The sequence below is a fragment of the Oncorhynchus kisutch genome, linkage group LG15, assembly GCF_002021735.2.
Source record: "Oncorhynchus kisutch isolate 150728-3 linkage group LG15, Okis_V2, whole genome shotgun sequence".
In the NCBI taxonomy this organism is placed as follows: Eukaryota; Metazoa; Chordata; class Actinopteri; order Salmoniformes; family Salmonidae; genus Oncorhynchus; species Oncorhynchus kisutch.
In genome coordinates this window covers 75,278,731-75,404,823 of record NC_034188.2, presented here as the reverse complement: position 1 = coordinate 75,404,823, position 126,093 = coordinate 75,278,731, and the positions used below count along the sequence as shown (strand labels likewise).

The 126,093-nt window shown below is 45.5% G+C and overlaps 3 protein-coding genes across 10 annotated transcripts; 1 reads left to right on the top strand and 2 right to left on the bottom strand.

The window, feature by feature from the left end:
* Nucleotides 1-13,698: 13,698 nt before the first annotated feature.
* Nucleotides 13,699-19,813, top strand: LOC109882738 (28S ribosomal protein S22, mitochondrial-like). 7 transcript variants are annotated; one of them, XM_020474833.2, is made up of 6 exons: nt 13,699-13,757; nt 14,905-15,031; nt 18,247-18,469; nt 18,587-18,730; nt 19,063-19,171; nt 19,297-19,813. In XM_020474833.2, the coding sequence occupies exons 4-6, from the start codon at nt 18,618-18,620 to the stop codon at nt 19,396-19,398; spliced, it is 324 nt and encodes a 107-aa protein (XP_020330422.1). In that variant the 5' UTR covers nt 13,699-13,757; nt 14,905-15,031; nt 18,247-18,469; nt 18,587-18,617; the 3' UTR covers nt 19,399-19,813. The 7 variants fall into 7 exon arrangements, 5 of the variants coding, with proteins under 5 accessions (XP_020330422.1, XP_020330423.1, XP_020330419.1 ...); XM_020474830.2 differs by having other exon boundaries at nt 13,743-13,896; XM_020474834.2 differs by lacking the exon at nt 14,905-15,031 and having other exon boundaries at nt 13,705-13,757.
* A 232-nt stretch (nt 19,814-20,045) lies between these two features.
* On the bottom strand, nt 20,046-92,601 carry LOC109882736 (coatomer subunit beta'). 2 transcript variants are annotated; one of them, XM_031791103.1, is made up of 23 exons: nt 92,448-92,601; nt 91,466-91,603; nt 91,224-91,310; nt 90,947-91,073; nt 90,667-90,815; nt 90,348-90,494; nt 88,249-88,348; nt 87,868-88,010; nt 87,378-87,577; nt 85,246-85,356; nt 85,052-85,140; nt 84,828-84,934; nt 83,003-83,146; nt 82,764-82,894; nt 75,854-76,061; nt 75,590-75,700; nt 75,034-75,248; nt 74,693-74,785; nt 74,189-74,369; nt 23,598-23,669; nt 21,392-23,441; nt 21,225-21,292; nt 20,046-21,013 (listed from the first exon to the last, which is right to left on the bottom strand). In XM_031791103.1, exons 1-23 carry the CDS (start codon nt 92,448-92,450, stop codon nt 20,927-20,929), a joined length of 4,761 nt encoding a protein of 1,586 aa, XP_031646963.1. In that variant the 5' UTR covers nt 92,451-92,601; the 3' UTR covers nt 20,046-20,926. The 2 variants fall into 2 exon arrangements, with proteins under 2 accessions (XP_031646963.1, XP_031646962.1); XM_031791102.1 differs by having other exon boundaries at nt 21,225-23,441; nt 92,448-92,600.
* A 3,464-nt stretch (nt 92,602-96,065) lies between these two features.
* Nucleotides 96,066-108,250, bottom strand: LOC109882737 (retinol-binding protein 2-like). The gene is made up of 4 exons (XM_020474829.2): nt 108,073-108,250; nt 98,074-98,252; nt 97,207-97,308; nt 96,066-96,535 (listed from the first exon to the last, which is right to left on the bottom strand). Exons 1-4 carry the CDS (start codon nt 108,143-108,145, stop codon nt 96,482-96,484), a joined length of 408 nt encoding a protein of 135 aa, XP_020330418.1. The 5' UTR covers nt 108,146-108,250; the 3' UTR covers nt 96,066-96,481.
* Between the last annotated feature and the right edge of the window lie 17,843 nt (nt 108,251-126,093).

The following is a 126,093-nucleotide window of genomic DNA, read 5'->3' as shown; positions in this document are numbered from 1 at the left end:
GTTTTCAGTGTGTTACTAGACAGTGTTTGTATGGTGTTTTCAGTGTGTTACTAGACAGTGTTTGTATGGTGTTTTCAGTGTGTTACTAGACAGTGTTTGTGTGGTTTTATTAGTGTGTTGTTACTACACAGTGTTAGTATGGTGTTATTAGGTGTTATCAGTGTGTTACTAGACAGTGTTTGTATGGTGTTATGAGTGTGTTGTCAGTGTGTTACTAGACAGTGTTTGTATGGTGTTATTAGGTGTTATCAGTGTGTTACTAGACAGTGTTTGTATGGTGTTATTAGGTGTTATCAGTGTGTTACTAGACAGTGTTTTGTATGGTGTTATCAGTGTGTCAGTAGACAGTGTTTGTATGGTGTTATTAGGTGTTATCAGTGTGTTACTAGACAGTGTTTGTATGGTGTTATCAGTGTGTTACTAGACAGTGTTTGTATGGTGTTATTAGGTGTTATCAGTGTGTTGTTACTAGACAGTGTTTGTATGGTGTTATTAGGTGTTATCAGTGTGTTGTTACTAGACAGTATTTGTATGGTGTTATCAGTGTGTTGTTAGTACACATTGTTTGTATGGTGTTATCAGTGTGTTAGTACATAGTGTTTGTATGGTGTTATCAGTGTGTTGTTAGTACATAGTGTTTGTATGGTGTTATCAGTGTGTTGTTAGTACATAGTGTTTGTATGGTGTTATCAGTGTGTTGTTAGTACATAGTGTTTGTATGGTGTTATCAGTGTGTTGTTAGTACATAGTGTTTGTATGGTGTTATCAGTGTGTTAGTACATAGTGTTTGTATAGTGTTATCAGTGTGTTGTTAGTACATAGTGTTCGTATGGTGTTATCAGTGTGTTGTCAGTAGACAGTGTTCGTATGGTGTTATCAGTGTGTTGTTAGTAGACAGTGTTTGTATGGTGTTATCAGTGTGTTGTTAGTAGACAGTGTTTGTATGGTGTTATCAGTGTGTTGCTAGTACAACGTGTTTGTATGGTGTTATCAGTGTGTTGTTAGTACATAGTGTTTGTATGGTGTTATCATTGTGTCAATAGACAGTGTTCGTATGGTGTTATCAGTGTGTTGTTAGTACATAGTGTTCGTATGGTGTTATCAGTGTGTTGTCAGTAGACAGTGTTTGTATGGTGTTATCAGTGTGTTGTTAGTACAACGTGTTTGTATGGTGTTATGAGTGTGTTAGTAGACAGTATTTGTATGGTGTTATCATTGTGTTGTCAGAAGACAGTATTTGTATGGTGTTATCATTGTGTTGTCAGTAGACAGTGTTTGTATGGTGTTATCAGTGTGTTGCTAGTACAACGTGTTTGTATGGTGTTATCAGTGTGTTTGTTAGTACAAAGTGTTATTAGGTGTTGTCAATGTGTCACTGCACAGTGTTTGTATGGTGTTTTCAGTGTGTCAGTATGCCGTTTTTGTATGGTGTAATCAGTGTGTTGTCAGCAGACAGTGTTTGTGTGGTGTTATTAGGTGTTGTCAATGTGTCACTGCACATTGTTTGTATGGTGTTATCATTGTGTTGTCAGTACACAGTATTTGTATGGTGTTATCAGTGTGTTGTTAGTACACAGTGTTTGTATGGTGTTATCAGTGTGTTGTTAGTACACAGTATTTGTATGGTGTTATCAGTGTGTTGTTAGTACACATTGTTTGTATGGTGTTGTCAGTGTGTTAGTACATAGTGTTTGTATGGTGTTATCAGTGTGTTGTTAGTACACATTGTTTGTATGGTGTTATCAGTGTGTTAGTACCTAGTGTTTGTATGGTGTTATCAGTGTGTTGTTAGTACACAGTATTTGTATGGTGTTATCAGTGTGTTGTTAGTACACATTGTTTGTATGGTGTTGTCAGTGTGTTAGTACATAGTGTTTGTATGGTGTTATCAGTGTGTTGTTAGTACACATTGTTTGTATGGTGTTGTCAGTGTGTTAGTACACGGTGTTTGTATAGTGTTATCAGTGTGTTGTCAGTAGACAGTGTTTGTATGGTGTTGTCAGTGTGTTGTTAGTACACAGTGTTTGTATGGCGTTATCAGTGTGTCGTTAGTACACAGTGTTTGTATGGTGTTATCAGTGTGTTGTTAGTACACAGTGTTTGTATGGTGTTATCAGTGTGTTGTCAGTAGACAGTGTTTGTATGGTGTTATCAGTGTGTTGTTAGTACACAGTGTTTGTATGGTGTTATCAGTGTTAGTACATCGTGTTTGTATAGTGTTATCAGTGTGTTGTTAGTACACAGTGTTTGTATAGTGTTATCAGTGTTAGTACATAGTGTTTGTATGGTGTTATCAGTGTGTTAGTACATAGTGTTTGTATGTTGTTATCAGTGTGTTGTCAGTAGACAGTGTTTGTATGGTGTTATCAGTGTGTTGTCAGTAGACAGCATTTGTATGGTGTTATCAGTGTGTTGTCAGTAGACAGTGTTTGTATGGTGTTATCAGTGTGTTGTCAGTAGACAGTATTTGTATGGTGTTATCAGTGTGTTGTCAGTAGACAGTGTTTGTATGGTGTTATCAGTGTGTTGCTAGTACAACGTGTTTGTATGGTGTTTTCAGTGTGTCAGTATACCGTTTTTGTATGGTGTAATCAGTGTGTTGTCAGCAGACAGTGTTTGTGTGGTGTTATTAGGTGTTGTCAATGTGTCACTGCACATTGTTTGTATGGTGTTATCATTGTGTTTTCAGTACACAGTGTTTGTATGGTGTTATCAGTGTGTTGTCAGTACACAGTGTTTGTATGGTGTTATCAGTGTGTTGCTAGTACAACGTGTTTGTATGGTGTTATCAGTGTGTTTGTTAGTACAAAGTGTTATTAGGTGTTGTCAATGTGTCACTGCACAGTGTTTGTATGGTGTTTTCAGTGTGTCAGTATGCCGTTTTTGTATGGTGTAATCAGTGTGTTGTCAGCAGACAGTGTTTGTGTGGTGTTATTAGGTGTTGTCAATGTGTCACTGCACATTGTTTGTATGGTGTTATCATTGTGTTGTCAGTACACAGTATTTGTATGGTGTTATCAGTGTGTTGTTAGTACACAGTGTTTGTATGGTGTTATCAGTGTGTTGTTAGTACACAGTATTTGTATGGTGTTATCAGTGTGTTGTTAGTACACATTGTTTGTATGGTGTTGTCAGTGTGTTAGTACATAGTGTTTGTATGGTGTTATCAGTGTGTTGTTAGTACACATTGTTTGTATGGTGTTATCAGTGTGTTAGTACCTAGTGTTTGTATGGTGTTATCAGTGTGTTGTTAGTACACAGTATTTGTATGGTGTTATCAGTGTGTTGTTAGTACACATTGTTTGTATGGTGTTGTCAGTGTGTTAGTACATAGTGTTTGTATGGTGTTATCAGTGTGTTGTTAGTACACATTGTTTGTATGGTGTTGTCAGTGTGTTAGTACACGGTGTTTGTATAGTGTTATCAGTGTGTTGTCAGTAGACAGTGTTTGTATGGTGTTGTCAGTGTGTTGTTAGTACACAGTGTTTGTATGGCGTTATCAGTGTGTCGTTAGTACACAGTGTTTGTATGGTGTTATCAGTGTGTTGTTAGTACACAGTGTTTGTATGGTGTTATCAGTGTTAGTACATCGTGTTTGTATAGTGTTATCAGTGTGTTGTTAGTACACAGTGTTTGTATGGTGTTATCAGTGTTAGTACATCGTGTTTGTATAGTGTTATCAGTGTGTTGTTAGTACACAGTGTTTGTATAGTGTTATCAGTGTTAGTACATAGTGTTTGTATGGTGTTATCAGTGTGTTAGTACATAGTGTTTGTATGTTGTTATCAGTGTGTTGTCAGTAGACAGTGTTTGTATGGTGTTATCAGTGTGTTGTCAGTAGACAGCATTTGTATGGTGTTATCAGTGTGTTGTCAGTAGACAGTGTTTGTATGGTGTTATCAGTGTGTTGTCAGTAGACAGTATTTGTATGGTGTTATCAGTGTGTTGTCAGTAGACAGTGTTTGTATGGTGTTATCAGTGTGTTGCTAGTACAACGTGTTTGTATGGTGTTTTCAGTGTGTCAGTATACCGTTTTTGTATGGTGTAATCAGTGTGTTGTCAGCAGACAGTGTTTGTGTGGTGTTATTAGGTGTTGTCAATGTGTCACTGCACATTGTTTGTATGGTGTTATCATTGTGTTTTCAGTACACAGTGTTTGTATGGTGTTATCAGTGTGTTGTCAGTACACAGTGTTTGTATGGTGTTATCAGTGTGTTGCTAGTACAAAGTGTTATTAGGTGTTGTCAATGTGTCACTGCACAGTGTTTGTATGGTGTTTTCAGTGTGTCAGTATGCCGTTTTTGTATGGTGTAATCAGTGTGTTGTCAGCAGACAGTGTTTGTGTGGTGTTATTAGGTGTTGTCAATGTGTCACTGCACATTGTTTGTATGGTGTTATCATTGTGTTGTCAGTACACAGTATTTGTATGGTGTTATCAGTGTGTTGTTAGTACACAGTGTTTGTATGGTGTTATCAGTGTGTTGTTAGTACACAGTATTTGTATGGTGTTATCAGTGTGTTGTTAGTACACATTGTTTGTATGGTGTTGTCAGTGTGTTAGTACATAGTGTTTGTATGGTGTTATCAGTGTGTTGTTAGTACACATTGTTTGTATGGTGTTATCAGTGTGTTAGTACCTAGTGTTTGTATGGTGTTATCAGTGTGTTGTTAGTACACAGTATTTGTATGGTGTTATCAGTGTGTTGTTAGTACACATTGTTTGTATGGTGTTGTCAGTGTGTTAGTACATAGTGTTTGTATGGTGTTATCAGTGTGTTGTTAGTACACATTGTTTGTATGGTGTTGTCAGTGTGTTAGTACACGGTGTTTGTATAGTGTTATCAGTGTGTTGTCAGTAGACAGTGTTTGTATGGTGTTGTCAGTGTGTTGTTAGTACACAGTGTTTGTATGGCGTTATCAGTGTGTCGTTAGTACACAGTGTTTGTATGGTGTTATCAGTGTGTTGTTAGTACACAGTGTTTGTATGGTGTTATCAGTGTGTTGTCAGTAGACAGTGTTTGTATGGTGTTATCAGTGTGTTGTTAGTACACAGTGTTTGTATGGTGTTATCAGTGTTAGTACATCGTGTTTGTATAGTGTTATCAGTGTGTTGTTAGTACACATTGTTTGTATGGTGTTATCAGTGTGTTAGTACCTAGTGTTTGTATGGTGTTATCAGTGTGTTGTTAGTACACAGTATTTGTATGGTGTTATCAGTGTGTTGTTAGTACACATTGTTTGTATGGTGTTGTCAGTGTGTTAGTACATAGTGTTTGTATGGTGTTATCAGTGTGTTGTTAGTACACATTGTTTGTATGGTGTTGTCAGTGTGTTAGTACACGGTGTTTGTATAGTGTTATCAGTGTGTTGTCAGTAGACAGTGTTTGTATGGTGTTGTCAGTGTGTTGTTAGTACACAGTGTTTGTATGGCGTTATCAGTGTGTCGTTAGTACACAGTGTTTGTATGGTGTTATCAGTGTGTTGTTAGTACACAGTGTTTGTATGGTGTTATCAGTGTGTTGTCAGTAGACAGTGTTTGTATGGTGTTATCAGTGTGTTGTTAGTACACAGTGTTTGTATGGTGTTATCAGTGTTAGTACATCGTGTTTGTATAGTGTTATCAGTGTGTTGTTAGTACACAGTGTTTGTATAGTGTTATCAGTGTTAGTACATAGTGTTTGTATGGTGTTATCAGTGTGTTAGTACATAGTGTTTGTATGTTGTTATCAGTGTGTTGTCAGTAGACAGTGTTTGTATGGTGTTATCAGTGTGTTGTCAGTAGACAGCATTTGTATGGTGTTATCAGTGTGTTGTCAGTAGACAGTGTTTGTATGGTGTTATCAGTGTGTTGTCAGTAGACAGTATTTGTATGGTGTTATCAGTGTGTTGTCAGTAGACAGTGTTTGTATGGTGTTATCAGTGTGTTGCTAGTACAACGTGTTTGTATGGTGTTTTCAGTGTGTCAGTATACCGTTTTTGTATGGTGTAATCAGTGTGTTGTCAGCAGACAGTGTTTGTGTGGTGTTATTAGTGTGACAGTGTTTGTATGGTGTTATCAGTGTGTTGTCAGTAGAGAGCATTTGTATGGTGTTATCAGTGTGTTGTCAGTAGACAGTGTTTGTATGGTGTTATCAGTGTGTTGTCAGTAGACAGTATTTGTATGGTGTTATCAGTGTGTTGTCAGTAGACAGTGTTTGTATGGTGTTATCAGTGTGTTGCTAGTACAACGTGTTTGTATGGTGTTTTCAGTGTGTCAGTATACCGTTTTTGTATGGTGTAATCAGTGTGTTGTCAGCAGACAGTGTTTGTGTGGTGTTATTAGGTGTTGTCAATGTGTCACTGCACATTGTTTGTATGGTGTTATCATTGTGTTGTCAGTACACAGTATTTGTATGGTGTTATCAGTGTGTTAGTACACAGTGTTTGTATGGTGTTATCAGTGTGTTGTTTGTACACAGTGCTTGTATGGTGTTACCAGTGTGTTAGTACATAGTGTTTGTATGGTGTTATCAGTGTGTTAGTACATAGTGTTTGTATGGTGTTATCAGTGTGTTAGTACATAGTGTTTGTATGGTGTTATCAGTGTGTTAGTACACGTACACGGTGTTTGTATAGTGTTATCAGTGTGTTGTCAGTAGACAGTGTTTGTATGGTGTTGTCAGTGTGTTGTTAGTACACAGTGTTTGTATGGTGTTATCAGTGTGTTGTTAGTACACAGTGTTTGTATGGTGTTATCAGTGTGTTGTTAGTACACAGTGTTTGTATGGTGTTATCAGTGTTAGTACATCGTGTTTGTATAGTGTTATCAGTGTGTTGTTAGTACATAGTGTTTGTATGGTGTTATCAGTGTGTTGTTAGTACACAGTGTTTGTATGGTGTTATCAGTGTGTTAGTACATAGTGTTTGTATGGTGTTATCAGTGTGTCGTTAGTACACAGTGTTTGTATGGTGTTATCAGTGTGTTGTTAGTACACAGTGTTTGTATGGTGTTATCAGTGTGTTGTCAGTAGACAGTGTTTGTATGGTGTTATCAGTGTGTTGTCAGTAGACAGTGTTTGTATGGTGTTATCAGTGTTAGTACATCGTGTTTGTATAGTGTTATCAGTGTGTTGTTAGTACACAGTGTTTGTACGGTGTTATCAGTGTGTTAGTACATAGTGTTTGTATGTTGTTATCAGTGTGTTAGTAGACAGTGTTTGTATGGTGTTATCAGTGTGTTAGTACACAGTGTTTGTATAGTGTTATCAGTGTGTTGTTAGTACACAGTGTTTGTGTGGTGTTATCAGTGTGTTAGTACATAGTGTTTGTATGGTGTTATCAGTGTGTTAGTACACAGTGTTTGTATAGTGTTATCAGTGTGTTGTTAGTACACAGTGTTTGTGTGGTGTTATCAGTGTGTTAGTACATAGTGTTTGTATGGTGTTATCAGTGTGTTAGTACACAGTGTTTGTATAGTGTTATCAGTGTGTTGTTAGTACACAGTGTTTGTGTGGTGTTATCAGTGTGTTAGTAGACAGTGTTTGTATGGTGTTATCAGTGTGTTAGTACACAGTGTTTGTGTGGTGTTATCAGTGTGTTAGTAGACAGTGTTTGTATGTTGTTATCAGTGTGTTAGTAGACAGTGTTTGTATGGTGTTATCAGTGTGTTAGTACACAGTGTTTGTATAGTGTTATCAGTGTGTTGTTAGTACACAGTGTTTGTGTGGTGTTATCAGTGTGTTAGTACATAGTGTTTGTATGGTGTTATCAGTGTGTTAGTAGACAGTGTTTGTATGGTGTTATCAGTGTGTTAGTACACAGTGTTTGTGTGGTGTTATCAGTGTGTTGTTAGTACACAGTGTTTGTGTGGTGTTATCAGTGTGTTAGTACACAGTGTTTGTGTGGTGTTATCAGTGTGTTGTCAGTAGACAGTGTTTGTATAGTGATATATGTGTGTCAGTAGACTGTGTGTAACTCTCCTCTGCTCTTCATCATCAGAGAGTCATCAGACTGGGGAATACACAGTACATCTCTCTTTCTCTGTTTCTTACGTACACGCTCGCACACAAATCTTAAATCTCTCCAACCGACAATAATTACAACAACAACAGATGTCAGGATTTTGCTTGTTACCCCCACTTCCATAACATTCCCCAGCGTTCCGCTCCGCATTGCTCCTTTTTCTGTCGTGACAGGGCTGACAGCGATTGATTACCTCTTCTTCCGACAATTCTGATTCGGAGCTGGGGGCGTCTCTGGCTAAAATTAGTGGTTGGCTCAATCAACAGTCTAATTTGGAGCTGGAGTATGTGTGGTGAGGGGAGGAATAGGGGAGTAGGGGAACAGGTTGTGTGTGTGTGATGAGGGGAGGAATAGGGGAGTAGGTGAACAGGTTGTGTGTGTGGTGGGGGGAGGAATAGGGAAGTATGGGAACAGGTTGTGTGTGTGGGGGAATAGGGGAGTAGGGGAACAGGTTGTGTGTTTGGGGGAATAGGGGAGTAGGGGAACAGGTTATGTGTGGGGGGAATAGGGGAGTAGGGGAACAGGTTGTGTGTGTGGTGAAGTAGGTGAACAGGTTGTGTGTGTGTGGGGGACAGGGTGTAGTGGAGGCTTCTGAGTGCTGGGGCAGATCAGTAGCTGAATCCCGTGGGACTTCCTGTTCCTGTGGGACACTGGCTCTGATTACTGTCACTGACCAGAGAGTGTGTTCCCTCCCATCTTTTGTTCGCTTTCTTCCAGTCCCTCAAAAGTCGAGGTTGATGTGGAACGCAATGAGGCCCCGGCCCAGTCTAGCCCCCTACTCAGAAGCACCTTTCATACCTATTTTTACTCAATCCCTACTGAGAAGCACCCCCCACCCACCACCACCACCCAGTTTTCCCAGCTTGACCTCTGACCTCCTCAGAGTCTGGTTATTAGCTTCTTTATCAGTGCCACGCTCCCCCCCCCCCCCCCCCCCTTCTCGCAGGCCTTCTCGCATTGCATGTAAACCAAGACAGGCTTTAGTTGGAAACAAATGCAGTCTAAAGGTCTTTCGAACGTTGGAGGTGCAGCAGGGTGTGGTGGCTAGTTGGTTCCAGTTTCATTTGGAGGGGAGGTTGGGGGTAGTCTGTGTGATTGGTGTGATGATGAGTGTGTACATGAGTGTGTGTGTGTGTGTGTGTGTGTGTGTGTGTGTGTGTGTGTGTGTGTGTGTGTGTGTGTGTGTGTGTGTGTGTGTGTGTGTGTGTGTGTGTGTGTGTGTGTGTGTGTGTGTGAGAGAGAGAGAGAGAAGGGAGACAGTAAGGGGTGAAGTTGGGGTGAAAACCATAAGAAAAGTTGGGAGGCATATAGCTTAGTGCATGGCATGGGGCTAGTCTGGGCTTGACTAGAAACCAGTGAGCATGAACAGATGTAGGCAGGTCAAGGGAGGTCAGAGGGTGCAGGTGAACTCTCCCTCTAGGAATTCTCTCTCTCTCTCTCTCTCTCTCTCTCTGATTCCATGATGGTGGGAGCCACTAGCTTCATTCAGTAATAATCATAAAAATATGCAGGTTGTAGTTGTGGAGCAACCCATCCCTATGTCACTGTGCCCTTCTCTCTTCCTCCCTCTCCTCAATCTCTCCCTCACTCCTATCTGTCTTCTCTGTCCTCCTATCTCCTTCTCTCCCATTCTCACTCCTCTTCGTTCAAAGACGAGGAGGAGAGGAGGAGCTGCTGTCCTTGAGACTGAAGCCACAGAGATGCCCCTGTTTCTCAGCTGACACATACACACACACACAAACATTTGACATGTATCTAACCCTTCATTTTTGGCACTAAACAGTCTCCATATATACTTCCATAGATTTAAACTGGTACCGGGGACCTTCAGACGTGTCTTTTGAGGCCTGTAGGCATCCTAGAGCAAATCAACTGACATGTACAGTATGTGTTCGTTAGAGTTTCACCCTTCCACAGAGGTGTGTAGCCCAAACGGTTCAGACACTACAGATAGAAGTTGACAGATTGGCTGTACCGACTTCAGACGAGTCACAAGACACATTGTTGGGGTTGGAGAGCAAATGAAAAACACTGTAGTGTTCGTGAGAGTCTCATCTTTCATAGGTTTTGTCGGCTAAGCCAATTGCACACTACAGACTATTTTGTGAGAAGACCATTTACCGCAGATGCAGAAGTGCGACATAGGGGCACGGACATGGACCTTAGGGGGTTTATAACACTTATTTACGAAGCATTTGAGAAAAAATGTAACTGGTGGAATTTGGGAAAATGTATCCTTTCAGAGTTTTCTTCTTTCTATGTCAGGGTCAATAAATGCTTTTCTACTAAAAGTCATTGACCTTACAATTCCCTTTGAATTAAACATTATTTTAACTATACAGCATTGGTAGTATTTATTTTCTCACATTTTGGTCATATAGTTTTTCAAAAAGGGCCGTCCTCCTTCATAGTCACAAACCTTTCGGTTTCACCTCTGAATCCATTCTCCTCTGTAAAGCCTCCTCTGAATCCATTCTCCTCTGTAAAGCCTCCTCTGAATCCATTCTCCTCTGTAAAGCCTCCTCTGAATCCATTCTCCTCTGTAAAGCCTCCTCTGAATCCGTTCTCCTCTGTAAAGCCTCCTCTGAATCTGTTCTCCTCTGTAAAGCCTCCTCTGAATCCATTCTCCTCTGTAAAGCCTCCTCTGAATCTGTTCTCGTCTGTAAAGCCTCCTCTGAATCCATTCTCCTCTGTAAAGCCTCCTCTGAATCCGTTCTCCTCTGTAAAGCCTCCTCTGAATCCGTTCTCCTCTGTAAAGCCTCCTCTGAATCCGTTCTCCTCTGTAATGCCTCCTCTGAATCCGTTCTCCTCTGTCCAGCCTCCTCTGAATCCGTTCTCCTCTGTAAAGCCTCCTCTGAATCCGTTCCCCTCTGTCCACCCTCCTCTGAATCCGTTCTCCTCTGTCCAGCCTCCTCTGAACCCGTTCTCCTCTGTCCACCCTCCTCTGAACCCGTTCTCCTCTGTCCAGGCTCCTCTGAACCTGTTCTCCTCTGTCCACCCTCCTCTGAACCTGTTCTCCTCTGTCCACCCTCCTCTGAACCCGTTCTCCTCTGTCCAGCCTCCTCTGAACCCGTTCTCCTCTGAATCCGTTCTCCTCTGTCCACCCTCCTCTGAACCTATTCTTCTCTGTCCACCCTCCTCTGAATCCGTTCTCCTCTGTCCACCCTCCTCTGAACCCGTTCTCCTCTGTCCAGCCTCCTCTGAACCCGTTCTCCTCTGTCCAGCCTCCTCTGAACCCGTTCTCCTCTGAATCCGTTCTCCTCTGTCCACCCTCCTCTGAACCTATTCTTCTCTGTCCACCCTCCTCTGAATCCGTTCTCCTCTGTCCACCCTCCTCTGAACCCGTTCTCCTCTGTCCAGCCTCCTCTGAACCTATTCTCCTCTGTCTAGCCTCCTCTGAACCCGTTCTCCTCTGTAAAGCCTCCTCTGAACCCGTTCTCCTCTGTCCAGCCTCCTCTGAACCTATTCTCCTCTGTCCACCCTCCTCTGAACCCGTTCTCCTCTGTAAAGCCTCCTCTGAACCCGTTCTCCTCTGTCCACCGTGCAGAAAGACAAATAAACATAGACTGACTCGCTCCCTGAGTGCCCCCATCACCGCCCGCCATAGCAGCCCCTGTATCAGAGAGCCCCTCCACTCAGGTTTCACTTCTCTGTGCTTCCTGCTGCGCCCAGTCACGCTGACACACACCCTTACACTCAACCAGTCCAATATTGAATGCGTGGGTGTGAGAAAATATGTAGGCCTACATGTGTGTCTAGGTATTTCAGGTTTGGGGTCAATCCCATGTCCATTTAGGTAGTGAATTGGAATTCAAGAGCTGAAAAACACCCTAATTGCACATTCCAGTTCTTGAATAGAAATGTTTATGAACCTCCTACTGGATTATCTGAATCTAAATGCAATTGACCCAACCAAGACGTAAATATAAAACATAGACATAGACATTACGAAACGTAACGGAACACAATTAAGAAAAAGTCAAGGGGTCTGATTACTTTTCGAATGCACTGTATATGTGTGTGTGTTGAGATTGATCCTGACTCATCATGGTTGTCACCAAGCTTCCTGTTTGTATTAAACAATCTCTGTCCAGAGAGATAAAGGAGGAGGAGGGTCAACCGATATGTAGAAAGATAGAGGGAGAGTAGGGAGAAGAAATCTGTCTATCTTACAGAAAAATAAAGACAACACAGAGGACAATTAGAAATCCCTCTCAGAGCACTCAGTTGTGGGTAGCAGGATTAGGGCTGTCAGCAGCGCGACAGCTGCGTACATCTGGAGCTGTTGGCCCCTTACAGCTCAATCCTCACATCGTTACATACAGCTAGCTACAGCTACCCCACTGTCTGCCCTGCTTTACTCTGCTGTGCTACACCACATTGTTACTGACAAACACACACCTTACCCTGCTCTATCTTACATCCCCCATCTCTTGTCTAGCCCTTCCCTGGGGGAAGGATTTATGTGTGACACATGCTGTTTTTCATGATGACGTACAGATAGGTATCTCTGGTTACGTGACTGTATAATATGCTGGTAGCTTGTGAGTGTGTGTGTGTGTGTGTGTGCCGTGGGCTCACTGTGAGCGATATCCACCTGGTCTTTCATAATCCCTCTCTAGAAGATCTAAGCAGTGATCAAGGCTTCACTCCTACATGTTACCTGGGACGACCAGAGAATGTCTGCCAAAGCCAGCCTATTCTTTCTCAATGAATAGATATTCAACAGTCCAAAAACAGTCTCCTTGGTTTCCCTCTCCTTTCATTGTGGAATACACTATAGTGCACAATGAAAATTCAATTGCCTACCATTATAGAACTTTCCAATCAGTTGCTGACTTATGGGTCAGAATGAATACTTATCTAACAAAATGTTTGTGACTTCCTTAAAGTTTTCATACAAACATATTGTCCTAGAATCTATCCCACGATCATTTATTGTTAAGAATGTTTCAAAAATTCTTGAAGATGTTTTTTACAGACAAATCATAAGGTGTTTGACAGTAAATCTGTGCTAAAGTGCAACGTTACGTGTCTCTGTTTTTGTAGATGTCTACATTTTGTTTTGTATGTCTGCATGAGAAAGTGTTTTGTATGTCTGTATGAGAAAGTGTTTTGTATGTCTGCATGAGAAAGTGTGTGTGTTCCCTATCATCCAGACAGATTTCATAGCTATCTATCAGACAATACAGGAACACATTGTAACGAAGGTGTAGGAATGTCTAGTACTCTGACTCAAAGCTTTTCCTCAAGGATAGGCAGACATCACATAGCAGCGCAGAAAAACAACTAAATTGCTGAATACAGGAATAGCTGAATTCTTATCAGACACAATTCTACCATGCAGAGAGAAGGAAAGATAATTGCTGTTTTTTTTTTTGCATGGGTGCGCAAAGAGCATGGCACTCCAACATGTTGACACCCATGGCATCTAAATTGAATGTATTTATTGATTTATTTTCGTAATGAGAAAAGACTGTCTGTATTGGTAAGACAAACATAATACATGTGTATGGTACTTACAATTTGAGGACAATACTAAATTCCTAATTCCAACCTAGGACTACATGTCACAGTTTCATGAGCATCACCATTGTAACCATGAACGATTTGCAAGTGGAAACAGAACAAATGATCAATTAGCGCCATCTTGCGAACATCCTTTATAAAACACTCACACAATCGAAAGACACCCTCTCCCATGATTCCCCCATTCCTACGTCGTATGTAAAGGTCACGTCAGTGTGCGCGATGAGGTAACTACAAACATGGCAGCGCTTTTTGCAATACGTTGCTTATTTAGAAGCTATTCTCTGGTCAGAAATGTCGATCAAAATACACGAGTACTTGTCAGATGTAGCAGAAGGATGCTGTGCAGTGCACCGTCTGACAGCAGTAAGTCGTTTATTTTGTCGTCAAATTGGAGTTCTACCTCTGACCTTGTAGCATGCGCAGCTATTGTTGTCTAACGTTAGCTGCCTATGCTAGCGTTAACTTTATAGTATTTTAATGGTACTACTAGCTAGTTGTTATCCTCGAAGCGATTTAAACGCATGTTGACAACAACGCAAATTTATGACGCGTTCAAAACTGGGAACTCAGAAATCTCCGATTTCAGTGCGTTCAAGACACCTTGGAACTCGGAAAAACGAGCTCCGACTGGAAAAATCGAACAGTCATCCAACTAGGATTTCCAAGTCGGAAATTCCGGCCTCTTTCTAGAGCTCCGACCTGAAGAGATAACTGGAATCGTGATTTGACCATGTTTTTTCCGCCAGTTCTCAGTCTTGAAGGCACCATTAGCTTTTTGTAAAGCATAAACTACTGGTGGTTTCAAGACAACTGGGAACTTGGGGAAAAAAACATCAATGATATTCAACTCGGCAAGTCGGAGCTCTTGCAAGTTCCCAGAGTTGTCGACATTTACCGACTTGGATGAAGATTTAAAAGATTTTTCCCAGTTGTCTTGAACACTCTGAAGTTGGAGATTTCCCGAGGTCTGAGTTCCCATTTGTTTTGAACGTGACAGCAGTCAGATTTAGCGCGTCACATGCATATTATCTGGCTACCATGGATCTAATTTAAAGGAAATGTCCACCTAAAAATATCTAATTTCTTTAAGTTATAGTGTTAAATAACTATGTGAAAACAATATTTTATGTAAATAAATGTTTCATTTTATCATTAAGGCTGGTAGCAACGTGGAAATCTGTTGCATCTGAAGTTTACTACAAAACCGACAATGCAATGCTCTCTCCATGGACTGGCTAGGTAGCTAGATAAAATTAAACACAATACCAAAGTCAATATCAGCATGTGAAGTAGTTAGTGCAGTTGGTTTAGGAGATTTTATAGCTAACTATCAATTTAGGAGTCTACAATCTCGCCATGTTCAACCTGCAGATCGATGTGCCTCGCAGGGGTGGAGTCTGACATTCGCAACGGCACTATGCAATGCACCCTGGACTGAAGAGGCAGACAAGTATGAGAATTGTGGTGGTCCCTCCTGTTAAATTACACATTTCTCAAGGTAGGCATATTGAAAAAATATGAAAAATGGCTCATTTGAGAGAAGACAACGTCCTGCGTTATGACGTCGCCCATTATTGAAATCTGACATATGATAGACGTTTTTGCGATCTAAAAGTCATATTCCTATTAACTTCCAGTGTAGTGAGTGGCTTTAATACAATGCTACGTCATAATGGCCAAATTTCTGCCCGCTTGAACGGCAATAGCGCAGATGCACATGAAGAGGGGGGCAACTTTAATTTTGGCGTTGGGTCTGGGGGACCTCCCTCAGAATTGTTTTAGGCATCTAAAGTTAATTTCCTGCATTTCTACTGGGGCTGTCCCTGACACACAAATAAACAAATTATTGGTCGACCAAGAGTAGTTTTTTTTCTTCTTTTTTTCCCCCCAACCAATCGATTGGTCAAAAATGAAATGGGAAGAGTGCTTGTGAAAAGTGTTGCGGTAGCTATTGATATAGAAAATCGAGACGAAGCAGCTGCTTTATAAGTGGGATGCACTGTTGAGTGCTACATCCTGAGAGGTTCCTGCTGATTGTACGGAGATTGTGAAAGACTGTTAAATGGCATCCCTTGAGAAGGCATGAACAAGATGTATGTCAGGAGAAGTGCAGTATTATCATAAGGAGAAGTGTACTTGGAATACAGAGTAGGAATGGTGGGAGAGAGGCAGAGGAGCTCTAAGAGGTAGGAAGAGGGTGCGCTTGAGTCGGTTAAAAAAAGGGGGGGAAGACATGCACCGAGGTTAAAGATGAGCCCGAGACATGCACCGAGGTTAAAGATGAGCCCGAGACATGCACCGAGGTTAAAGATGAGCCCGAGACATGCACCGAGGTTAAAGATGAGCCCGAGACATGCACCGAGGTTAAAGATGAGCCCGAGACATGCACCGAGGTTAAAGATGAGCCCGAGACATGCACCGAGGTTAAAGATGAGCCCGAGACATGCACCGAGGTTAAAGATGAGCCCGAGACATGCACCGAGGTTAAAGATGAGCCCGAGACATGCACCGAGGTTAAAGATGAGCCCGAGACATGCACCGAGGTTAAAGATGAGCCCGAGACATGCACCGAGGATAAAGATGAGTCTTTCGTTTTTGGAAAAAGTGGGCCGTTGGCTTTTGGCTGATCCATTTGTTGTTTCAGGGTGGGTGAAAACCAATTATTGAAAGGAGGGATTACTGGGGTAGTGGTAAAAGTTGATCAACTGAAGGGGAAGATTCCCTGGTTTGATTCTCTTCGTTTGGTGCGATGCACAGGGTGGCGAAATGAGTCGTCTGTTCTTTTGAGTTTTGATGTATCATAAATGCAGTGTAACTGAACAAAGGCAATAACAGGAGAAAGTGGTTTGGAGCATCAAACTATTGCAGATGTGATGTTAGGATATATACGTTTTCGAGCTTTTGTGTCGAATACATTACATTGTTACAGTTATCAATCTTATGGGCATGTGGCAGCAGTGTGTAGGAGGGAGGTTCTTAGGTGTGAGAAGTGTGCAGAAGGGCATAAGACAAAGGAATGTGTAGCATTGGGGAATGTTAATGGTATGTGTTAATTGTAGGGGTGCCCATGGAGCTGGGGATCAGAAATGTCACGTGTGAGAGAGGCAGGTTGAAGTTTCCAGGGTTAGAGTAGTGCAGAAGTTGTCATGCTCAGGAATAAATAGGATTTTTAGCAATGGTTATCAATAGGGATAGACCGATATTTTTGGCTGATACCAAAATCCAATATTTTCATTGTCAAATAACCCAATAATGATATTTAAAGTTTTAGTCCTTTTAAGCATTCTAGTACAGTTAAATAGTTGAAAAACACACTGACCAAAAAGTTATATTCTAGGCATTTACATATGTCCTGTCATGACATTGCCATCTTTGGGTACAGCGAGCACCATCCCCCTCTCTGTCTCCTACACTCAGGCTGCTGCGATCTCAGGTCGTAAATTCCTGGAGGAGATGATCTCATCATGGCCACAGTATAGAGAGAGAGAGAGAGTGAGTTTTCATAGAGCGAACAAAGGAATTTCTTCCACCCCCCCGAACTTGAGGTCCAAACAACATTTATGTTCTGGAGAAGGTATAAAAGATCGGTGAAGAATCCAGCTATGGCCACATTACCATAACACTGTTTATACAATAGCCTCAGATATGAGGCTGAAATCTAATTGTTGTATAAGATGAATGAGTGAGGATGATACTGTTTGTGAAATTGTTTAATGTGATTTTGGACTGTTTAATGCAGGAAACTCCAATTCCCTTTGGAGTTTAACTAAATCAGAGGACCGCCCATGAGCACAGTTATGGTCTGGCGTCCTGGGACAGGCCCCTTTCTGCTCTTCCGAATAAAAAACCCCACCTTGAGAATTTCTCAACAGACCATGTTTCTCTCAATTACGAGAGGACTAAGGTTGAGACCAGCTTACCTCGATAACGAGAGGGCCAAGGTTTGAGAGGAGACCATAAACCTGAGTGTAAGCTAAGGTTTGAGTAGATGGCTGACTCTTTTAACCATACCACGTGGTTAAACTCTTAGACTATCGATACCGACAGAATAAGAACAAGTCTTTGATATTAATTACTAGTCTGCAGCTAGGAATTCGGTATCATTGAACGCGAAGACTGACAACCACCGAAAAATCTATTCTATAAAGACATGAATGAATGTCACTCTGAACTATCCATTCTAACCACGAGAGAGAGAGAGAGAGGGCGGACAGACTCTACAACAGAAACAAACTTTTCAACAGAGATCTCGGCGACACACTGAGCGTAAATATATATATTGATTGCAATTGTTCCCGAATAGGTGAGCATTCATGTGCAAAGGATTAGCATTTCAATTGTTATAATTATCAGTCTAGGACAGAGGAGCCTCTTAAAGAAGAAGTTACAGGTCTGTGAGAGACAGAAATCTTGCTTGTTTGTAGGTGACCAAATACTTATTTTACACCATAATTTGCAAATAAATTCATTAAAAATCCTACAATGTGATTTTCTGGATTTTTCTTTCTCATTTTGTCTGTCATAGTTGAAGTGTACCTATGAAAATTAAAGGCCTCATCTTTTTAAGTGGGAGAACTTGCACAATTGGTGGCTGACTAAATACTTTTTTGCCCCACTGTACATATTGGTTATCATTTACAATGCCTCAAACAATTAGTGCTCTTTTTGTCATGTTTTGTTCTCTCTTCCATGGTCACCTCCTGGTGTTTCCAGGAGCGGTTCATAGTGATCTGGGAACCCACCGGGACACTGAAGAAGGCATCATGGGAAGAGAGAGACAGGATCCTGCAGGTCTACTTCCCTTAAGAGGGCCGCAGGCTTACAGCACCCCGTCTTCGAGGAGAACCTGAAGGTGGAACCCTATCAGGATCGTCATGAGGATGTGTTGGATCTGTGCCAGGTCCAGTTTGAACCTGACTCCTCAGAATACATCAGGGTAAAAGACCACTGCCTCTACACACCTCAACAGGCTGTCCAGATGTATGCTTCAGTTATTAGTACAAATGAACAGTTCGTAAAACCCTCTCCCTATTGGTTGTGCTCTGCTGTCCAGGTGCATGCAGCCACCTTGAGGATCTTGAGAAATGGGGAGGTATGATCTTCTGCGCTCCACCAGACACTTTGGAGGCCTTGTCTGGTACCTGGTCAATGCCAGGAGGGTGAATGGACTCATCATAGACATGCTGCAGAAAGACCTGTGAGTCTGTGTGTGTTAGACCATCAGCTCCCAACCTTTTTTGGTTACTGTAGCACCCACTGAATTTAGCTCTGCCCGGAGACCCCTGAAGTACCCCGTTGTGAATTTGACCAGTATTCATGGTCTCATGAATCTCCAGGTACCCCCTGTGGATAGACCACAAGTACCCTTGGTTGGGAACACTGTGTTAGAGGCTTGTTTTTCTTCTACATGACACCCCATATGTTATACGTGTTTTGTAGGCATTGGGACAAGTAACGATTTAATAACACCATAACTGTTACATTGTTAGCCCAGAGTAACATCTTTTAACACCGGTTGTATTGTTCTAGATGGCAAGATGCAGTGAGTCTGGTGGGTCTGTTCAACAAGGTCCAGCCACACAGTGAAACAGCCCAGGAGGCCTCCAGCCAACAGGCCTCTGGACTGGACCTGCTCAAGGTGAAGCCTAATCAGCCGACACTAGTTTCTCAGAACCTGATTTATAGGTTGCACCAGTCACCATATTGGTAGCCGTGATGCATAGTAAACCCTTTGTTTAACCTCTTGTGTCTGTTCCCCACCAGATCTACGCTAAGCGAGAGTCCCAGAGGGCAGGATACGTAGAGCAGGCCTACGAGCAGACTTCCGCAGAGATCCGTCTGACCGTCATGCATCACCATACCTAACCACTGGAGAGCTCTGTCACATCACAGCATAGCTCCATCTAACCGTCCCATACATCTCACACCCACAATAAACCAACGGAGCAGTGTCATTCTCCCCAATGGCCTGACTATCCATGACCCCAATCTTTAATCAACTGGACAATTACGGCTAACAAAGAGAATAACTTAGTCCTTGAACTATGGAGCTCATCTTGAACCACTTGCAAGCCAAGTGTCCATTGCCAATGAATGGCATCAAAATGTGCACATAATTGGGATGCACCAAGCTTGACTTCTGTCGACGCAGTGCAGATATTCACTTCTGCATTTCAACCTTGTAATTTGTCCATAACCTTAATCATACTGTATCTCAACATTGGAACTGACTGTAAGCTGTTTAATTATCATGTACATACAAAATAAAAATGTTTATATACATTTTCTCATTTATTGCATGCAGGGTAGCGTAGTGGTTAGAGCGTTGGATTAGTAACCGGAAGATTGTAAGTTCAAATCCCCGACCTGACAAGGTACAAATCTGTCGTTCTGCCCCTGAACAGGCAGTTAACCCACTGTTCCTAGGCAGTCATTGTAAATAAGAATTTGTTCTTAACTGACTTGCCTAGTTAAATAAAGGTACAATAAAAGTTTTTAATTATTCCTATGGCCTGATTCAGACACACACTTGTCATCTTTATTGAGTTGATAACATTTAATTCCAGACCAGTCATACATAAGGCACTTGGGTTCACATCTGTAACAATGAAGTAGGTTCCTTATTAAAAACAGCAGATGCATAAGATCCTAGACCATGGCAGAGCAGCATGCTTGCCAAGACATGTAGAGGTATACTGAAGACAAGCTCATGACCTAACTAATGAATGAAAGATCAAAGCCTGTTTAGCTAGCGGTAAGAGGTACAGTAGTAAACTATTCCCCTCTTCCTATGTGAGAGGATAAGGTAAACATGTCAAACACATGACCACTCTGGTTCACACTATCATTCTATACTGTAGGTCAATGTGAGAGTTGGAGGATGAAGTACTGTACAAAGGATTTCAAAACCATGGTGTATTCACTAGTTGGATGCCATTGCTAAATGTTTGCAATGGAACATTTGTGCAATAGAAACGTGTTTTGTATTTGGAGTAAACCGTTTCCATTGCAAAACATTTTGCAATGAAATACGACTAATGAATACAACCCGGGGTTGTGTTCAGCATGTGCGAAACCAGAACTCAATTTGACACAGTACATTTGACCTGTTCAATAAGAAGGCAAATTTGTATCCTGTTTCAAAACATTTACTGTGTTTATTCCTAATGAATGAACCCAGTCCACATTATCACCCAAAGCATTCTACAAACCCCCTCCCACAGTGTTTCACAGTTAGTGTAAAGATGGAAAGACATGAACTCATCCACCCCACCTTTCACCAGTTTCACTGTAAAGGTAAAAACACCCCGCTCTCCCACACACACTCCCATTCACCAGGAGTATGAACAACACTGTGCTCTTTGGTCACTTTAAGGGCATTTCTCCAAGAGTTTCAGTCGTCTAAGAAGTCATCGTCCAGATTGACGTCTGTGGTGTCGATGTCATCGTCCAGATCAAACATGTCCAGGTCGTCAAGGCCCTGCAGGAATAAGTCATGTATATGAGTGAGGAGTCAGTGGAAAACTGTAGGCGAGGGTGAACTACCTTGCTGGTACTTTGTTGTCCGTAACAGTTCTATAGAGTACATCATTGTTCAATATCAATAAAAATATAAACGTGATTTCCAATTTAGATTAGCTTTCTAAATACTGTGTACGTCATGACAGAATGTATAGACTGGTTAGGTTTACCTCATCATTCAGGTCCAGCAGGTCCATGGATGCTGTTGCTACTGCTACAGGGGCTGCCTCCTCCATACCTTTACCCTCTAAGAGGGCAGCTAGAGGGGCTTCAAGGGCTGCCTCCTCCACACCTTTACCCTCTAAGAGGGCAGCTAGAGGGGCTGCCTCCTCCACACCTTTACCCTCTAAGAGGGCAGCTAGAGGGGCTTCAAGGGCTGCCTCCTCCACACCTTTACCCTCTAAGAGGGCAGCTAGAGGTGCTGCAGGGGCTGCCTCCTCCACACCTTTACCCTCTAAGAGGGCAGCTAGAGGGGCTGCCTCCTCCACACCTTTACCCTCTAAGAGGGCAGCTAGAGGGGCTGCCTCCTCCACACCTTTACCCTCTAAGAGGGCAGCTAGAGAGGCTGCCGGGGCTGCCTCCTCCACACCTTTACCCTCTAAGAGGGCAGCTAGAGGGGCTGCCTCCTCCACACCTTTACCCTCTAAGAGGGCAGCTAGAGGGGCTGCCGGGGCTGCCTCCTCCACACCTTTACCCTCTAAGAGGGCAGCTAGAGGGGCTGCAGGGGCTGCCTCCTCCACACCTTTACCCTCTAAGAGGGCAGCTAGAGGGGCTGCAGGGGCTGGCTCTGCGCCTGGTGGAACCACCTGGGTGAGTGCTGGTAGGGGCTCTACTGCTGGGGCTGCTGCAGCCTTGTCCTCTACAGTTGGGGTTGTAGCTGGATCTATGGCTGGGGCTAGGTCTATGAGTGGTGCTAGTTCTATGAGTGGAGCTGGGGCTAGGTCTATGGCTGAGGCTAGGTATCTGGCTGGGGCTAGGTCTATGAGTGGTGCTGGGGCTAGGTCTATGGCTGAGGCTAGGTCTCTGGCTGGGGCTAGGTCTCTGGCTGGGGCTAGATCTATGAATGGTGCTGAGGCTAGGTCTCTGGCTGGAGCTAGGTCTCTGGCTGGGGCTAGGTCTATGAGTGGTGCTGGGGCTAGGTCTCTGGCTAGGTCTATGGCTGAGGCTAGGTCTATGGCTGAGGCTCGGTCTATGGCTGGGGCTAGGTCTATGAATGGTGCTGGGGCTAGGTCTATGGCTGGGGCTAGGTCTATGGCTGAGGCTAGGTCTCTGGCTGGGGCTAGGTCTATGAGTGGTGCTGGGGATAGGTCTATGGCTGAGGCTAGGTCTCTGGCTGGGCCTAGGTCTATGGCTGAGGCTAGGTCTCTGGCTGGGACTAGGTCTATGGCTGAGGCTAGGTCTCTGGCTGGGACTAGGTCTATGGCTGGGGCTAGGTCTATGGCTGAGGCTAGGTCTCTGGCTGGGGCTAGGTCTATGAGTGGTGCTGGGGATAGGTCTATGGCTGAGGCTAGGTCTCTGGCTGGGCCTAGGTCTATGGCTGAGGCTAGGTCTCTGGCTGGGACTAGGTCTATGGCTGAGGCTAGGTCTCTGGCTGGGACTAGGTCTATGAATGGTGCTGGGGCAGGTTCATTCTCTTCTACAATGACTGGGGCTTTTTCAGATGCTGCTATGGCTTCTGCTACTGCCTCAGTAATGGGTGCTTCTGCTGCCACTGCCACTTCAATGGTAACAGGTGCTTGTTCTGTAACCATGGGTTCTGTTGCTATGGCTTCTAGTACTGCTGCGGCAATGGGTGCTTCAGCTTCCACCACTGCTTCTATGGTAACAGGTTCTGGTTCTGTTGCTATAGGCACTGGCGCTTCCTCGGCAACTGGTGCTTCTGTTACAATGGGTTCTGTGAAAGACTCTGTAACAGGTGCATCTGTTGCTATGAGCTTCATTGTTGCAGGTCCTTCCTCAACGGCCTCCTCTGGTGTTGCTCTGAAATCTTCCTCTGGGGTGGACTGTGCTACCTCTGGCACCAAGAGGGGTACTTCTGTGTCATTTTCTATGGTGACAAGAGCCTCTATCTTAGTGATGATATCTTCCACTGATGTTGCCTGCTTTGGCTCGGGAGCTTCCACTTCAACAATAATGGGTTCCTCCTCTGCCAACTCAATGGATTCTTCCACTGCAGCCATAGTTGGTTCCACTACTGTCACTGGGATAGATTCTTCCACTGCTGGGATAAACTCCACTACTGCAGCTGCAACAGGTTCTACCTCTTCCATGACAATGGACTCTTCCACTACTGGAGCTTCTGGGGCTGCAGCCTCCACCACTGCTGCCATTACAGGGGTTTCTACCACTGCTTTCAATACAGGGGTTTCATCCATGCTCCCAGCAACCTAGAACAGTGACAGTAAAGTACTTTAATTAAGATTGACAAGTTGACAAATCACACTGAATGGCTGTGTCTAAAATAGGGGTTATGTAAGTAGTACAACATATAACAGCTGTGGCCATGTCCAGTATTCTAGTAGGTGTGAGATTTCAGAATTTACCTCTGGTTCAGCAGGCACTACTTTTGGCACATAGTCTGCAGATTCCTCCAGGACATTCCTATTCTCATTGGACTAAAAGTAGATAAGTAGAACAGTGAGTAGAGGTAGAACAGTGAGTAGAGAAGTAGAACAGTGAGTAGAGAAGTAGAACAGTGAGTAGATAGGTAGAACAGTGAGTAGAGAGGTAGAACAGTGAGTAGAGAGGTAGAACAGTGAGTAGAGAGGTAGAACAGTGAGTAGAGAGGTAGAACAGTGAGTAGAGAGGTAGAACAGTGAGTAGAGAGGTAGAACAGTGAGTAGAGAGTAGAACAGTGAGTAGAGACAGTGAGTAGAGAAGTAGAACAGTGAGTAGAGAGGTAGAACAGTGAGTAGAGGTAGAACAGTGAGTAGAGAGGTAGAACAGTGAGTAGTGAAGTAGAACAGTGAGTAGAGAGGTAGAACAGTGAGTGGAGAGGCAGAACAGTGAGTAGAGAGGTAGAACAGTGTGTGGAGAGGTATAACAGTGAGTGGAGAGGTAGAACAGTGAGTAGAGAGGTAGAACAGAGAGTAGAGAAGTAGAACAGTGAGTAGAGAGGTAGAACAGTGAGTAGAGAGGTAGAACAGTGAGTAGAGAGGTAGAACAGTGAGTAGAGAAGTAGAACAGTGAGTGGAGAGGCAGAACAGTGAGTAGAGAGGTAGAACAGTGTGTGGAGAGGTATAACAGTGAGTGGAGAGGTAGAACAGTGAGTAGAGAAGTAGAACAGTGAGTAGAGAGGTAGAACAGTGAGTAGAGAGGTAGAACAGTGAGTAGAGAAGTAGAACAGTGAGTAGAGAGGTAGAACAGTGAGTAGAGAGGTAGAACAGTGAGTAGAGAGGAAGAACAGTGAGTGGAGAGGCAGAACAGTGAGTAGAGAGGTAGAACAGTGTGTGGAGAGGTATAACAGTGAGTGGAGAGGTAGAACAGTGAGTAGAGAAGTAGAACAGTGAGTAGAGAGGTAGAACAGTGAGTAGAGAGGTAGAACAGTGAGTAGAGAAGTAGAACAGTGAGTAAAGAGGTAGAACAGTGAGTAGAGAGGCAGAACAGTGAGTAGAGAGGTATAACAGTGAGTAGAGAGGCAGAACAGTGAGTAGAGAGGTATAACAGTGAGTAGAGAGGTAGAACAGTGAGTAGAGAGGTAGAACAGTGAGTAGAGAGGCAGAACAGTGTGTGGAGTGGTAGAACAGTGAGGAGAGAGGTAGAACAGTGAGTAGAGAAGTAGAACAGTGAGTGGAGAAGTAGAACAGTGAGTGGAGAGGCAGAACACTGAGTGGATAGGCAGAACAGTGTGTGGAGAGGTAGAACAGTGAGTGGATAGGCAGAACAGTGTGTGGAGAGGTAGAACAGTGTGTGGAGAGGTAGAACAGTGTGTGGAGAGGCAGAACAGTGTGTGGAGAGGCAGAACAGTGAGTGGAGAGGCAGAACAGTGTGTGGAGAAGCAGAACAGTGTGTGGAGAGGCAGAACAGTGTGTGGAGAGGCAGAACAGTGAGTAGAGAAGCAGAACAGTGTGTGGAGAGGCAGAACAGTGAGTGGAGAGGCAGAACAGTGAGTAGAGAGGCAGAACAGTGAGTAGAGAAGTAGAACAGTGAGTGGAGAGGCAGAACAGTGTGTGGAGAGGTATAACAGTGAGTAGAGAGGTAGAACAGTGAGTAGAGAGGTAGAACAGTGAGTAGAGAGGTAGAACAGTGTGTGGAGAGGTATAACAGTGAGTAGAGAAGTAGAACAGTGAGTAGAGAGGTATAACAGTGAGTAGAGAAGCAGAACAGTGAGTGGAGAGGTAGAACAGTGAGTAGAGAGGTATAACAGTGAGTAGAGAGGTAGAACAGTGTGTGGAGAGGTATAACAGTGAGTAGAGAGGCAGAACAGTGAGTGGAGAGGTAGAACAGTGAGTAGAGAAGTAGAACAGTGAGTAGAGAGGTAGAACAGTGAGTAGAGAGGCAGAACAGTGAGTAGAGAGGTATAACAGTGAGTAGAGAGGTAGAACAGTGTGTAGAGAGGTAGAACAGTGAGTGGAGAAGTAGAACAGTGAGTGGAGAGGCAGAACACTGAGTGGATAGGCAGAACAGTGTGTGGAGAGGTAGAACAGTGAGTGGATAGGCAGAACAGTGTGTGGAGAGGTAGAACAGTGTGTGGAGAGGTAGAACAGTGTGTGGAGAGGCAGAACAGTGTGTGGAGAGGCAGAACAGTGAGTGGAGAGGCAGAACAGTGTGTGGAGAAGCAGAACAGTGTGTAGAGAGGTAGAACATTGAGTAGAGAGGTAGAACAGTGAGTAGAGAGGTAGAACAGTGAGTAGAGAGGTAGAACAGTGAGTAGAGAAGTAGAACAGTGAGTGGAGAGGCAGAACAGTGAGTAGAGAGGTATAACAGTGAGTGGAGAGGTAGAACAGTGAGTAGAGAAGTAGAACAGTGAGTGGATAGGCAGAACAGTGAGTAGAGAAGTAGAACAGTGAGTAGAGAAGTAGAACAGTGAGTGCAGAGGTAGAACAGTGAGTGGAGAGGTAGAACAGTGAGTAGAGAAGTAGAACAGTGAGTAGAGAGGTAGAACAGTGAGTAGAGAGGCAGAACAGTGAGTAGAGAGGTATAACAGTGAGTAGAGAGGTAGAACAGTGAGTAGAGAGGTAGAACAGTGAGTAGAGAGGCAGAACAGTGTGTGGAGTGGTAGAACAGTGAGGAGAGAGGTAGAACAGTGAGTAGAGAAGTAGAACAGTGAGTGGAGAAGTAGAACAGTGAGTGGAGAGGCAGAACACTGAGTGGAGAGGCAGAACAGTGTGTGGAGAGGTAGAACAGTGAGTGGATAGGCAGAACAGTGTGTGGAGAGGCAGAACAGTGAGTAGAGAAGTAGAACAGTGAGTAGAGAAGTAGAACAGTGAGTAGAGAGGCAGAACAGTGTGTGGAGAGGTAGAACAGTGAGTAGAGAGGTAGAACAGTGAGTGGAGAGGCAGAACAGTGTGTGGAGAGGCAGAACATTGTGTGGAGTGGTAGAACAGTGTGTGGAGAGGTAGAACAGTGTGTGGAGAGGCAGAACAGTGTGTGGAGAGGCAGAACAGTGTGTGGAGAGGCAGAACAGTGTGTGGAGAGGCAGAACAGTGTGTGGAGAGGCAGAACAGTGTGTGGAGAGGTAGAACAGTGAGTGGAGAGACAGAACAGTGTGTGGAGAGGCAGAACAGTGAGTAGAGGTAGAACAGTGAGTAGCGAGGTAGGACAGTGAGTAGAGAGGTAGGACAGTAAGTAGAGAGGTAGAACAGTGAGTAGAGGTAGAACAGTGAGTGGAGAGGCAGAACAGTGTGTGGAGAGGCAGAACAGTGTGTGGAGAGGTAGAACAGTGTGTGGAGAGGCAGAACAGTGTGTGGAGAGGCAGAACAGTGTGTGGAGAGGTAGAACAGTGAGTGGAGAGGCAGAACAGTGTGTGGAGAGGCAGAACAGTGTGTGGAGAGGTAGAACAGTGAGTAGAGAGGCAGAACAGTGAGTAGAGAGGTATAACAGTGAGTAGAGAGGTAGAACAGTGAGTAGAGAGGTAGAACAGTGAGTAGAGAGGCAGAACAGTGTGTGGAGTGGTAGAACAGTGAGGAGAGAGGTAGAACAGTGAGTAGAGAAGTAGAACAGTGAGTGGAGAAGTAGAACAGTGAGTGGAGAGGCAGAACACTGAGTGGATAGGCAGAACAGTGTGTGGAGAGGTAGAACAGTGAGTGGATAGGCAGAACAGTGTGTGGAGAGGCAGAACAGTGAGTAGAGAAGTAGAACAGTGAGTAGAGAAGTAGAACAGTGAGTAGAGAGGCAGAACAGTGTGTGGAGAGGTAGAACAGTGAGTAGAGAGGTAGAACAGTGAGTGGAGAGGCAGAACAGTGTGTGGAGAGGCAGAACATTGTGTGGAGTGGTAGAACAGTGTGTGGAGAGGTAGAACAGTGTGTGGAGAGGCAGAACAGTGTGTGGAGAGGCAGAACAGTGTGTGGAGAGGCAGAACAGTGTGTGGAGAGGCAGAACAGTGTGTGGAGAGGCAGAACAGTGTGTGGAGAGGTAGAACAGTGAGTGGAGAGACAGAACAGTGTGTGGAGAGGCAGAACAGTGAGTAGAGGTAGAACAGTGAGTAGAGAGGTAGGACAGTGAGTAGAGAGGTAGGACAGTAAGTAGAGAGGTAGAACAGTGAGTAGAGGTAGAACAGTGAGTAGAGAGGTAGAACAGTGAGTAGAGAGGTAGAACAATGAGTAGAGGCAGAACAGTGAGTAGAGAGGTAGAACAGTGAGTAGAGAGGTAGAACAGTGAGTAGAGAGGTAGAACAGTGAGTAGAGAGGTAGAACAGTGTGTAGAGAGGTAGAACAGTGAGTAGAGAGGTAGAACAGTGAGTAGAGGTAGAACAGTGAGTAGAGAGGTAGAACAGTGAGTAGAGAGGTAGAACAGTGAGTAGAGAAGTAGAACAGTGAGTAGAGAGGTAGAACAGTGAGTAGAGAAGTAGAACAGTGAGTAGAGAAGTAGAACATTGAGTAGAGAGGTAGAACATTGAGTAGAGAGGTAGAACAGTGAGTAGAGAGGTAGAACAGTGAGTAGAGAGGTAGAACAGTGAGTAGAGAAGTAGAACAGTGAGTGGAGAGGCAGAACAGTGAGTAGAGAGGTAGAACAGTGAGTAGAGAAGTAGAACAGTGAGTGGAGAAGTAGAACAGTGAGTGGAGAGGCAGAACACTGAGTGGATAGGCAGAACAGTGTGTGGAGAGGTAGAACAGTGAGTGGATAGGCAGAACAGTGTGTGGAGAGGCAGAACAGTGAGTAGAGAAGTAGAACAGTGAGTAGAGAAGTAGAACAGTGAGTAGAGAGGCAGAACAGTGTGTGGAGAGGTAGAACAGTGAGTAGAGAGGTAGAACAGTGAGTGGAGAGGCAGAACAGTGTGTGGAGAGGCAGAACATTGTGTGGAGTGGTAGAACAGTGTGTGGAGAGGTAGAACAGTGTGTGGAGAGGCAGAACAGTGTGTGGAGAGGCAGAACAGTGTGTGGAGAGGCAGAACAGTGTGTGGAGAGGCAGAACAGTGTGTGGAGAGGCAGAACAGTGTGTGGAGAGGTAGAACAGTGAGTGGAGAGACAGAACAGTGTGTGGAGAGGCAGAACAGTGAGTAGAGGTAGAACAGTGAGTAGAGAGGTAGGACAGTGAGTAGAGAGGTAGGACAGTAAGTAGAGAGGTAGAACAGTGAGTAGAGGTAGAACAGTGAGTAGAGAGGTAGAACAGTGAGTAGAGAGGTAGAACAATGAGTAGAGGCAGAACAGTGAGTAGAGAGGTAGAACAGTGAGTAGAGAGGTAGAACAGTGAGTAGAGAGGTAGAACAGTGAGTAGAGAGGTAGAACAGTGTGTAGAGAGGTAGAACAGTGAGTAGAGAGGTAGAACAGTGAGTAGAGGTAGAACAGTGAGTAGAGAGGTAGAACAGTGAGTAGAGAGGTAGAACAGTGAGTAGAGAAGTAGAACAGTGAGTAGAGAGGTAGAACAGTGAGTAGAGAAGTAGAACAGTGAGTAGAGAAGTAGAACATTGAGTAGAGAGGTAGAACATTGAGTAGAGAGGTAGAACAGTGAGTAGAGAGGTAGAACAGTGAGTAGAGAGGTAGAACAGTGAGTAGAGAAGTAGAACAGTGAGTGGAGAGGCAGAACAGTGAGTAGAGAGGTAGAACAGTGAGTAGCGAAGTAGAACAGTGAGTAGAGAGGTAGAACAGTGAGTAGAGAAGTAGAACAGTGAGTAGAGAGGTAGAACAGTGAGTAGAGAGGTAGAACAGTGAGTAGAGAAGTAGAACAGTGAGTGGAGAGGCAGAACAGTGAGTAGAGAGGTAGAACAGTGTGTGGAGAGGTATAACAGTGAGTGGAGAGGTAAAACAGTGAGTAGAGAGGTAGAACAGTGAGTAGAGAAGTAGAACAGTGAGTAGAGAGGTAGAACAGTGAGTAGAGAGGTAGAACAGTGAGTAGAGAGGTAGAACAGTGAGTAGAGAAGTAGAACAGTGAGTGGAGAGGCAGAACAGTGAGTAGAGAGGTAGAACAGTGAGTAGAGAAGTAGAACAGTGAGTAGAGAAGTAGAACAGTGAGTGGAGAGGTAGAACAGTGAGTGGAGAGGTAGAACAGTGAGTAGAGAAGTAGAACAGTGAGTAGAGAGGTAGAACAGTGAGTAGAGAGGTATAACAGTGAGTAGAGAGGCAGAACAGTGAGTAGAGAGGTATAACAGTGAGTAGAGAGGTAGAACAGTGAGTAGAGAGGTAGAACAGTGAGTAGAGAGGCAGAACAGTGTGTGGAGTGGTAGAACAGTGAGGAGAGAGGTAGAACAGTGAGTAGAGAAGTAGAACAGTGAGTGGAGAAGTAGAACAGTGAGTGGAGAGGCAGAACACTGAGTGGATAGGCAGAACAGTGTGTGGAGAGGTAGAACAGTGAGTGGATAGGCAGAACAGTGTGTGGAGAGGCAGAACAGTGAGTAGAGAAGTAGAACAGTGAGTAGAGAAGTAGAACAGTGAGTAGAGAGGCAGAACAGTGTGTGGAGAGGTAGAACAGTGAGTAGAGAGGTAGAACAGTGAGTGGAGAGGCAGAACAGTGTGTGGAGAGGCAGAACATTGTGTGGAGTGGTAGAACAGTGTGTGGAGAGGTAGAACAGTGTGTGGAGAGGCAGAACAGTGTGTGGAGAGGCAGAACAGTGTGTGGAGAGGCAGAACAGTGTGTGGAGAGGCAGAACAGTGTGTGGAGAGGCAGAACAGTGTGTGGAGAGGTAGAACAGTGAGTGGAGAGACAGAACAGTGTGTGGAGAGGCAGAACAGTGAGTAGAGGTAGAACAGTGAGTAGAGAGGTAGGACAGTGAGTAGAGAGGTAGGACAATAAGTAGAGAGGTAGAACAGTGAGTAGAGGTAGAACAGTGAGTAGAGAGGTAGAACAGTGAGTAGAGAGGTAGAATAATGAGTAGAGGCAGAACAGTGAGTAGAGAGGTAGAACAGTGAGTAGAGAGGTAGAACAGTGAGTAGAGAGGTAGAACAGTGAGTAGAGAGGTAGAACAGTGAGTAGAGAGGTAGAACAGTGAGTGGAGAGGCAGAACAGTGTGTGGAGAGGCAGAACAGTGTGTGGAGAGGTAGAACAGTGTGTGGAGAGGTAGAACAGTGTGTGGAGAGGCAGAACAGTGTGTGGAGAGGCAGAACAGTGTGTGGAGAGGTAGAACAGTGAGTGGAGAGGCAGAACAGTGTGTGGAGAAGCAGAACAGTGAGTAGAGAAGTAGAACAGTGTGTAGAGAGGTAGAACAGTGTGTGGAGAGGTATAACAGTGAGTAGAGAAGCAGAACAGTGTGTGGAGAGGTAGAACAGTGAGTAGAGAAGCAGAACAGTGTGTGGAGAGGTAGAACAGTGAGTGGAGAGGCAGAACAGTGAGTAGAGAGGCAGAACAGTGAGTAGAGAAGTAGAACAGTGAGTGGAGAGGCAGAACAGTGTGTGGAGAGGTATAACAGTGAGTAGAGAGGTAGAACAGTGAGTAGAGAGGTAGAACAGTGAGTGGAGAGGTAGAACAGTGTGTGGAGAGGTATAACAGTGAGTAGAGAAGCAGAACAGTGAGTAGAGAAGCAGAACAGTGTGTGGAGAGACAGAACAGTGAGTAGAGAGGCAGAACAGTGAGTAGAGAGGCAGAACAGTGAGTAGAGAAATAGAACAGTGAGTGGAGAGGCAGAACAGTGTGTGGAGAGGCAGAACAGTGTGTGGAGAGGCGGAACAGTGTGTGGAGAGGCAGAACCGTGTGTGGAGAGGTAGAACAGTGTGTGGAGAGGCAGAACAGTGAGTGGAGTGGCAGAACAGTGAGTAGAGAGGCAGAACAGTGAGTAGAGAAGCAGAACAGTGTGTGGAGAGGTAGAACAGTGAGTAGAGAAGCAGAACAGTGTGTGGAGAGGCAGAACAGTGAGTAGAGAAGCAGAACAGTGTGTGGAGAGGCAGAACAGTGAGTGGAGAGGCAGAACAGTGAGTAGAGAGGCAGAACAGTGAGTAGAGAAGTAGAACAGTGAGTGGAGAGGCAGAACAGTGTGTGGAGAGGTATAACAGTGAGTAGAGAGGTAGAACAGTGAGTAGAAAGGTAGAACAGTGTGTGGAGAGGTATAACAGTGAGTAGAGAAGTAGAAGAGTGAGTAGAGAGGTAGAACAGTGAGTAGAGAGGTATAACAGTGAGTAGAGAAGCAGAACAGTGAGTAGAGAGGTAGAACAGTGTGTGGAGAGGTAGAACAGTGTGTGGCGAGGTAGAACAGTGAGTAGAGAAGCAGAACAGTGTGTGGAGAGGCAGAACTGTGAGTAGAGAAGCAGAACAGTGTGTGGAGAGGCAGAACAGTGAGTGGAGAGGCAGAACAGTGAGTAGAGAGGCAGAACAGTGAGTAGAGAAGTAGAACAGTGAGTGGAGAGGCAGAACAGTGTGTGGAGAGGTATAACAGTGAGTAGAGAGGTAGAACATTGAGTAGAGAGGTAGAACAGTGAGTAGAGAGGTAGAACAGTGAGTAGAGAGGCAGAACAGTGAGTAGAGAGGTATAACAGTGAGTAGAGAGGTAGAACAGTGTGTAGAGAGGTAGAACAGTGAGTAGAGAGGTAGAACAGTGAGTGGAGAGGTAGAACAGTGTGTAGAGAGGTAGAACAGTGAGTAGAGAGGTAGAACAGTGAGTAGAGGTAGAACAGTGAGTAGAGAGGTAGAACAGTGAGTAGTGAGGTAGAACAGTGAGTAGAGAAGTAGAACAGTGAGTAGAGAGGTAGAACAGTGAGTAGAGAAGTAGAACAGTGAGTAGAGAAGTAGAACATTGAGTAGAGAGGTAGAACATTGAGTAGAGAGGTAGAACAGTGAGTAGAGAGGTAGAACAGTGAGTAGAGAGGTAGAACAGTGAGTAGAGAAGTAGAACAGTGAGTGGAGAGGCAGAACAGTGAGTAGAGAGGTAGAACAGTGAGTAGCGAAGTAGAACAGTGAGTAGAGAGGTAGAACAGTGAGTAGAGAAGTAGAACAGTGAGTAGAGAGGTAGAACAGTGAGTAGAGAGGTAGAACAGTGAGTAGAGAAGTAGAACAGTGAGTGGAGAGGCAGAACAGTGAGTAGAGAGGTAGAACAGTGTGTGGAGAGGTATAACAGTGAGTGGAGAGGTAAAACAGTGAGTAGAGAGGTAGAACAGTGAGTAGAGAAGTAGAACAGTGAGTAGAGAGGTAGAACAGTGAGTAGAGAGGTAGAACAGTGAGTAGAGAGGTAGAACAGTGAGTAGAGAAGTAGAACAGTGAGTGGAGAGGCAGAACAGTGAGTAGAGAGGTAGAACAGTGAGTAGAGAAGTAGAACAGTGAGTAGAGAAGTAGAACAGTGAGTGGAGAGGTAGAACAGTGAGTGGAGAGGTAGAACAGTGAGTAGAGAAGTAGAACAGTGAGTAGAGAGGTAGAACAGTGAGTAGAGAGGTATAACAGTGAGTAGAGAGGTAGAACAGTGAGTAGAGAGGTAGAACAGTGAGTAGAGAGGCAGAACAGTGTGTGGAGTGGTAGAACAGTGAGGAGAGAGGTAGAACAGTGAGTAGAGAAGTAGAACAGTGAGTGGAGAAGTAGAACAGTGAGTGGAGAGGCAGAACACTGAGTGGATAGGCAGAACAGTGTGTGGAGAGGTAGAACAGTGAGTGGATAGGCAGAACAGTGTGTGGAGAGGCAGAACAGTGAGTAGAGAAGTAGAACAGTGAGTAGAGAAGTAGAACAGTGAGTAGAGAGGCAGAACAGTGTGTGGAGAGGTAGAACAGTGAGTAGAGAGGTAGAACAGTGAGTGGAGAGGCAGAACAGTGTGTGGAGAGGCAGAACATTGTGTGGAGTGGTAGAACAGTGTGTGGAGAGGTAGAACAGTGTGTGGAGAGGCAGAACAGTGTGTGGAGAGGCAGAACAGTGTGTGGAGAGGCAGAACAGTGTGTGGAGAGGCAGAACAGTGTGTGGAGAGGCAGAACAGTGTGTGGAGAGGTAGAACAGTGAGTGGAGAGACAGAACAGTGTGTGGAGAGGCAGAACAGTGAGTAGAGGTAGAACAGTGAGTAGAGAGTAGGACAGTGAGTAGAGAGGTAGGACAGTAAGTAGAGAGGTAGAACAGTGAGTAGAGGTAGAACAGTGAGTAGAGAGGTAGAACAGTGAGTAGAGAGGTAGAACAGTGAGTAGCGAAGTAGAACAGTGAGTAGAGAGGTAGAACAGTGAGTAGAGAAGTAGAACAGTGAGTAGAGAGGTAGAACAGTGAGTAGAGAGGTAGAACAGTGAGTAGAGAGGTAGAACAGTGTGTGGAGAGGTATAACAGTGAGTGGAGAGGTAAAACAGTGAGTAGAGAGGTAGAACAGTGAGTAGAGAAGTAGAACAGTGAGTAGAGAGGTAGAACAGTGAGTAGAGAGGTAGAACAGTGAGTAGAGAGGTAGAACAGTGAGTAGAGAAGTAGAACAGTGAGTGGAGAGGCAGAACAGTGAGTAGAGAGGTAGAACAGTGAGTAGAGAAGTAGAACAGTGAGTAGAGAAGTAGAACAGTGAGTGGAGAGGTAGAACAGTGAGTGGAGAGGTAGAACAGTGAGTAGAGAAGTAGAACAGTGAGTAGAGAGGTAGAACAGTGAGTAGAGAGGTATAACAGTGAGTAGAGAGGCAGAACAGTGAGTAGAGAGGTATAACAGTGTGTGGAGAGGCAGAACAGTGTGTGGAGAGGCAGAACAGTGTGTGGAGAGGCAGAACAGTGTGTGGAGAGGTAGAACAGTGAGTGGAGAGACAGAACAGTGTGTGGAGAGGCAGAACAGTGAGTAGAGGTAGAACAGTGAGTAGAGAGGTAGGACAGTGAGTAGAGAGGTAGGACAGTAAGTAGAGAGGTAGAACAGTGAGTAGAGGTAGAACAGTGAGTAGAGAGGTAGAACAGTGAGTAGAGAGGTAGAACAGTGAGTAGCGAAGTAGAACAGTGAGTAGAGAGGTAGAACAGTGAGTAGAGAAGTAGAACAGTGAGTAGAGAGGTAGAACAGTGAGTAGAGAGGTAGAACAGTGAGTAGTGAGGTAGAACAGTGAGTAGAGAAGTAGAACAGTGAGTAGAGAGGTAGAACAGTGAGTAGAGAAGTAGAACAGTGAGTAGAGAAGTAGAACATTGAGTAGAGAGGTAGAACATTGAGTAGAGAGGTAGAACAGTGAGTAGAGAGGTAGAACAGTGAGTAGAGAGGTAGAACAGTGAGTAGAGAAGTAGAACAGTGAGTGGAGAGGCAGAACAGTGAGTAGAGAGGTAGAACAGTGAGTAGCGAAGTAGAACAGTGAGTAGAGAGGTAGAACAGTGAGTAGAGAAGTAGAACAGTGAGTAGAGAGGTAGAACAGTGAGTAGAGAGGTAGAACAGTGAGTAGAGAAGTAGAACAGTGAGTGGAGAGGCAGAACAGTGAGTAGAGAGGTTAGAACAGTGTGTGGAGAGGTATAACAGTGAGTGGAGAGGTAAAACAGTGAGTAGAGAGGTAGAACAGTGAGTAGAGAAGTAGAACAGTGAGTAGAGAGGTAGAACAGTGAGTAGAGAGGTAGAACAGTGAGTAGAGAGGTAGAACAGTGAGTAGAGAAGTAGAACAGTGAGTGGAGAGGCAGAACAGTGAGTAGAGAGGTAGAACAGTGAGTAGAGAAGTAGAACAGTGAGTAGAGAAGTAGAACAGTGAGTGGAGAGGTAGAACAGTGAGTGGAGAGGTAGAACAGTGAGTAGAGAAGTAGAACAGTGAGTAGAGAGGTAGAACAGTGAGTAGAGAGGTATAACAGTGAGTAGAGAGGTAGAACAGTGAGTAGAGAGGTAGAACAGTGAGTAGAGAGGCAGAACAGTGTGTGGAGTGGTAGAACAGTGAGGAGAGAGGTAGAACAGTGAGTAGAGAAGTAGAACAGTGAGTGGAGAAGTAGAACAGTGAGTGGAGAGGCAGAACACTGAGTGGATAGGCAGAACAGTGTGTGGAGAGGTAGAACAGTGAGTGGATAGGCAGAACAGTGTGTGGAGAGGCAGAACAGTGAGTAGAGAAGTAGAACAGTGAGTAGAGAAGTAGAACAGTGAGTAGAGAGGCAGAACAGTGTGTGGAGAGGTAGAACAGTGAGTAGAGAGGTAGAACAGTGAGTGGAGAGGCAGAACAGTGTGTGGAGAGGCAGAACATTGTGTGGAGTGGTAGAACAGTGTGTGGAGAGGTAGAACAGTGTGTGGAGAGGCAGAACAGTGTGTGGAGAGGCAGAACAGTGTGTGGAGAGGCAGAAACAGTGTGTGGAGAGGCAGAACAGTGTGTGGAGAGGCAGAACAGTGTGTGGAGAGGTAGAACAGTGAGTGGAGAGACAGAACAGTGTGTGGAGAGGCAGAACAGTGAGTAGAGGTAGAACAGTGAGTAGAGAGGTAGGACAGTGAGTAGAGAGGTAGGACAGTAAGTAGAGAGGTAGAACAGTGAGTAGAGGTAGAACAGTGAGTAGAGAGGTAGAACAGTGAGTAGAGAGGTAGAACAGTGAGTAGCGAAGTAGAACAGTGAGTAAGAGAGGTAGAACAGTGAGTAGAGAAGTAGAACAGTGAGTAGAGAGGTAGAACAGTGAGTAGAGAGGTAGAACAGTGAGTAGAGAGGTAGAACAGTGTGTGGAGAGGTATAACAGTGAGTGGAGAGGTAAACAGTGAGTAGAGAGGTAGAACAGTGAGTAGAGAAGTAGAACAGTGAGTAGAGAGGTAGAACAGTGAGTAGAGAGGTAGAACAGTGAGTAGAGAGGTAGAACAGTGAGTAGAGAAGTAGAACAGTGAGTGGAGAGGCAGAACAGTGAGTAGAGAGGTAGAACAGTGAGTAGAGAAGTAGAACAGTGAGTAGAGAAGTAGAACAGTGAGTGGAGAGGTAGAACAGTGAGTGGAAGAGGTAGAACAGTGAGTAGAGAAGTAGAACAGTGAGTTAGAAGAGGTAGAACAGGTGAGTAGAGAGGTATAACAGTGAGTAGAGAGGGCAGAACAGTGAGTAGAGAGGTATAACAGTGTGTGGAGAGGCAGGAACAGTGTGTGGAGAGGCAGAACAGTGTGTGGAGAGGCAGACAGTGTGTGGAGAGGTAGAACAGTTGGAGTGGAGAGACAGAACAGTGTGTGGAGAGGCCAGAACAGTGAGTAGAGGTAGGAACAGTGACGTAGAGAGGTAGGACAGTGAGTAGAGAGGTAGGACAGTAAGTAAGAGAGGTAGAACAGTGAGTAGAGGTAGAACAGTGAGTAGAGAGGTAGAACAGTGAGTAGAGAGGTAGAACAGTGAGTAGCGAAGTAGAACAGTGAGTAGAGAGGTAGAACAGTGAGTAGAGAAGTAGAACAGTGAGTAGAGAGGTAGAACAGTGAGTAGAGAGGTAGAACAGTGAGTAGAGAGGTAGAACAGTGTGTGGAGAGGTATACAGTGAGTGGAGAGGTAAAACAGTGAGTAGAGAGGTAGAACAGTGAGTAGAGAAGTAGAAACAGTGAGTAGAGAGGTAGAACAGTGAGTAGAGAGGTAGAACAGTGAGTAGAGAGGTAGAACAGTGAGTAGAGAAGTAGAACAGTGAGTGGAGAGGCAGAACAGTGAGTAGAGAGGTAGAACAGTGAGTAGAGAAGTTAGAACAGTGAGTAGAGAAAGTAGAACAGTGAGTGGAGAGGTAGAACAGTGAGTGGAGAGGTAGAACAGTGAGTAGAGAAGTAGAACAGTGAGTAGAGAGGTAGAACAGTGAGTAGAGAGGTATAACAGTGAGTTAGAGAGGCAGAACAGTGAGTAGAGAGGTATAACAGTGAGTAGAGAGGTAGAACAGTGAGTAGAGAGGTTAGAACAGTGAGTAGAGAGGCAGAACAGTGTGTGGAGTGTAGAAACAGTGAGGAGAGAGGTAGAACAGTGAGTAGAGAAGTAGAACAGTGAGTGGAGAAGTAGAACAGTGAGTGGAGAGGCAGAACACTGAGTGGATAGGCAGAACAGTGTGTGGAGAGGGTAGAACAGTGAGTGGATAGGCAAGAACAGTGTGTGGGAGAGGCAGAACAGTGAGTAGAGAAGTAGAACAGTGAGTAGAGAGTAGAACAGTGAGTAGAGAGGCAGAACAGTGTGTGGAGAGGTAGAACAGTGAGTAGAGAGGTAGAACAGTGAGTGGAGAGGCAGAACAGTGTGTGGAGAGGCAGAACATTGTGTGGAGTGGTAGAACAGTGTGTGGAGAGGTAGAACAGTGTGTGGAGAGGCAGAACAGTGTGTGGAGAGGCAGAACAGTGTGTGGAGAGGCAGAACAGTGTGTGGAGAGGCAGAACAGTGTGTGGAGAGGCAGAACAGTGTGTGGAGAGGTAGAACAGTGAGTGGAGAGACAGAACAGTGTGTGGAGAGGCAGAACAGTGAGTAGAGGTAGAACAGTGAGTAGAGAGGTAGGACAGTGAGTAGAGAGGTAGGACAGTAAGTAGAGAGGTAGAACAGTGAGTAGAGGTAGAACAGTGAGTAGAGAGGTAGAACAGTGAGTAGAGAGGTAGAACAGTGAGTAGAGGCAGAACAGTGAGTAGAGAGGTAGAACAGTGAGTAGAGAGGTAGAACAGTGAGTAGAGAGGTAGAACAGTGAGTAGAGAGGTAGAACAGTGAGTAGAGAGGTAGAACAGTGAGTGGAGAGGCAGAACAGTGTGTGGAGAGGCAGAACAGTGTGTGGAGAGGTAGAACAGTGTGTGGAGAGGTAGAACAGTGTGTGGAGAGGCAGAACAGTGTGTGGAGAGGCAGGAACAGTGTGTGGAGAGGTAGAACAGTGAGTTGGAGAGGCAGAACAGTGTGTGGAGAAGCAGAACAGTGTGTGGAGAGGCAGAACAGTGTGTGGAGAAGTAGAACAGTGTGTGGAGAGGTATAACAGTGAGTAGAGAAGTAGAACAGTGTGTAGAGAGGTAGAACAGTGTGTGGAGAGGTATAACAGTGAGTAGAGTCGCAGAACAGTGAGTAGAGAGGTAGAACAGTGTGTGGAGAGGTAGAACAGTGTGTGGAGAGGTATAACAGTGAGTAGAGAAGCAGAACAGTGTGTGGAGAGGTAGAACAGTGAGTAGAGAAGCAGAACAGTGTGTGGAGAGGTAGAACAGTGGAGTGGAGAGGCAGAACAGTGAGTAGAGAGGCAGAACAGTGAGTAGAGAAGTAGAAACAGTGAGTGGAGAGGCAGAACAGTGTGTGGAGAGGTATAACAGTGAGTAGAAGGTAGAACAGTGAGTAGAGAGGTAGAACAGTGAGTGGAGAAGGTAGAACAGTGTGTGGAGAGGTATAACAGTGAGTAGAGGAAGCAGAACAGTGAGTAGAGAGGCAGAACAGTGTGTGGAGAGACAGAACAGTGAGTAGAGAGGCAGAACAGTGAGTAGAGAGGCAGAACAGTGAGTAGAGAAATAGAACAGTGAGTGGAGAGGCAGAACAGTGTGTGGAGAGGCAGAACAGTGTGTGGAGAGGCGGAACAGTGTGTGGAGAGGCAGAACAGTGTGTGGAGAAGTAGAACAGTTTGTGGAGAGGCAGAACAGTGAGTGGAGTGGCAGAACAGTGAGTAGAGAGGCAGAACAGTGAGTAGAGAAGCAGAACAGTGTGTGGAGAGGTAGAACAGTGAGTAGAGAAGCAGAACAGTGTGTGGAGAGGCAGAACAGTGAGTAGAGAAGCAGAACAGTGTGTGGAGAGGCAGAACAGTGAGTGGAGAGGCAGAACAGTGAGTAGAGAGGCAGAACAGTGAGTAGAGAAGTAGAACAGTGAGTGGAGAGGCAGAACAGTGTGTGGAGAGGTATAACAGTGAGTAGAGAGGTAGAACAGTGAGTAGAAAGGTAGAACAGTGTGTGGAGAGGTATAACAGTGAGTAGAGAAGTAGAACAGTGAGTAGAGAGGTAGAACAGTGAGTAGAGAGGTATAACAGTGAGTAGAGAAGCAGAACAGTGAGTAGAGAGGTAGAACAGTGTGTGGAGAGGTAGAACAGTGTGTGGAGAGGTAGAACAGTGAGTAGAGAAGCAGAACAGTGTGTGGAGAGGTAGAACAGTGAGTAGAGAAGCAGAACAGTGTGTGGAGAGGCAGAACAGTGAGTAGAGAAGCAGAACAGTGTGTGGAGAGGCAGAACAGTGAGTGGAGAGGCAGAACAGTGAGTAGAGAGGTAGAACAGTGAGTGGAGAGGTAGAACAGTGAGTAGAGAAGAACAGTGAGTAGAGAGGTAGAACAGTGAGTAGAGAGGTATAACAGTGAGTAGAGAGCAGAACAGTGAGTAGAGAGGTAGAACAGTGAGTAGAGAGGTAGAACAGTGAGTAAGAGAGGTAGAACGTGAGTAGAGAGTAGAACATGAGTAGAAGCCGAACAGTGTGTGGGAGTGGTAGAACAGTGAGGAGAGAGGTAGAACAGTGAGTAGAGAAGTAGAACAGTGAGTGAGAAGTAGAACAGTGAGTGGAGAGGCAGAACACTGAGTGGATAGGCAGAACAGTGTGTGGAGAGGTAGAACAGTGAGTGGATAGGCAGAACAGTGTGTGGAGAGGCAGAACAGTGAGTAGAGAAGTAGAACAGTGAGTAGAGCAGTAGAACAGTGAGTAGAGAGGCAGAACAGTGTGTGGAGAGTAGAACAGTGAGTAGAGAGGTAGAACAGTGAGTGGAGAGGCCAGAACAGTGTGTGGAGAGGCAGAACATCTTGTGAGTGGTAGAACAGTGTGTGGAGAGGTAGAACAGTGTGTAGAGAGGCAGAACAGTGTGTGGAGAGCAGAACAGTGTGTGGAGAGGCAGAACAGTGTGTGGAGAGCAGAACAGTGTGTGGAGAGGCAGAACAGTGTGTGGAGAGGCAGAACAGTGAGTGGAGAGACAGAACAGTGTGTGGAGAGGCAGAACAGTGAGTAGAGGTAGAACAGTGAGTAGAGAGGTAGGACAGTGAGTAGAGAGGCAGAACAGTGTGTAGAGAGGTAGAACAGTGAGTAGAGGTAGAACAGTGAGTAGAGAGGTAGAACAGTGAGTAGAGAGGTAGAACAGTGAGTAGCGAAGTAGAACAGTGAGTAGAGAGGTAGAACAGTGAGTAGAGAAGTAGAACAGTGAGTAGAGAGGTAGAACAGTGAGTAGAGAGGTAGAACAGTGAGTAGAGAAGTAGAACAGTGAGTGGAGAGGCAGAACAGTGAGTAGAGAGGTAGAACAGTGTGTGGAGAGGTATAACAGTGAGTGGAGAGGTAAAACAGTGAGTAGAGAGGTAGAACAGTGAGTAGAGAAGTAGAACAGTGAGTAGAGAGGTAGAACAGTGAGTAGAGAGGTAGAACAGTGAGTAGAGAGGTAGAACAGTGAGTAGAGAAGTAGAACAGTGAGTAGAGAGGTAGAACAGTGAGTAGAGAGGTAATAACAGTGAGTAGAGAGGCAGAACAGTGAGTAGAGAGGTATAACAGTGAGTAGAGAGGTAGAACAGTGAGTAGAGAGGGTAGAACAGTGAGTAGAGAGGCAAAACAGTGTGTGGAGTGGTAGAACAGTGAGGAGAGAGGTAGAACAGTGAGTAGAGAAGTAGAACAGTGAGTGGAGAAGTAGAACAGTGAGTGGAGAGGCAGAACACTGAGTGGATAGGCAGAACAGTGTGTGGAGAGGTAGAACAGTGAGTGGATAGGCAGAACAGTGTGTGGAGAGGCAGAACAGTGAGTAGAGAAGTAGAACAGTGAGTAGAGAAGTAGAACAGTGAGTAGAGAGGCCAGAACAGTGTGTGGAGAGGTAGAACAGTGAGTAGAGAGGTAGAACAGTGAGTGGAGAGGCAGAACAGTGTGTGGAGAGGCAGAACATTGTGTGGAGTGGTAGAACAGTGTGTGGAGAGGTAGAACAGTGTGTGGAGAGGCAGAACAGTGTGTGGAGAGGCAGAACAGTGTGTGGAGAGGCAGAACAGTGTGGTGGAGAGGCAGAACCGTGTGTGGAGAGGCAGAACAGTGTGTGGAGAGGTGTTAGAACAGTGAGTGGAGAGACAGAAAAGTTGTGTGGAGAGGCAGAACAGTGAGTAGAGGTAGAACAGTGAGTAGAGAGGTAGGACAGTGAGTAGAGAGGTAGGACAGTAAGTAGAGAGGTAGAACAGTGTGTGGAGAGGTATAACAGTGAGTAGAGAAGCAGAACAGTGGTGTGGAAGAGGTAGAACAGTGAGTAGAGAAGCAGAACAGTGTGTGGAGAGGTAGAACAGTGAGTAGAGAAGCAGAACAGTGTGTGGAGAGGTAGAACAGTGAGTGGAAAGGCAGAACAGTGAGTAGAGAGGCAGAACAGTGAGTAGAGAAGTAGGAACAGTGAGTGGAGAGGCAGAACAGTGTGTGGAGAGGTATAACAGTGAGTAGAGAGGTAGAACAGGAGAGAGAGGTAGAACAGTGGAGTGGAGAGGTAGAACAGTGTGTGGAGAGGTATACATAGTAGAGAAGCAGAACAGTGAGTAGAGAAGCAGAACAGTGTGTGGAGAGACAGAACAGTGAGTAGAGAGGCAGAACAGTGAGTAGAGAGGCAGAACAGTGAGTAGAGAAATAGAACAGTGAGTGGAGAGGCAGAACAGTGTGTGGAGAGGCAGAACAGTGTGTGGAGAGGCGGAACAGTGTGTGGAGAGGCAGAACAGTGTGTGGAGAGGTAGAACAGTGTGTGGAGAGGCAGAACAGTGAGTGGAGTGGCAGAACAGTGAGTAGAGAGGCAGAACAGTGAGTAGAGAAGCAGAACAGTGTGTGGAGAGGTAGAACAGTGAGTAGAGAAGCAGAACAGTGTGTGGAGAGGCAGAACAGTGAGTAGAGAAGCAGAACAGTGTGTGGAGAGGCAGAACAGTGAGTGGAGAGGCAGAACAGTGAGTAGAGAGGCAGAACAGTGAGTAGAGAAGTAGAACAGTGAGTGGAGAGGCAGAACAGTGTGTGGAGAGGTATAACAGTGAGTAGAGAGGTAGAACAGTGAGTAGAAAGGTAGAACAGTGTGTGGAGAGGTATAACAGTGAGTAGAGAAGTAGAACAGTGAGTAGAGAGGTAGAACAGTGAGTAGAGAGGTATAACAGTGAGTAGAGAAGCAGAACAGTGAGTAGAGAGGTAGAACAGTGTGTGGAGAGGTAGAACAGTGTGTGGAGAGGTAGAACAGTGAGTAGAGAAGCAGAACAGTGTGTGGAGAGGTAGAACAGTGAGTAGAGAAGCAGAACAGTGTGTGGAGAGGCAGAACAGTGAGTAGAGAAGCAGAACAGTGTGTGGAGAGGCAGAACAGTGAGTGGAGAGGCAGAACAGTGAGTAGAGAGGTAGAACAGTGAGTGGAGAGGTAGAACAGTGAGTGAGAAGAACAGTGAGTAGAGAGTAGAACAGTGAGTAGAGAGGTATAACAGTGAGTAGAGAGGCAGAACAGTGAGTAGAGAGGTATAACAGTGAGTAGAGAGGTAGAACAGTGAGTAGAGAGGGTAGAATCAGTGAGTAGAAGGTAGAACAGTGAGTAGAGAGGTAGAACAGTGAGTAGGAGTGAGTCAGAAGCAATGTGTGTGAGGGGTAGAACAGTGATGCGAGCGGTATACATGTAGAGGCCAGAACACTGAGTGGATAGGCAGAACAAGTGGTGTGGACGAGGTAGAACAGTGGTGGATAGGGCAGAAACAGTGTGTGGGAGGGAAGGCAGAAAAACAGTGAGTAGAGAAGTAGAACAGTGGAGATAGAGCCAGTAGAACAGTGAGTGAGAGGCAGAACAGTGTGTGGAGAGGTAGAACAGTGAGTAGAGAGGTAGAACAGTGAGTGGAGAGGCAGAACAGTGTGTGGAGAGGCAGAACATTGTGTGGAGTGGTAGAACAGTGGTGTGGAGAGGTAGAACAGTGTGTGGAGAGGCAGAACAGTGTGTGGAGAGGCAGAAACAGTGTGTGGAGAGGCAGACAGTGTGGAGAGGCAGAACAGTGTGTGGAGAGAGGCAGAACAGTGTGTGGAGAGGTAGAACAGTGAGTGGAGAGACAGAACAGTGTGTGGAGAGGCAGAACAGTGAGTAGAGGTAGAACAGTGAGTAGAGAGGTAGGACAGTGAGTAGAGAGGTAGGACAGTAAGTAGAGAGGTAGAACAGTGAGTAGAGGTAGAACAGTGAGTAGAGAGGTAGAACAGTGAGTAGAGAGGTAGAACAGTGAGTAGCGAAGTAGAACAGTGAGTAGAGAGGTAGAACAGTGAGTAGAGAAGTAGAACAGTGAGTAGAGAGGTAGAACAGTGAGTAGAGAGGTAGAACAGTGAGTAGAAGTAGAACAGTGAGTGGAGAGGCAGAACAGTGAGTAGAGAGGTAGAACAGTGTGTGGAGAGGTATAACAGTGAGTGGAGAGGTAAAACAGTGAGTAGAGAGGTAGAACAGTGAGTAGAGAAGTAGAACAGTTGAGTAGAGAGGTAGAACAGTGAGTAGAGAGGTAGAACAGTGATAGAGGTAGAACAGGGTAGAAAAGTAGAGTAGAGAAGTAGAACAGTGAGTAGAGAGGTAGAAACAGTGAGTAGAGAGGATAACAGTGAGTAGAGAGGCGAACAGTGAGTAGAGAGGTATAACAGTGAGTAGAGAGGTAGAACAGTGAGTAGAGAGTAGAACAGTGAGTAGAGAGGCAAAACAGTGTGTGGAGTGGTAGAACAGTGAGGAGAGAGGTAGAACAGTGAGTAGAGAAGTAGAACAGTGAGTGGAGAAGTAGAACAGTGAGTGGAGAGCCAGAACACTGAGTGGATAGGCAGAACAGTGTGTGGAGAGGTAGAACAGTGAGTTGGATAGGCAGAACAGTGTGTGGAGAGCAGAACAGTGAGTAGAGAAGTAGAACAGTGAGTAGAGAAGTAGAACAGTGAGTAGAGAGCAGAACAGTGTGTGGAGAGGTAGAACAGTGAGTAGAGAGTAGAACAGTGGTGGAGAGGCAGAACAGTGTGTGGAGAGGCAGAACATTGTGTGGAGTGGTAGAACAGTGTGTGGAGAGGTAGAACAGGGGTGTGGAGGCAGAACAGTGTGTGGAGAGGCAGAACAGTGTGTGGAGAGGCAGAACAGTGTGTGGAGAGGCAGAACAGTGTGTGGAGAGGCAGAACAGTGTGTGGAGAGGCAGAACATTGTGTGGAGAGGTAGAACAGTGAGTGGAGAGGCAGAACAGTGTGTGGAGAAGCAGAACAGTGTGTGGAGAGGCAGAACAGTGTGTGGAGAAGTAGAACAGTGTGTGGAGAGGTAAACCAGTGAGTAGAGAAGTAGAACAGTGTGTAGAGAGGTAGAACAGTGTGTGAGAGGTAGAACAGTGAGTAGAGGCAAACAGTGAGTAGAGAGGTAGAATAGTGAGTAGAGAGGTAGAACAGTGAGTAGAGAGGTAGAACAGTGAGTAGAGAGGTAGAACAGTGAGTAGAGAGGTAGACAGTGAGTGGAGAAGTAGAAACAGTGTGTGGAGAGGTATAACAGTGAGTAGAGAAGTAGAACAGTGTGTAGAGAGGTAGAACAGTGTGTGGAGAGGTAGAACAATGAGTAGAGGCAGAACAGTGAGTAGAGAGGTAGAATAGTGAGTAGAGAGGTAGAACAGTGAGTAGAGAGGTAGAACAGTGAGTAGAGAGGTAGAACAGTGAGTAGAGAGGTAGAACAGTGAGTGGAGAGGCAGAACAGTGTGTGGAGAGGCAGAACAGTGTGTGGAGAGGTAGAACAGTGTGTGGAGAGGTAGAACAGTGTGTGGAGAGGCAGAACAGTGTGTGGAGAGCAGAACAGTGTGTGGAGAGGTAGAACAGTGAGTGGAGAGGCAGAACAGTGTGTGGAGAAGCAGAACAGTGTGTGGAGAGGCAGAACAGTGTGTGGAGAAGTAGAACAGTGTGTGGAGAGGTATAACAGTGAGTAGAGAAGTAGAACAGTGTGTAGAGAGGTAGAACAGTGTGTGGAGAGGTAGAACAGTGTGTGGAGAGGTATAACAGTGAGTAGAGAAGCAGCACAGTGTGTGGAGAGGTAGAACAGTGAGTAGAGAAGCAGAACAGTGTGTGGAGAGGTAGAACAGTGAGTGGAGAGGCAGAACAGTGAGTAGAGAGGCAGAACAGTGAGTAGAGAAGTAGAACAGTGAGTGGAGAGGCAGAACAGTGTGTGGAGAGGTATAACAGTGAGTAGAGAGGTAGAACAGTGAGTAGAGAGGTAGAACAGTGAGTGGAGAGGTAGAACAGTGTGTGGAGAGGTATAACAGTGAGTAGAGAAGCAGAACAGTGAGTAGAGAAGCAGAACAGTGTGTGGAGAGACAGAACAGTGAGTAGAGAGGCAGAACAGTGAGTAGAGAGGCAGAACAGTGAGTAGAGAAATAGAACAGTGAGTGGAGAGGCAGAACAGTGTGTGGAGAGGCAGAACAGTGTGTGGAGAGGCGGAACAGTGTGTGGAGAGGCAGAACAGTGTGTGGAGAGGTAGAACAGTGTGTGGAGAGGCAGAACAGTGAGTGGAGTGGCAGAACAGTGAGTAGAGAGGCAGAACAGTGAGTAGAGAAGCAGAACAGTGTGTGGAGAGGTAGAACAGTGAGTAGAGAAGCAGAACAGTGTGTGGAGAGGCAGAACAGTGAGTAGAGAAGCAGAACAGTGTGTGGAGAGGCAGAACAGTGAGTAGAGAGGCAGAACAGTGAGTAGAGAAGTAGAACAGTGAGTGGAGAGGCAGAACAGTGTGTGGAGAGGTATAACAGTGAGTAGAGAGGTAGAACAGTGAGTAGAAAGGTAGAACAGTGTGTGGAGAGGTATAACAGTGAGTAGAGAAGTAGAACAGTGAGTAGAGAGGTAGAACAGTGTGTGGAGAGGCAGAACAGTGTGTGGAGAGGCGGAACAGTGAGTAGAGAAGTAGAACAGTGTGTGGAGAGGTAGAACAGTGAGTGGAGAGGCAGAACAGTGAGTAGAGAGGCAGAACAGTGAGTAGAGAAGTAGAACAGTGAGTGGAGAGGCAGAACAGTGTGTGGAGAGGTATAACAGTGAGTAGAGAGGTAGAACAGTGAGTAGAGAGGTAGAACAGTGAGTGGAGAGGTAGAACAGTGTGTGGAGAGGTATAACAGTGAGTAGAGAAGCAGAACAGTGAGTAGAGAAGCAGAACAGTGAGTAGAGAGGCAGAACAGTGAGTAGAGAAATAGAACAGTGAGTGGAGAGGCAGAACAGTGTGTGGAGAGGCAGAACAGTGTGTGGAGAGGCGGAACAGTGTGTGGAGAGGCAGAACAGTGTGTGGAGAGGTAGAACAGTGTGTGGAGAGGCAGAACAGTGAGTGGAGTGGCAGAACAGTGAGTAGAGAGGCAGAACAGTGAGTAGAGAAGCAGAACAGTGTGTGGAGAGGTAGAACAGTGAGTAGAGAAGCAGAACAGTGTGTGGAGAGGCAGAACAGTGAGTAGAGAAGCAGAACAGTGTGTGGAGAGGCAGAACAGTGAGTAGAGAGGCAGAACAGTGAGTAGAGAAGTAGAACAGTGAGTGGAGAGGCAGAACAGTGTGTGGAGAGGTATAACAGTGAGTAGAGAGGTAGAACAGTGAGTAGAAAGGTAGAACAGTGTGTGGAGAGGTATAACAGTGAGTAGAGAAGTAGAACAGTGAGTAGAGAGGTAGAACAGTGTGTGGAGAGGCAGAACAGTGTGTGGAGAGGCGGAACAGTGTGTGGAGAGGCAGAACAGTGTGTGGAGAGGTAGAACAGTGTGTGGAGAGGCAGAACAGTGAGTGGAGTGGCAGAACAGTGAGTAGAGAGGCAGAACAGTGAGTAGAGAAGCAGAACAGTGTGTGGAGAGGTAGAACAGTGAGTAGAGAAGCAGAACAGTGTGTGGAGAGGCAGAACAGTGAGTAGAGAAGCAGAACAGTGTGTGGAGAGGCAGAACAGTGAGTGGAGAGGCAGAACAGTGAGTAGAGAGGCAGAACAGTGAGTAGAGAAGTAGAACAGTGAGTGGAGAGGCAGAACAGTGTGTGGAGAGGTATAACAGTGAGTAGAGAGGTAGAACAGTGAGTAGAAAGGTAGAACAGTGTGTGGAGAGGTATAACAGTGAGTAGAGAAGTAGAACAGTGAGTAGAGAGGTAGAACAGTGAGTAGAGAGGTATAACAGTGAGTAGAGAAGCAGAACAGTGAGTAGAGAGGTAGAACAGTGTGTGGAGAGGTAGAACAGTGTGTGGCGAGGTATAACAGTGAGTAGAGAAGCAGAACAGTGTGTGGAGAGGTAGAACAGTGAGTAGAGAAGCAGAACAGTGTGTGGAGAGGCAGAACAGTGAGTAGAGAAGCAGAACAGTGTGTGGAGAGGCAGAACAGTGAGTGGAGAGGCAGAACAGTGAGTAGAGAGGTAGAACAGTGAGTGGAGAGGTAGAACAGTGAGTAGAGAAGTAGAACAGTGAGTAGAGAGGTAGAACAGTGAGTAGAGAGGTATAACAGTGAGTAGAGAGGCAGAACAGTGAGTAGAGAGGTATAACAGTGAGTAGAGAGGTAGAACAGTGAGTAGAGAGGTAGAACAGTGAGTAGAGAGGCAGAACAGTGTGTGGAGTGGTAGAACAGTGAGGAGAGAGGTAGAACAGTGAGTAGAGAAGTAGAACAGTGAGTGGAGAAGTAGAACAGTGAGTGGAGAGGCAGAACACTGAGTGGATAGGCAGAACAGTGTGTGGAGAGGTAGAACAGTGAGTGGATAGGCCAGAACAGTGTGTGGAGAGGCAGAACAGTGAGTAGAGAAGTAGAACAGTGAGTAGAGAAGTAGAACAGTGAGTAGAGAGGCAGAACAGTGTGTGGAGAGGTAGAACAGTGAGTAGAGAGGTAGAACAGTGAGTGGAGAGGCAGAACAGTGTGTGGAGAGGCAGAACATTGTGTGGAGTGGTAGAACAGTGTGTGGAGAGGTAGAACAGTGTGTGGAGAGGCAGAACAGTGTGTGGAGAGGCAGAACAGTGTGTGGAGAGGCAGAACAGTGTGTGGAGAGGCAGAACAGTGTGTGGAGAGGCAGAACAGTGTGTGGAGAGGTAGAACAGTGAGTGGAGAGACAGAACAGTGTGTGGAGAGGCAGAACAGTGAGTAGAGGTAGAACAGTGAGTAGAGAGGTAGGACAGTGAGTAGAGAGGTAGGACAGTAAGTAGAGAGGTAGAACAGTGAGTAGAGGTAGAACAGTGAGTAGAGAGGTAGAACAGTGAGTAGAGAGGTAGAACAGTGAGTAGCGAAGTAGAACAGTGAGTAGAGAGGTAGAACAGTGAGTAGAGAAGTAGAAACAGTGAGTAGAGAGGTAGAACAGTGAGTAGAGAGGTAGAACAGTGAGTAGAGAAGTAGAACAGTGAGTGGAGAGGCAGAACAGTGAGTAGAGAGGTAGAACAGTGTGTGGAGAGGTATAACAGTGAGTGGAGAGGTAAAACAGTGAGTAGAGAGGTAGAACAGTGAGTAGAGAAGTAGAACAGTGAGTAGAGAGGTAGAACAGTGAGTAGAGAGGTAGAACAGTGAGTAGAGAGGTAGAACAGTGAGTAGAGAAGTAGAACAGTGAGTAGAGAGGTAGAACAGTGAGTAGAGAGGTATAACAGTGAGTAGAGAGGCAGAACAGTGAGTAGAGAGGTATAACAGTGAGTAGAGAGGTAGAACAGTGAGTAGAGAGGTAGAACAGTGAGTAGAGAGGCAAAACAGTGTGTGGAGTGGTAACACAGTGAGGAGAGAGGTAGAACAGTGAGTAGAGAAGTAGAACAGTGAGTGGAGAAGTAGAACAGTGAGTGGAGAGGCAGAACACTGAGTGGATAGGCAGAACAGTGTGTGGAGAGGTAGAACAGTGAGTGGATAGGCAGAACAGTGTGTGGAGAGGCAGAACAGTGAGTAGAGAAGTAGAACAGTGAGTAGAGAAGTAGAACAGTGAGTAGAGAGGCAGAACAGTGTGTGGAGAGGTAGAACAGTGAGTAGAGAGGTAGAACAGTGAGTGGAGAGGCAGAACAGTGTGTGGAGAGGCAGAACATTGTGTGGAGTGGTAGAACAGTGTGTGAGAGGTAGAACAGTGTGTGGAGAGGCAGAACAGTGTGTGGAGAGGCAGAACAGTGTGTGGAGAGGCAGAACAGTGTGTGGAGAGGCAGAACAGTGTGTGGAGAGGCAGAACAGTGTGTGGAGAGGTAGAACAGTGAGTGGAGAGACAGAACAGTGTGTGGAGAGGCAGAACAGTGAGTAGAGGTAGAACAGTGAGTAGAGAGGTAGGACAGTGAGTAGAGAGGTAGGACAGTAAGTAGAGAGGTAGAACAGTGAGTAGAGGTAGAAACAGTGAGTAGAGAGGTAGAACAGTGAGTAGAGAGGTAGAACAATGAGTAGAGGCAGAACAGTGAGTAGAGAGGTAGAATAGTGAGTAGAGAGGTAGAACAGTGAGTAGAGAGGTAGAACAGTGAGTAGAGAGGTAGAACAGTGAGTGGAGAGGCAGAACAGTGTGTGGAGAGGCAGAACAGTGTGTGGAGAGGTAGAACAGTGTGTGGAGAGGTAGAACAGTGTGTGGAGAGGCAGAACAGTGTGTGGAGAGGCAGAACAGTGTGTGGAGAGGTAGAACAGTGAGTGGAGAGGCAGAACAGTGTGTGGAGAAGCAGAACAGTGTGTGGAGAGGCAGAACAGTGTGTGGAGAAGTAAAACAGTGTGTGGAGAGGTATAACAGTGAGTAGAGAAGTAGAACAGTGTGTAGAGAGGTAGAACAGTGTGTGGAGAGGTAGAACAGTGAGTAGAGAGGCAGAACAGTGAGTAGAGAAGTAGAACAGTGAGTGGAGAGGCAGAACAGTGTGTGGAGAGGTATAACAGTGAGTAGAGAGGTAGAACAGTGAGTAGAGAGGTAGAACAGTGAGTGGAGAGGTAGAACAGTGTGTGGAGAGGTATAACAGTGAGTAGAGAAGCAGAACAGTGAGTAGAGAAGCAGAACAGTGTGTGGAGAGACAGAACAGTGAGTAGAGAGGCAGAACAGTGAGTAGAGAGGCAGAACAGTGAGTAGAGAAATAGAACAGTGAGTGGAGAGGCAGAACAGTGTGTGGAGAGGCAGAACAGTGTGTGGAGAGGCGGAACAGTGTGTGGAGAGGCAGAACAGTGTGTGGAGAGGTAGAACAGTGTGTGGAGAGGCAGAACAGTGAGTGGAGTGGCAGAACAGTGAGTAGAGAGGCAGAACAGTGAGTAGAGAAGCAGAACAGTGTGTGGAGAGGTAGAACAGTGAGTAGAGAAGCAGAACAGTGTGTGGAGAGGCAGAACAGTGAGTAGAGAAGCAGAACAGTGTGTGGAGAGGCAGAACAGTGAGTGGAGAGGCAGAACAGTGAGTAGAGAGGCAGAACAGTGAGTAGAGAAGTAGAACAGTGAGTGGAGAGGCAGAACAGTGTGTGGAGAGGTATAACAGTGAGTAGAGAGGTAGAACAGTGAGTAGAAAGGTAGAACAGTGTGTGGAGAGGTATAACAGTGAGTAGAGAAGTAGAACAGTGAGTAGAGAGGTAGAACAGTGAGTAGAGAGGTATAACAGTGAGTAGAGAAGCAGAACAGTGAGTAGAGAGGTAGAACAGTGTGTGGAGAGGTAGAACAGTGTGTGGCGAGGTATAACAGTGAGTAGAGAAGCAGAACAGTGTGTGGAGAGGTAGAACAGTGAGTAGAGAAGCAGAACAGTGTGTGGAGAGGCAGAACAGTGAGTAGAGAAGCAGAACAGTGTGTGGAGAGGCAGAACAGTGAGTGGAGAGGCAGAACAGTGAGTAGAGAGGCAGAACAGTGAGTAGAGAAGTAGAACAGTGAGTGGAGAGGCAGAACAGTGTGTGGAGAGGTATAACAGTGAGTAGAGAGGTAGAACAGTGTGTGGAGAGGTAGAACAGTGAGTAGAGAAGCAGAACAGTGTGTGGAGAGGCAGAACAGTGAGTAGAGAAGCAGAACAGTGTGTGGAGAGGCAGAACAGTGAGTGGAGAGGCAGAACAGTGAGTAGAGAGGCAGAACAGTGAGTAGAGAAGTAGAACAGTGAGTGGAGAGGCAGAACAGTATGTGGAGAGGTATACAGTGAGTAGAGAGGTAGAACAGTGAGTAGAGAGGTAGAACAGTGTGTGGAGAGGTATAACAGTGAGTAGAGAAGTAGAACAGTGAGTAGAGAGGTAGAACAGTGTGTGGCGAGGTATAACAGTGAGTAGAGAAGCAGAAGCAGAACAGTGTGTGGAGAGGTAGAACAGTGAGTAGAGAAGCAGAACAGTGTGTGGAGAGGCAGAACAGTGAGTAGAGAAGCAGAACAGTGTGTGGAGAGGCAGAACAGTGAGTGGAGAGGCAGAACAGTGAGTAGAGAGGCAGAACAGTGAGTAGAGAAGTAGAACAGTGAGTGGAGAGGCAGAACAGTGTGTGGAGAGGTATAACAGTGAGTAGAGAGGTAGAACAGTGAGTAGAGAGGTAGAACAGTGAGTAGAGAGGTAGAACAGTGTGTGGAGAGGTATAACAGTGAGTAGAGAGGTAGAACAGTGAGTAGAGAGGTAGAACAGTGAGTAGAGAGGTAGAACAGTGTGTGGAGAGGTATAACAGTGAGTAGAGAAGTAGAACAGTGAGTAGAGAGGTATAACAGTGTGTGGAGAGGTATAACAGTGAGTAGAGAAGTAGAACAGTGAGTAGAGAGGTAGAACAGTGAGTAGAGAGGTATAACAGTGAGTAGAGAGGTAGAACAGTGAGTAGAGAGGTAGAACAGTGAGTAGAGAGGTAGAACAGTGAGTAGAGAAGTAGAACAGTGAGTAGAGAGGTATAACAGTGAGTAGAGAGGTATAACAGTGAGTAGAGAAGTAGAACAGTGAGTAGAGAGGTAGAACAGTGAGTAGAGAGGTATAACAGTGAGTAGAGAAGCAGAACAGTGAGTAGAGAAGCAGAACAGTGTGTGGAGAGGCAGAACAGTGAGTGGAGAGGCAGAACAGTGAGTAGAGAGGCAGAACAGTGAGTAGAGAAGTAGAACAGTGAGTAGGGAAGCAGAAAAGTGTGTGGAGAGGCAGAACAGTGAGTGGAGAGGCAGAACAGTGAGTAGAGAGGCAGAACAGTGAGTAGAGAAGTAGAACAGTGAGTGGAGAGGCAGAACAGTGTGTGGAGAGGCAGAACAGTGTGTGGGGAGGCAGAACAGTGTGTGGAGAAGCAGAACAGTGTGTGGAGAGGCAGAACAGTGTGTGGAGAAGTAGAACAGTGTGTGGAGAGGTAGAACGAACAGCGAGTAGAGAAGCAGAATAGTGTGTGGAGAGGCAGAACAGTGAGTAGAGAGGTAGAACAGTGAGTAGGGAAGCAGAACAGTGTGTGGAGAGGCAGAACAGTGAGTGGAGAGGCAGAACAGTGAGTAGAGAGGCAGAACAGTGAGTAGAGAAGTAGAACAGTGAGTGGAGAGGCAGAACAGTGAGTAGAGAAGTAGAACAGTGAGTAGAGAGGTAGAACAGTGAGTAGAGGTAGAACAGTGAGTGGAGAGGTAGAACAGTGTGTGGAGAGGTATAACAGTGAGTAGAGAAGCAGAACAGTGAGTAGAGAAGCAGAACAGTGTGTGGAGAGGCAGAACAGTGAGTGGAGAGGCAGAACAGTGAGTAGAGAGGCAGAACAGTGAGTAGAGAAGTAGAACAGTGAGTGGAGAGGCAGAACAGTGTGTGGAGAGGCAGAACAGTGTGTGGGGAGGCAGAACAGTGTGTGGAGAAGCAGAACAGTGTGTGGAGAGGCAGAACAGTGTGTGGAGAAGTAGAACAGTGTGTGGAGAGGTAGAACGAACAGTGAGTAGAGAAGCAGAATAGTGTGTGGAGAAGTAGAACAGTGAGTAGAGAAGCAGAACAGTGTGTGGAGAGGTAGAACAGTGAGTGGAGAGGCAGAACAGTGAGTAGAGAGGCAGAACAGTGAGTAGAGAAGTAGAACAGTGAGTGGAGAGGCAGAACAGTGTGTGGAGAGGTATAACAGTGAGTAGAGAGGTAGAACAGTGAGTAGAGAGGTAGAACAGTGAGTGGAGAGGTAGAACAGTGTGTGGAGAGGTATAACAGTGAGTAGAGAAGCAGAACAGTGAGTAGAGAAGCAGAACAGTGTGTGGAAGAGGCAGAACAGTGAGTAGAGAGGCAGAACAGTGAGTAGAGAGGCAGAACAGTGAGTAGAGAGGTAGAACAGTGTGTGGAGAGGTATAACAGTGAGTAGAGAAGTAGAACAGTGAGTAGAGAGGTAGAACAATGAGTAGAGAGGTATAACAGTGAGTAGAGAAGCAGAACAGTGAGTAGAGAGGTAGAAACAGTGTGTGGAGAGGTAGAACAGTGTGTGGCGAGGTATAACAGTGAGTAGAGAAGCAGAACAGTGTGTGGAGAGGTAGAACAGTGAGTAGAGAAGCAGAACAGTGTGTGGAGAGGCAGAACAGTGAGTAGAGAAGCAGAACAGTGTGTGGAGAGGCAGAACAGTGAGTGGAGAGGCAGAACAGTGAGTAGAGAGGCAGAACAGTGAGTAGAGAAGTAGAACAGTGAGTGGAGAGGCAGAACAGTGTGTGGAGAGGTATAACAGTGAGTAGAGAGGTAGAACAGTGAGTAGAGAGGTAGAACAGTGAGTAGAGAGGTAGAACAGTGTGTGGAGAGGTATAACAGTGAGTAGAGAAGTAGAACAGTGAGTAGAGAGGTAGAACAGTGTGTGGAGAGGTATAACAGTGAGTAGAGAAGTAGAACAGTGAGTAGAGAGGTAGAACAGTGAGTAGAGAGGTATAACAGTGAGTAGAGAGGTAGAACAGTGAGTAGAGAGGTAGAACAGTGAGTAGAGAGGTAGAACAGTGAGTAGAGAAGTAGAACAGTGAGTAGAGAGGTAGAACAGTGTGTGGAGAGGTATAACAGTGAGTAGAGAAGTAGAACAGTGAGTAGAGAGGTAGAACAGTGTGTGGAGAGGTATAACAGTGAGTAGAGAAGTAGAACAGTGAGTAGAGAGGTAGAACAGTGAGTAGAGAGGTATAACAGTGAGTAGAGAGGTAGAACAGTGAGTAGAGAGGTAGAACAGTGAGTAGAGAGGTAGAACAGTGAGTAGAGAAGTAGAACAGTGAGTAGAGAGGTAGAACAGTGAGTAGAGAGGTATAACAGTGAGTAGAGAGGTAGAACAGTGTGTGGAGAGGTATAACAGTGAGTAGAGAAGAAGAACAGTGAGTAGAGCGGTAGAACAGTGTGTGGAGAGGTATAACAGTGAGTAGAGAAGTAGAAAAGTGAGTAGAGAGGTAGAACAGTGAGTAGAGAGGTATAACAGTGAGTAGAGAAGCAGAACAGTGAGTAGAGAAGCAGAACAGTGTGTGGAGAGGCAGAACAGTGAGTGGAGAGGCAGAAACAGTGAGTAGAGAGGCAGAACAGTGAGTAGAGAAGTAGAACAGTGAGTAGGGAAGCAGAAAAGTGTGTGGAGAGGCAGAACAGTGAGTGGAGAGGCAGAACAGTGAGTAGAGAGGCAGAACAGTGAGTAGAGAAGTAGAACAGTGAGTAGAGAGGTAGAACAGTGAGTAGAGAGGTATAACAGTGAGTAGAGAAGCAGAACAGTGAGTAGAGAAGCAGAACAGTGTGTGGAGAGGCAGAACAGTGAGTGGAGAGGCAGAACAGTGAGTAGAGAGGCAGAACAGTGAGTAGAGAAGTAGAACAGTGAGTAGGGAAGCAGAAAAGTGTGTGGAGAGGCAGAACAGTGAGTGGAGAGGCAGAACAGTGAGTAGAGAGGCAGAACAGTGAGTAGAGAAGTAGAACAGTGAGTGGAGAGGCAGAACAGTGTGTGGAGAGGCAGAACAGTGTGTGGGGAGGCAGAACAGTGTGTGGAGAAGCAGAACAGTGTGTGGAGAGGCAGAACAGTGTGTGGAGAAGTAGAACAGTGTGTGGAGAGGTAGAACGAACAGCGAGTAGAGAAGCAGAATAGTGTGTGGAGAGGCAGAACAGTGAGTAGAGAGGTAGAACAGTGAGTAGGGAAGCAGAACAGTGTGTGGAGAGGCAGAACAGTGAGTAGAGAGGCAGAACAGTGAGTAGAGAAGTAGAACAGTGAGTGGAGAGGCAGAACAGTGTGTGGAGAGGTATAACAGTGAGTAGAGAGGTAGAACAGTGAGTAGAGAGGTAGAACAGTGAGTAGAGAGGTAGAACAGTGAGTGGAGAGGTAGAACAGTGTGTGGAGAGGTATAACAGTGAGTAGAGAAGCAGAACAGTGAGTAGAGAAGCAGAACAGTGTGTGGAGAGGCAGAACAGTGAGTGGAGAGGCAGAACAGTGAGTAGAGAGGCAGAACAGTGAGTAGAGAAGTAGAACAGTGAGTGGAGAGGCAGAACAGTGTGTGGAGAGGCAGAACAGTGTGTGGGGAGGCAGAACCGTGTGTGGAGAAGCAGAACAGTGTGTGGAGAGGCAGAACAGTGTGTGGAGAAGTAGAACAGTGTGTGGAGAGGTAGAACGAACAGTGAGTAGAGAAGCAGAATAGTGTGTGGAGAAGTAGAACAGTGAGTAGAGAAGCAGAACAGTGTGTGGAGAGGTAGAACAGTGAGTGGAGAGGCAGAACAGTGAGTAGAGAGGCAGAACAGTGAGTAGAGAAGTAGAACAGTGAGTGGAGAGGCAGAACAGTGTGTGGAGAGGTATAACAGTGAGTAGAGAGGTAGAACAGTGAGTAGAGAGGTAGAACAGTGAGTGGAGAGGTAGAACAGTGTGTGGAGAGGAATAACAGTGAGTAGAGAAGCAGAACAGTGAGTAGAGAAGCAGAACAGTGTGTGGAGAGGCAGAACAGTGAGTAGAGAGGCAGAACAGTGAGTAGAGAGGCAGAACAGTGAGTAGAGAGGTAGAACAGTGTGTGGAGAGGTATAACAGTGAGTAGAGAAGTAGAACAGTGAGTAGAGAGGTAGAACAGTGAGTAGAGAGGTATAACAGTGAGTAGAGAAGCAGAACAGTGAGTAGAGAGGTAGAACAGTGTGTGGAGAGGTAGAACAGTGTGTGGCGAGGTATAACAGTGAGTAGAGAAGCAGAACAGTGTGTGGAGAGGTAGAACAGTGAGTAGAGAAGCAGAACAGTGTGTGGAGAGGCAGAACAGTGAGTAGAGAAGCAGAACAGTGTGTGGAGAGGCAGAACAGTGAGTGGAGAGGCAGAACAGTGAGTAGAGAGGCAGAACAGTGAGTAGAGAAGTAGAACAGTGAGTGGAGAGGCAGAACAGTGTGTGGAGAGGTATAACAGTGAGTAGAGAGGTAGAACAGTGAGTAGAGAGGTAGAACAGTGAGTAGAGAGGTAGAACAGTGTGTGGAGAGGTATAACAGTGAGTAGAGAAGTAGAACAGTGAGTAGAGAGGTAGAACAGTGTGTGGAGAGGTATAACAGTGAGTAGAGAAGTAGAACAGTGAGTAGAGAGGTAGAACAGTGAGTAGAGAGGTATAACAGTGAGTAGAGAGGTAGAACAGTGAGTAGAGAGGTAGAACAGTGAGTAGAGAGGTAGAACAGTGAGTAGAGAAGTAGAACAGTGAGTAGAGAGGTAGAACAGTGAGTAGAGAGGTATAACAGTGAGTAGAGAGGTAGAACAGTGTGTGGAGAGGTATAACAGTGAGTAGAGAAGAAGAACAGTGAGTAGAGCGGTAGAACAGTGTGTGGAGAGGTATAACAGTGAGTAGAGAAGTAGAACAGTGAGTAGAGAGGTAGAACAGTGAGTAGAGAGGTATAACAGTGAGTAGAGAAGCAGAACAGTGAGTAGAGAAGCAGAACAGTGTGTGGAGAGGCAGAACAGTGAGTGGAGAGGCAGAACAGTGAGTAGAGAGGCAGAACAGTGAGTAGAGAAGTAGAACAGTGAGTAGGGAAGCAGAAAAGTGTGTGGAGAGGCAGAACAGTGAGTGGAGAGGCAGAACAGTGAGTAGAGAGGCAGAACAGTGAGTAGAGAAGTAGAACAGTGAGTGGAGAGGCAGAACAGTGTGTGGAGAGGCAGAACAGTGTGTGGGGAGGCAGAACAGTGTGTGGAGAAGCAGAACAGTGTGTGGAGAGGCAGAACAGTGTGTGGAGAAGTAGAACAGTGTGTGGAGAGGTAGAACGAACAGTGAGTAGAGAAGCAGAATAGTGTGTGGAGAAGTAGAACAGTGAGTAGAGAAGCAGAACAGTGTGTGGAGAGGTAGAACAGTGAGTGGAGAGGCAGAACAGTGAGTAGAGAGGCAGAACAGTGAGTAGAGAAGTAGAACAGTGAGTGGAGAGGCAGAACAGTGTGTGGAGAGGTATAACAGTGAGTAGAGAGGTAGAACAGTGAGTAGAGAGGTAGAACAGTGAGTGGAGAGGTAGAACAGTGTGTGGAGAGGTATAACAGTGAGTAGAGAAGCAGAACAGTGAGTAGAGAAGCAGAACAGTGTGTGGAGAGGCAGAACAGTGAGTAGAGAGGCAGAACAGTGAGTAGAGAGGCAGAACAGTGAGTAGAGAAGTAGAACAGTGAGTGGAGAGGCAGAACAGTGTGTGGAGAGGCAGAACAGTGTGTGGAGAGGCGGAACAGTGTGTGGAGAGGTAGAACAGTGTGTGGAGAGGTAAAAACAGTGTGTGGAGAGGCAGAACAGTGTGTGGAGAGGCAGAACAGTGTGTGGAGAGGTAGAACAGTGTGTGGAGAGGCAGAACAGTGTGTGAAGAGGCAGAACAGTGTGTGGAGAGGTATAACAGTGAGTAGAGAGGTAGAACAGTGAGTAGAGAGGTAGAACAGTGAGTGGAGAGGTAGAACAGTGTGTGGAGAGGTATAACAGTGAGTAGAGAAGCAGAACAGTGAGTAGAGAAGCAGAACAGTGTGTGGAGAGGCAGAACAGTGAGTAGAGAGGCAGAACAGTGAGTAGAGAGGCAGAACAGTGAGTAGAGAAGTAGAACAGTGAGTGGAGAGGCAGAACAGTGTGTGGAGAGGCAGAACAGTGTGTGGAGAGGCGGAACAGTGTGTGGAGAGGTAGAACAGTGTGTGGAGAGGTAAAACAGTGTGTGGAGAGGCAGAACAGTGTGTGGAGAGGCAGAACAGTGTGTGGAGAGGTAGAACAGTGTGTGGAGAGGCAGAACAGTGTGTGGAGAGGCAGAACAGTGAGTGGAGAGGCAGAACAGTGTGTGGAGAGGCAGAACAGTGTGTGAAGAGGCAGAACAGTGTGTGGAGAGGCAGAACAGTGAGTGGAGAGGCAGAACAGTGTGTGGAGAGGCAGAACAGTGAATGGAGAGGCAGAACAGTGTGTGGAGAGGTATAACAGTGTGTGGAGAGGCAGAACAGTGACTGGAGAGGCAGAACAGTGTGTGGAGAGGCATAACAGTGAGTGGAGAGGCAGAACAGTGTGTGGAGAGGCAGAACAGTGAGTGGAGAGGCAGAACAGTGTGTGGAGAGTCAGAACAGTGAGTGGAGAGGCAGAACAGTGTGTGGAGAGGCAGAACAGTGAGTGGAGAGGCAGAACAGTGTGTGGAGAAGTAGAACAGTGTGTGGAGAGGTAGAACAGTGAGTAGAGAAGCAGAATAGTGTGTGGAGAGGCAGAACAGTGAGTAGAGAAGCAGAACAGTGTGTGGAGAGGTAGAACAGTGAGTGGAGAGGCAGAACAGTGAGTAGAGAGGCAGAACAGTGAGTAGAGAAGTAGAACAGTGAGTGGAGAGGCAGAACAGTGTGTGGAGAGGTATAACAGTGAGTAGAGAGGTAGAACAGTGAGTAGAGAGGTAGAACAGTGAGTAGAGAGGTAGAACAGTGTGTGGAGAGGTATAACAGTGAGTAGAGATGCAGAACAGTGAGTAGAGAAGCAGAACAGTGTGTGGAGAGGCAGAACAGTGAGTGGAGAGGCAGAACAGTGAGTAGAGAGGCAGAACAGTGAGTAGAGAAGTAGAACAGTGAGTGGAGAGGCAGAACAGTGTGTGGGGAGGCAGAACAGTGTGTGGAGAAGCAGAACAGTGTGTGGAGAGGCAGAACAGTGTGTGGAGAAGTAGAACAGTGTGTGGAGAGGTAGAACGAACAGCGAGTAGAGAAGCAGAATAGTGTGTGGAGAGGCAGAACAGTGAGTAGAGAAGCAGAACAGTGTGTGGAGAGGTAGAACAGTGAGTGGAGAGGCAGAACAGTGAGTAGAGAGGCAGAACAGTGAGTAGAGAAGTAGAACAGTGAGTGGAGAGGCAGAACAGTGTGTGGAGAGGTATAACAGTGAGTAGAGAGGTAGAACAGTGAGTAGAGAGGTAGAACAGTGAGTAGAGAGGTAGAACAGTGTGTGGAGAGGTATAACAGTGAGTAGAGATGCAGAACAGTGAGTAGAGAAGCAGAACAGTGTGTGGAGAGGCAGAACAGTGAGTGGAGAGGCAGAACAGTGAGTAGAGAGGCAGAACAGTGAGTAGAGAAGTAGAACAGTGAGTGGAGAGGCAGAACAGTGTGTGGGGAGGCAGAACAGTGTGTGGAGAAGCAGAACAGTGTGTGGAGAGGCAGAACAGTGTGTGGAGAAGTAGAACAGTGTGTGGAGAGGTAGAACGAACAGCGAGTAGAGAAGCAGAATAGTGTGTGGAGAGGCAGAACAGTGAGTAGAGAAGCAGAACAGTGTGTGGAGAGGTAGAACAGTGAGTGGAGAGGCAGAACAGTGAGTAGAGAGGCAGAACAGTGAGTAGAGAAGTAGAACAGTGAGTGGAGAGGCAGAACAGTGTGTGGAGAGGTATAACAGTGAGTAGAGAGGTAGAACAGTGAGTAGAGAGGTAGAACAGTGAGTGGAGAGGTAGAACAGTGAGTAGAGAAGCAGAACAGTGAGTGGAGAGGCAGAACAGTGAGTAGAGAGGCAGAACAGTGAGTAGAGAAGTAGAACAGTGAGTGGAGAGGCAGAACAGTGTGTGGAGAGGCAGAACAGTGTGTGGAGAGGCAGAACAGAGTGTGGAGAGGCAGAACAGTGTTTGGAGAGGCAGAACAGTGTGTGGAGAGGCAGAACAGTGTGTGGAGAGGCAGAACAGTGTGTGGAGAGGCAGAACAGTGACTGGAGAGGCAGAACAGTGTGTGGAGAGGCATAACAGTGAGTGGAGAGGCAGAACAGTGAGTGGAGAGGCAGAACAGTGAGTGGAGAGGCAGAACAGTGTGTGGAGAGGTAGAACAGTGTGTGGAGAGGCAGAACAGTGAGTGGAGAGGCAGAACAGTGTGTGGAGAGTCAGAACAGTGAGTGGAGAGGCAGAACAGTGTGTGGAGAGGTATAACAGTGAGTGGAGAGGCAGAACAGTGTGTGGAGAGGCAGAACAGTGAGTAGAGAGGCAGAACAGTGTGTGGAGAGGCAGAACAGTGAGTGGAGAGGCAGAACAGTGAGTGGAGAGGCAGAACAGTGAGTGGAGAGGCAGAACAGTGTGTGGAGAGGCAGAACAGTGTGTAGACGCAGAACCGTGTGTGGAGAGGCAGAACCGTGAGTGGAGAGGCAGAACAGTGTGTGGAGAGGCCGAACAGTGAGTGGAGAGGCAGAACAGTGTGTGGAGAGGCAGAACAGTGTGTGGAGAGGCAGAACAGTGTGTGGAGAGGCAGAACAGTGTGTGGAGAGGCAGAAGAGTGACTGGAGAGGCAGAACAGTGTGTGGAGAGGCATAACAGTGAGTGGAGAGGCAGAACAGTGAGTGGAGAGGCAGAACAGTGAGTGGAGAGGCAGAACAGTGTGTGGAGAGGTAGAACAGTGTGTGGAGAGGTAGAACCGTGTGTGGAGAGGTAGAACAGTGTGTGGAGAGGCAGAACAGTGTGTGGAGAGGCAGAACAGTGTGTAGAGAGGTAGAACAGTGAGTAGAGAGGTAGAACAGTGAGTAGAGAGGTAGAACAGTGATTGGAGAGGCAGAACAGTGTGTGGAGAGGTAGAACAGTGTGTGGAGAGGTAGAACAGTGTGTGGAGAGGTAGAACAGTGTGTGGAGAGGCAGAACAGTGTGTGGAGAGGCAGAACAGTGAGTGGAGAGGCAGAACAGTGTGTGGAGTAGTAGAACAGTGTGTGGAGAGGTATAACAGTGAGTAGAGAAGTAGAACAGTGTGTAGAGAGGTAGAACAGTGTGTGGAGAGGTATAACAGTGAGTAGAGAAGCAGAACAGTGAGTAGAGAGGTAGAACAGTGTGTGGAGAGGTAGAACAGTGTGTGGAGAGGCAGAACAGTGAGTGGAGAGGCTGAACAGTGTGTGGAGAGTCAGAACAGTGAGTGGAGAGGCAGAACAGTGTGTGGAGAGGTAGAACAGTGTGTGGAGAGGCAGAACAGTGAGTGGAGAGGCAGAACAGTGTGTGGAGAGTCAGAACAGTGAGTGGAGAGGCAGAACAGTGTGTGGAGAGGTATAACAGTGTGTGGAGAGGCAGAACAGTGAGTGGAGAGGCAGAACAGTGAGTGGAGAGGCAGAACAGTGAGTGGAGAGGCAGAACAGTGTGTGGAGAGGCATAACAGTGTGTAGACGCAGAACCGTGTGTGGAGAGGCAGAACCGTGAGTGGAGAGGCAGAACAGTGAGTAGAGATGCAGAACAGTGAGTAGAGAAGCAGAACAGTGTGTGGAGAGGCAGAACAGTGAGTGGAGAGGCAGAACAGTGAGTAGAGAGGCAGAACAGTGAGTAGAGAAGTAGAACAGTGAGTGGAGAGGCAGAACAGTGTGTGGGGAGGCAGAACAGTGTGTGGAGAAGCAGAACAGTGTGTGGAGAGGCAGAACAGTGTGTGGAGAAGTAGAACAGTGTGTGGAGAGGTAGAACGAACAGCGAGTAGAGAAGCAGAATAGTGTGTGGAGAGGCAGAACAGTGAGTAGAGAAGCAGAACAGTGTGTGGAGAGGTAGAACAGTGAGTGGAGAGGCAGAACAGTGAGTAGAGAGGCAGAACAGTGAGTAGAGAAGTAGAACAGTGAGTGGAGAGGCAGAACAGTGTGTGGAGAGGTATAACAGTGAGTAGAGAGGTAGAACAGTGAGTAGAGAGGTAGAACAGTGAGTGGAGAGGTAGAACAGTGAGTAGAGAAGCAGAACAGTGAGTGGAGAGGCAGAACAGTGAGTAGAGAGGCAGAACAGTGAGTAGAGAAGTAGAACAGTGAGTGGAGAGGCAGAACAGTGTGTGGAGAGGCAGAACAGTGTGTGGAGAGGCAGAACAGAGTGTGGAGAGGCAGAACAGTGTTTGGAGAGGCAGAACAGTGTGTGGAGAAGCAGAACAGTGTGTGGAGAGGCAGAACAGTGAGTAGAGAGGCAGAACAGTGAGTGGAGAGGCAGAACAGTGTGTGGAGAGGTAGAACAGTGTGTGGAGAGGTAGAACCGTGTGTGGAGAGGTAGAACAGTGTGTGGAGAGGCAGAACAGTGTGTGGAGAGGCAGAACAGTGTGTAGAGAGGTAGAACAGTGAGTAGAGAGGTAGAACAGTGAGTAGAGAGGTAGAACAGTGATTGGAGAGGCAGAACAGTGTGTGGAGAGGTAGAACAGTGTGTGGAGAGGTAGAACAGTGTGTGGAGAGGTAGAACAGTGTGTGGAGAGGCAGAACAGTGTGTGGAGAGGCAGAACAGTGAGTGGAGAGGCAGAACAGTGTGTGGAGAGGTAGAACAGTGAGTGGAGAGGCAGAACAGTGTGTGGAGAAGCAGAACTGTGTGTGGAGAGGCAGAACAGTGTGTGGAGTAGTAGAACAGTGTGTGGAGAGGTATAACAGTGAGTAGAGAAGTAGAACAGTGTGTAGAGAGGTAGAACAGTGTGTGGAGAGGTATAACAGTGAGTAGAGAAGCAGAACAGTGAGTAGAGAGGTAGAACAGTGTGTGGAGAGGTAGAACAGTGTGTGGAGAGGCAGAACAGTGAGTGGAGAGGCAGAACAGTGTGTGGAGAGTCAGAACAGTGAGTGGAGAGGCAGAACAGTGTGTGGAGAGGTAGAACAGTGTGTGGAGAGGCAGAACAGTGAGTGGAGAGGCAGAACAGTGTGTGGAGAGTCAGAACAGTGAGTGGAGAGGCAGAACAGTGTGTGGAGAGGTATAACAGTGTGTGGAGAGGCAGAACAGTGAGTGGAGAGGCAGAACAGTGAGTGGAGAGGCAGAACAGTGAGTGGAGAGGCAGAACAGTGTGTGGAGAGGCATAACAGTGTGTAGACGCAGAACCGTGTGTGGAGAGGCAGAACCGTGAGTGGAGAGGCAGAACAGTGAGTAGAGATGCAGAACAGTGAGTAGAGAAGCAGAACAGTGTGTGGAGAGGCAGAACAGTGAGTGGAGAGGCAGAACAGTGAGTAGAGAGGCAGAACAGTGAGTAGAGAAGTAGAACAGTGAGTGGAGAGGCAGAACAGTGTGTGGGGAGGCAGAACAGTGTGTGGAGAAGCAGAACAGTGTGTGGAGAGGCAGAACAGTGTGTGGAGAAGTAGAACAGTGTGTGGAGAGGTAGAACGAACAGCGAGTAGAGAAGCAGAATAGTGTGTGGAGAGGCAGAACAGTGAGTAGAGAAGCAGAACAGTGTGTGGAGAGGTAGAACAGTGAGTGGAGAGGCAGAACAGTGAGTAGAGAGGCAGAACAGTGAGTAGAGAAGTAGAACAGTGAGTGGAGAGGCAGAACAGTGTGTGGAGAGGTATAACAGTGAGTAGAGAGGTAGAACAGTGAGTAGAGAGGTAGAACAGTGAGTGGAGAGGTAGAACAGTGAGTAGAGAAGCAGAACAGTGAGTGGAGAGGCAGAACAGTGAGTAGAGAGGCAGAACAGTGAGTAGAGAAGTAGAACAGTGAGTGGAGAGGCAGAACAGTGTGTGGAGAGGCAGAACAGTGTGTGGAGAGGCAGAACAGAGTGTGGAGAGGCAGAACAGTGTTTGGAGAGGCAGAACAGTGTGTGGAGAGGCAGAACAGTGTGTGGAGAGGCAGAACAGTGTGTGGAGAGGCAGAACAGTGACTGGAGAGGCAGAACAGTGTGTGGAGAGGCATAACAGTGAGTGGAGAGGCAGAACAGTGAGTGGAGAGGCAGAACAGTGAGTGGAGAGGCAAAACAGTGTGTGGAGAGGTAGAACAGTGTGTGGAGAGGCAGAACAGTGAGTGGAGAGGCAGAACAGTGTGTGGAGAGTCAGAACAGTGAGTGGAGAGGCAGAACAGTGTGTGGAGAGGTATAACAGTGAGTGGAGAGGCAGAACAGTGTGTGGAGAGGCAGAACAGTGAGTAGAGAGGCAGAACAGTGTGTGGAGAGGCAGAACAGTGAGTGGAGAGGCAGAACATTGAGTGGAGAGGCAGAACAGTGAGTGGAGAGGCAGAACAGTGTGTGGAGAGGCAGAACAGTGTGTAGACGCAGAACCGTGTGTGGAGAGGCAGAACCGTGAGTGGAGAGGCAGAACAGTGTGTGGAGAGGCCGAACAGTGAGTGGAGAGGCAGAACAGTGTGTGGAGAGGCAGAACAGTGTGTGGAGAGGAAGAACAGTGTGTGGAGAGGCAGAACAGTGTGTGGAGAGGCAGACCAGTGACTGGAGAGGCAGAACAGTGTGTGGAGAGGCATAACAGTGAGTGGAGAGGCAGAACAGTGAGTGGAGAGGCAGAACAGTGTGTGGAGAGGTAGAACAGTGTGTGGAGAGGTAGAACCGTGTGTGGAGAGGTAGAACAGTGTGTGGAGAGGCAGAACAGTGTGTGGAGAGGCAGAACAGTGTGTAGAGAGGTAGAACAGTGAGTAGAGAGGTAGAACAGTGAGTAGAGAGGTAGAACAGTGATTGGAGAGGCAGAACAGTGTGTGGAGAGGTAGAACAGTGTGTGGAGAGGTAGAACAGTGTGTGGAGAGGTAGAACAGTTGTGGAGAGGCAGAACAGTGTGTGGAGAGGCAGAACAGTGAGTGGAGAGGCAGAACAGTGTGTGGAGAGGTAGAACAGTGAGTGGAGAGGCAGAACAGTGTGTGGAGAAGCAGAACAGTGTGTGGAGAGGCAGAACAGTGTGTGGAGTAGTAGAACAGTGTGTGGAGAGGTATAACAGTGAGTAGAGAAGTAGAACAGTGTGTAGAGAGGTAGAACAGTGTGTGGAGAGGTATAACAGTGAGTAGAGAAGCAGAACAGTGAGTAGAGAGGTAGAACAGTGTGTGGAGAGGTAGAACAGTGTGTGGCGAGGTATAACAGTGAGTAGAGAAGCAGAACAGTGTGTGGAGAGGTAGAACAGTGAGTAGAGAAGCAGAACAGTGTGTGGAGAGGCAGAACAGTGAGTAGAGAAGCAGAACAGTGTGTGGAGAGGCAGAACAGTGAGTGGAGAGGCAGAACAGTGAGTAGAGAGGCAGAACAGTGAGTAGAGAAGTAGAACAGTGAGTGGAGAGGCAGAACAGTGTGTGGAGAGGTATAACAGTGAGTAGAGAGGTAGAACAGTGAGTAGAGAGGTAGAACAGTGAGTAGAGAGGTAGAACAGTGTGTGGAGAGGTATAACAGTGAGTGGAGAGGCAGAACAGTGAGTAGAGAGGCAGAACAGTGAGTAGAGAAGTAGAACAGTGAGTGGAGAGGCAGAACAGTGTGTGGGGAGGCAGAACAGTGTGTGGAGAAGCAGAACAGTGTGTGGAGAGGCAGAACAGTGTGTGGAGAAGTAGAACAGTGTGTGGAGAGGTAGAACGAACAGCGAGTAGAGAAGCAGAATAGTGTGTGGAGAGGCAGAACAGTGAGTAGAGAAGCAGAACAGTGTGTGGAGAGGTAGAACAGTGAGTGGAGAGGCAGAACAGTGAGTAGAGAGGTATAACAGTGAGTAGAGAGGTAGAACAGTGAGTAGAGAGGTAGAACAGTGAGTGGAGAGGTAGAACAGTGAGTAGAGAAGCAGAACAGTGAGTGGAGAGGCAGAACAGTGAGTAGAGAGGCAGAACAGTGAGTAGAGAAGTAGAACAGTGAGTGGAGAGGCAGAACAGTGTGTGGAGAGGCAGAACAGTGTGTGGAGAGGCAGAACAGTGTGTGGAGAGGCAGAACAGTGTGTGGAGAGGCAGAACAGTGTGTGGAGAGGCAGAACAGTGACTGGAGAGGCAGAACAGTGTGTGGAGAGGCATAACAGTGAGTGGAGAGGCAGAACAGTGAGTGGAGAGGCAGAACAGTGAGTGGAGAGGCAGAACAGTGTGTGGAGAGGTAGAACAGTGTGTGGAGAGGCAGAACAGTGAGTGGAGAGGCAGAACAGTGTGTGGAGAGTCAGAACAGTGAGTGGAGAGGCAGAACAGTGTGTGGAGAGGTATAACAGTGAGTGGAGAGGCAGAACAGTGTGTGGAGAGGCAGAACAGTGAGTAGAGAGGCAGAACAGTGTGTGGAGAGGCAGAACAGTGAGTGGAGAGGCAGAACAGTGAGTGGAGAGGCAGAACAGTGTGTGGAGAGGCAGAACAGTGTGTAGACGCAGAACCGTGTGTGGAGAGGCAGAACCGTGAGTGGAGAGGCAGAACAGTGTGTGGGGAGGCAGAACAGTGTGTGGAGAAGCAGAACAGTGTGTGGAGAGGCAGAACAGTGTGTGGAGAAGTAGAACAGTGTGTGGAGAGGTAGAACGAACAGCGAGTAGAGAAGCAGAATAGTGTGTGGAGAGGCAGAACAGTGAGTAGAGAAGCAGAACAGTGTGTGGAGAGGTAGAACAGTGAGTGGAGAGGCAGAACAGTGAGTAGAGAGGCAGAACAGTGAGTAGAGAAGTAGAACAGTGAGTGGAGAGGCAGAACAGTGTGTGGAGAGGTATAACAGTGAGTAGAGAGGTAGAACAGTGAGTAGAGAGGTAGAACAGTGAGTGGAGAGGTAGAACAGTGAGTAGAGAAGCAGAACAGTGAGTGGAGAGGCAGAACAGTGAGTAGAGAGGCAGAACAGTGAGTAGAGAAGTAGAACAGTGAGTGGAGAGGCAGAACAGTGTGTGGAGAGGCAGAACAGTGTGTGGAGAGGCAGAACAGAGTGTGGAGAGGCAGAACAGTGTTTGGAGAGGCAGAACAGTGTGTGGAGAGGCAGAACAGTGTGTGGAGAGGCAGAACAGTGAGTAGAGAGGCAGAACAGTGAGTGGAGAGGCAGAACAGTGTGTGGAGAGGTAGAACAGTGTGTGGAGAGGTAGAACCGTGTGTGGAGAGGTAGAACAGTGTGTGGAGAGGCAGAACAGTGTGTGGAGAGGCAGAACAGTGTGTAGAGAGGTAGAACAGTGAGTAGAGAGGTAGAACAGTGAGTAGAGAGGTAGAACAGTGATTGGAGAGGCAGAACAGTGTGTGGAGAGGTAGAACAGTGTGTGGAGAGGTAGAACAGTGTGTGGAGAGGTAGAACAGTGTGTGGAGAGGCAGAACAGTGTGTGGAGAGGCAGAACAGTGAGTGGAGAGGCAGAACAGTGTGTGGAGAGGTAGAACAGTGAGTGGAGAGGCAGAACAGTGTGTGGAGAAGCAGAACTGTGTGTGGAGAGGCAGAACAGTGTGTGGAGTAGTAGAACAGTGTGTGGAGAGGTATAACAGTGAGTAGAGAAGTAGAACAGTGTGTAGAGAGGTAGAACAGTGTGTGGAGAGGTATAACAGTGAGTAGAGAAGCAGAACAGTGAGTAGAGAGGTAGAACAGTGTGTGGAGAGGTAGAACAGTGTGTGGAGAGGCAGAACAGTGAGTGGAGAGGCAGAACAGTGTGTGGAGAGTCAGAACAGTGAGTGGAGAGGCAGAACAGTGTGTGGAGAGGTAGAACAGTGTGTGGAGAGGCAGAACAGTGAGTGGAGAGGCAGAACAGTGTGTGGAGAGTCAGAACAGTGAGTGGAGAGGCAGAACAGTGTGTGGAGAGGTATAACAGTGTGTGGAGAGGCAGAACAGTGAGTGGAGAGGCAGAACAGTGAGTGGAGAGGCAGAACAGTGAGTGGAGAGGCAGAACAGTGTGTGGAGAGGCATAACAGTGTGTAGACGCAGAACCGTGTGTGGAGAGGCAGAACCGTGAGTGGAGAGGCAGAACAGTGAGTAGAGATGCAGAACAGTGAGTAGAGAAGCAGAACAGTGTGTGGAGAGGCAGAACAGTGAGTAGAGAGGTAGAACAGTGAGTAGAGAGGTAGAACAGTGAGTGGAGAGGTAGAACAGTGAGTAGAGAAGCAGAACAGTGAGTGGAGAGGCAGAACAGTGAGTAGAGAGGCAGAACAGTGAGTAGAGAAGTAGAACAGTGAGTGGAGAGGCAGAACAGTGTGTGGAGAGGCAGAACAGTGTGTGGAGAGGCAGAACAGAGTGTGGAGAGGCAGAACAGTGTTTGGAGAGGCAGAACAGTGTGTGGAGAGGCAGAACAGTGTGTGGAGAGGCAGAACAGTGAGTAGAGAGGCAGAACAGTGAGTGGAGAGGCAGAACAGTGTGTGGAGAGGTAGAACAGTGTGTGGAGAGGTAGAACCGTGTGTGGAGAGGTAGAACAGTGTGTGGAGAGGCAGAACAGTGTGTGGAGAGGCAGAACAGTGTGTAGAGAGGTAGAACAGTGAGTAGAGAGGTAGAACAGTGAGTAGAGAGGTAGAACAGTGATTGGAGAGGCAGAACAGTGTGTGGAGAGGTAGAACAGTGTGTGGAGAGGTAGAACAGTGTGTGGAGAGGTAGAACAGTGTGTGGAGAGGCAGAACAGTGTGTGGAGAGGCAGAACAGTGAGTGGAGAGGCAGAACAGTGTGTGGAGAGGTAGAACAGTGAGTGGAGAGGCAGAACAGTGTGTGGAGAAGCAGAACTGTGTGTGGAGAGGCAGAACAGTGTGTGGAGTAGTAGAACAGTGTGTGGAGAGGTATAACAGTGAGTAGAGAAGTAGAACAGTGTGTAGAGAGGTAGAACAGTGTGTGGAGAGGTATAACAGTGAGTAGAGAAGCAGAACAGTGAGTAGAGAGGTAGAACAGTGTGTGGAGAGGTAGAACAGTGTGTGGAGAGGCAGAACAGTGAGTGGAGAGGCAGAACAGTGTGTGGAGAGTCAGAACAGTGAGTGGAGAGGCAGAACAGTGTGTGGAGAGGTAGAACAGTGTGTGGAGAGGCAGAACAGTGAGTGGAGAGGCAGAACAGTGTGTGGAGAGTCAGAACAGTGAGTGGAGAGGCAGAACAGTGTGTGGAGAGGTATAACAGTGTGTGGAGAGGCAGAACAGTGAGTGGAGAGGCAGAACAGTGAGTGGAGAGGCAGAACAGTGAGTGGAGAGGCAGAACAGTGTGTGGAGAGGCATAACAGTGTGTAGACGCAGAACCGTGTGTGGAGAGGCAGAACCGTGAGTGGAGAGGCAGAACAGTGAGTAGAGATGCAGAACAGTGAGTAGAGAAGCAGAACAGTGTGTGGAGAGGCAGAACAGTGAGTGGAGAGGCAGAACAGTGAGTAGAGAGGCAGAACAGTGAGTAGAGAAGTAGAACAGTGAGTGGAGAGGCAGAACAGTGTGTGGGGAGGCAGAACAGTGTGTGGAGAAGCAGAACAGTGTGTGGAGAGGCAGAACAGTGTGTGGAGAAGTAGAACAGTGTGTGGAGAGGTAGAACGAACAGCGAGTAGAGAAGCAGAATAGTGTGTGGAGAGGCAGAACAGTGAGTAGAGAAGCAGAACAGTGTGTGGAGAGGTAGAACAGTGAGTGGAGAGGCAGAACAGTGAGTAGAGAGGCAGAACAGTGAGTAGAGAAGTAGAACAGTGAGTGGAGAGGCAGAACAGTGTGTGGAGAGGTATAACAGTGAGTAGAGAGGTAGAACAGTGAGTAGAGAGGTAGAACAGTGAGTGGAGAGGTAGAACAGTGAGTAGAGAAGCAGAACAGTGAGTGGAGAGGCAGAACAGTGAGTAGAGAGGCAGAACAGTGAGTAGAGAAGTAGAACAGTGAGTGGAGAGGCAGAACAGTGTGTGGAGAGGCAGAACAGTGTGTGGAGAGGCAGAACAGAGTGTGGAGAGGCAGAACAGTGTTTGGAGAGGCAGAACAGTGTGTGGAGAGGCAGAACAGTGTGTGGAGAGGCAGAACAGTGTGTGGAGAGGCAGAACAGTGACTGGAGAGGCAGAACAGTGTGTGGAGAGGCATAACAGTGAGTGGAGAGGCAGAACAGTGAGTGGAGAGGCAGAACAGTGAGTGGAGAGGCAAAACAGTGTGTGGAGAGGTAGAACAGTGTGTGGAGAGGCAGAACAGTGAGTGGAGAGGCAGAACAGTGTGTGGAGAGTCAGAACAGTGAGTGGAGAGGCAGAACAGTGTGTGGAGAGGTATAACAGTGAGTGGAGAGGCAGAACAGTGTGTGGAGAGGCAGAACAGTGAGTAGAGAGGCAGAACAGTGTGTGGAGAGGCAGAACAGTGAGTGGAGAGGCAGAACATTGAGTGGAGAGGCAGAACAGTGAGTGGAGAGGCAGAACAGTGTGTGGAGAGGCAGAACAGTGTGTAGACGCAGAACCGTGTGTGGAGAGGCAGAACCGTGAGTGGAGAGGCAGAACAGTGTGTGGAGAGGCCGAACAGTGAGTGGAGAGGCAGAACAGTGTGTGGAGAGGCAGAACAGTGTGTGGAGAGGAAGAACAGTGTGTGGAGAGGCAGAACAGTGTGTGGAGAGGCAGACCAGTGACTGGAGAGGCAGAACAGTGTGTGGAGAGGCATAACAGTGAGTGGAGAGGCAGAACAGTGAGTGGAGAGGCAGAACAGTGTGTGGAGAGGTAGAACAGTGTGTGGAGAGGTAGAACCGTGTGTGGAGAGGTAGAACAGTGTGTGGAGAGGCAGAACAGTGTGTGGAGAGGCGGAACAGTGTGTAGAGAGGGAGAACAGTGAGTAGAGAGGTAGAACAGTGAGTAGAGAGGTAGAACAGTGATTGGAGAGGCAGAACAGTGTGTGGAGAGGTAGAACAGTGTGTGGAGAGGTAGAACAGTGTGTGGAGAGGTAGAACAGTGTGTGGAGAGGCAGAACAGTGTGTGGAGAGGCAGAACAGTGAGTGGAGAGGCAGAACAGTGTGTGGAGAGGTAGAACAGTGAGTGGAGAGGCAGAACAGTGTGTGGAGAAGCAGAACAGTGTGTGGAGAGGCAGAACAGTGTGTGGAGTAGTAGAACAGTGTGTGGAGAGGTATAACAGTGAGTAGAGAAGTAGAACAGTGTGTAGAGAGGTAGAACAGTGTGTGGAGAGGTATAACAGTGAGTAGAGAAGCAGAACAGTGAGTAGAGAGGTAGAAAAGTGTGTGGAGAGGTAGAACAGTGTGTGGCGAGGTATAACAGTGAGTAGAGAAGCAGAACAGTGTGTGGAGAGGTAGAACAGTGAGTAGAGAAGCAGAACAGTATGTGGAGAGGCAGAACAGTGAGTAGAGAAGCAGAACAGTGTGTGGAGAGGCAGAACAGTGAGTGGAGAGGCAGAACAGTGAGTAGAGAGGCAGAACAGTGAGTAGAGAAGTAGAACAGTGAGTGGAGAGGCAGAACAGTGTGTGGAGAGGTATAACAGTGAGTAGAGAGGTAGAACAGTGAGTAGAGAGGTAGAACAGTGAGTAGAGAGGTAGAACAGTGTGTGGAGAGGTATAACAGTGAGTGGAGAGGCAGAACAGTGAGTAGAGAGGCAGAACAGTGTGTGGAGAAGCAGAACAGTGTGTGGAGAGGCAGAACAGTGTGTGGAGAAGTAGAACAGTGTGTGGAGAAGTAGAACAGTGTGTGGAGAGGTAGAACGAACAGCGAGTAGAGAAGCAGAATAGTGTGTGGAGAGGCAGAACAGTGAGTAGAGAAGCAGAACAGTGTGTGGAGAGGTAGAACAGTGAGTGGAGAGGCAGAACAGTGAGTAGAGAGGTATAACAGTGAGTAGAGAGGTAGAACAGTGAGTAGAGAGGTAGAACAGTGAGTGGAGAGGTAGAACAGTGAGTAGAGAAGCAGAACAGTGAGTGGAGAGGCAGAACAGTGAGTAGAGAGGCAGAACAGTGAGTAGAGAAGTAGAACAGTGAGTGGAGAGGCAGAACAGTGTGTGGAGAGGCAGAACAGTGTGTGGAGAGGCAGAACAGTGTGTGGAGAGGCAGAACAGTGTGTGGAGAGGCAGAACAGTGTGTGGAGAGGCAGAACAGTGACTGGAGAGGCAGAACAGTGTGTGGAGAGGCATAACAGTGAGTGGAGAGGCAGAACAGTGAGTGGAGAGGCAGAACAGTGAGTGGAGAGGCAGAACAGTGTGTGGAGAGGTAGAACAGTGTGTGGAGAGGCAGAACAGTGAGTGGAGAGGCAGAACAGTGTGTGGAGAGTCAGAACAGTGAGTGGAGAGGCAGAACAGTGTGTGGAGAGGTATAACAGTGAGTGGAGAGGCAGAACAGTGTGTGGAGAGGCAGAACAGTGAGTAGAGAGGCAGAACAGTGTGTGGAGAGGCAGAACAGTGAGTGGAGAGGCAGAACAGTGAGTGGAGAGGCAGAACAGTGTGTGGAGAGGCAGAACAGTGTGTAGACGCAGAACCGTGTGTGGAGAGGCAGAACCGTGAGTGGAGAGGCAGAACAGTGTGTGGAGAGGCCGAACAGTGAGTGGAGAGGCAGAACAGTGTGTGGAGAGGCAGAACAGTGTGTGGAGAGGCAGAACAGTGTGTGGAGAGGCAGAACAGTGTGTGGAGAGGTAGAACAGTGTGTGGAGAGGCAGAACAGTGAGTAGAGAGGCAGAACAGTGTGTGGAGAGGTAGAACAGTGTGTGGAGAGGCAGAACAGTGAGTGGAGAGGCAGAACAGTGTGTGGAGAGGTAGAACAGTGTGTGGAGAGGCAGAATAGTGTGTGGAGAGGCAGAACAGTGTGTGGAGAGGCAGAACAGTGTGTGGAGAGGCAGAACAGTGTGTGGAGAGGTAGAACAGTGTGTGGAGAGGCAGAACAGTGAGTAGAGAGGCAGAACAGTGTGTGGAGAGGTAGAACAGTGTGTGGAGAGGCAGAACAGTGTGTGGAGAGGCAGAACAGTGTGTGGAGAGGCATTATTACGACAGTATTACTACAAGTACAAGATTTATACTATAATAACAAGCATTATTATAATATGATTTATTTGACCAGAAAACAAGGGCAGAGGTACAAAGGGGTTATGTAAAGTATTGCCTTGACTCAAATCATTGACCTGTATTTTACTGCCTATTTTAATACCTAAAAAAAAAAAGTAGGGACATGGATCAGAAAACCAGTGAGAATCTGGTGTGACCACCATTTGCCTTATGCTTTGCAACACATCTACTTCACATAGAGTTGATCAGGCTGTTGATTGTGGCCTGTGGAATGTTGTCCCACTCCTCTTCAATGGCTATGCGAAGTTACCGGATATTGGCGGGAACTGGAACACTCTGTCATACACGTCGATCCAGAGCATCCCACACATGCTCAATGGGTGACATGTCTCGTTAGTACTAGGACATTTTCAGCTTCCAGGAATTGTGTAGAGATCCTTACGACATGGTGCCGTGCATTATCATGCTGAAACATGAGGTGATGGTGGAAGATGAATGGCATAACAATGGGTCTCAGGATCTCGGCACAGTATCTCTGTGCATTCAAATTGCGATAAAATGCAATTGGGTTTGTTGTTCGTAGCTTATGTCCTGCCCATACCATAACCCCACCACTTCTGTTCACAATGTTGACATCAGCAAACTGCTCGCCCACACAACGTCATACATGTGGTCTGCAGTTGTTAGGCCGGTCAGACGTACTACCAAATTCTCTTTAATGGTATTAAAGACGTCTTATGGTAGAGAAATGAGCAACAGCTCTGGTTGACATTCCTGCAGTCAGCATGCCAATTGCATGCTTCCTCAAAACTTGAGACATCTGTAGCATTGTGTTGTGTGACAAAACTGCACATTTTAGAGTGGAATTTTATTGTCCCCAGCACAAGGTGCACCTGTGTAATGATCTTGCTGTTTAATGAGCTTCTTGATATATGCCACACCTGTCAGGTGGATGGATTATCTTGGCAAAAGAGAAATGCTAACAGGGATGTAAACATATGTTTTTTGTGCACATGTAACATTTCTGGGATCTTTTACTTCAGCTCATGAAACAGGGGACTTTACATGTTGTGTTTATATTTTTGTTCAGTGGAAGATGGAAAGAACATGTTCAATCAGGGTTGTGTTAAATAGGTATGAAACAGAAGAAAATGATCCAAAACGGCTGCAAAGGTTTTGCCACAATGTTCCCAAGATGTGTGTGTATCTACTCACGGTGATGAGAGGGTACTCTGCGGCAGGCCTCAGCCTGACGTGGGTCTCCTTGAGGTAGTCTTCGGCCAGGAAGGCCTCCTGTAGGCCGGGGAACAGGTTGCTGTAGTCTGTAGGGTTGGCCAACGCATCAGCTGCCTTCTGGTTCACCTTCCCCAGGCTCTCCTTCCACAGCTTCACCACTCTGGAGACACAGAGAGGTCAGTACATGTGTATACACACACACACACACAGACACACACACACACAGCTGTGCAGGTTAGCGTTTTTCTGTCATGAATCATGTGCTGGAGGTAGCTCTGCAGAGTGGTCACTAGCTGGCACAGCCACAAAGTCATAAATTCAGATTTTTACAATACTGCTAACCCGAATGCTTAACCCTAACCTTAAATTAAGACCAAAAAGCTAGATTTTGTTTTCATGCATTTTTTTAATATAGCCAATTTAGCTAAGTTGTGTCTCCAGGGCAAGATTGAGATAATCAAGGTCAACCTGCCAGTGCTGTACCTAGACACATGGCTGGGCAGGTATGTTCTGGCCAGGAATGCAGCCTCTGGCAGCCGGTTGGTTTTAATGAGGAGCTCCAGACATTTGTCCAGTCTAGAAGGAAAAAACAGAAATATGGAAATACAATGACTAATGATGAAACCAAGGACATTGACATTTCCAGATCATAAACATAAAGCCCACCAAGATCCAATAATGAATTATAAATGATGAAACGATAAGAACAATTTATTGACAGATGATGTACATATAAAAGTTAAACCTAAACACTCTGCTCACTCCTCCTCACCTCCCTCTGTACCATCCACCCCGCGCACCCTTCTCTCCCTAAACACACTTACTTCCCCTGGAGGAAATAGGTGAGGAAAGCCACATTGGTCTTGCCATCTCTCTCTGCCCCCTCTGCCAGCTTGCCCACCATGGTGGTGTTGCCCGAGGCTGTGGCCAACAGCAGTAGCCCCCCATAGTCCTGGGCATGGTGCAGACACTCCTGGGCCAGGACAAACTGGCACTTAGTGGTGGCCAGCTCTGCCAACTGCTTCCACTTCTGCTCCGACTGTAGGACACCGTGCCAGGGAGAGAGGATGTGGAGAGGGAGAGAAAGGGACGGGGAAGAGAGAGAGGGAACAGGTATTCCATGTTAGAAAGACATTCATCACAAACACAAAACAGAAGCCCTATTCACTCTGCTTTTGATTAGTTAAAAATATGATAAGATATAACCTTTACTACAGTATTTCACATGTCATCTTATACTGTAGGTCTCCAAATACTGTATGTCTGAAAATATCCAAATTTGGCCGTACATTTCTCAATACTTCCCTTGCATTCCAAGACTGCTATAATTCCCAGTTTGTCCCAAAAAAATCCAGTCTTTCTCTTTACGTGTTGTCTCACCTCAGCCTCTACAGCCAGCTGGTAGGCGATCTTCAGTTCTCCTAGCTGCAGAGCCAACTCAAACCTGTGTTCTGAGTCTGTGGACACAGCCAGAGCCTGCTGCATGAAACCCTGCAGAGAGAGAGATAGAGAGAGGAGAAAGGGTTACACACACACACACACACACACAAAATATTCACACAGACACTAGAGAGGACACACACAGAAATGGTGTGCGTTAAGACACACACCAATGTAAAAATACACCCACCCTCCCAGTCTCACCTGTTTCTCTAAAAAGTGGGCGACCCTGGTCCTCATCTCTTTAGGGATGGTGGGTAGGACCCTGTCGGCCATCCCAAAGTCCCTCCTCATTACAGCTGTCTGGTACTCCAGTACCGACACCAGCAGAGAGTAAGTGACGATGTTCAGCTCCTTATCACCCAGATACAGACGGTCATCCTTAGGGATGTAGCCCAACAGGTACATAGTTCTATAGCAGACAGACAGGGAGTCAATACAACACCAGTATTTTAGACAGACAGGTACATAGTTCTATAGCAGACAGACAGGGAGTCAATACAACACCAGTATTTTAGACAGACAGGTACATAGTTCTATAGCAGACAGACGGGGAGTCAATACAACACCAGTATTTTAGACAGACCGGTACATAGTTCTATAGCAGACAGACAGGGAGTCAATACAACACCAGTATTTTAGACAGACAGGTACATTGTTCTATAGCAGACAGACAGGGAGTCAATACAACACCAGTATTTCAGACAGACCGGTACATAGTTCTATAGCAGACAGACAGGGAGTCAATACAACACCAGTATTTTAGACAGACAGGTACATAGTTCTATAGCAGACAGACAGGGAGTCAATACAACACCAATATTTTAGACAGACAGGGAGTCAATACAACACCAATATTCTAGACAGACAGGTACAGTACATACAGTTGAAGTCAGAAGTTTACATACACTTAGGTTGGAGTCATTAAAACTAGTTTTTCAACCACTCCACAAATTTCTTGTAAACAAACTATAGTTTTGGCAAGTTGGTTAAGACATCTACTTTGTGTACTTTGTGCAAGTTGGTTAAGACATCTACTTTGTGCATGACACAATACATTTTTCCAACAATTGTTTATTGACAGATTATTTGACTTATTCACTGTATCACAATTCCAGTGGGTCAGAAGTTTACATACACTAAGTTGACTGTGCCTTTAAATAGCTTGGAAAATTCCAGAAAATGATTTAGGCTTTAGAAGCTTCTGATAGGCGAATTGACATAATTTGAGTCAATTGGAGGTGTACCTGTGGATGTATTTCAAGGCCTACCTTCAAACTCAGTGCCTCTGATTGACATCATGGGAAAATCTAAAGAAATCAGCCAAGACCTCAGAAAAAAAATTGTAGACCTCCACAAGTCTGGTTCATCCTTGGGAGCAATTTCCAAACGCCTGAAGGTACCACGTTCATCGTACAAACAATAATACATAAGTATAAACACCATGGGACCACGCAGCCATCACACCACTCAGCAAGGAGACTCGTTCTGTCTCTTAGAGATGAACGTACTTTGGTGCGAGAAGTGCAAATCAATCTCAAAACAACAGCAAAGGACCTTGTGAAGATGCTGGAGGAAACAGGTACTAAAGTATCTATATCCACAGTAAAACAAGTCCTATATTGACATAACCTGAAGCTCAGTAAGGAAGAAGCCACTGCTCCAAAACCACCATAAAAAAGCCAGACTACGGTTTGCAACTGGACACGGGGACAAAGATCAAACTTTTTAGAGAAAAGTCCTCTGGTCTGATGAAACTGTTTGGCCATAATGACCATCATTATGTTTGGAGGAAAAAGGGGGAGGCATGCAGGCCGAAGAATACCATCCCAACCATGAAGCACAGGGGTGGCAGCATCATGTTGTGGGGGTGCTTTGCTGCACTTCACAAAATAGATGGCATCATGAGGGTGGAACATTATGTGGATATATTGAAGCAACATCTCAAAACATCAGTCAGGAAGTTAAAGTTTGGTTGCAAATGGGTCTTCCACATGGACAATGACCCCAAGCAGACTTCCAAAGTTGTGGCAAAATGGCTTAAGGACAACAAAGTAAAGTTATTTGTAGCGGGGTGCGTAATAGGCGGCAGAGAAGTGAGGTGCAGGAGAGCAGAAACTGGGTAATAACCGGTAAGATTTATTAAGGTAAATCCAGAACAACAAGATAAATAGGCACAAAAATAACACGTAGTGCCCTCAAGGGGAATGTGCACAAGCACTACAATAAACAATCCCACGCAAAGACATGGGGGGAACAGAGGGTTAAATACACAACTAGTAAATGAGGGAGTAGAAACCAAGACAAATGGAAAATGAAAATTGGCTCGACGATGGCTAGAAGACTGGCGGAGCCGACCACCGAGCGCCGCCCGAACAAGGAGAGGACCCGACTCCGGCGGAAGTCATGACAGTACCTTCCCCTTGACGCACGGCTCCAGCAGCGCGCCGACGCCGGCCTCGGGGACGACTCCCCCAGCAGATCCTGGCAATACGACCGCAGAAACCTGCCTACATCCTGGTTCACTCTCTCCACCTGCCCATTACTTTCATGATGAAACCCCAAGGTAAGGCTGATCGAGACCACCAGACATTCCATGAACGCCTTCCAGACCCTCGAAGTGAACTGGGGACCTCTATCAGACACTATATCCTCAGGCACCCCGTAGTGCTGGAGGACGTGTGTAAACAAGGCCTCCGCAGTCTGTAGGACCGTAGGGAGATCGGGCATGGGGGGAGACGGCAGGACATAGAGAACCGATCCACAACAACCATTATCGTGGTGTTTCCCTGTGAGGGGGCAGATCGGTAAGAAAATCCACCGACAGGTGCGACCAAAGCAGCTGTGGAACGGGTAAGGGGTGTAGCTTCCCTCTGGGCAGGTGCCTAGGAGCGTTACACTGAGCGCACACAGAGCAGGAGGAAACATAAACCCTCACGTCCTTGGCCAAGGTAGGCCACCAGTACTTCCCAACCAAACAGCGCACCGTCCGACCGATCGCAGGATGACCAGAGGAGGGTGACGTGTGGGCCCAATAGATCAACCGGTCACAGACAGCAGACAGAACGTACAGACACCCAGCGGTACACTGGAGGGGAGCGGGCTCTGCACGTAACGCCTGCTCAATGTCCGCGTTCAGCTCCCACACTACCGGCACCACCAGGCAGGATGCCGGGAGTATGGGAGTGGGATCCATAGGCCGCTCCTCTATGTCATACAGTCGGGACAGTGCGTCTGCCTTCACGTTCTGGGAACCTGGTCTGTAGGAAAGGGAAAAAACTAAACGGGTGAAAAACATGGCCCACCTTGCCTGGCGAGGGTTCAGTCTCCTCCCTGCCCGGATGTACTCCAGATTGCGGTGGTCAGTCCAGATGAGAAAAGGGTGTTTAGCCCCTTCAAGCCAATGTCTCCACGCCTACAGAGCCTTGACGACAGCAAACAGCTCCCAGTCCCCCACGTCATAGTTTCGCTCGGTGGCGTACCTGAGCACTGAGAGAGCACGGCTCCTATCTCAGCCTCAGACGTGTCCACCTCCACTATGAACGCCAAAGAGGGATCCGGATGGGCCAGCACGGGAGCCAAGGTAAACAGAGCCCTCAGGTGACCAAAAGCCCTGTCTGCCTCAGCCGACCACTGCAAACGTACCGGGCCCCCCTTCAGCAGTGAGGTAATGGAAGCCGCTGCCTGACCAAAACCCTGGATAAATCTCCGGTAGTAATTGGCAAACCCTAGGAACAGCTGCACTTCCTTTACCGTGGTGGGAGTCGGCCAATTACATCAGGGACACATGCTCGGCGCGTGCAGCGGAGTATATCAGAATGTCATCAATATACACCTACACCCTGCCCGTGCAGGTCCCTGAAAATCTCATCTACAAAGGCCTGGAAGACTGACGGAGCATTCATCAACACGTACGGCATGACGAGGTACTCATAATGCCCTGAGGTCATACTGAACGCCGTCTTCCACTCGTCTCCCTCCCGGATACGCACCAGGTTGTAAGCACTCCTGAGATCTAGTTTGGTGAAGAAGCGCACCCCGTGCATTGACTCAATCGCCGTGGCGATAAGAGGTAGCGGGTAACTGTACCTCACCGTGATCTGGTTTAGGCCTCGGTAGTCAATACACGGGCGCAGACCTCTGTCGTGTCTTTACTATCATTAAACTGAAGACTTATAGTTTTTATCAAAGATTCTCTGTAATTAGTATTACGCGATCAAACTGATTAATCATGTAACTATAATTAACTAGGAAGTCAGGGGAATGATAGGGGAATGTGCCCTAGTGGGCTGACTCGGCATCACGGCTTGTTAGACAAAAGGGGGAGTGGGGTTCACCTGAGAAGTCACGACAGAGTTGATAATTATAACAATTGAAATGCTAATCCTTTGCACATGAACGCTCACTCATTCGGGAACAATTGCAATCAATATATATATTTACGCTCAGTGTGTCGTCTTGATCGCTGTTGAAAAGTTTGCTTCTTTTGTAGAATTGTCCGTCTCTCTCTCTCTGTCTGTCCTGATTAGAGGGGATAGTTCAGAGCGACATTCATTCATGTTGTAGAATGGATGTTTTGGCGGTTGTCGTTCTTCGCGTTCAATGATACCGAATTCCTAGCTGCAGACTAGTAATTAATATCAAAGACTTGTTCTTATTCTGTCGGTATCGATAGTCTAAGGGTTTAACCATGTGGTATGGTTAAAAGATTCAGGTCTTTGGTATGCAACCTTCATCCTCTCGTAATAGAGAAAAACATGGTCTACTGAGAACTTCTCAAAGTTGGGGTTTTATTCGGAATTGCAGAAAAGGGGCTGTCCCAGGATGCCTGACCCTAACTGGGCTCATGGGCAGTCCTCTGATTTAGTTAAACTCAAAAGGGAATTGGAGAATTGGAGTCCAAAATCACATTCCACAGTTTTACAAACAGTATCATACTCACTCATTCATCTTATACAACAATTAGATGTAAACCTCATATCTGAGGCTATTATATAATGTGGCCACACCGTCTCCCATGAGCCTCACCAAAATGTAACAAACGGACCAGTTCGTAGCTGGATTCTTCACCGATCTTTTATACCTTCTCCGGATCATAAATGTTGTTCTGTGAGGTGGAAGAAATTCCTTTTTTCTCTATGAAAATTCACTCTGTCGTTATACTGTGTGGCCATGAGGCAGGGTCTTCCCTAGGAATTTAGGACCTCTCTGTCCACAGCAGCCTAGTTGAAGGGGGAAGGGAGAGGGGGATGGGTCTTGCTGTACCCAAAGAGGGGAACGTCATGACACCTCCCTCCTTCTTCTTCACAAAAATGAAACTTGAGGAGGCGGGTGATGTGGGGTACCTAATGTACCCCTGACGCAGGGATTCGGAGACATATGTCTCCATAGCTGCCGTCTCCACCTGTGAGAGGGGATACACGTGATTCCTGGGAAGTGCAGCGTCTACCAGGAGATTTATCGCACAATCGCCCCGTCGATGGGGTGGTAAATTGAGTCGCCTTCTTTTTGGAGAAGGCGGGAGCCAAATCGGCATATTCAGGGGGAATGGCAACGGTGGAAACCTGGTCTGGACTTTCCACCGTAGTAGCACCAACGGAAACCCCTAAACACCTCCCGAGCACTCTCGCGTCCACCCCGTGAGAGCCCTCCGTTGCCAAGGAACAGTGGGACCATGACAAGCTAACCTGGGTAGGCCTAGCACCACGGGAAAGAGTCAATGAGGAAGAGACTGATTTTCTCCTTGTGACACCCCTGCGTCACCATACCCAGAGGAGCGGTGGCCTCCCTAATCAACCCAGACCCTAATGGTTGACTGTCTAAGGCATGACCGGGGAAGGGCACAGCCACGGGAACAATAGAGATCCCTAAACTAAACTAAACTACGATCTGCCTATAAAATTCCCAGCCGCGCCTGAAAGAGACGAGAGCCTTATGCTGGGAATGGGGGGGAAAACTCAGGAAAAGTAACATACAAAAACATGTGTGCAACAGAGGGCTCTGGGTGAGCCTGGTGCCGGCTCACCTGGGATGACGCTAGAGTACCCTGCCTGCTGCCTCGATGCCCAGAGGAACCAACCTGGCACCGACCGCAGTGTGACCTCTGTGGCCACAGATGGTGCACGAGCCGGAACCTCCTCCAGTCCCCCTACGCACCTCCCAGCTCCACGGGCACCAGAGCGGCGGTGCTGGGGGATGGAACCGACAGAACCCGATCTGGACGTCAGCGGGTAGCCAGCAGGTTATCCAGCCGAATGGACAGGTCCACCAGCTGGTCGAAGGTGAGGGTGGTGTCCCTGTAGGCCAACTCCCGACGGACGTCCTCGCGCAAACTGTGCCCGAGCGCCGCCCGAACAAGGAGAGGACCTGACTTCGGCGGAAGTCGTAACATTATTGGAGTGACCATCACAAAGCACTGACCTCAATCCTATAGAAAATGTGTGGGCAGAACTGAAAAAGCGTGTGCGAGCAAGGAGGTCTACAAACCTGACTCAGCTACACCATCTCTGTCAGGAGGAATGGGCCAAAATTCACCCAACTTATTGTGGGAAGCTTGTGGAAGGCTACCTGAAACGTTTGACCCAAGTTAAACAATTTAAAGGCAATGCTACCAAATACTAATTCAGTGTAAAATTCTGACCCACTGGGAATGTGATGAAATAAATAAAAGCTGAAATAAATCACTCTCTACTATTATTCTGACATTTCACATTCTTAAAATAAAGTGGTGATCCTAACTGACCTAAGACAGGCAATTTTTACTAGGATTAAATGTCAGGAATTGTGAAAAACTGACTTTAAATGTATTTGGCTAAGGTGTATGTAAACTTCTGACTTCAACTGTAGTTCTATAGCAGACAGACAGGGGAGTCAAAACAACACCAGTATTAAGGTGAGCACATAGCTTGAATGAAAGGAAACATGACATGCAATGACTTAAGGAAACAACATTCTGACATAACATTTTGTAAGGCATGAATCCTTTATGTTTTAGGCCCTAGGGAACTGTAAGAGTTGAGCGAGATTTGAAATATTGAAACACATGCATAACAGGTCATTTGAGGTCAACAGGTCAATGGTTTGTAGCAGTCTCAGCAGGTAGGCATAGTCTTACCTGTCCAGGTGGGCGACGGTGACAATCTCTCCTCCTACGTAGTAATTGAGTCTGTTGACTGAGCTGGTGTAGATGAAACAGTCTCCCACCCACAGACCAGTCTTCACCACCTCCTGAATCTCACCCAACACCTAGAGAAAGGGGGTGAGAGAGACCGAGAGTGGGAGAGATATAGGTTTGGAAATACAAAATAAATTGTCCTGTCCAGAATCTAATCTCTAGATGTCGCGTAGTCTCACCTCGAAGGCATCCTCTATCCCATCCTCGGTGACTCCCTCCTTGGTCTCCTGTGCTGTTGCCACTTTCTCAGCCAGGTAGCGCAACACAAAGAAAGACTCCTCCGTGGCAATACACACCAGCTCCCCAGACTCTGACCAGAAGACCTGAGGAAAGAAGAGGTGGTTACAGGAGGGTTGTGTTGCTGTGGAGAGGAGGTCAGAGGAGGGTTGGGTCACTATGGAGAGGAGGGTTGTGTCACTGTGGAGAGGAGGGTTGTGTCGCTGTGGAGAGGAGGTCAGAGGAGGGTTGGGTCGCCGTGGAGAGGAGGGTTGGGTTGTTGTGGAGAGGAGGTTAGAGAAGGGTTGGGTCGCAGTGGAGAGGGGGGGTAGAGACGGGTTGGGTCGCTGTGGAGAGGAGGTTTGGGTCGTTGTGGAGAGGAGGTTAGAGAAGGGGTGGGTCGCTGTGTAGAGGAGGATAGAGGAGGGTTGGGTTGCTGTGGGGAGGAGGTTAGACTCGCTGTGGGGAGGAAGTTAGAGGAGGGTTGGATCACTGTGGGGAGGAATTTAGAGGAGGGTTGGATCGATGTGGGGAGGAAGTTAGAGGAGGGTTGGATCGATGTGGGGAGGAAGTTAGAGGAGGGTTGGATCAATGTGGGAAGGAATTTAGAGGAGGGTTGGATCGCTGTGGGGAGGAGGTCAGAGGAGGGTTGGGTCGCTGTGGAGAGGAGGCCAGAGGAGGGTTGGGTCGCTGTGGAGAGGGGGTTAGAGAAGGGTTGGGTCGCTGTGGAGAGGAGGTCAGAGGAGGGTTTGGTCACTGTGGAGAGGGGGTTAGAGAAGGGTTGGGTCGCAGTGGGGATGGGGTAAGAGAAGTGTTGTGTCGCTGTGGAGAGGAGGTCAGAGGAGTGTTGGGTCGCTGTGGAGAGGAGGTCAGAGGAGGGTTGGGTCGCTGTGGAGAGGAGATCAGAGGAGGTTTGGGTCGCCCTTGCGAGGAGGTTAGAGGAGGGTTGGGTCGCCGTGGAGAGGAAGATTGGGTCGCTGTGGAGCATAGGTTACAGGAGGGTTGTATCGCGGTGGGGAGAAAGGTAGAGGAGGGTTGGATTGCTGTGGGGAGGGAGTTAGAGGAGGGTTGGATCGCTGTGGGGAGGAAGTTAGAGGAGGGTTGTGTCACTGTGGAGAGCAGGTCAGAGGAGGGTTTGGTCACTGTGGAGAGCAGGTCAGAGGAGGGTTTGGTCACTGTGGAGAGCAGGTCAGAGGAGGGTTTGGTCACTGTGGAGAAGGGGTTAGAGAACAGTTGGGTTGCAGTTGAGAGTGGGTTAGAGGAGTGTTGGATCGCAGTGGAGAGGGGGTAAAAGAATGGTTGGGTCGCTGTGAACAGGGGGTTAGAGAAGGGTTGGGTCGCAGTGGAGAGGGGGGTAGAGAAGGGTTGGGTCGCTGTGGAGAGGAAGGTTGGGTCGCTGTGTAGAGGAGGTTAGAGGAGGGTTGGGTTGCTGTGGGGAGGAGGTTAGAAGAGGGTTTGGTAGCTGTGAAGAGGGGGTTGGATCGCTGTGGGGAGGAGGTTAGAGGAGGGTTGGCTCGCTGTGGGGAATAAGTTAGCGGAGGGTTGGATCGCTGTGGGGAGGAATTTAGAGGAGGGTTGTATCGCTGTGGGGAGGAAGTTAGAGGAGGGTTGTATCGTGGTAGGGAGGAAGTCAGAGGAGGGTTGGATCGCTGTAGGTGGCTTCTCACCCTCTTGACCTGAGCTAGGCGCTGCCTGGACCTGCTATAATCTGTAAATGGTCACGTGTCTGAAAGTTGATATAGATCAACTGTGGATTAATAACAGTTTAAATAACTGTAGCCGACTCACGTGTTTAGGCTGGATCTCAATGCGGCGGACCAGCTCTGTGTTCTCCCAATCGTAGAAGGCCAGACCACTCACTGACCTCACGCCCAGCAAGAACCCACCATGGATACCTGCAGGGGATGATACACACATATCGTTAGGTATAACACATCAGCATATCATCTGCATGCAGACACACACACAGGGAGTCAGCTCATACTGGATCAAGTATGATATGTTTGTCTTACCTTCTGCCCCAAAGTCTGGTTTAAAAGACTTCTTTTCCTTGAAGTTCTTGAAGACTTTGACCATGCTGGTGCTCTCCCGAGTAGCATACCTGCCATAGAAACAACAGTGGTTACGTCAGCCTGACCATACTAGACCGTGGATGGTCCATAGATGACTGTGTATGAGTGGTCAGTGTGCGGTTGACTTGATTTACTCTGAGGAGTCGTGGCCCCAAACAAACTCCTGTGCTGAACCGAAGCTCTTGTTCCTCAGGGCCATTGCAGTGTAGATGATGTACTCTCCATCCCCACACACTACCACAAACCTGTAACACACATACACACACAGACACACAACATTAGTTAGTGTGTGATCACACACCAGTGCTGAGGGGAGGACGACTCATAGTAATGGATGAAATGGAGTCAATGGAATGATATCAACCACATATAAACCACGTTCGATACCATTCCATTTACTCCCTTCAAGACATTATTATGAGCCATCCTCCCATCAGCAGCCTCCCCTGACACACACACACACACACACACATATATACTGTCCATTTATGGTCCTGTAAAGCTCAGTTGGTAGAGCATGGTGCTTGCAACACTAAGATTGTGGGTTCGATTCCCGGGGAGCAACAGTACATACAAATGCATGCTCGCATGACTGTAAGTCACTTTGGATAAAAGCATCTGCTAAATAGCATATATACAGTACCAGTCAAAAGGATGGACACACCAACTCATTCCAGGATTTTTCTTTATTTTTACTATTTTCTACATTGTAGAACAACAGTGAAGACATCAAAACTATGAAATAACACAAAGTAGCTACCCTTTGCCTTGATGACAGCTCTGCACACTCTTGGCATTCTCTCAACCAGCTTCATGAGGTAGTCACCTGGAATGCATTTCAATTAACAGGTGTGCCTTGTTAAAGGTTTGTGGAATTTGTGTTGTGAGAAGGTACAGTAGGGGTGGTATACAGAAAATAGCCCTATTTGGTAAAAGACCAAGTCCATCCGGCCGTGTATCACATTGGGAGTCCCATAGGGCGACGCACAATTGGCCCAGTGTCGTCTGGGTTTGGCTGGGGTAGGCCGTCATTGTAAATAAGAATCGGTTCTTAACAGACTTGACTAATTAAATAAAGGTTACATATTATGGCAAGAACAGCCCAAATAAGCAAAGAGAAACTACAGTCCATCATTACTTTAAGACATGAAGGTCAGTCAATGCGGAAAATGTAAAGAACTTTTAAAGTTTCTTCAAATGCAGCCGCAAAAACCACAAGCACTATGATGAAACTGGCTCTCATGAGGACCGCCACAGGAAAGTAAGACCCATAGTTACCTCTGCTGCAGAGGATAATTTCATTAGAGTTACCAGTCTCAGAAATTGCAGCCTAAATAAATGCACATCTCATCAACCAACTGTTCAGTGGAGACTGTGGCCTTCATGGTCGAAATGCTGCAAAGAAACCATTATTGCTGCAAAGAAACCATTACTAAAGGACACCAATAAGAAGAGACTTGCTTGGGCCAAGAAACACGAGCAATGGACATTAGACCGGTGGAAATCTGTCCAAATTTGAGAGTTTTGGTTCTAACCGCCGTGTCTTTGTGAGACGCAGAGTTGGTGAACGGATGATCTCTGCATGTGTGGTTCCCTCTGTAAAGCATGGAGGAGGCGGTATGGTGGTGCTTTGCTTGTGACACTGTGTGATTTATTTTGAATTCAAGGCACACTTAACCAGCATGGCTACCACAGCATTCTGCAGCGATACGCCTTCCCATCTGATTTGCACTTAGTGGGACTATTATTTGTTTTCAACAGGACAATGACCCAACACACCTCCAGGCTGTGTAAGGGCTATTTGACCAAGAACGAGAGCGATGGAGTGCTGTATCAGATGACCTGGCCTCTACCACCCGACCTCAACCCAATTGAGATGGTGCCAACAAGTGCTCAGCATATGTGGGAACTCCTTCAAGATTGTTGGAAAAGCATTCCAGGTAAAGCTGGGTGAGAGAATGCCAAGAGTGTGCAAAGCTGTCATCAAGGCAAAGGTTGGCTACTTTGAATAATCTCAAATATAAAATATATTTTGATTTGTTTAGCACTTTTTTGCTTACTACATGGTTCCATATGTGTTATTTTATAGTTTTGATGTCTTCACTATTATTCTACAATGTAGAAAATAGTACAAAAATAAAGAAAAACCCTGGAATGAGCTGGTGTGTCCAAACTTTTGACTGGTACTGTATATATATTTTTTTACATTTGATGAGCAACTAGTACACACATGCACACAAACACGGTAACACACGCACATCCTGACCTGCCGTTGGGGTTGTGCTGGATGGTCTGGGGATAGATTTCACAGCTGCCCATGTCTTTGACGGCCAGGGACAGCCTCTCTCCGTCCTGTATCTCAGCCTCTCCCATGGCCTTCAGGTTGGCCTGCTGCACCTCAGAGTGCTTGGCCCACATGATCTTACCGTTAGAGTCCATAGACATTGCTGGTTCCTCGCGACCCAACTGAGGGAGGGGGGGGGGGGGGGGGTGAGGAGAGAGAGGGAGAAGAGGTGGGAGAGAGTGAAGAAGATGAGACAGAGGAAGAGAAGGAGTGATGTTCAAATCATAATATTTCAACTTCAGCTGAACATACAACTTGGACATACATGGGTGATATGTCAGCCTACAGAATCAAACTGGCCCTGTATGAAAACAATACAAGCATTCTATATGATTACCAATGATACTAATAATCAGATCACTGACCCCACATCATTCTTGATGTGTAGTTTAGAGTTTCCTTAAGTTGGTACCTTGATGATGATGCTGCCTTCATCATATCCCAGCGCCACACTGTTGGCGCCTCGTTGGCCACACACACACCACACACGTTCCATCCCATAGTTCAGTGTGTTCTCCAGGCGGTACGTGCTGGAATGCCAGACTCTCACGGTGCCTGTATGTCCATAAGAAGATGGAAGAAGGGTGGAGAGAAAGAGATTTACATGTGAGAAGATGGTCAACCATAGATAACGGATCCAGGGAAGACTAGAACTAGTCAACATGACAAGAAAGCACCATGTTATTACCACGGTACAATGTTACAACTTTAAAATGTTATTACTATGTTATAACATAGGTAAACACCTTGTTATTCCATTCTAAAGGGATAAGGTAAACACTACACTACCCACCGTCCTCGGAGCCTGTGAGAATGATTGGCAGCTCAGGGTGAAAGCTGACACAGGACACATTCTGGGTATGGCCCTCTAGAGTCTGCACACATGTCTTATTCTGGAGGTAGAGGAGAGGACTAGAGTAGAATCAGTCAACTCAATATATATCATCACTAGGACAGACGCGTAACACTTCAAGTGTGTGTATTTTCTCATCTGAAAAGTGTGTATGCTGTGCATATTCATATGTGTTTCATTCTTCGTTTGAGAGTGTGTGAAAAACTGTGTGTACATGTGTATATAAACTGTGTGTACATGTGTACAGTCGTGGCCAAAAGTTTTGAGAATGACACAAATATTCATTTCCACAAAGTTTGCTGCTTCAGTGTCTTTAGATATTTTTGTCAGATGTTACTATGGAATACTGAAGAATAATTATAATTTCATAAGTGTCAAAGGCTTACCTTTATTTTACTAGGCAAGTCAGTTAAGAACAAATTCTTATTTTCAATGACGGCCTAGGAACAGTGGGTTAACTGCCTGTTCAGGGGCAGAACGACAGATTTGTACCTTGTCAGCTCGGGGGTTTGAACTTGCAACCTTCCGGTTACTAGTCCAATGCTCTAACCACTAGGCTACCCTGCCGCCCCAATTACACTAAGTTGATGCAAAGAGTCAATATTTGCAGTGTTGACCCTTCTTGTTCAAGACCTCTGCAATCCGCCCTGGCATGCTGTCAATTAACTTCTGGGCCACATCCTGACTGATGGCAGCCCATTCTTGCATAATCAATGCTTGGAGTTTGTCAGAATTTGTGGGGTTTTGTTTGTCCACCCACCTCTTGAGGATTGACCACAAGTTCTCAATGGGATTAAGGTCTGGGGGGTTTCCTGGCCATGGACCCAAAATATTGATGTTTTGTTCCCCGAGCCACTTAGTTATCACTTTTGCCTTATGGCAAGGTGCTCCATCATGCTGGAAAAGGCATTGTTCATCACCAAACTGTTCCTGGATGGTTGGGAGAAGTTGCTCTCGGAGGATGTGTTGGTACCATTCTTTATTCATGGCTGTGTTCTTAGGCAAAATTGTGAGTGAGCCCACTCCCTTGGCTGAGAAGCAACCACACACATGAATGGTCTCAGGATGCTTTACTGTTGGCATGACACAGGACTGATGATAGCGCTCACCTTGTCTTCTGCGGACAAGCTTTTTTTTCCGGGTGCCCCAAACAATCGGCAGCAATATCCTTGCCTGTGAAGCCCTTTTTGTGCAAAGCAATGATGACAGCACGTGTTTCCTTGCAGGTAACCATGATTGACAGAGGAAGAACAATGATTCCAAGCACCACCCTCCTTTTGAGGCTTCCAGTCTATTATTCGAGCTCAATCAGCATGACAGAGTGATCTCCATGCTTGTCCTCGTCAACACTCACACCTGTGTTAACGAGAGAATCACTGACATGATGTCAGCTGGTCCTTTTGTGGCAGGGCTGAAATGCAGTGGAAATGTTTTTGGGGGGATTCAGTTCATTTGCATGGCAAAGAGGGACTTTGTGATTAATTGCAATTCATCTGATCACTCTTCATAACATTCTGGAGTATATGCAAATTGCCATCATACAAACAGAGGCAGCAAACTTTGGGAAAATTAATGTGTCATTCTCAAAACTTTATTTTCAAATTTTACCCCCTTTTCTCCCCAATTTTGTGGTATCCAATTGTTTTGTAGTTACTATCTTGTCTCATCGCTACAACTCCCATGCGTCCTTAACACAGCGCGCATCCAATGTGTCAAAGGAAACACAGTGCACCTGGTGACCTGGTTAGCGTGTACCGTGCCCGGCTTGCCATAGGAGTCGCTAGTGCGCGATGAGACAAGGATATCCAAGCCAAGCCCTCCCTAACCCAGACGACGCTAGCCCAATTGTGCGTCGCCCCATGGACCTCTCGGTCACAGCTTGCTGCGACAGAGCCTGGGCAAGAACCCAGAGTCTCTGGTGGCACAGCTATCACTGCGATGCAGTGCCCTAGACCACTGCGCCACCCAGGAGGCCCATTATCAAAACTTTGGCCATGACTGTATATAAACTGTGTTTCCATGTTTATCTCCATGTGTACCTGGTAGTCCCAGATCTTGACCAGGCGGTCGTCAGCTCCTGATATAAGATAGGGCTTGTCCCCTCCGCTGTAGTAGTCGATACAGTTGACTCCTTTCTCATGGCCCTCCAGAGTGAAGTTAGGGGAGGAAGATCCCAGCTGCCACACCTGCAACAGCCAAGGGCCAAAGAATACTCCAGTGTATTACTTGGTAATGATTTACAACAATTGTATAGAATTCATGAAACATTACACATCTATAAGCACTTCAGCATGACAATAATCCAACCAACAACTGTAGTGGTACAAACACAAAGATTAGTGTGTGTACTGTATGTACTTTAATGGTCCTGTCCAGGGAGGCGCTGGCGAACTGGTTGTTGTCTTTAGGGTTGATGACGATCTGCATGACATAGTGGGTGTGGCCCTCAAACACCTGACCACACACCCACTTCTTGTCCCAGTCCCAAAGCTTGATCAGCATGTCATCTGGACACACACACACACACACGATCATGTTCACAATATTCAATGGTTGATGTTTGTAATTTATGTATATATAAAGGGAGAAAGCGAGAAAGAGAGAGAGTGAGAGAAAGAAAGAGACAAACACAACATACCACTGCTGGTAAGGATGTAAGGTTGTGTTGGGTGGACTGCGATGCAGCGGATGTAGTCAGAGTGGGCCTCAAACATGTGAGCTCTCTCCAGAGTGTTGTAGTTAAACACACGGATCTGCATGTCATCCTGGGGAGGAACACAGAAGAGCAAGAGAGAGGGGGGAGAAGGTGAAGGGAGAGAGGGTGGAGAAGGTTAAAATGGAGAGAGATATGGGAAAACTCTGAATAGGACAGATAGATGCATTATAAGAAGTTATAAGGGTGTTATAACACTTACTGCTCCAGCAATGACCCAGTGCTTCCTCGCCACAAACTTAGCCACTCTCACAGGCAGGTCACACACCTCGAATGTCTTCACCAGGGTCTACAGACATTCAAAGGAATCACCAGAATCATGGTTATCATCATAGAGAAACAATCCATTCATATATCACTCAAGAACATAGTGTGCAGCAAGGTCTACAATGAATGAATGAATGAATGAGAACTGAATCCTAAATGAGAATGAATGTTGTTTACCTGTGTCTCGTGGTTCCAGACACAGACACTGCCATTGTACAGGCTGGCAACCATCCATGGTTCAGTTGGGTGCAGGTCCACACTCTTCACACGGTCCGACCGAGCGGTCAGCTTCCGCTTGATGTCCAACCGGAGAGGCTGAGAGGGACAGAGGGAGAGAGAGAGAGAACCCAATATATTAAGTCATATTGTACATCTGACTCCTAACTTATACTAGACCAATACTAGACACAGTATCTTATTTTGATACTAACCAGATTACTCTTCACTCCTATGTATATGCAGATCAGTTGAACGGAAACAATAAATAAAACATCTGATTTGACAGAGATCAGATCTGAGACAGGTCGGATACACTTCCCCCTTTTTTTCAATAACATGTATTCAAATGAGTCTGATTACGCTTATCAATAAAACTATAAGTGTATCCAAACCATAACAGCTATACACTTGTTCCGCCTACAGTAGATACAAAGTTCCACAAAGTGGCACCAAGTCAACTGTACAGCTTGTGGGGAGGGTTAATATGGGGGCGTGTCTGTGGAATGTGTCTCATTCCACCACATTTGAGGTGCATGAATGATTCTCTCTGGTCTGGAAATTCCCAGGCATTAGCCATTTGCGATAAGGTAGTTTAGGGAAAAAAATCGTTATATAAAGTTGCATATTGAAGTACTAGCATATTTAGTAACTGACCAATCGATCAGAGACTTCATGACTCTTTTGAATACCATATTGTAACATTATTGCCATTTCTAGAGTTTCTGCAATATCTTCATTCACAACTAGCCAGGCATATGTTAATTCATTGGATGTGGTCTAAATTAGTTTTCAATCAGGTAGCAATCGTAAAAAAAAGGATTTTTTTTTTTTTTTTTTAATGCTTTAAACGACTGGCCTGAGCGGCAGCGGATCTTTGTCAATACTTTCACTCTAAATCTATGTTGCACTTCATTCAAAATCGATGTTTTCATTTCCTTACCATGTTTCTACGTCTGCGGATAGTGTTTGGCCAAAGTGCCCGACCACCCTGAGAAATGAGTCGGGCTGGTAGACAGAGCGTAGTTCAGAGCGGAGAGTCTTCTTGGCGACGTGGAGTCTATGACGCTTCCTGGCTGCACTTCGCAAGATCCGGTGGAGCACCAGTACAGTCTGTACCTAACATGACCAGACTATGCGGTGCGTTCGACTACAGGCAAAATCAGGTAATTGTATGTAGCCTACCCACTCTCCCCTCCAAAAAAGATATACATAAATAAAAACCAATAAATGAATGAATTATAAAGATAATCATTCATTTGAACATCTTAAACATTGCCTAATTTCCTATTTGTTCAAATTATCTCCCTATTTCTAATGTGTATAAATATGCTAACTTGGTGAGTGAATAGTCTTTCAGATGTTTATCAGGCTAAAGCTACAGTATCTAGGCTTACCCAATATAGTCCATGCAGAGTTCAACTCAAATAAAGCTTTATTTGTCACATGCGCTGAATACAACAAGTGTAGACATGACCGTGAAATGCTTACTTACAAGCACTTAACCAACAGTGCAGTTCAAGAAGAGTTAGGAAAATATTGACTGAAAATATTGACCAAGTAGACCAAGTAGACTATAACAACACAGGTTTGTTTGCACCAGATAGGGCTGTTTTGGGTTTTCACGTTACGTTTAGTGTTGTATTGTTCGTTATTATCTTTATTAAAGATGTATCGAAATAACAACGCTGCATTTTGGTCCTCCTCTCCTTCAAAGGAAGAAAACCTTAACAGTTTCCTAGAGATGAAAGTGCTTTGGTGTGAAAAGTGCAAATCAATCCCAGAACAACAGCAAAGGAACTTGTGAAGAGGCTGGAGGAAACAGGTACAAAAGTATCTATATCCACAGTAAAACGAGTCCTATATCGACATAACCCGAAAGCCCACTCAGCAAGGAAGAAGCCACTGAGCCAAAACCGCCATTAAAAAAAACTGACTACGGTTTACAACTGCACATGGGGACAAAGGTTATACTTTTGGAGAAATGTCCTCTGGTCTGATGAAACAGGAATAGAACTGTTTGGCCATAATGACCTTTGTTATGTTTGGAGGAAAAAGGGGGAGGCTTGCAAGCTGAAGAACACCATCCCAACCGTGAAGCACGGGGGTGGCAGCATCATGTTGTGGGGGTGCTTTGCTGCAGGAGGGACTGGTGCACTTCACAAAATAGATTGCATCATGAGGAGGGACAATTATGTGGATATATTGAAGCAACATCTCAAGAAATCAGTCAGGAAGTTAAAGCTTTGTCGCAAATGGGTCTTCCAAATGAACAATGACCTCAAGCATACTGGCTTAAATAGCTTAAGGACAACAAAGTCAAGGTATTGGAGTGGCCATCTCAAAACCCTGACCTAAATCCTAAAGAGAATTTGTGGGCAGAACTGAAAAGGCATGTGCGAGCAAGGAGGCCTACAAACCTGACTCAGTTATACCAGCTCTGTCAGGAGCAATGGGCCAAAATTTACCCAACTTATTGTGGGAAGCTTGTAGAAGGCTGCCCAAAATGTATGACCCAAGTTAAACAATTTAAAGGCAATGCTACCAAATACAAATTGAGTGTATGTAAACCTCTGACCCATTGGGAATGTGATGAAAGAAATAAAAGCTGAAATAAATCATTCTCTCTACTATTATTCTGACATTTCACATTCTTAAAATAAAGTGGTGATCCTAACTGACCTAAGACAGGGAATGTTTACTCTGATTAAATGTCAGGAATTGTGAAAAACTGAGTTTAAATGTATTTGGCTAAAGTATATGTAAACTTCAACTGTAGGTCCTGAATGGCAGGAAGCTTGGCCCCAGTGATGTACTGGGCCGTTTGCACTACCCTCTGTAGCGCCTTACAGTCAGATGCCGAGCAGTTGCCATACCAGGTGGTGATGCAACCGGTCAGGATGCTCTTGATTGTGCAGCTGCAGAACATTTTGAGGATCTGGGGACCCATGCCAAATCTTTTCAGTCTTCTTAGGGGGAAAATGTTTTGTCGTGCCCTCTTCACGACTGTCTTGGTATGTTTTGGACCATGATAGTTTCGATGTTAATGGGGGCCTGTTCGGCCCGCCTTTTCCTGTAGTCCACAATCAGCTCCTTTGTCTTGCTCACATTGAGGGAGAGGTTATTGTCCTGGCACCACATTGCCAGTTCTCTGACCTCCTCCCTACAGACTGTCTCATCGTTGTCGGTGATCAGGTCTACCACTGTTGTGTCTTCAGCAAACTTAATGATGGTGTTGGAGTCGTGTTTGGCCACGCAGTTGTAGGTGAGCAGGGAATACAGGAGGGGACAAAGTACACACCCCTGAGGGTTAAGGATCAGCGTGGTAGACGTGTTGTTGCCTACTCTTACCACCTGGGGGCGGCCCGTCAGAATGTCCAGGATCCAGTTACAGAGGGAGGTGTTTAGTCCCAGGGTCCTTAGCTTAGTGATGAGCTTTGTGGGCACTATGGTGTTGAACTCTGAGCTGTAGTCAATGAAAAGCATTCTCACATAGGTGTTCCTTTTGTCCAGGTGAGAAAGGGCAGTGTGGAGTGCGATGAGATTGCTTCATCTGTGGATCTGTTGGGGCGGTATGCGAATTGGAGTGGGTCTAGGGTGTTCGGGAGGATGCAGTTGATGTGAGCCAAGACCAGCCTTTCAAAGCACTTCATGGCTACCGACATGAGTGCCAAGGGGGCCGTAATCATTTAGGCAGGTTACCTTCACTTCCTTGGGCACAGGGACTATGGTGGTCTGCTTGAAACATTTTGGTATTACAGACTCGGTCAGGGAGAGGTTGAAAATGTCAGTGAAGACACTTGACAGTTTATCCGTGCATGCTTTGAGTACACGTCCTGGTAATCCGTCTGGCCCAGTGGCTTTGTGAATGTTGACCTGTTTAAATGTTTTGTTCACATCGGCTACTGAGAGCATTATCACACAGTCATCCAGTATAGCTGGTTCAGACTAAAGTTCAAACCATGCTGGTGTTGCAAGAAGCACGTTCCAACCAACTAAGCAATCACATACTTGTGTCATAACAATTAGAATGTTATACGCTCCCAGCTCTATGCCTATGCTTGATGGTCGAAGTGTTCTACTTTAAATCATTTAACTGCACCTGTTGAGGGTTTCATATCTGTCAGGTCTTGATAAGAAAGCTGGATGGTGTGAGGAATACTCTCCCAATCTTGTATTCAAAGTCCAAACCTCCTCACTGTTGCATGTTGAAAGGTTCCGTTGACCTTCTGTCATGTCATTGATAATCACTTAGATCTGTCCCTGTGAAGTAGTAGATAAGGTTGCAGGCCTTCACAACCCAACCGAACATCATATACTGTACGCTATTCATATATGCCTTCTTCTGGTCATCTACTGTACAGTGTACAATGTATTCGATTGATTTGCCAATTTACACAATTCTGTTCTCTCACAATGAGAGATTTGCGCTAATTTGAGAAGAAATGTTATGTTTTTAAAAGGTCATACTGTTTGTTTTTATTTGCAATTACTGTCAACTCTGGTCAATATACACCCATATAAATATTAATTTAACTTAAAGTCAATGCATCCCATCTGCTTGGGTTGAATTAAGTGTTTATTAAATGTAATCACATAAATACATAACATAATTATGCAGGCAGAAACACATGTATGTAATGTTCTTTTGCACCCCAGTATCTCTACCTGCACATCATCATCTGCACATCCATCACTCCAGTGTTAATGCTAAATTGTCATTTTTTCACCTCCAAGGCCTATTTATTGCCTCCCTAAACCTCCCTACTCTTCTACATTTGCACACACTGTACATAGATTTTTCTATTGTGTTATTGACTACATGTTTGTTTGTGAGCTACTCTGTGTTGTTTATTTGACACACTGCTTTGCTTTATCTTGGCCAGGTCGCAGTTGTAAATGAGAACTTGATCTCAACTGGCCTACCTGGTTAAATAAAGGTGAAATAATTTGTTTAACATTACAACAAATACTGTTTTAGGGTTTCTTCTTGAATACTTGTTTGCAGACTTTGTCTTCAACATAGATGTCCTGAAAAAAAAGAGACGGACAGAAAGACAATTAGACAACCATATAACATGTAGTCGGCACCCTATTCCCTATATCAGGGGTATAAACTCATTCCATGGAGGGCCGAGTGTCTGCGGGTTTCAGTTTTTTCCTTTCTATTAAGACCTAGACAACCAGGTGAGGGGAGTTCCTTACTAATTAGTACCCTTAATTCATCATTACAAGGGTGGAGCAAAAACCCGCAGACACTTGTCCCTCAATAAAATGGGTTTGACATATGTGCCCTATATAGTGCACTTCTGGTAAAAGGTAGGGCACTATAAAGGGAATAGGGTGCCATTTGGCATGAAGCCCTATAGGGATTATAGTATCACTTCTCTTTCTCAGAGCTCGAAAACAAGATTGACTTTACAACTTCCACTGTACTGATTGACGTACATACATGCAACTTCTCACTTTATTATCATGAAAAAGGCCAGAGTGTAAGTCTGAATGAGGATATGTATAAAAGCTGAAGGATTGATAGCTGTCTGTCTCTTTATCTCTCTCCTCAGAAATGTACTAAATGTATAGAGCTTCTGTTGTCTTAGGTATGAAGAATCTGTAACGTTCTGTATGTTCAAGTTGAAGTCTAGGACATTTCTCTCTCTTTTCTGTCTCTAAACCCCTCCCCCCATCTGTCTTGCTCTCACCAGGTATAACAGGTCTCCTTCTATCCATTGCTTCCAGCCACGATTGGCCTTCTCTCCCTTCTGCACAGCCACCAACGTATCTCCATTCCAGGTAACCAGTGTCTGAAGAACACACACAGTTAGCTTACCGTAGACAAGCATTTACCCAAATGTCCCACAGCTAAGATATCAGGCTGGTATCATAGACGTAACATAGTAAACAAAAATACATGAAACTCAAATTAGTATATGTTACATTTGGAATGGTTGCATAAGACAGAAGGTTACTTAAGGCAAAAACGTTGGTCGGGGTGGATGACGTGAGCGTCTAGCTGTAATTGGTTGTAATTGGTTGTAATAGAGCATCTAGTTGTAATTGGTAACATATCATACACATTTTAATTCAGAACATATCATACAAAGTGGATGATGTATATCCACAAATTAAAACATACCATACCAAATGTAAAATATCATACTAATTTGGGTGTCCCGTATTTTCGTTTACTATGTTACGTCTAACCCTGAGTTACGTCTAACCCTGAGTCCAGGCTGAAGATGTGTGTATGTTTCCATAAAGCCAGGGTCAACAACCCACAGCAGTGCTTATGGCTGTCTCTTGAATTCTAATCTGAGAGAGACTGGGCCAAACCTTTTAAGATGCTTGGATTGTGGGCTATGTGTGTGAGGGCTATGTGACCATACAGTATGCATTAACAAACTGAGAGTCAAGGGAAAGTAGGAAATGAAAACCTATAAGAAATGTAAATAAAAATGGTGTAATAGAATAAAAGGAGAGAACATGGAGAGGGTAAAGGTTAGGGGTTGGAACCAGTTAGGACGAAGTGCAGTGACACTCTGACGTGGTCATATTGGTTGTGGTCCTACCTGGATCGTCCTGTTGTCCAGTCCCTTAGTGACCTCCTCAAACTCCTCCCCGACGGTGAAGTTGACCTCGTAGTTCCTGAAGGTGCTCAAGGTCTTGGTCTCAAACTTGTCTCCGTTCTGGATGATCACCTTGGTCTGGGTCAGGTGGGCGGCGATCTTACGGGTTGCAAAGTCAATATCTGGAGGAAACACAATGAAACAACAATGTCAATGTTTAAAGATGCTCTGCTCTTTCCATGACATAGACTGACCAGGTGAATCCAATCCCTTATTGATGTCACTTGTTTCATCCACTTCAATCAGTGTAGATGAACCAGGATTTGTAAGTCTTGAGACAAATGAGACATGGATTGTGTATGTGTGCCATTCAGAGGGTGAATGAGCAAGACAAAATATTTAAGTGCCTTTGAACGGGGTATGGTAGTAGGTGCCAGGCGCACTGATTTGAGTGTGTCAAAAACCTCAACGCTGATTGAAGTTCCACATCTTTATTACGGTGAAACTAAACAAAAACAATAAACCAATAACGAAACGTGAAAGTAGTGATGCACAAACACAAAACAATATCCCACAAACACAGGTGGGTTAAATGGCTACCTAAATATGATCCTCAATTAGATGCCAGCTGCCTCTAATTGGGAACAATACAAAACACCAACATAGAAATATTGAGCTAGAACACCCCCTAGTCACGCCCTGACCTATTACACCATAGAGAACCAAGGGCTCTGTGTCCCTGTACTAAAACTGATATTTCTTAGCCCTGAATGCTGATTGGCTGATAGACCGTATAGCACGGGTATGACAAAATGTATTTTTACTGCTCAAATTATGTTGGTAACCAGTTTATAAAAGCAATAAGGCACCTCGGGGGTTTGTGTTATATGGCCGATATACCATGGCTAAGGGCTGTTCTGTATCCTTAAGAACAGCCCTTAGCCGTGGTACAGTTGAAGTTTGAAGTTTACATACACCTTAGCCAAATACATTTAAACTCAGTTTTTCACAATTCTTGACATTTAATCAGAGTAAAAATGTCTTAAGCCAGTTAAGGATCACCACTTTATTTTAAGAATGTGAACTGCACATTGAAAAAAAGAACATACTTTTTGGAGAAATGTCCTCTGGTCTGATGAAACTGTTTGGCCATAATGACCATCGTTATGTTTGGAAGAAAAAGGGGGAGGCTTGCAAGCCAAATAACACCATGTCACAATAATAGTAGAGAGAATGACTTATTTCAGCTTTTATTTCTTTCATCACATTCCCAGTGGGTCAGAAGTTTACACACACTCAATTCGTATTTGGTAGCATTGCCTTTTAAATTGTTGAACTTGGGTCAAACGTTTCGGGCAGCCTTCCACAAGCTTCCCACAATAAGTTGGGTGAATTTTGGCCCACTCCTCCTAACAGAGCTGGTGTAACTGAGTCAGGGTTGTAGGCCTCCTTGCTCGCACACGCTTTTTCAGTTCTGCCCACACATTTTCTTTAGGATTGAGGTCAGGGCTTTGTGATGGCCACTCCAATACCTTGACTTTGTTGTCCTTAAGCCATTTTGCCACAACTTTGGTCATTGTCCATTAGTCTGGCTTTTTATGGTGGTTTTGGAGCAGTGGCTTCTTCCTTGCTGATTGGCCTTTCAGGTTTTGTCAATATAGGACTCGCATTACTGTGGATATAGATACTTTTGTGCCTGTTTCCTCCAGCATCTTCACAAGGTCCTTTGCTGTTGTTCCGGTATTGATTTGCACTTTTCGCACCAAAGTACATTCATCTCTAGGAGGCAGAATGTGTCTCCTTCCTGAGCAGTATGACGGCTGCATGGTCCCATGGTGTTTATACTTGAGTACTATTGTTTGTACAGATGGACGTGGTACCTTCAGGCGTTTGTAAATTGCTCCCATGGATGAACCAGACTTGTGGAGGTCTACAATTGTTTTTCTGAGGTCTTGGCTGATTTGTTTGATTTGAAGGTAGGCCTTGAAATACATCCACTGGTTTGAGTCAATTAGCCTATCAGAAGCTTCTAAAGCCATGACATAATTTTCTGGAATTTTCCAAGCTGTTATTAAAAGGGACAGTCAACTTAGTGTATGTAAACTTCTGACCCACTGGAATTGTGATACAGTGAATTATAAGTGAAAATATCTGTCCGTAAACAATTGTTGGAAAAATGACTTGTGTCATGCACAAAGTAGATGTCTTAACTGACTTGCCAAAACTATAGTTTGTTGACAAGAAATTTGTGGAGTGGTTGAAAAACGAGTTTTAATGACTCCAACCTAAGTGTATGTAAACTTCTGACTTCAACTGTATATTAGCCATGTACCACAACCATTGGGCCTTATTGCTTTATTATAAACTGGTTACCAATGTAATTGTAAGAGTTGAAAGTAGTATTTTGTCATACCTGTGCTATACGTTCTGCTATACCACAGCTTTCAGCCAATCAGCATTCAGGGCTCAAACCACCAACCAATTTCATATATACTCTTTTCACCTTGGTTGGACAGTGAGGTGTGTATAGTATACTGTTTTGTTGTGTTCCCTTGTGTATTAGCCACCAGTCCCCCTCTTCAGTTATGAGACTGGAGCTCAAGTTCTAGAATTACTATTCCACTCAGACCAGCTCTGTTGACAATCTCATTTACCCTTTTTAAAATGGCCTTGTATCAGAAATAGAGCTGAATAAGTTAAACTGTGTGCCTGCACTGCATTGCATTGGCCACAAAGTGTCAATTCAATTTCTACCCATCTCTCTTTTTGATGAAGTTCTATTATTTACCCATCCAAATATGTTCTCCCTCCCTATGTTTCCATATGGCTGTGATTTTCAATCCGTTCATGGAAATGAGAGAGCGGCACGGAATGAGACGCCTAGGATTTTGGATTTGTTGGGTTGAGCGGGAGGGAGTTATGACAGGGAGGGAGTTATAACAGGGAGGGAGTTATGACAGGGAGGGAGTTATGACAGGGAGGGAGTTATAACAGGGAGGGAGTTAAGACAGGGAGGGAGTTAAGACAGGGAGGGAGTTATAACAGGGAGGGAGTTAAGACACGGAGGGAGTTATAACAGGGAGGGAGTTATGACAGGGAGGGAGTTATAACAGGGAGGGAGTTATAACAGGCAGGGAGTTATGACAGGGAGGGAGTTATGACAGGGAGGGAGTTATAACAGGGAGGGAGTTAAGACAGGGAGGGAGTTAAGACAGGGAGGGAGTTATAACAGGGAGGGAGTTATAACAGGGAGGGAGTTATAACAGGGAGGGAGTTATGACAGGGAGGGAGTTATAACAGGGAGGGAGTTATGACAGGGAGGGAGTTATAACAGGGAGGGAGTTATGACAGGGAGGGAGTTATGACAGGGAGGGAGTTATAACAGGGAGGGAGTTAAGACAGGGAGGGAGTTAAGACAGGGAGGGAGTTATAACAGGGAGGGAGTTATGACAGGGAGGGAGTTATAACAGGGAGGGAGTTATGACAGGGAGGGAGTTATAACAGGGAGGGAGTTATGACAGGGAGGGAGTTATGACAGGGAGGGAGTTATAACAGGGAGGGAGTTAAGACACGGAGGGAGTTATAACGGAGGGAGTTATAACGGAGGGAGTTATGACAGGGAGGGAGTTAAGACAGGGAGGGAGTTAAGACACGGAGGGAGTTATGACACGGAGGGAGTTATGACACGGAGGGAGTTATGACAGGGAGGGAGTTATAACAGGGAGGGAGTTATGATAGGGAGGGAGTTATGACAGGGAGGGAGTTCTGACACCGAGGGAGTTATGACAGGGAGGGAGTTATAACAGGGAGGGAGTTATGACAGGGAGGGAGTTATGACACGGAGGGAGTTATGACACGGAGGGAGTTATGACACGGAGGGAGTTATGACAGGGAGGGAGTTATAACAGGGAGGGAGTTATAACAGGGAGGGAGTTATGACAGGGAGGGAGTTATGACAGGGAGGGAGTTATGACGGAGGGAGTTATGACACGGAGGGAGTTATGACAGGGAGGGAGTTATAACAGGGAGGGAGTTATGACAGGGAGGGAGTTATAACGGAGGGAGTTATGACAGGGAGGGAGTTATGACAGGGAGGGAGTTATGACACGGAGGGAGTTATGACGGAGGGAGTTATAACGGAGGGAGTTATGACACGGAGGGAGTTATGACGGAGGGAGTTATAACAGGGAGGGAGTTATGACGGAGGGAGTTATAACAGGGAGGGAGTTATAACACGGAGGGAGTTATGACGGAGGGAGTTATGACAGGGAGGGAGTTATAACAGGGAGGGAGTTATGACAGGGAGGGAGTTATGACAGGGAGGGAGTTATAACAGGGAGGGAGTTAAGACAGGGAGGGAGTTAAGACAGGGAGGGAGTTATAACAGGGAGGGAGTTATGACAGGGAGGGAGTTATAACAGGGAGGGAGTTATGACAGGGAGGGAGTTATAACAGGGAGGGAGTTATGACAGGGAGGGAGTTATGACAGGGAGGGAGTTATAACAGGGAGGGAGTTAAGACACGGAGGGAGTTATAACGGAGGGAGTTATAACGGAGGGAGTTATGACAGGGAGGGAGTTAAGACAGGGAGGGAGTTATGACACGGAGGGAGTTATGACACGGAGGGAGTTATGACACGGAGGGAGTTATGACAGGGAGGGAGTTATAACAGGGAGGGAGTTATGACAGGGAGGGAGTTATGACAGGGAGGGAGTTATGACACAGAGGGAGTTATGACAGGGAGGGAGTTATAACAGGGAGGGAGTTATGACAGGGAGGGAGTTATGACACGGAGGGAGTTATGACACGGAGGGAGTTATGACACGGAGGGAGTTATGACAGGGAGGGAGTTATAACAGGGAGGGAGTTATAACAGGGAGGGAGTTATGACAGGGAGGGAGTTATGACAGGGAGGGAGTTATGACGGAGGGAGTTATGACACGGAGGGAGTTATGACAGGGAGGGAGTTATAACAGGGAGGGAGTTATGACAGGGAGGGAGTTATAACGGAGGGAGTTATGACAGGGAGGGAGTTATGACAGGGAGGGAGTTATGACACGGAGGGAGTTATGACGGAGGGAGTTATAACGGAGGGAGTTATGACACGGAGGGAGTTATGACGGAGGGAGTTATAACAGGGAGGGAGTTATGACGGAGGGAGTTATAACAGGGAGGGAGTTATAACACGGAGGGAGTTATGACGGAGGGAGTTATGACAGGGAGGGAGTTATAACAGGGAGGGAGTTATGACAGGGAGGGAGTTATGACAGGGAGGGAGTTATGACAGGGAGGGAGTTATAACAGGGAGGGAGTTATGACAGGGAGGGAGTTATAACAGGGAGGGAGTTATGACACGGAGGGAGTTATAACAGGGAGGGAGTTAAGACACGGAGGGAGTTATGACACGGAAGGTGTTATAACAGGGAGGGAGTTATGACAGGGAGGGAGTTATAACAGGGAGGGAGTTATGACACGGAGGGAGTTATGACACGGAGGGAGTTATAACAGGGAGGGAGTTAAGACATGGAGGGAGTTATGACACGGAAGGAGTTATGACGGAGGGAGTTATGACAGGGAGGGAGTTATAACAGGGAGGGAGTTATGACAGGGAGCGAGTTATAACAGGGAGGGAGTTATGACACGTATGGAGTTATAACACGGAGGATTTATGACATGGAGGGAGTTATGACAGGGAGGATTTATGAAATGGAGGGAGTTATAACACGGAGGGAGTTATGAATTGCCGATAAAGTCATGAATAATAAAAGACTTGTGGTTTTTCAACGCCATGCTGTGTGGATGGACGAGGGCCTTCTCTTTCCAGCGACATGCCGATGCCTCTTGGCAGAGCTTGGGATGGGATTTTTTTTCTCTTGAATTGGGACGATAAAAATGCTTAAAAGAGTAATCAATATTTGTTTGACGTGGTAACAAGCGGGAGCCATTCACACGAACATTGGAGGTTAAGTCGCCATGACAGAAGCTCAATAAGTAACTGAAGCAGCACCACATCATCCTTTCTCTCTCTCTCACAATCTCACTCACTAACACTCTCAAATAAAGTATTTACACTAACATTGTCTCTGACATCCCCCTCTCTATCAAACACACTTGTGCACACACACATAGACATATGCACACACACACACACACACATAGACATATGCACACACACACACACACACACATAGACATATGCACACACACACACACACACACACACACACACACACACACACACACACACACACACACACACACACACACACACACACACACACACACAAACACACTCTTTCTCTGTCATTTCCCTCTCTCGTCTCCACCCCTTCCTTCCCTCCCTCCCTCTCCACCATCTCTCTCTGCATATCTAGTATCTCTCTCTGCACATCTAGTAGCTCTCTCTGGATATCTAGTACCTCTCTCTGCATATCCAGTATCTCTCTCTGCATATCTAGTATCTCTCTGCATATCTAGTATCTTCCTCTGCATATCTACTATCTCTCTGCATATCTAGTATCTTCCTCTGCATATCTACTATCTCTCTGCATATCTAGTAGCTCTCTCTGCATATCTAGTAGCTCTCTCTGCATATCCAGTATCTCCCTCTGCATATCTAGTATCTCCCTCTGCATATCTAGTATCTCCCTCTGCATATCTAGTATCTCTCTCTGCATATCTAGTATCTTCCTCTGCATATCTACTGTCTCTCTGCATATCTAGTAGCTCTCTCTGCATATCCAGTATCTCTCTGCATATCTAGTACCTCTCTCTGCATATCCAGTATCTCCCTCTGCATATCTAGTATCTCCCTCTGCATATCTAGTAGCTCTCTCTGCATATCTAGTATCTCTCTCTGCATATCTAGTATCTCCCTCTGCATATCTAGTATCTCCCTCTGCATATCTAGTATCTCTCTCTGCATATCTAGTATCTCTCTCTGCATATCTAGTATCTCCCTCTGCATATCTAGTATCTCCCTCTGCATATCTAGTATCTCCCTCTGCATATCTAGTATCTCCCTCTGCATATCTAGTATCTCTCTCTGCATATCTAGTATCTCTCTCTGCATATCTAGTATCTCCCTCTGCATATCTAGTATCTCCCTCTGCATATCTAGTATCTCCCTCTGCATATCTAGTATCTCCCTCTGCATATCTAGTATCTCCCTCTGCATATCTAGTAGCTCTCTCTGCATATCTAGTAGCTCTCTCTGCATATCTAGTATCTCCCTCTGCATATCTAGTATCTCCCTCTGCATATCTAGTATCTCCCTCTGCATATCTAGTATCTCTCTCTGCATATCTAGTATCTCTCTCTGCATATCTAGTATCTCCCTCTGCATATCTAGTATCTCCCTCTGCATATCTAGTATCTCCCTCTGCATATCTAGTATCTCCCTCTGCATATCTAGTATCTCTCTCTGCATATCTAGTATCTCTCTCTGCATATCTAGTATCTCCCTCTGCATATCTAGTATCTCCCTCTGCATATCTAGTATCTCCCTCTGCATATCTAGTATCTCCCTCTGCATATCTAGTATCTCCCTCTGCATATCTAGTAGCTCTCTCTGCATATCTAGTAGCTCTCTCTGCATATCTAGTATCTCCCTCTGCATATCTAGTATCTCCCTCTGCATATCTAGTATCTCCCTCTGCATATCTAGTAGCTCTCTCTGCATATCCAGTATCTCTCTGCATATCTAGTATCTCCCTCTGCATATCTAGTATCTCCCTCTGCATATCTAGTATCTCCCTCTGCATATCTAGTATCTCCCTCTGCATATCTAGTATCTCCCTCTGCATATCTAGTATCTCTCTCTGCATATCTAGTATCTCCCTCTGCATATCTAGTATCTCCCTCTGCATATCTAGTATCTCCCTCTGCATATCCAGTATCTCTCTGCATATCTAGTATCTCCCTCTGCATATCTAGTATCTCCCTCTGCATATCTATATCTCCCTCTACATATCTAGTATCTCCCTCTGCATATCTAGTACCTCCCTCTGCATATCCAGTATCTCTCTGCATATCTAGTATCTCCCTCTGCATATCCAGTATCTCCCTCTGCATATCTAGTATCTCCCTCTGCATATCTAGTATCTCTCTCTGCATATCTAGTATATCTCTCTGCATATCTAGTATCTCCCTCTGCATATCTAGTATCTCCCTCTGCATATCTAGTATCTCCCTCTGCATATCTAGTATCTCCCTCTGCATATCTAGTATCTCTCTCTGCATATCTAGTATCTCTCTCTGCATATCTAGTATCTCCCTCTGCATATCTAGTATCTCCCTCTGCATATCTAGTAGCTCTCTCTGCATATCTAGTATCTCCCTCTGCATATCTAGTACCTCCCTCTGCATATCTAGTATCTCCCTCTGCATATCTAGTATCTCCCTCTGCATATCTAGTAGCTCTCTCTGCATATCTAGTAGCTCTCTCTGCATATCTAGTATCTCCCTCTGCATATCTAGTATCTCCCTCTGCATATCTAGTATCTCCCTCTGCATATCTAGTAGCTCTCTCTGCATATCTAGTATCTCTCTCTGCATATCTAGTATCTCTCTCTGCATATCTAGTATCTCCCTCTGCATATCTAGTATCTCCCTCTGCATATCGTGTAGCTCTCTCTGCATATCTAGTATCTCTCTCTGGATATCTAGTATCTCCCTCTGCATATCTAGTATCTCCCTCTGCATATCTAGTAGCTCTCTCTGCATATCGAGTATCTCTCTCTGCATATCTAGTATCTCCCTCTGCATATCTAGTATCTCTCTCTGCATATCTAGTATCTCCCTCTGCATATCTAGTATCTCCCTCTGCATATCTAGTATCTTCCTCTGCATATCTAGTATCTTCCTCTGCATATCTAGTATCTCTCTCTGCATATCTAGTATCTTCCTCTGCATATCTAGTATCTATCTCTGCATATCTAGTATCTCCCTCTGCCTATCTAGTATCTCCCTCTGCATATCTAGTAGCTCTCTCTGCATATCTAGTATCTTCCTCTGCATATCTACTATCTCTCTGCATATCCAGTATCTCTCTCTGCATATCTAGTATCTCCCTCTGCATATCTAGTAGCTCTCTCTGCATATCTAGTATCTCCCTCTGCATATCTAGTAGCTCTCTCTGCATATCTAGTATCTCCCTCTGCATATCTAGTAGCTCTCTCTGCATATCTAGTATCTCCCTCTGCATATCTAGTAGCTCTCTCTGCATATCTAGTATCTCCCTCTGCATATCTAGTATCTGTCTCTGTATATCTAGCATCTCTCTGCATATCCAGTATCTCTCTTCATATCTAGTATCTCTCTCTGCATATCCAGTATCTCTCTTCATATCTAGTATCTCTCTCTGCATATCCAGTATGTCTCTCTGCATATCCAGTATCTCTCTGCATATGTAATATATCTCTGCATATCTAGTATCTCTCTGCATATCTAGTATCTCTCTGCATATCTAGTATCTCTCTGCATATGTAATATATCTCTGCATATCTAGTATCTCTCTGCATATCTAGTATCTCTCTGCATATGTAATATCTCTCTCTGCATATCTAGTATCTCTCTGCATATGTAATATATCTCTGCATATCTAGTATCTCTCTGCATATCTAGTATCTCTCTGTATATGTAGTATCTCTCGTTGCATATCTACTATCTCTCTGCATATGTAATATCTCTCTCTGCATATCTAGTATCTCTCTGCATATGTAATATCTCTCTCTGCATATCTAGTATCTCTCTGTATATGTAGTATCTCTCGCTGCATATCTACTATCTCTCTGCATATGTAATATCTCTCTCTGCATATCTAGTATCTCTCTGTATATGTAGTATCTCTCGCTGCATATCTACTATCTCTCTGCATATGTAATATCTCTCGCTGCATATCTACTATCTCTCTGCATATGTAATATCTCTCTCTGCATATCTAGTATCTCTCTCTGTATCTTATGTCACTATTTTCCAACAGACATTAGAACAACAGCTTACCAATGGCCTTCATGATATCCTCAAAGTTCTCATTGGTGACCATCACCCATTGTCCATTGAAGTCTGCAGGCATCTTGGCACCGGCCGAGTTTGTGTTACTGTATATGCCCTGTATCTGTCTATGGGGAATTTGCTCACACACACACACACACACACACTGCAATAGGTAGAGTCAGATTATATGGTCCCAACCCTTTATATACAGCCTGTTTATGTGTGGAACTAAGGGGCAGGGTTCGCCTGATAACACTCTCTATATTCCTTATAGAGAGAAGGGACAGATGTGTGTAACTGTATGTGTGTTTGTCCATCTGTATGTGTGTGTGTGTCAAGTGTGGAGGCACTTAGCATCAGCTAACCCACTGCCTCTCAACAGGCTAGCCAGATCCTTTGTTCATCGTAATGATGCAAAAAGGAAACAATATGGAGAGCACCAGCTAGAGCAATGAGAGCTAGTTCCCCTGTCACCTGTCAATGCAGACACTAAAAAGCAATGCTGAGGAGAAGGTCAGAAGATTATTTCTCTCTTCTGAAACAAGAATAAATATAGACTAGGTTTCTAGTTCAAACACAGAATACACTGAGTGTACATTTGACTATTTTCTTCATGTTAAGACACAGAAAAATAATGGGAGTCAAAGCAACACACTGGCATTTGCATTTAACCCGCATTCTATTCTGGTTGCCAGATGTGTAGGTGCTTTAGCCAACTCCTATTCTTTAGCCCAGGGAAACTGGCTAAAGTATTACAGATCTGGCAACCAGGCTCGATGCAATCTGCAGGGAAAGTAAAACAACTTTCTGTACATTTTCCAAGGTTGTGATTGCATATTTGCCAATTAACTCTATATCTGTAAGTGGTTTGTGGTTATATTTGCTTTGACTTTAATTCTCCCTAATGAATTACAATAACCTACCGTATTTCTGACTTGAAATCCCTTCTCATAATCAATGTTGATTAGTGTATTTGTGTGTGTGTGAGAGTGAGAGCAAGAGAGAGAAAGAAAGAGATAATGAGCTGATTACTTTATCTGCCACATACAGTGGGGCAAAAAAAGTATTTAGTCAGCCACCAATTGTGCAAGTTCTCCCACTTAAAAAGATGAGAGAGGTCTGTAATTTCCATCATAGGTACACTTCAACTATGACAGACAAAATGAGAGAAAAAAAATCCAGAAAATCACATTGTAGGATTTTTAATGAATTTATTTGCAAATTATGGTGGAAAATAAGTATTTGGTCAGTATTTATGCCATTGTATGGTTACAGTAATTTGCATGGTACTGTATGTTCACAGTAATGTGAATAATGTGCATCATTTAGTATTCCGAATGTGACCTTGAGCTCATCAACACTGAATTAAGGCCATAGATCATGCATGAGCTTGGTGAAGGTTGAACCCAGTGTTATTCATTTATCAGGATTGAGTTCACTGTTACCCTAAACCACAATCCTATTCCATAAATACATGCAACCAACAACAGCTGAACAACGGCTCTGCATATATTGTGTTGTATGTACTCCTGACTACACAATTAATTTACCTGCGGGGACAATAAAGTTGTCATTTAATTCAAATTGAAACGGAGCTGTATTTCACACGATTATTGCATTTGCATCACATCAAAATAACGGTTTGACAGTTTGACTGTGATGTGAATTGAACTCTTGAGTTGCTTTGAAGGTGTCAAAGGTCGATGTCTGAAATGTTTTATCACCCCTCTGATAAGATCAAAATAACACTATTATCATCGGAACTTTCACCCCATCATTGCCACGCAACTGAGTAAAGTCTCACGGAAAGGAAATGTTGTCATGCACCTGATTAAGTGTTTCTTAAAACTAGTGCTGGCTGAGTAGCCTTGCTCTTCCTTCATTATGTAAAAGCCTACAGAATGCAGAATCCAATTACTTAACCCACAGCATTGACCCGAGGCAACCCATAAAGATTATGTGTGTGGGGGTAAAAGTGTTTTATATTATTTAAGATTGTTTTATATTATTGATACATTATCAGAAAGACAAAATCTTCAAAAAAAAATTGCTTAATCCAAAATGAGTGCAGTAGAGGGTTGATATTTATTACTGTGCTTTGCAAAAGTATTCATCCTCCTTGGCGTTTTTCCTATTTTGTTGCATTACAACCTGTAATTGAAATAGATTTTAATTTGGATATCATGTAATGGAGATACACAAAATAGTCCAAATTGATGAAGTGAAATGAAAGAAAAAACTTGCTTCAAAAAATGTTTTAAACACCTGAAAAGTGGTGTGTTCACATGTATTCACCCCCTTTACTATGAAGCCCCTAAATAACATCTGCTGCAACCAATTACCTTCAGAACTCACAGAATTCCTTTTTAAAAGTCCACCTGTGTGCAATTTAAGTGTCACATGATCTGTCACATGATCTCAGTACATATACACCTGTACGGAAAGGCCCCAGAGAAACTCCCTGTCTCTCCCAGCGATCCATTTTCATGACAATGTGATCCATGACGGAGCTGATAACGTCAAGCTCCCTCGCTTGTTCCTGAACGCGTTCCTCCAGCTCCATGGGCATAGTGTCCTCTCCTGCTGACTTCATATATTGGTCAGAGATTCTGTCATGCGTAGGTGTAATAGGTGGCAGGGAAGTCAGGCGCAGGAGAGTCAAATGGAGTGTAAAATGGAGTCTTTTAATAAAGTCCACGGAGTATGCTCCATAACACTAAATGTACATAAACACACAAACATGGGTACGAGGACCCGACGCGCACCTATACAACAATCACACTACACTGACAATAAAACAATCTCTGACAAAGACATGAGGGGAAACAGAGGGTTAAATACACAACAGGTAATGAATGGGATTGAAAACAGGTGTGTGGGAAGACAAGACAAAACCAATGGAAAATGAAAAAAGGATCAATGATGACTAGAAGACCGGTGACGTCGAACGCCGAGCACCGCCCGAACAAGGAGAGGCAACGACTTCGGCAGAAGTCGTGACACCCAGAGTCTCCAACACCACTAAGCAAGGGGCATCACCAAGCAAGCGGCACCATGAAGACCAAGGAGTTCTCCAAACAGGTCAGGGACAAAGTTGTGGAGAAGTACAGATCAGGGTTGGGTTATGAAAAAAGTATCCGAAACTTTGAACATCCCACAGAGCACCATTAAATCCATTATAAAAAAATGGAAAGAATATGGCACCACAACAAACCTGCCAAGAGAGGGCCGCCCACCAAAACTCACAGACCAGGCAAGGAGGGCTTAATCAGAGAGGCAACAAAGAGACCAAAGATAACCCTGAAGGAGCTGCAAAGCTCCACAGCGGAGATTAGAGTATCTGTCCAAAGGACCACTTTAAGTCGTACACTCCACAGAGCTGGGTTTTATAGAGGAGTGGCCAGAAAAAAAGCCATTGCTTAAAGTGTTCACCAAAAGGCATGTGGGAGACTTCCCAAACATATGGTTGTGGTTGATTAGGGGTGTGTCTAGTGTAGGCTTGGCTGCCTGAGGCGGTTCTCGATCAGAGTCAGGTGATTCTCGTTGTCTCGGATTGGGAACCGTATTTAGGTAGCCTGAGTTTCACTTTGTATTTCGTGGGTGATTGTTCCTGTCTCTGTATAGTTTCACCAGATAGGCTGTAATTAGGTTTCACGTTCCGTTTGTTGTTTTTGTATTTATTAGTTATTTCATGTATCGTTCCATCATTTGTTTCATTAAAGATCATGATTAACCACCACGCTGCATTTCGGTCCGACTCTCTTTCGACAAACAAAGAACGCCGTTACAAAAAGGGAGCTTTTTGGCCATCAAGATAAACGCTATGTCTGGCGTAATTTCCAAAACCCCTCATCTCCCCGAGAACACCAGCATCATGCTGTGTGGGGTGTTTTTCATCAGGGACTGGGACACTGGTCAGAATTAAAGGAATGATGGATGGCGCCAAATACAGGGAAATTCTTGAAGGAATCCTGTTTCAGTCTTCCAGAGATTTGAGACTGGGGTGGAGGTTCACCTTCCAGCAGGACAATGATCGTAAGCATACTGCTAAAGCAACACTCGAGTGGTTTATGGGGAAACATTTAAATGTCTTGGAATGGCCTAGTCAAAGCCCAGACCTCAATCCAATTGAGAATCTGTGGTATGACTTAAAACCTCTTAAAGCTCGGGACTTTTTTTTCAACATTTTGTTAAAAATCGCACACAATTCCAACGTCCTGCTACTCATGCCAGGAATATAGTACATGCATATGATTAGTATGTGTGGATAGAAAACACTCTGAAGTTTATAAAACTAGTTAAATCATGTCTGTAACTATAACAGAACGTGTGGAGCAGGCAAAAGCCCAAGGAAAACTGTTCACAAAAAAATATATATATCCTTCCGCCAGTTGCCTGCATTGTCTATGGCAAGGGAAAATAGATAGCGAGCAGTTTACAATGCCTACAGCTTCCACACGATGTCGCCAGTACTGTCATTTGCTTTGAAGTTAATCCTTGGTCAGATGAGAAATAGGCACTTCCTGTCATCAAGTACACAGCAGGAAGTTTTGAGAGAGAGAAAATGGAGCATCATTTCAAGAACTGCTGCTATTGAATACAGATCGCCCCGTGATCAATTTGATCGATTATTAAGGTGTACTAATACCTAAAGTTGGTTTACAAAAGTAGTTTGAAGTGTTTTGTCAAAGTTTATCGGCAACTTTTTTAATTTTTTAAAACGACGTTGCGTTTTGTAAAGCTGCTTTTTCCTGGATCAGACGGGCTTCATAAATGGACATTTTGGGTATACATGGACGGATTTAATCGAAAAAAAGACCCAATTGTGATGTTTATGGGACATATAGGAGTGCCAACAAAGAAGCTCGTCAAAGGTAATGAATGTTTTATATTTTATTCCTGTGTTTTGTGTAGCGCTGGCTACGCTAATTCCTTTGTTTACGTCTTTTTCCGGTATTGCGGGGGGGTGCATGCTATCAGATAATAGCTTCTCATGCTTTCGCCGAAAAGCATTTTAAAAATCTGACATGTTGGCTAGATTCACAACGAGTGTAGCTTTAATTGAGTACCCTGCATGTGTGTTTTAATGAAAGTTTGAGTTTTAGCGAGTACTATTAGCATTTGGCGTTGCGCATTTCCATTTCCTGTTGGCTATGTGAGACGCAGACGTCTCACCTTGCCCTAAGAGGGATTGCTGTACACCAGTGGAACCCATCCAACTTGAAGGAGCTGGAGCAGTTTTGCCTTGAAGAATGGGCAACAATCCCAGTGGCTAGGTGTGCCAAGCTTATAGAGACATGCCTAGAGACGTGCAGCTGTAATTTCTGCAAAAGGTGGTTCTACAAAGTATTGACTTGAATAGTTATGCACGCTCAAGTTTTTTTCAAAATATTTTGCATCTTCAGAGTGGTAGGTATGTTGGGTAAATCAAATGATTCAACCCCCCCCCACCCAAAATCTATTTTAATTCCAGGTTGTAAGGCAACAAAATAGGAAAAATCCCAAGGGGGGTGAATGCTTTCACAAGACACTGTAGGTGGGTGATTACATTTACCTATTTCAAATGCGTTATTTTGCATATCCCAACTCCTTGAGACACCCTTGAAGAGTGGGGTCACAGCTAGGATCTGCCAACGGCAACCATGGAGCAATTAGTGCCTTGCTTTTAAGGGCACATAGACAGATTTTTCACCTTGTTGGCTCAATGGGGGTCGAATTAGCAACCTTACGGTTACTGCTCCAATTCTCTAACCAGTAGGCTACTCGCTGTCCTGAGAGTACCGTGTGCTATAGCCACCCACTTTTAGTTATAGACTGGGCTCACCAGCAACAACTTCTATGCCAAACATGGATTGTATTGTCTGTTAACCACACGAGGGTAGTATTGTAACATGGAAAACAAGTCATTTTTTACTTGTGCGTGCTCTTCACATGCTCAGACTCTGCAGCAAACACTGGCAAGCCAGAAGCTTCAAATATTTAAACCATTTTATTAAGACAGTCTGACAAACCTGTAAAACAAATGTAAAATAAAAATGTGAGGAAGACCTGGGAGACACTATTGATGATGATGAGGTATATTGCACTGGTCAAGCCAGCACTTCCTTTGGTCGCCTTTCCTTCCAGTTCTCTGCTGCCAATGACTGGAACGAATTGCAAAAATCTCTGAAGCTGGAGTCTTATATCTCCCTCTCTAACTTTAAGCATCAGCTGTCAGAGCAGCTTACCGATCACTGTACCTGTACACAGCCAATCTGTGAATAGCACACCCGACTACCTCATCCCCATATTATTACTTACCCTCTTGCTCTTTTGCACACCAGTATCTCTACTTGCACATCATCTTCTATCACTCCAGTATTAATGCTAAATTGTATTTTTTTCGCCTCTAGGGCCTATTTTCTGCTTACTCTTCTACATTTGCACACAGTGTACATAGATTTTTATATTTTTATTTTATTTTGTGTTATTGACTGTACGTTTGTTTATGTGTAACTGTGTTGTTGTTTTTGTCACACTGCTTTGCTTTATCTTGGCCAGGTCGCAGTTGGAAATGAGAACTTGTTCTCAACTGTTCCTACCTGGTTAAATAAAGGTGCTTTTTTTAATGAATGAATGGAAACAGATGTGTTTGAATGCTCCATCATGTTCATATAATCTCAGACATAAATTACTGCAGTTGAAGACCATCCATAGAACGTACTATATGCCAGTGAAACAGAATATCATGCACTCATAAATGTCATTCCTCTGCTGGAGGTGTAAAACACAAGGGGACATATTTGCATATGTTATGCTCGCTCTTGTGAAGGCTGGCTGCATTCTGGCAAAGAGTATGTTCGTTTATCTCAGCATGTCTACAGATTCTCCCTTCTCCCTGTTTTTATTTGCTTTTAAATGTTGAAACTGGAGATTGTTATCACAAGGAACTGTGTAACCTAGTATTTATAGCAGCTAAGAAATGCATTGCCATTAATTGGAAGGTTGGTTGCGACCCACAATGTAACAATGGATGGCAGAAATGTCAAGTTATGTGTCACTAGATTTGATTTAATACAAGATTAAGGGTATACTGTGCAACTTTCATAAGGTCTGGATGCCTTATATGGAATACTGTATTACAGACTCCTTGTCTCAGTCTGTAATACAAACATGTTTCAAGCAGAGTCCCATAGTCCCTGTGCCCAAGAACACTAAGGTAACCTGCCGAAATGACTATCGACCTGTAGCACTCACGTCTGTAGCCATGAAGTGCTTTGAAAGGCCAGTCATGGCTCACATCAACACCATTATCCCAGAAACACTAGACCCACTCCAATTTCTATACCGTCCCAATAGATCCACAGATGATGCAATCTCTATTGCACTCCACACTGCCCTTTCACACTTGGGCAAAAGGAACAACTATGTGAGAATGCTATTCATTGACTACAGCTCAGCAATCAACACCATAGTGCCCTTAAAGCTCATCACTTAGCTTAGGACCCTGGGACTAAACACCTCCCTCTGCAACTGGATCCTGGACTTCGTGACGGGCCGCCTTCAGGTGGTAAGGGTAGGTAACAACACATCTGCACGCTGATCCTCAACACCGGGGCCCCTCAGGGGTGCATGCTCAGTCCCGTCCTGTACTCCCTGTTTACTCATGACTGCATGGCCAGGCACAGCCCCAACACCATCATTAAGTTTGCCGATGACACAACAGTATTGTTGCCTGATCACCGACAACGATGAGACAGCCTATAGGGAGGAGGTCAGAGACCTGGTCGTGTGGTGCCAGGACAACAACCTCTCCCTCAACGTGATCAAGACTAAGAAGATGATTGTGGACTACAGGAAAAGGAGGGCTGTAGTGGAGCAGGTTGAGGGCTTCAAGTTCCTTGGCGTCCACATCACCAACAAACTAACATGGCCCAAGCACACCAAGACAGTCATGAAGAGGGCACAACAAATCATATTCCCACTCAGGAGACTGAAAAGATTTGGCATTGGTCCTCAGATCCTCAAAAGGTTCTACAGCTGCAGCATCGAAAGCACTAGTTGCATCACTGCATGGTATGCATCACTGCCTGGTATGGCAACTGCGCGGCCTCCGATCACAAGACACTACAGAGGGTATGGCCCAGTACATCACTGGGACCAAGCTTCCTGCCATCCAGGACCTCTATACCAGGCGGTGTCAGAGGAAGGCCCCATCAATTGTCGAAGACTCCGGCCACCCTAGTCATAGACTTTTCTTCTGCTACCGCACGGGAAGCGGCACTGGAGCACCAAGTCTAGGTCCAAGAGGCTTCTAAACAGCTTCTACCCCCAAGCCATAAGACTATAAACATTTAATGAACTATTTGTATTGCCCCCCCCCCCCTCTTATTTTACGCTGCTGCTACTCTCTGTTATTACCTATGCATAAGTCACTTTAATAACTCTATCCACATGTATATACTACCTCAATTACCTCAACTAACCGGTGCCCCCGCACATCGACTCTGTACCGGTCCACCTGTATATAGCCTCGCTATTGTTATTCTATTGCTGCTCTTTAATTATTTGTTACTTTTATTTCTTATATTTTTATCTTTAAAAAAATGTGTTGGTATTTTTCTTTAAAAAATAAAGGAGAGCCGCACACTATAGGAGCTCAGATTCAAAAATGTTTATTTCCAACGTTATTATTTCCAACACTGCGGGATGACTCATTTATATAGTGTCAAAAGACACACACAGGTGTCTGTAATCATATCAGGTGTGGCCTGATATCATTGGTTAATTCTCATATATTAAAATAGCATACAAAAAACATAAATGGATAGCGTACGATCATAGATACAATTTGGCTACATAAGCCTACAAACAATTACAATAACAAAATCACAATGGTATTTTTCTTAAAACGGCATTGTTGGTTAATTAAGGACTTGTCAGTAAGCATTTCACTGTCAGGTCTACACCTGTTGCATTTAATGCATGTTACAAATACGATTTGATTTGATTTGAAAAGGAGTCTGTATTGAAAACATGCCCACGTCCTGGCCCTGGAGGTCTGCCGTAATGTTGGTTGTCACTGTGGCTTTGGCCTAACACACCTGAAACCAATAATGAATGTTTCATTAAGATCCTAAAGCTGAGTGGGGTGTGTTGGGTTGGGGCGCTGCAGTTTGGTGGAGACTAGGGGCAGGACAGGGCTATCCAGCTATATTGATTGAAAGTAAAAGAGCTCTACATTACTATTAGGCCTATGATATGAATTACAGTGCCCTCCGTAATTATTGGGACAGTGAAGCATTTGTTCTTCTTTTGGCTCTATACTCTAAAAGTTTGGATTTGAAATCAAACAATGACTATGAAGTTAAAGTGCAGACAGTCAGCTTTAATTTGAGGTTATTTTAATCGATTTTGGGTAAACCGTTTAGAAGTAACGGCACTTTTTGTAGATAATCTCCCCATTTTAGTGGGGCAAAAGTATTTGGACAAGTGTTGATGACAATTCTCGGGCAGTCTCTTTTCTCTGTATATATTAATGATTTCGCTCTTGCTGCTGGTGATTCTCTGATCCACCTCTACACAGACGACATCATTCTGTATACATCTGGCCCTTCTTTGGACACTGTGCTAACAAACCTCCAAACGAGCTTCAATGCCATACAACACTCCTTCCGAGGCCTCCAACTGCTTTTAAATGCAAGTAAAACTAAATGCATGCTCTTCAACCGATCGCTGCCCACACCCTCCCGCCCGACTAGCATCAAAATTCTGGACGGTTCTGACTTAGAATATGTGGAAAACTACAAATACCTAGGTGTCTGGTTAGACTGTAAACTCTCCCTCCAGACTCACATTAAGCATCTCCAATCCATAATGTAATCTAGAATCAGCTTCCTATTTCGAAACAAAGCATCCTTCACTCATGCTGCCAAACATGCCCTCGTGAAACTGACTATCCTACCAATCCTTGACTTCGGCGATGTCATTTACAAAATAGCCTCCAACACTCTACTCAGCAAACTGGATGTAGTTTATCACAGTGCCATCCATTTTGTCACCAAAGCCCCATATACTACCCACCACTGCGACCTGTATGCTCTCGTTGGCTGGCCTTCACTACATTTTCTTCGCCAAACCCACTGGCTCCAGGTCATCTATAAGTCTATGCTAGGTAAAGCCCCGCCTTATCTCAGCTCACTGGTCACCATAGCAACACCCACCAGTAGCACGTGCTCCAGCAGGTATATCTCACTGGTCATCCCCAAAGCCTTTCCTTCCAGTTCTCTGCTGCCAATGACTGGAACGAATTGCAAAAATCACTTAAGCTGGAGTCTTATATCTCCCTCACTAACTTTAAGCACCAGTTGTCAGAGCAGCTTACTGATCACTGTACATAGCCAATCTGTAAATAGCACACCTGTCACACTCGTCATGGTAAACATACTCGTAACGAGGCAAGCGTACGTAGAGTTCCACATGTTTAATTCAAATGAAACTTACAAAAACAATAACGAGCAAACCGAGACGTGACGTCATAGAGTGCTCACAGGCACACACAAACAAGATCCCACAAAAACCCAGTGGGAAAAGGCTGCTTAAATATGATCCCCAATCAGAGACAATGATAGACAGCTGCCTCTGATTGGGATCCATACCAGGCCAACATAGAAATACAAAAACTAGAGTACCCACCCTAGTCACACCCTGACCTAACCAAATGAGAGAATAAAAGGCTCTCTAAGGTCAGGGCGTGACAACACCCGACTACCTAATCCCCATATTGCTACCTATCCTCTTGCTCTTTTGCACCCCAGTGTCTCTACTTGCACATCATCATCTGCACATATATCCAGTTTTAACGCTAAATTATAATTATTTTGCCTCTACGCCTATTTATTGCCTTACCTCCCTACTCTTCTACATTTGCACACACTGTACATGGATTTTTCTATTGTGTTATTGTTATTGTTTACGTGTAACTATGTGTTGTTGTTTTTGTCGCACTGCTCTGCTTTATCTTGGCCAGGTCGCAGTTTTTAATGAGAACTTTTCTCAACTGGTCTACCTGGTTAAATAAAGGTGAAATAAAAATTCTAATTCAAGTTAAAAATTGTGTTCGCTAATCCAAGTTTATAATTTTAAAAGGCTAATTGATCATTAAACAAAAACCTTTCGCAATTATGTTAGCCCAGCTGAAAACTGTGGTACTGATTAAAGAAGCAATAAAACTGGCCTTCTTTAGACTAGTTGAGTATCTGAAGCATCAACATTTGTGGGTTCAATTACAGGCTCAAAATATCCAGAAACAAAACCCTTTCTTCTGAAACTCCTCAGTCTATTATTTTTCCGAGAAATGAGGGCTTTTCCATGCGAGAAATTACCAAGAAACTGAAGATCTCATACAACGCTGTGTACTACTCCCGTCACAGAACAGCGCAAACTGTCTCTAACCAGAATAGAAAGGGAGAGCAAACCGTGGGAGGGCACGGTGCACAACTGAGCACGAGGACAAGTACATTAGAGTGTCTAATTTATAGAAACAGACACATAACAAGTCCTCAACTGGCAGCTTCATTAAATAGTACCTGCAAAACACCAATCTCAACGTCAACATTGAAGAGGCGACTCCAGGTTGCTGGCCTTCTAGGCAGAGCTGCAAAGAAAAAGCCATTTCTCTGTCCAGTCCCTGTGTTCTTTTGCCCATCTTAATCTTTTCTTTTTATTTGCCAGTCTGAGATATAGCTTTTTCTTTGCAACTCTTACATTTGATTTTGACTCCCCTTTGTTCAGGGACACATTATTCCATTTCTGTTAGTCAAATGTCTGTGTTCAGTTTATGTCTCAGTTGTTGAATCTTGTTATGTTCATACAAATATTTACATAAGTTTTCTGAAAATAAATGCAGTTGACAGTGAGAGGACGTTTCTGTTTTTGCTGAGTTTAGATATGTATGCTTTATTTTGTCTGGTTTAGCGTCCCAGATAAAGTTAAATACTTTTTTGCTCATATGATTTGAAAAACGAATCATCAGGAGTAGGCAGCACCATAAGTAAGTGAGTAAACTGAGATATGACTAAGGAGTGAATCAAGGCAATTTTTCCATAAATAGACAGGTATTTACCTCTCCATGGTTGCAGGAGCCTATTTTTACAAGTTTTCTAATGAAATTCATTGTGGAGAGTTTATTTATATATTTTGTGATGTGAACACCGAGTATGTCTACTTCACCATCAGCCCATTTTATAGGTAAACTGCAGGTTAATGTAAAAGTTGTATTTTTTAAAGAGCCAATACGTAATATTGTACACTTTTCATAATTACTTTTTAGTCCAAAGAGTACAGAAAAGTTATCTAGATCTTCAATGAGACATTGCAGAGATCTAGCTTGCAGACATAATATAAAACTTAATCGGTATACATGGACACCTTTGTTTTTAAGCCTTGGATTTCTAATCCTCTAATGTTGTTATTGGATCTGATTTTAGTAGCTAGCATTTTGATGGCCATAACGAATAGATATGGTGACAGCAGACACGTGTGCCTTTTTAAAAGTGGATGTAGTTCTGTCCTTGAGCTGTTCTTGTCTAATGATGTTCTGTATTATGTTTCATATTTTGTGTGGACCCCAGGAAGAGTAGCTGCTGCCTTTGCAACAGCTAATAGTGGGAGCTAATAGATCCAAATAAAATAAATACCAGATCCACAGACGATGCAATCGCCATTGCACTGCACACTGCCCTATCCCATCTGGACAAGAATGCTGTTCATTGACTACTTGGTCCTGGACTTCTTGATAGGCCGCCCCCTGGTGGTGAAGGTATGAAAGAACACCTCCACTTCGCTGATACTCAACACAGGTTCCCCACAAGGGTGCATGCTTAACCCCCTCCTGCACTCCCTGTTCACCCATGACTGCGTGGCCACACACACCTCCTACACAATCATCAAGCTTTCAGACAACACAACAGTAGTAGGCTTGATTACCAGGAGACTGAAGAAATTTGTCTTGCCCCCTAAGACCTTCACAAACTTTTACAGATGCACATTTGAGAGCATCCTGTCGGGCTGTTACACCGCCTGCAACCACAGGGCTCTCCAGAGGGTGGCACAGTCTGCCCAACGCAGACACCCAGACACCTACAGAACTCGATGTCACAGGAAGGTCAAAAAGATCATCAAGGACATCAACCACCAAGCCAACGGCCTGTTCACCCCGCTACCATCCAGAAGACGAGGTCAGTATAGGTGCATCAAAGCTGGGACCGAGAGACTGAAAAACAGCTTCTATCTCAAGGCTTTCAGACTGTTAAATATCCATCACTAGCCGGCTACCACCCAGTTACTCAACCCTGCACCTTAGAGGCTGCTGCCCTATATACATAGACATGGAATCACTAGTCACTTTAATAATGTTTACATACTGCTTTACTCATCCCATATGTACGTATATACTGTATTCTGTTCTACTGTATTTTAGTCAATACAACTCAGACATTGGTCATCCTAATATTTATATATTTCTTAACTCCATTATTTTACTTTTAGATTTGTTTTTGTTGTTGTGAATTGTTTGATACTACAGCACTGTTGGAGCTAGGAACACAAGTAATTCACTACAATAACATCTGCTAAATATAAATACAATTTGATTTGATTTGAAATGTTGTGTGCCAATATTGCACTGATAAATCCTTGACTAACCTACTAGCTACTACTAACGTTTGACAACATTTGCCCATTTTCGCATACAGTATATGACAAAATCCCACTGTTTCACAAACATCCATGTGCTTTTAAAGAAACAAGGTCCTTACAACATAAAGTCCTTACAATATTAAGTTTATAGTACATTGTAAAACAAACAAAAATTAAAAGCCCTCTGGATTTGTCAAATAGCTGTCAGGCTACTGTTGTCACCATCGCTTCTAGGTGGCACAGTTGACAATTGATAGTGTACCTGAACCACTGGTTCGAGCCCCCCTAGAGTCAAGCTTTTTTGTTGAGGAAAAAAACTGTCCACTGCAGGTCCTTGATGCTCGATTCATGTGGCGAAGTGGGTGATTATAAATAATGTATAGCCTATAAAACATTGTAGGCCTACATGTGTAGCCTAATCATGTATTAATGATATCCTACACTATTGTCACTTTGCCAGGAGAGGGTTTAATCACTATGGGTAGGCTCCATGGGTATACTCCACAGGTCGGCTCCACCAGGCTTCCACCTCATAGGCCTGGAAGCCGAGGCTGCATGAAGGCAATATCTCAAATGCATACTCCTCGTTTCAAATAACGCACATGTGACAAAGCAGATGATTTTAAGAATGCATATAAAAGGTTGTAGGCCTACATTTAGGTGTACACGTCCATGTAATAGCCTATGCAATATGATAATTAGGGAATAGCAATTTGTTTGTGTGCAAGACTAAAAGAGGTAGCTCCTTAAAGTCAAGTTATGTATCACTAGATTTGATTTATTACAAGATTAAGGGTTTCCTTTGCAACTTTCATGAGGTCTGGATGCCTAATAGGCTTAAAGTTTGAAATCTATTCCTAAATTAATTCTTAATTTTAATGCTGTTGACTTTAGGCTATGTCTCTTTTCAACTCACTACTATACATATAAATCTACATTTCGAAAGGGGGCAAACTGATGTGAGATTCGAAGCCTTGCCACAATCGGCAACATTTTACATGTACTTGGCACTTTAGAGCTATTTGACCAGTCAGTCAAATACACAATAGTTGCTTTGAGGATCAGAAAGTGCTGTTGGACTGAGGTACACTACATGACCAAAGGTATATGGACACCTGCTCGTCAAACATCTCATTCCAAAATCATGGACATTAATATGGAGTTGGTCCCCTCTTTGCTGCTACAACTACCTCCAATCTTCTGGGAAGGCTTTCCGCTAGATGTTGAAACATTGCTGCAGGGTCTTGCTTCCATTCAGCCACAAGAGCATTAGTGAGGTTAGTCACTGATGTTGGGTGATTAGGCCTGGCTCGCAGTCGGTGTTCCATTTCATCCCAAAGGTGTTCGATGAGGTTGAGGGATCTGTGCAGACCAGACAAGTTCTTACACACCGATCTCGACAAACCATGTCTGTATTGACCTCGCTTTGTGCATAGGGGCATTGTTTTGCTGAAACAGGAAAGGGCCTTCCCCAAACAGTTGCCACAAAGTTGGAAGCACAGAATCGTCTAGAATGTCATTGTATGCTGTAGCATTAAGGTTTCTTTCACTGGAACTAAGAGGCCTAGCCCGAACCATGAAAACCAGCCACAGATCATTATTCCTCCTCCACCAAACTTTACAGTTGGCACTATGCATTGGGACAGGTGGCATTTTCCTGGCATCTGCCAAACCCAGATTTGTCTGTCGGACTGCCACTGTCTGTGATGAAGCTTGATATATTACTCCAGAGAACAGATTTTCACTGCTCCAGAGTCCAATAGCTTTACACCAATCCCGCCGACGCTTGGCATTGCACATGGTGATCTTTGGCTTGTGTGCGGGTGCTTGGACATGGAAACCCATTTAATTTCATGGTCACCAATTGAATTTCCTTTCATGAAGCTCCCAACGAACAGTTATTGTGCTTACTTTGATTCCAGAGGCAGTTTGGAACGTGATAGTGAGTGTTGCAACCGAGGACAGACAATTTCTACTCGCTTCAGCACTCAAGGTCCCGTTCTGTGAGCTTGTGTGGCCTACCACTTCACGGATGAGCCGTTGTTGTTCCTAGACGTTTCCACTTTACAATAACAGCACTTACAGTTGACCAGCGCAGCTCTAGCAGGGCATACAGTTGACAAACTGACTTATTGGAAAGGTGGTATCCTATGAAGATGCCACGTTGAAAGTCAATGATTTCTTCAGTAAGGCCATTCTACTGCCAATGTTTGTCTATGGAGATTGCATGGCTATATGCTCAATTTTATACACATGTCAGCAAAGGCTGTGTCTGAAATAGCATAATACACTAATTTGAAGGGGTGTCCATATACGTTTGTATATATAGTGTGTCGTGTCTCTGGCTATCATTAAATGTGAAGGCTTATTTTATCAATTAAATTCTCTGTAATTAATATTACGTGATTAAAATAATCATGTAAATTTAATTAACTAGGAAGTTGGGGCACCACGGAAAATCTTCAGATTACAAAGTTATAATTTTCCGAATATAACTCTTCAGATATTTTAATATCTGATCAATTAGTCTTCTATTAATGAATTGTTCTTTACCTTACATCAGTCTCATTTCAAACGTCCTAGAATTATTGGTTATCTGCACGAACCCAGCCTAAACCATGAATCACCCATACACCAATTGGCTTAATCATTTATTTACTAACTAACTAAATAATCACAGAAATGCATAAACAAACAGTAGATATTGGTTATTAACAATGATGGGGAAGATTCCCTAGTGGGCTAAGCCGATATGACGGCTTTGTGGACAAAGCGGGGGTGTGGACAAAGCGGGGGTGTGGACCGATAAAGGAGAGGGAAAGACAAAATGGATTGACTACACACAGTGGGTAATTATATTCATTGAAATGCTAATCCTTTGCACATGAACGGTCGCTCATTCGGGAATAATTCCAATAAATATATTTACGCCCGTCTGTCATTGTTGTCTTCTCTATTAGAATCGTCGGTCCGTCTGCTGAAGAGTCAGTTCATCAGAGAGTCTCTGGTTACTTCCCCAGAAGTCACAATGTCTTTCATGGTTGTAGCTTTATCAGTGGCTCCGGATAGTGTCTGTTGTAATGAATAGGTCAGGCGTCCATTGTTCTTAGGATAGATGTTTCGGCGGTTATCGGTATTCGCATCCTAGGTTTACATAATTTCCAGCTGCAGTCTAGTAATAATATCTAAGATTTGCTCTTATTATGTAGGGATCGATAGTCTCAGTGTTGAACTATTTCCAGCCGTGTAGCCAATTCTCCACATGGTATGGTTTTCTAGTCTTAGGAATTCAACCATTTGCAACCTCAGCTCACGCTGGGTTTTGCTTAGTCTGATGTGAATTTCCTCAGGAGTGGGTTTTATTCATAACAATACAAAAGGGCAGTACCATGATGCCATATCATGTCTGTGCTCACGGGGGGGGAGGGGGCACTGACTAGTTAAACTAGCATAGGGCTAACGTGTGCCATGTTATCTGATGGGACAAGCTACAATGTAGCATTCTGTTTATGTAGCATTCTGTCACAAGTAAATCACCGATTTTAATTGACGGTTAAGCATTTTGAGCTGGAGAACTGATTTACCTTCAAACCGTTTTTTTAAATGTTCGGAAGTATGACCCCACTTTGAATAGTCCTTAGTCTATTGTTGTGAATATAGTTTTTTTGTACTGCAGGTGTCTGATGTCAAATCCAGTCCAGTCCAGTCTTTATGTTTACATTGCAAAAATGCTATCTCAAGCTTACTCACACATAATGATATAGTTTGTGCATTCATTGCACTGTACATACTGAAATGCCAGCAGAGAGAATAGAATTGAAAGGCAAGAAAACAGTAACAAGATGGATACATAGATGGAACGTTTTATTAGACCAGCAATGATCAGCATTGGCAATCATTGACCAGCATTGATCCAAATTGACCAGCATTGACCTGCATTGATCAGTATTGACAAGCGTTGACCAGTATTGACCAGCATTGACCAGCACTGACCATTAATGATTAGCATTGAACCTCATAGATCAGTATTGACCGGCATTGACCAGCATTGATTAGCATTGATCAATATTGAGAAAATGACAAATGATTGCTTACTCTCGTTCTGCCCTTGAGAAGTACTGCATGTGTTTGGTGACTTTCAGATGATATATTTTTTTAAGGACAGTTCTGAATGTTCATTTTCTGAGAAATGTTCTTCAAATATTTTACATTGATTGAACAATAAAACATTACCTGATTCTTGAGAATTGTGTCGCAATACTGTTTACACATCTGATAATGCCCCCCCCCCCCCCACGGGTAGGGGATGGCTAAGTCTCCCACAGCCCAGCATGACTCACTGTCCAAGGT

What these genes read in the sequence shown, in the direction of transcription:
- LOC109882738 (XM_020474833.2), top strand. Translation starts at nt 18,618, where the DNA reads ATGGGGAGGTATGATCTTCTGCGCTCCACCAGACACTTTGGAGGCCTT. An exon ending in GACATGCTGCAGAAAGACCT is followed by an intron (nt 18,731 to 19,062) that starts GTGAGTCTGTGT and finishes GTATTGTTCTAG; the next exon opens with ATGGCAAGATGCAGTGAGTC. An exon ending in CTGGACTGGACCTGCTCAAG is followed by an intron (nt 19,172 to 19,296) that starts GTGAAGCCTAAT and finishes GTTCCCCACCAG; the next exon opens with ATCTACGCTAAGCGAGAGTC.
- LOC109882736 (XM_031791102.1), bottom strand. An exon ending in TGGGGCCACGACTCCTCAGA is followed by an intron (nt 85,141 to 85,245) that starts GTAAATCAAGTC and finishes TTTCTATGGCAG; the next exon opens with GTATGCTACTCGGGAGAGCA. An exon ending in TTGAGATCCAGCCTAAACAC is followed by an intron (nt 83,147 to 84,827) that starts GTGAGTCGGCTA and finishes TTCTTTCCTCAG; the next exon opens with GTCTTCTGGTCAGAGTCTGG.
- LOC109882737 (XM_020474829.2), bottom strand. Translation starts at nt 108,145, where the DNA reads ATGCCTGCAGACTTCAATGGACAATGGGTGATGGTCACCAATGAGAAC. An exon ending in GGATATCATGAAGGCCATTG is followed by an intron (nt 98,253 to 108,072) that starts GTAAGCTGTTGT and finishes TGTTTCCTCCAG; the next exon opens with ATATTGACTTTGCAACCCGT. An exon ending in AAGGAGACCTGTTATACCTG is followed by an intron (nt 96,536 to 97,206) that starts GTGAGAGCAAGA and finishes CTTTTTTTTCAG; the next exon opens with GACATCTATGTTGAAGACAA.